This window comes from Centroberyx affinis, unplaced genomic scaffold, assembly GCF_046629955.1.
Source record: "Centroberyx affinis isolate AG114_WGS23_722 - 3 ecotype Tasmania unplaced genomic scaffold, CSIRO-AGI_Caff_v1 ptg003710l_1, whole genome shotgun sequence".
In the NCBI taxonomy this organism is placed as follows: domain Eukaryota; kingdom Metazoa; phylum Chordata; class Actinopteri; order Beryciformes; family Berycidae; genus Centroberyx; species Centroberyx affinis.
Window position 1 is genome coordinate 469 of NW_027281600.1, and position 144,179 is coordinate 144,647.

Sequence of the window (144,179 nt, forward strand, 5' to 3'; positions counted from 1 at the left end):
AGCATTAGAGCGCTTATAGAGGAACACTGGGTCACTTATAGAGAAAACCTTTATTTGCTCTGTCTTATGTTGTCTGTCTCCCACTTGTATTTCGGCCCAGGGACGTGCAGAGCCTCCTTCGGGGGCCAGGGGCTCAAATGACAAAAGGGGGCATCTGTAGCACCAATATGGGGTGGGGGTGGAAAGTCTAAATCTACTGTGGATTTTATATAGAACTGCTCAGTTTTCTTTGCTGTGCCATTGGTAATATCATTAAAGATTAACAGTTGTCTGAAACATTTCTGTAACCCTGTACTGTAGGCTAATAGGACACGGTAAGACAAATTATTCATGTCCCTCCTGCCATGAGTTAGTTGTATTTACCTGCTCTGTTACCACACTTGTGTGAGACAAAGTTGGCTAATGGAACATCATAATATGTCATGGGGTTAAAGACAACTGCAACAAAAAACACCAGCAGTATGCAAATAAATTCAGAAAAATAGGCCTACATTTTTGCCATTTTTTTTCTCTTCCTTCAGTAATGAAATGAAGCTTTAAAATACTTTTACACCTATATGACATAGTTCTCCTATTGTCTTGATAGTGATTTCTTGGATTTCCTTAGGATGTAATGGGGGTGTGGTTTGACGGGAACACAGGAAACGTAATCAGAACGTATGAGTGTTGTGTCTAATGAATCAAAAATGCCTGGAATCCTGGGGGAGGAGAACAGTGGAAATTTACCTTAGGACTGTTTCTCAATCCTCAGGCTTGCTCACACTTTCTCACACTTTCTCCCACACGCCTCCAAACACACTCTGAGGATTTAGAGCCACCTGTCTGAGAGTGATAGACGCAACAGCTGCACTGCTGCCTGACCGTCAGCCAGCACACACACACACACTCCGCTTTTGTCTTTAAGCAAACTGCTGACTGCACTCTATACACACACACATGCATGCATTTCCATTTTCGCTCTCTCTCACTCCTATGTACACACACACACACACTCAGTCAGCTGAACAGTTACAAACCAAAGCAATCGCCCCCTTGGGAGTGTTAACATCTTTCTACACACACAACGCGAGAGATACGATCACACCTTGACAGAGGAAAAGAAAACATTTCCCTTCAATTGACAACAATTTACATAAGAAAGAGATGAGGGGAAATGATTTGTCACATATTTTTACACATTTATTGAACAAATATTACAAGCGGATACATGATAAAGTGTGTATGGGTGTGTGTGAGGTGAAGCAGGGGTCATTACTGGGCGGCTGGGGGAGGAGCTGAGTCAGCGGGAGAGGGTGGAGTCGCTTCCTCGGCTCTCTGCACCTCAACCTGTGGAAAAAAAAGAAACAGTCAGACTGATTGTAGACAGAAGGAAAATAAATCCACACTCAGATATTCTTACACTGTTCTGTTTCATCAGTCTGTGATGTTCACTGCATTCCAGGAGTTATTTTGAGATGAAATGTAATTTACTTTTCTGTTGTATCCACTTTCCCTCAACCTGCCTCACCCACTTCTACTTCAGTTAGTGATTTCCTACATTTCCCAGAATGCCTTTTGACAACCCTCAGAGAACATGCCTGAACTTGCATCCAGCTGTTGGTTTAACATGTAGGTGGATGAGCAGCAGCATCAGCATATTATAAGCAAGAGAGTGAGAGAGCAAGGTTTTCCAGTCGAGAAACATTGAGTGTTGTGCCCTTTACTCAAAGCACAACATCTCTTGTGGCTTCAGTGAATTGTGGTCTATTGAGGCTGCTGTCAGTGGAGAAATTGGTCTCTCTGCCTCTTCTATGATGGATTTCTCCGTGTGTGATTGTTGAACATCTCTTGGTGCAAAATGGCGGCTCTAGACAGAAGCACTCGCTCTTTGATCGTGAGGGACTGACACCAAAACCTGACGTTTACTGTTGATGTTTTAGAACTTTGAAAAATGTTCCCCTATCAAACTCCATTGCTGGAAATATCAACCACTTGTCCACTTATCCATGGGAATCACAAAAATACACCACCAAATAACAAAATGGGCCCAGAAGTGCAAGGTACATTGGCAAAAGCAGTTTTTTATTAACAGAGTTAAGTGTTTTAGGGTGTTTTCTTAGCAATTCAAAGTCAAATATTAATTCAGAAAGTGTTTATTTATCTATTTAACACGGGCAGTAAGCAATTATGTTCCCTGAGGTTTGCAAACTACAATTCAAACTGATACTTTTCATCTTCAGTCCCAAGAAAAGGGCAGAGCACACAAGTTCGAATTCAAAGGAGCAGTATTGACATTAATGTAAATGTAGAATGAATGTTGGGTAATAATATGGTACCATGTCCTTTAAAACCATAAAACTGGTGTCAACCCACTCCTGCAGCAGTCCTGCCATGTCTATGCTAACCCTATGCTTGTAAAAAAAAAGTGTGTGAGTGCTGGAAGGGGGCGATCCAACTATCCTCCACGTTTAATCTACCTCTCTTTTCCCCTGCTTACTTTTGTGCCGTTTCAATTCCTTCAATAACTGCATTTGAATATGAAAACGAAATGTAGGCCACACAGCACACTATGACATCAGTTGCCAAATCAAGTGTGTCTATTAATGAGTACTTTTTTTTTTTTTTTTTCATTACGCAGTCAGTGATGCACAGAGAATGCCAGAAAAGGCTGCAGCAAAATATATTTCGCCTAGATGGCTCCATCCAAAATTAACTCGCAGCCTAGTTTAAATTTGAAGAATTTATGCTTCTCCTCTAGTGCCGAAGTCAAGCCCGGTTATGCTCAGACAGAGCGGAATCAGTTTTGCATCAATCTAAGTGTGGTGACGTACAAAGTAAAAATATAAGAGCCTTGGACCTGAAGAGGTTTAAAAATACTCTCTTCCTTGGATCTTGAGTTAATGTCTGCTGCTTTGATGCGGAGTTCAGAAACAGCGGTTCGTCCTTCGAGGAGGATGAGACCTGCTTTTCCTGGAGACTGCATCACCGTCTCCTCTCTTTGTGTTCGCCAAAATATACATAAGAAGAATTTAAAAATAGCCTAAATGTTCAATTACAACCTCTGACTGTCTTGTGAGATTTCAAGTGCAGACTGCAGCCTGGGACCGGGCAAGGCCGAATGTGGAGCAGACAGCATTTGGACTAGGATCCGGTGTCCGGACCGATGCCCCCGAACGCACCACTTCAGCTTTGATGCTCGCGATCTTGGACGAGAGTCTGAAGTAGAAAACTGAGATGTAGGTTCTTACCAGTTTCTCTGCCCTCTGCCTCAGTTTCCTCCACACTGTGTGATGAGCCTGCGGAGAGAGAGAGAGAGAGAGAGAGAGAGAGAACGTGACTAGGAGGCACATGCAGCCTCCAACGAATTACAGATACTGTGCAAATACACACAACAGGCTTTGATAGCGGGAGGAGAACATAATGTCATTCAATTTTTTGCTCCGTGACAATACTTCTAGCATCAGAAAGAGAATCGCTTTATTCGGCAAGTAAAATAAGCCACAAGGACATTTTGACGGCTAACACACTGGCACCCACAGCGCAGCACCCGCAGGACCCCACATTCAGCACAAGGGAAAAGTGCAACACACACAAATGCATCAGGAGGATCCGATGGAAATTGTGTAACAAAACTGTAATTGTATACACAGCAGGGACCCGACTGACAAGGGTTTTGCAGGCTGATATCGATGTCAATATTTTTACACTGAAGTCGCCGATATCTGATATTCTGTGCTGATATTCAATATCTTTGTATTTGACACTTTTCATGCCAAAAAATTACAAGCGGTCAGCATTTCTTCCGCAATTGTATTCTTGGCAGAGGGGAAAACCTCTGAAGCAGCATTTAGATCAAGTGACATTAAAACTGCACTGAAACCCAGACTAATGACTTTTTTGGGGTTAGCGCTCTAAAATATGAGCCTTTTCCTAATGAAGTCATACAAACAGTCCTTGCAAGTGACCGCTTTTTCAGTTGTTCTATTCTTGTGGGGACATTCGGACCCTGAAATATACTAAAACACACACATACAATCCACACGCATGTCCCTACCTGTAGCTGCAGAGGCAGGGAGAGGCCCTGAGCGCGGCGGTGCAGGCCCCAGGGCCCCTGTCCCAGGCTGTGGAGGGCCGTCACCTCATACTGGGAGCACAGGCCCGTCCTGGCCACCAGGGGGCCCCCGCTCAACAACACATGGTCACCGCATCTAGGGAAGCAATGACAGTGTTAGAGCAAGAAGAAGAGGAAGGTGGAGAGGAATTTCAATGTTGGTTTGCTTAATTCTGGAGTGTTTAGATGAGGTACCAATGTAGCTTTCTGCAGTGAATTGTGGGTGTTTGTGATAAACCGTAGTTATGTAAACAAAGGGTACGTGTAGATGCATTTGTGAATGAGAGTACATTGGAAATTGGTAATAGGAAATGTGAGGATTTTTTTTTTAAAGTGTGTGTCACCTGTGGAGCATCACTGTGCCTTTGGGGTTCTGCGCTGCCTTCTGCTCCACCTCTTCCTGTTTACACCTGGGGCGAGGGACAGAGAGAAAGAAAGAAAGAAAGAAAGAAAGAAAGAGAGAGAGAGAGAGAGAGAGAGAGAGAGAGAGAGAGAGAGAGAGAGAGAGGACATCATTAGTTGTTGTATTTGAAAACGTAAGTCAGATGCTGCAGACAAACAATTAGAGATATCTCGTATTTCTGAGCATGGCCATGCTAAGTAGGGAAGATACAGAGAGAAAACCAAAGATAGAGATGCACAGAAAGACAGAGACAGAGGAAGAAAGACAAAGGAATAAAGACAGAAAAAGAAAGATACAAACAGAGAAAGACAAAGCAATGGAAAAAGAGCTATGAAGGAAACCCAGCAGTAGACAGAGCTGCAGGTGTTTATTAACCTGCCAGACAGCCAGACAGCCTACCTGCTGTGTGAGAAGACCTCCAGGGCCACAGGGGGCGCCACCTCCAGAGGCTCCCAGGCCAGGTCCTGGTGGATCAGCTGCTGGGCACGTCGGGTCAGAGAGCGCAACGACTCCTGGGGAGAGAAACGGAAACACCGCTTTACACTCCCAAACACATCAGTCCTGCATCCTCAGGCTTCTTCGAACCAAGGAACTATTAAACCAATAATTATCAACAACACATTCACAGATTTAACTACTGTGACTGATTTATTCCTCCCTAGAAACCTCTAAGGACAAACAGTTCTCCATTTCATAGGTGATAATGAAAATTCACACTGTAATACACATGCACTATTTTATGGATGTACCTGCTGCCTCTCCTCCTCACACTCCCACACACAGACACACATTAAAATGCTTTATTTGAATTTCCTAAACTAAACTAGAATTTACATAAGAGATATTATAGAGGTTCGCTATGACTTAAGGACATTTCAAGATACAAAAATCATTGTCTCTGCCAAACAGCCTGGCTATCTATAGCTGGCTTTTTATGTATTAGTATTTTTAAGTGAATTATGTTGTATTGAATTAAAAAGGCTGAATGGAAACGACGACAAATTGTGTTATATTATTTTTTTTGCAACATCTCAGGAGTTTGCTTAGGAATGGAAACAAACTAATGGGTGCAGAGGCTGAATAGAGTTTTGCGTGCACACACACACACACACACACACACACACACACACACACACACACACACACACACACACACACACACACACACACACACACACACACACACACACACACACACACACACACACACACACACACACACACACACACACACACACACACACACTCACTTCAGAGGGAGTCCATGAGTCTAGCTGAGCGTCGAGCGCCACATCACAGCAGAAGGCTCCTGAAGTGACTGCAGGGAGAGACAGAGAAGGTTTCACCGGAAATAAAAGTGGAATCAAATGAGCAGCGCACAGCTAAGGCAGTGGTTGGTGATCATGTTGATCATGTGACCCGATCATGAAGAGAAACTCCTGTACCTGGCACCTCCGGCGTGGAGAGCAGCTCCACAACAAAGTCGTCCTTGAAGGCGGTCTCTAGCGCCTGGCCTAGCAGGGCGGCACAGGAGCGCCAGTAGGCCTGAGGGAAAGACAAGAGTGTATAAACTTGTTGGAATAAAGTTAACAGTTGAGACTGATGGAGGAAAACACAATGCAAAGACAGGCAGCAGATGCCTGACTTGACCCAGTTTCTGCTGTATGTAAATTCGGTGTATGCAAATGTGATTTATGGTGCAGATGGTGGCTTTAACACCTTAACGTCCATCTGGATATTTACCATTTAGCACTGACACCAGACTCCAGACTGACTCACAATGAAGTTAGCGGTTCAGTGTCTCGGTTAAAGTACACTTCCATAACTAAGTCAAAGCACTTCATGACCTAAAAGCTGTGCTCCTACTTGGTTTGTTGATGTATAAAAAAATGAATAAAATCAATCACACCCTGGGTCTGTGCGGTCATCAGTACCTGGTTGACAAGCGATGGGTCAGCTTCTTTGAAGGTGAGCAGGGAGAGCGAGCAGGAGTGGGTGAGGGGCTGATGGAGGGGCCACGGCTCCCCGTCCACCAGGGCCAGGGCCGAGGTGCTCACATGGTACTCTGTCAGGTCTGAGGGAAACACACAGGAATTTCTCTGAGTCCAAAACAACTCTTTATTTCAAAGTGCAACATGTAGCTTTTTAACATCAATATGCACAAACGGAGCTAAAGCTTTCAGAGTTTCTTCCAATGGCAGATGGTGGAAGGAGTGAAAGGCTGAAGGAATAATCACTTCCAACATGTTTGTCCTCTTCAGTAAATTGAAAGAATAAACAAATGCATGTGGAGTGACACCAGGGAGGGGGAAGTGGGACAAGTAGCAACATCCTCTTTGCAGCAGGGTTTATGGGAAATGTGGTCTTAATTTTGAGAAACACTGGCACTAAGAATACCACTGGTGTGAGACAGAGGCTACCAATCGTCTCCAGCATGGTTTCATTTCTTTGTTAATACCAAAGTATCACAATTAGTTTGGCATTGACATACTGATGTTTAAAAATAATATAGGTAGCATCTTTAAGAAAAATGAATGCTCTATAGTCTGTACATTTCAGAGAGGGAGAGGCTAGAGAACGGAGGAAGCTAAGCAATTTGTTAATTCAATGAGCAAAAACATAGATAAACACAATGAAGAGCAAAGGCAAAATTCATTGTAATAGTCCTTGTTTTCCTTATACAATGTGGGGTGAAACATGTTCCCTGCTCCCCCGCACAGATTCCCCTCCCGTGTGTGTGTGTGTTTCTATGCAGATTCAAGGCAGAAAAGCGTACAGGCTCAACCCCATTCTCATCACCTCCCTCCCTCCTTCACTCACGTCTGGCACAGCTGAGCGGGGTGGACATTCCTCTGTTCATGACCAGCAGCGTGCCGTCCAGCCCCGGGCCTTGCATGGTCACCTCGATCTTCTCCACGCGGGGGTACAGAGCCCGCTGCCTGGCCTGCTCTCTGGAGAAGACGGCGTTGCGCTGGCTGTGGACCTCGGCGGCTGGCAGACGCACAGCTGCTGCGGTAGATGCCAAGCCTGGAGAGGAGAGAGGACGGATGGATGGATCCACAGAGAGGCAAGATAGGTGGGAAAAAACAGGAACAAACACTATAGCAGATACACTGATGATTCCCACCAAAGCAACAAATGTTACATGTATACTTTTTTCCAGAAAAGAGCCTATCCTCATATAACTTATATCAGGTTATTATTTCTTATTACCATGTACTATGATTTAATGCCATTAAGATTTACATCAGTCTAAACATATATTGTTTGAACATGAGATATTTGGTTTAGCAGACTATTTGGAGAAATCTTGGGAAATGAGGAGTCCAGTATTGTATGAACAAAACAATAAATATTTGCTGTTCTCTTTCGTATTAAATATACTATATATAATTTTATGCATATGTGTATGCATGCATGACTACATGTAGATATGTGACCGTTTATGTATGCATACACTATGTAAGTGTGGGTATGAATGTAAAGGTCATGTTTGTACACACTCTGTCTGTCATTCCTTCTTTGTCTCTTATATGGATTGTATTTTGCGGACAAAGTATTTTTGTGCAATGTAACTGGGAGTTTTGCGCTAATCTATAAAGGTGCATGTCATGTCGGATGAGCCACCAGTGTGGCATGACACAAAAATAAAAAATGTATTCATATACAATATGTTATATAGTGTATATAAGAAATAACTAAATCCTTGCCAATAACAGATTTTAGGTAAAATGTTCTGGATTACAGCAATTTATCTGCACAACAGCCCTCTTCTTGGTCTAATATTGTAGATAAATGACAATGATCCATCTAGGGTTTCTCATTCATATCAGTGTATGTGTTTTGCACATTGGAAAAATACTGACAATAGTAACTGCAAAGGTTTGCTAGTCATGGAGTCCTTAGGTAAGAGCCTGGTTTAGCTGGGTCTAAGGACATGATATATGACAAAAATGATTTGGCGGCACCAGTGTGACGGTTATAACAACTTATTATCATATGATACATTCAGCTTTATCCTCCAAGGTCATGTTCATGTGTGTACAGGCTGTCTGCCAAGTGTCATCAGGTTACAGTTAAGGCTTTGTAAGGCCTTTTCATTGCCAGTTAGAATGGAACATAACACCAATTGGACTAAATGTGAAAATGAAACAACCGTGGACTATCAGAATATAAGTCTGGGTGACTGGGCTGCTTTCTCACAGGAGTACCGCAGTATTACCAACACCTCTACTTGTGAATTTGAACAACAATTCAAGACACAGCTGTGTCCACCTCATGGCAGGATAATTTCTCCAGACTAGTATTAAAGATACAACCTGTCATTATAACATAGCTAGCTCACATGCTAATGATAGCAGGTAAGGCTGACGTTACTTACGGCGCTGGATAACTTGACACACGGTCCTGCACGCCATTATGAAGAAATATTTACACAACTACATTCAAAAATAACAGAAACTTGACACAGAATAATACAGAGATAAACGTCTGTTACAGATTCCAGCTGAAGGACGCCATGCCTGTTTCGTGTACAACTCGGATTTTAGTCCGGGGAGGAACTGAAGTAGGAGGCTGAACAGTTCCGTGTGAGACAGAAGAGGCTGAACTGCTGTTCCGATACATGACAGCAGGTGTCGCTGTTGTAATTCATTCCGATGAGGCCTGTGGAAGAAAACCCTACAAGAAATATTGATTGATATAGAGCCAACAAAAAACATGACCTTCCCTGAATTAGTTCACCAGTGTTTCAGAATCATGTCAAGAAAGTGCAATCAGGCTATTCCCCTTTTAATCCCACACAAAAAAATCACTATAATATTCCTATAGGGACTTGAGGTGTGTCTGTGGTACTCCATCATGCGTTGATAGTGACCTTAGCATACTTGGTGCATCCTATGGTATCAATGTAATACTCCTTTAAAATTCGTACTGGGACTTGCAGTTATAGTGTGAGCTTGTATAGTATCCTTCTAAAATTTATTATACAATTAGTATAGTTCTTCTTCATGAGGGATGAAAGATGATTGTTCCTTACACTGATTGGATTGAATCCAAAGTTATGATCTTGGCTTGAAAGTCTTACATGTTCCCAATATCATCCCCTAATGGACTCTAATGGCAGTCCCAATGTGACAAATGCTCGTTTGATTTTCAGGACCAGAATCAGCAGTAAGTGTTGGCACTAATGGCGGCAGCAGACTGCCGGGCCAGGGAACACAGCAGCAGGACCAAAACATCATAAATCATCTAGACGTGGGCCACCATGGAGCCAGATTACTGCTAACTAACAGAGCTCACAAGCTATTTTCACAACGAGCGCAGATCTTATGAAGTCTGTCTGCAGGGCAAAATAAAATGTTATTGTCACGATGGTGTGATGTCGGCTCGCTTACTGTGCGTGTTTAACTGCAGTGATAAGGAAGGGGTGACATTTCTCTATGAAATACACTCATTTTCAATAGGGCTTTTCATTTTGACTGTGGTGGTTTTCAAGTAAAATCCAAAAGTCACCATTATTGATAATCAGTTGATTATTGGTATCAACTGATGTCCTGTCCTGCCTCCCACACTGTGCATCACACTCCAATTTACTCAGTAGCAAACCTGCCTTACACAATATATTCACATTATTCTTATAATATTTGTCTTAACCTGCTTGGAGTGCCAGATTTGCCTCATCAGGACAATTTAGAAAGTGTCTGGTGTGTTTCTCAATCACAGAAAAGTAAACTAAACCGATTTACAAATACTTTCTAATAATAATAATGAATAGTATTTGCAAATGTTATGTGGCACAGATCTGCTCTCTAGTATGAATTATTTTAGGTGACACAATCTTATTATGTTTCCATACAATTGCTTTGCTACAATTGGTTCTCTTCATCCAGTCAGATGGAAAATGTTCAAATACCGAGTATCACTTGACTTCACATTTGTTTTCAAGATGGCCACTGGCTAGAGAGAAGCAAGATAGGAAGGAAAATGTTGTTCAGAGTAGTAAATGGGACAACTGAAGACTTGTTTGTAACATGTATATCGTCTAGAACTAGTAGATAGATCTTATATTCTAATCTACTGTTCATTTGTGCAAAATAAATCAAAAGGATCAATGAAAAGTTTCATTCCCATGAGATATCCAACATTCAATAAGTTATACCTATTCTTACAAAATGATTAATAGTACAATATCAAAACAAATTCTGTCCACTTTAAGTCTGCGGTTGATAAAATGGTAACACTTATACAGACCAGATCCTTTATAGTTAGAAATACTGAACCTTTTGTCATTTCTTTCCCAAAAGAATACACAGCATTTTGGAAACTGTATATACGCTAAATCATTGCACTTTATTCATATTCAGCCAACAACAAATGAGCGTGACACATTTGTGCAATAAAGATTTATTTTTTTTGTTGAAAATAAGTGTTTCTGACTGTTGGACCACTAACATATCTGATGTGGTTTAACATAGATGAGCTACACATAGAAAGTTCTGGAGCCTGATGTTAACTTAATATGATGGAGGAAGGCATTTTGTTTTGTCTGTCTTGTCATCATGGTGTGAAGATAGTGTCCAGTACATGGTTATGACTGATTGGTTGATTGATTGGTTGACTCTGTCTCTTTGGGTGAGTTTGATTGTACTCCATGTCAGTGTGACAGTACAACTGAGTCGAAACATGCACACATCATCCACAATGAGCATCTCAACCTTTTGGAACGTGTGAATGAATTCCCCTAATGGTGCAGTCGACTTTTCCTCTATAACATTCATTCATTCATTCATTGTTAGGCAGGCCCACTGTAACATCGGACCACCGATATGACCCCTTCACAGTGGGGTTACCTTCAGACCACGGTCTGATTTGACATCCTTTCAAATACCTTCTGTGTTTGATTGGTCTTGCCTGGCACGAGTTACGCTGTCAAAATGTCCCAAAAGTGCAAAAAACAAGAGCAAAAAGCAAACATGACCAATAAAATCACTGAGAACACTGTAAGTAAACTGCAGTCCTCATTTGAACCGCCAACGCCTCGTTTCCCAAAAGCATTTAGCACTATGATCTTCTCTGTCAATGGCTTTTCAGGTGGTTTTGGCACTATGTTGCCTTTGGGAAACCCAGACAATCTGCTCATGTTAATCAGGAGGATGGTGATGGAGGTGGGGGTCAAGTGCTGCTTTTCTTTAAAGGAAGAATCCACCCTCTGATACTCACACACTGTCATATCATCAGTCTGTGATGTTCAGTACATTCCAGGAGTTATTTTGTGATGAAGTGTTGTAATTTACTTTTTTGGTGTACCCACTTTCCCTCAACCTGCCTCGTCTACTTCTACTGCAGTTAGTGATTTCCTACATTTCCCAGAATGCCTTTTGACTGTGGTGGAGAGGGCAATAGCCACTGTCGCCAACTTAGCAACTTTGTCGCTAGATTTAACAACTTTTCAGACCCTCCTGGCAACTTCACATTTATACAACAAATGTAGCTACTTCTTCTAGGGAATCATGTGAATGCGCTGACTCCCAAAGCGGTTGGCAATAATCAGTACAGCTGAAGCCAATTTGTGCTGCGTGCTTGTCTAATCCAAAGTGGTCTAATGATCACAATGCTCCCCATACACAGTGTAGCCCCTCCCTCCACTGAGAACAGGGGCTGGAGCAAATATATTGATATGCAAATTAGCAAATGACATCATCTGGCAACCTCTAGCAACTTTTCAAGCAGCCAATAGCTACTTTCCTTGGAAGAGAGTTGGCAACACTGGCAATAGTGATAGTGATAGATAGCACAGTAACAGCAAACAGCAAGAAAGTGAGTTTTTCCAGTCGCAGTGTTGCCAGCTCTTGTCCTCTGTTTGATTGTTGAACGTCGGTGCAAAATGGAGTCTAGACAGAAACCCTCGCTCTTTGATTCTGAGGGACCGGCACCAAAACCTGACGTTCACCGTTAATGTTTTAGATAGCTGAAAAATGTTCTGCTATTAAACTCCATTGTTATCCACGGTAATCAGAAAAAAATACACCACAGACAGTGTTAAAGTGTTTTCAGGTGAATTTCCTCCTTTAAACTCCTCCCCCTCGCATCTAGTATCTAAAGGGGCCACATGTGATCCGCCTTCTCACCCGTCGCCCGTCCGAACGGCCCGACTGTCCCGACCGGGCCGCTACTGCAGGCTGCAGGCGGAGCAGCAGGTGTCGCTCCGGTCCGGCAGCGGGCAGAAGTCCATCTGCCGGACGATCTCGGTGAACAGCTCGTCCACCATGGTCTTGCTCTTGGCCGACGTCTCCATGAAGGGGCAGCCCCAGTCCTCGGCCAGCGCCTGGCCCTCGCTGGGGGACACCTCCCGCTCCCCCTCCAGGTCCACCTTGTTGCCCACCAGCACCACCGGCACCTGCTGGTACCTGGTGGAGAGAGGGAGAGAGAGAGAGACAGGGAGAGAGACATAGAGAAAGAAGTGGGGAAAAGAAAATAGAGAGGGGAGAAGAAAGTTATCAATGTCCTGGTATGAAATTTGCGGCCTTATTGCCCTCTGGGTCCACTTTGTCTACTGGTAGAGAGAGAGAGAGAGAGAGAGAGAGAGAGAGAGAGAGAGAGAGAGGAAGATGTGGAAAAAGAAACGGAGAGAGTGAAGAAAAACAATTTTTATAGATGTGAATTTGAAATTTCTCTCCCTCTGGGTCCACTTTATTTCAAACCAAGACTACAGGAACTTCCTGATACCTGAGGGAGATGAGAGGAAGAGAGAGAGAGAGAGAGAGAGAGAGAGAGAGAGAGAGAGAGAGAGGGAGAGAAAGCAGGCAGTGTGAAGAGGGCAAGGAGAAAACGCCATTGCTTTGTGTCTATCCCACACTAAACTGAGAAAGAGCGTGTGTGAGTGCAGTGTTGGCCTACATATTTGTTAGATGCTGAAACAATGGAGGAGTTTGAACAATGCACAATGGCGATCGAGGGAGAAAAACACAGTAACTGTACAGTAGAAGCAGCTTCCCAGGGGGCCAGTCCACCATCAGTCTCTCATCTCAGCAGGCTCGCACAGTCGTATTTATCCATGGTGAAACGCTCATTAGCTTAAGAAAACCTGATAACCGTCTCTTCTGAATCTGGTTGGTCTACACTTCTGGATGTAATCAACCAAACATTTCGTGCTAGTCGTTTTCTAGCGTCACGTCAAGCGATACTATCTCTAATGGCATGCAAAGCTGTACTGTTAATGTCTTGTTTAAACCGCCCCGCTCCCCCCTTTACATCTTGCTATCATGCACTAAGCGTGTCTTAGCGGATCAAAAGCTTTCTTCCCCAACATGTAGCTGACGATTCCAATCCTCTTCCCTCTGAGGCATCGATACAAGGAAACCAGGCTGGGGAGAGTAATGGAAAAGGTTATTGAATAATTGAATAAAGCTAATGCGGCGCGCTCACAAGGGGGAACGCTGCCCTCGTACATTGGAAACAACTATTTTCTACTTCATACTTAGCTATAGCTCCTAGCTATTCCTGCATTTAAGACTCTGCTGTATATCACACCAAATGATATTGATGTTGACCAGATACAATTCAAACTCAAGAGGCTAACAAGGCCTGTTCACACACATAGAATAGTATTGTATGTAAGTTTCAGACCAAAATATTATGTATGTATACAGAATTTTGTAAACAAAGGCCTTAAGATAGCCAATAACTTTCTATTCCATAATGAGTTTTACTTTCATATTAGCATGTGTTAATAAATGTAAACCCCTCCTCCCAAATTTTCGTCTCAGTATGACACCCTTCATGATTTCTGTGATGAAATGACTGAAGACTGTCAGCCACAAAGGGCATATTTTCTCACAACAGGTAATGGAACAATTCAATGCATCTTGGCACGTATCACCTAATAGCCCGGCTATCAGTCATCCCTAAGTGCATTCTGGGCCCGGCTTATTGATCTGCTGGTGCTATTGAGAAATGGGCTCTTATCTACAAATTGGTAGCCTGCTGCCACTGTGCTCAACCGGGAGAAGAGCTGAGGCGCGGAAAAGAGCCGGCCAAGTCTCACTGTGCCGAAGACACGGGGATCTGGGACAGCAGCTGTTGCTGAGGGGGGAGAGCGTCCTTTAACAAGCAACAAGCGACGGCCCTGCTGAAGTGTCTTTGAGCAAGACATGAAGCTGTACCAGCTCCAGGGTCACTGTTCTGTAGCTGAGCCTGACCTCTGACCTCCCTGTGGAGGAGGGAGGGGGGCGAGAGAAAAGAGAATTTCCCTACAGAAATCAATAAAGTATCACATTAGTGTTAGCAGTTAAAGACTCTTCGCCAGAGAGGAAGAACATACTTAAAGACACATTCATGAATTATATTTAAGAAATAATACAACTGAAGAGTTAAGTCAGTGATCGCAAAAATAAGTTTCAATGTTTTTTAATGCACAGCAGCAGCATTTGAAGATACCTTTTACGGTTTGTTTTTGCCAATTTAAGTGCCAGATGGGCGGTGTTTACCACATAGGACAATACAAGTGCCAGAAAGTTTAGACAGTCACAGAGAAGTATTTATAAGTCAATTTGGCATACCTTTCTGTGATTGACAACTTACCTGTCACAATTAAAATGCTCCAGATGTGGTAAACTCCACCCATGTGTTGCTTCAAGTAAGTTAAAACAAACGCTACAAATGTGCCATAGTGCCATATAGGAAATTATTCTAAATAATATGAATAATTCATCACCTAGGTAGTCTACATAAACTGTGCCATTGCGCCTTTGACTCTCTACATACTTCTTAATTCTCAAACAAAGACCACTTGCTCCTTGGTTCATATGCCAAGACTTTCCCACCTTGACATTTCGCCCAAAGGTGCTGCAGTTACAACACACACACACACATGCGCACACACACACACACACATGTACACACAGACACCCAGCTGACCTCAGCAGGACGAGTGTCTCCCATGGCCTGTATGTTTGGAAAACCGGAGTGTGGAGGGTGTGAAGTGTGAACAAGGAAAGCGCCACACAGACAAATGTAATCTGACAGCCTTGCGGGAGAAACTCTATATATAACTACAAAGACACAGGGGGAGCTAGTATCTCTGGAGGGAGGGGGGGGGGGGGGTATGGGCCTTGTTTGTTGCAGCATATCAAACCATCTCACCCTCCACATCAGATGCGCAGAAGCTGCAACCGTGCAACACGGCGCATACAAAAAACTGCCCCATAGGCATTTATAGAACAGAATCGTGCATTGTACACTAACAATTTGAAACTTTTGAACCGCCCGCTTCAGGCAACGCTTCGGGCAACGTTTTGATCGATCAATATGAATTTATGAACAGTCAAGCTCCCAAAATGATCTGCCCTTGTTTCAAATGAAACTGAAAACCGTGAACTTTTTGAAGACTTCCAACACAAAGCCCGGAAAATGATGGCATCTGCGTTACATCACTGTGTTTTGTTACAGCGATAATAAATCCCAGAGCTGCACCTCACACTTGATGCATCACTGTGATATACATCATCACAGTAAAGAACATCCTCAAGGCTATTATGGTTTTTATACAATGGTTACCAACAGGGAGGGAAAAAGTACCAAAATATCCTACTCAAGTAGGCCTAAGTACTGTCACTTTGCTTAAGTTTTACTGAAGAAAAGGTGTGATTTTACCTCTATTTTCGTAAAACCGGTGTAAAATTTGAAAAAAGCAACCAATATAAAATCTAGTCCGAGTAAAAGTTACTGAGATTACTTACGAAAAATACCCCAAAAAGTACAATTTCACAAAAATGCTACTCAATTACAATAATGAGAATAATTGTTATTAGTTACTTCCATCCTTGGTTAACAATGCATAAGTACTGCCTGAAAAGTTTTCTTCAAAGTAGTGCAAAAAACAAGAAAGACTGCTAACTCACTTGTTTACCACAACAGTTGACAGCCATGCATTATGGGAATTATCAGCACGGTTGGAACGCCTCTTTGATCAATCAGATTGCTTGGCTGAAACTACTCACTGTATGAATATGCATTAGAGTAAAACATTTTGGACCGCGTTTTCAAAATAGATGCCAGGGAGAGACGTCACTGTGGATTGTGGAGCAGACAATACCGCCGGGTGACTGTTTAGGAATTCACAGAGAGGCACGCATGCTAAAAAAGCCCCCCCCCCAAAAAAGTCTCTATTGAAGTGTAAAATATTGCTGTAAATCACTTCCACAGCAGCTGAATCCAAATGAAGCCAGGAGGAACAGGGGGATAATGGTACTGAGGGAACCCATGTGCCGAGCTGCCAAGCCCTTAACAGCGGGAAGTGCTGAGCTACAGTTTTGTCAAGTGAAGTCATCTTACACCCACACCTCCAATAGAAGATCTTTGTGAATCCAGCCGCAGGTTTCAGCACATTTGTGTGTCTAGTTTGGGAAAACACAAACTTTTTCACCCACATCATTTAAACAGACAAAGCAGCAAATCCCTTTGGTCTGGTGACTCAAAGGGACAAACAAAAACTTAGAAGGAAAAGCTCCACCTTTGTTGATAGAGTGACTTTTTCTTTTTCTGCTCAACTGAATTTCACATGTGCACTTGTTTGGTGCGTGATTTCAGTGAAGTCTCAGTAAAGAAAGTGAATAAAATGCCTGAAAAACCTGACATCTCTGAGAAAAAAAGACTTCAAACTTTATCTCCTGTCCCGACAAAGCATTGTGGGTACAAAAGCGGACTGCATGTCATTTAAAGGGCATTTATGGGTATCATTTTTGCTGGTATGGAATCTAAACTTGAGTCATGACCTTTGACCTTAAAAAGTAGTTGCTGCTATTTGCCTTTGTGGGGTATTATTCCACACACACACACACACACACACACACACACACACGCACACACATACACACATACAGACACAGAACCAGTGTTTTTAACTCACAAAAGGACGGTCTCTATATTTTCCGCTTAGCTTTGGGTACACAGCCTTATTAAGGCTACCTGCTGTGCTAAATAGCTACAGCAGTGTTCTTACCCCTGTTTTCACAAGCCCCGCAGCACTCACAAACACACGCACGCACACACACACACACACAAACAAACACACATACTAATTACCAAAGAACAGTCAGGCATCTCCAACATGAAGCCCTCCAACCCTGCAGCAGCCTCCATGCTCTCCACATCTGTTGTTAATTAGCGGTTGGAGCAGATCCGCGGTGCGACAGCCCGGCTAACGCATGTAGCCGCTTGTAGAGCCGGACGGCAAAATCACAGAACCTATGGCGCCTACATGGTGTGGAGGCCCAAGGAATGTTGCCGCTGAAGAACAAAGCTGCTGCTACAGCTAATGTTGTCTCTGCAGCGTGTTGGCATCTGGGCTACATGGAGAAGAAAGCGAGGCAACACAATAATAAACCGCAAACATTCCTGTGATAAACAGCAGAGTAAGAGTAAGAGACGGGGCCTGCACGGCAGATGGAGAAGGTCTTTGGAGTCTTTGTTTGTGTTTTGTGTTTTGTGTTTTGTGTTTTTTACGATGAAAGTCCTAACTTAATTTCTATCTTTAATGGTGCAGCCCCCAGGTCTTCCAGATAATCTCATTTTCTGTATTTATGATGCAAACTCAGTTTAATGTAGCCAACAACCCGGAGTGAGGAATTAAAAGGCGGGCTTTGTGCTGATTGGTGCAGCCTCGTTTTAAAGCTGGACTAGGTAACTTTGCACGCTGGTGAGCCCCAATGGCAGCAAGAGGCAACTGTTTGAATGTTGCAGGCTCTAAAACCCAGAAATCATAAAAGTCAGTAAACTACACACTATATTCTAATTTCTTCCTCCTAGTGGCTGGTGGGGTTGAAGGTGGTGAAGAGGTTCAGCTATTGTTGGTGAGTGGAGATTTTTCTGGCCAAAGCGCTTGCTCACTGTTGTTTAGGAGACTAAGAACCTCATTAACTAAAACCTTAGCAGGTGCAAAAACATTCGGTATGTGCAAAGTCAACACCGAGACTTGTGATTGGTTTAAGACAAACTGCTTGACCAGTCAGGGGTTATAGCATTGGTTCTGCACATGCTAAAAGTCTTTGCACTCAATGAAGGCTTCAGTAAATCAGGGCCTAAGTTGTATGTATGTTGTGTGCAAAATGTACAAACCCCTCAGCCTTGAAACATGCTGTAGAAGAGCTGGAAGACATGGAAAGATGGAAGATGGAAATCAGAAGGCACTTGGAGAGCACAGACCTCCACCAATGCTGAACAATTCTCCCACTTGCTGTTACACCTGAAGGCATCATTCCTAACACTTCAATTTTAAGCTAAATTGATTTCTTGACTCTGCAAACATACCCCTTAGGATTTGGATCAATCTCTATGTTTGCGAGTTTCATAGTTATGACAAAAAAACCAAAAAAATCATCCAACCAAAATCGAATCACTTGTTCTTTGGCCCAAGGCTTATTTGTACCCTAAATTTCATGGAAATCTATTCACTGGTTTTTGAGATATCTTGCTGACAGACAACAAATAGCCAAAAACACAAACTCTTTGGTGGAGGTAATTAGGTTGGATTGAAGGGAAAAAATGCTGTGAAACATAAAAGAAGAGGAAATATTGTACATTTAAAGGCATCTCAGTGCTGAACGTGAGAAAAGGATGAACTTTAGAGTGGGCCAGTATGGTGAAAACAGCTGAGTAAGCATAGTTCAGCAAATATGTTAAGTCAGAGCACTTTACTACTTGGACTAATTCACCAAGAAGGAGCACTTTACTTGTGGCTCGTCCTAACTCGCATTTTAACCCAAGCTGGTTTAGCATCTCTCTCCCTCCATATATTCTCTGTTTCCTGATGGCCGACGCTAAAAGCCTGAGGTCAGGAAGTTGCTGTGGACCTAAACCCAAGTGCCCCCTGGGATACGTAGTTTTCGGTCTCCACCCAAGGCCTGATGCTCGCCTCCTGCTATTAGACACAGCATCAGTGCAGCGTGAAAACCGTGCCGAAGTGCTTTGAACGCGCCGCCCTCCCGGGTCGATACAACATAAACTTTTACATCCAAGCGAAGAGATTATTAGATTATGAGGAGGGCTACACCCAGATGTTGTTTTGACAACCTGCAACTGACACAGCGTTTATTTGGTTATTCTGTGAGGTGCTGGAGTCAAGGGTTTCTGTAGTTAAGGGGGATTTGCCTGTGGCCAACTACACTACATAATCACAGAAGATCCAGTATTTCAGAGATAGTGTTGTGTCCCAGCAGTAAAAGACTAAACTGCAGTTAAACTGTGCAAAAATGATTAAAACCCACGTGATAAACGGCACAAAATTTCACCTCAACAGAATCCATCAGCTCCAGCTAATTACAGAGATAATGACAGTGTATGGATTCAGTGATTGTACAAAGTGAGAAATGAGCAGAACGCATTGTGAGTGCAGTAATATACTCACAGGAAAAGTCTACTATAGGGTCATTATATATGTATAATATGTACTATATGTATAAGTATATGGGTAATTTAGGTTTTTGTGGGGGACAGCTAACTTGCTAACAGTCTTTTTTGAGGCCTGTTAGTATTATACAATTACACAGCAAATTTTCCAGCGTTAATAAGTGTTGATTTTTCAGTGACACTTATTTGGTGTTGGCAAGTGTTGATTGGAGAGTTGTAGAGCTGATATGGCTCTGGGGTAGCTGTTCAAAACTATCTAAAAGTGTTAAATTGACTCTAATTAATGGGTGTGGACTTACAGAAACAGTGGCATAGAATTGCACTCTCAGATCATGACAGACTAACAAACATACAAATGAGATTGATTTGGTTCAGCATCTAAAAATACACTGTTAGGATGGAAATCTACCAGTTTGGGATAAGTGTGGTACTTGGGTAAAGTGTATTTCCTGCTTCGCACCGCACCTCCCCATGTGTATCTATAGGAGAACATGGTAAAGGTGATAGTGGGCTGGTCTTGTCTGATGCAGGGGGATCTCATGGCTTCCTGCCACCTGCACTGCCACACAGCAACAGAACCTATACCATCTAACTTCTTTCCCATGCTTCCCCTGCGTTTATACGACTCGCTAATGGAGGCCTGATGTCTTCTTGGCTTCCAACCCAACACAATCCCATTAAGTTCTGGTGAGTGGGCACATGCTATATCTCAGTGTGGCGCTTGTTGCTGCTGCTGGCTCAGCAAGAAGCTTCTGAGGAGGGAGGCTGACCTCCTGGAGACAGCTAATGGAGACCAGGAGCTGGTGCTGCTTGTTTCATTAAGGATAGACACCCAAAAGATGCAGTAGACCTGTGTGTGTGTGCCAGCTAGGCCTATTCATACCATTCATAAATAACTTGATATCAATGGAAAGCACCTATCCGCACTGTATGTTTTTGGTTTCATGTAAAGCACTTTGTGATAATTCTGGATGTTAAAAGCACTCTATAAAAAAAGATGTGGCTGTGGATCAAGCTTCTCACAACATGCAACATAAGAGTTTTACACTCAAGAAGTAAATATGTCAAGTTGTGGTGCAGCAGGGGCGTAGCTATGAATTATGGGCCCTGTGCACAGGAGGTGACTCTGGGCCCCCCTCCACTTTCCTCTAATCCCCTCACCACCATTACTCCATCTATGACAAACATCTATATCTACCCAAACACACCACCTACACAAATTCATTTACTGATTAATTATCGGACACATCCCTAAATGAAATGATACATTTTGGGTGTGACCCTGATAGCGCTAATTGGCTGTCATAACCAAACTTTCACCAGCAGCTCCAAAATCTCCAAAATCTGTCTAAGGATTACAATTTTGTTTTAGTCTGCACAGGAAAATCCTAGGGAAATTTGTATTCCTGCTTGCTCCAGTTTTCCGCAGATAACACGCCAGTTGCTGTGTCATATTTTTGAGAACGTTTTGTTTGTTTGCAGTTTTGTAGATTTCAGCCAAACCCCCCGTTTCAAAACCAGAGCAGTGTGAAATAAAATATGAAATATTTATAAATGCACACTTAAGGACCACAAAGGGCATTTTAGTGCAGACACTTTAGCGGCCCCTCCCTCACCTCGGGGCCCTGGGTATCCTTTATCATCTGAAAAAAAAAGCCACAAAAAAAAAAAGCCCCCCCCTCCAGTTTAAACTGTCAGGCTGCAGAATAACCTCCCAGCCTCATAGTGTCATTTCACATCCAAAGTAAGGGAAGCACTGAGCCAAAAACATCAATGTGTCACTACTCACTACCCAAAACTCACTGTAACTCCATACTGCACTGTAACTCCAGTGGGGGAAGTGACACTCCTGAAGGAAAGATCTCTGCTTTTATTCCGCTCTCTTGCAGCCAGGTTTGTGAGATGAGCTCAGTGGATCTGTTGAGTAATGGACTGGTCTGATCAAAGCCATTCAGGGTTAGTCATGTGAGAGAGAGAGAGAGAGAGGGAGAGGGAGAGAGAGAGAGAGAGAACATCAAAACCAGTGAGAGTTCAGCGGGGTTGATATATGACAGGTGAGCCGCAGCTGGGCTCTTATGAGGAACATATGAGCTGGATTCACATAAAGACAACATCTTCGCACGAGGCTCCGGGGCAGAGAGAGAGAGAGAGAGAGAGAGAAGAGATGGAGAGAAAGAGGAAGAGCAGATGGGAGGTTTAGCTCTGTGAGATGATTTGAGGTTTGGGTCCAAGTGTAAGACAATACGCACTGGGTCCTTTGGTGGTTCTCCAAGTGCGGCTCAGGGACCTCCAGGGGCCCTTGAACGGTTCCAGGGGGGACTCCAGCAAAATGAGGAATAGTTTAATTTCACTATTTCACTATTATGTAGTTCACTAGAAATGACCCCAATTCGAAAATGTATAAAAATGACTATTGTAATAATGACTTTCACTCTAACTACTATTCCCGGCATAGACAGTTGTACAATTCAATACTAAATCAACCACAACTTCCCATATCGATGTTCTTGGTGCAAAATCTTATCAAATGGGGGTTCGTGGCCCTTTTAATTTCTAAATTGGGTAATAAACCTCTTTGGTGCTATGATTCAGACCACACACACACACACACACACACACACACACACACACACACACACACACACACCCTAATACAGAAGGTTATTCAGTTGTTCCACCCGATAATGAAGTTACCTCTCCCTCACCTTTTGACCCTGATGATCTGATCTCTCATGGGCTTGATGTCCTGAAAACTTTGCTGGTTGACCAGGCTGTAGACCAGGATGAAGCCTTGGCCGTTCCTGATGTAAAGATCCCTCATAGAGGCGAACTGCTCCGTGCCGGCAGTGTCCAGGATCTCCAGCACCGACGGAGAGGAGTCCACCTCGATCTCTTTGCGGTAGAAATCTTCAATAGTCGGGTCGTACTTCTCTATAAATGTCCCGGTGACAAACTGGACCGTCAGAGCGGACTTCCCCACCCCGCCGCTACCGAGCACCACCACCTTATACTCCCGCATGGCGCACCAGTCTGGCTAAATCCAGCATGCAGAAAACAAAGTCCTCAGCAATGGATAAAGGAAACGCATCCCCATGCACAGTTGCCTTGCATAGACTCAGACTACCGGCATGACACAGTAATAGCCTACGGTAAATGAGACGCTCTTGTCTTTGTAGGCGGGCAGACGAGGTGATCCTGGAGCATTTAGCCCTGAGATGCACAGCTACAGCCCCTACTGAAATATTCCCACGCTATCTTGAAGGGACACCATTCCAGAGGCATCCATAATGCAATAAGGCGTCGGTGTAGCAAAAATAAGACTGGCTATTATTAGAAATCACTAGATGGCACATGTTTTCACGTACCTACAAATAGAAGGCTAAAGCTGCATCTCTCTGTACAGTGGAGTACAGTACAGTTGAAGGCAAAGAGCCTATTTATCCTTAATGAGACAACAGCGCTGGGGATCCACGCCTCTGGAGTCGGTGCATCCAGTGGATGTTACTACAAATAGTCCTGAAATATATGGGGGGTGATTCATGCCACGGAGAAACAGCAGGAGGAGGAGAAGCAGCTTTGTCGCAACTAAGCTACTAGGAGAGGCATCATCATCATGGAAACTAAATTACTAGAAGCATTGTCATTGTCAGCATTGCAACTGTGTTTTTGTTTTTTTGTTTTTTAAGATTTACTTTAGGCATTTTTATGCTTTACTGATAGCGACAGTGTGAGACAGGAAGGTATGGGAGAGAGAGAGGGACATGCAGCAAATGACCGCAGGCCAGATTCAAGCCCGGATCACTGCGGGAAGGACTGAGCCTTATGGTACACACTCTACTCGATGAGCCAATAGTTTGGTTTAATATCAGCTAGATTGAAACAAATGAACTATAATAGTTGAGGTGAAGTGTTTGACTGTTAATCATTTCATTTTGATGGAAATTTGTCAAAACACATTTGAAATGAATTTGCATCATGAGCACAAATTGCATACATTTACATTTATTCAATCAATTTATTTTAGGTCTATTTGAGTCAATTTCATAAATGAGAATTAATTTAAGTTAGAATTACTTAATTTCAGTTTAGTAGAGATTTGTCATACAATTGAAATGCACAAACCTTGCAAATAGACCAAAATATTTTTTGAGTGAACTGCAATGATGTATTATGTGCTATGGATGTCATTGTAAATTGCCTACATACACATTTAATTTATCTGCAATTTTCTGCTGTGATTGCTCTCTCATTTTAAAGGCTTTAGCAGTGTCACACTTCATAGTTAAGACATGTTTTCAGATAAGACTTGTTCCAGTTCCAGTTAAAAAGGCACTGTCTCTTTAAGCCATGGTGCCATGCCAGCCAATCGTATGACAGTTGATAATGATTTTGACTCTGCACTCATGTTCCCTTTATTTCAAAATGGGAACATGAGTACAGGGTTATCCAAGATAACTACATCCAAGTTTGACAAATCAAGACGCAACCTGCGAGATAGCTGGATGAGGATTAGCAAATTAATTCCAACAGGCTGACATCATATTAGCCTGGATTAATTACGCTACGTAGAAAAAACAGGCCCCTGCTATCGTCACCATAGAAACTAAGCTATTACCACAGTGAGATTGGGTAAAACTTAAATTTAAAAAAGACTGTAGCAAATATAGTCTACATTTAATAATTGCAGGTATTATCATTTTGAAAAAGATGACATCATGTACATGGTCATTATTAGGTTTGGAATGTGAGTGGGAGAATTAACAATTTTTGACAAATTATTGGTGTATTTAGGCTCGATTAATTTGGATATTAAGAGACTAACCAGAGAAGACAGTAAAGTAAAGCTGGGAAAATGCCACAGGGAACACCTAACTAATGGCTATAGCAACAATCCTTAACAGTAACATTATGTTTCTCAGATGGCAGCGGTTATCCATACATTTATTCAATGTGCTGCGTCACAGCAAAACTTAAGGTGTAAGGAAAGTCTGCCATCATAACCACTGCTATTTCTCCACAAGTCAAAGCAAGCATGTGTCTTATTAAAGCCATTCAAAATAGTGGCATTGATCACCCCTCATACACTGTACTCCATTAAATGTTCCACTGCACTAAGTAGCCTAATATTGAAAAGATTTAATGGAAATGAAAGTTTGCATCACCCATTAAAGCCACAGTCAATTCATGTTTAAGATTGGCAAAACTCTACTTCTCAAACAGAGCTTGGCCATACTCAAATACAACTATTTACAGTATTCAGTAGCCTTAACAACTAGTCATAAGTCACTATGCATTTGAGTCTACTGACCATAGATGTAAAAGTTGTTCTAATACCCCTGCGAGCTGCTACAGAATATAATATGCTTTTTAATCTCTTGTATGGAGGCCTCCTGTATACGTTTAGGGAGGTGGTTCCCAAAGTGGGGTTCAGGGTCCACTGCTGGTCATTGGGGTGGTTCCAGGGCATCCCCAAGTAAAATGAGGACTATTCTAATTTCACTCCCTGGATGTTAGCAAAATGAGAGAATATATATGGATGAATGCTTTGATCAGATTTGACCATCTACACTGTTCACCTCATCTACAGTACAGAGAGTTACAGAATATAATCCTGTCCCATATCTGTAGGTATATATCAAACAACAAATATGTATTTGGGGGTCCTTGATATGAAAAAGCTTTAGGGTCTGCAAATATTGCTGACTGCACTTTCCCCCTTTTCTCCTTGATGCAGCAGAACTGTGACTGTGACTGTATATGGGACAAAAACTTCACCTTAAGTAAGAACATTAAAGGTCCACACGTGAAGAAATTCCTTTAATTTTCTTTATTTCTTTCTTTCAATAGATTTTACACTATCTTGCTGGAACCAAAGAAACATTTGACTATAGAAACATAAAATAGCACAAAATATATGCAAAAAGAAAACATTTAAATTGATTACATTGAAACTATAAATCCAATGAGGGTCTTGTTGTCAATTTACGATTTGTTTTTGTCTTTACATTGTAGGTAGGATACACTGCAACAATGATGGCACAGGCAGTCACAATTCATAACCTGCAGTCCCCAGTGTAGTGCCCTCTACTGGCTAAAGCTGTCAATAACAAGCTGCGGGTTGGGTTTCCCAGAAGACCTTGCCTGCTAAAAGCATCTTTGTTCCATTGTAAGGTAATGGGACAAAAATGATCTCAGTACAGATTTGGGAAACCGTGGCCCTAACCAGGCATATAGACCAATGACTGCTCACTGTGTTGCAGTCAATCCTTTTGGCCTTGCAATGAGAACCTAAAACGTTTAAAAAAAGAAAACATATTTTAGATATAAAGATATATATTTGAAATGAAACTGAGAAGTCATTTGAGAAGAGAGACCAGTTGTACAGTCTTTCTTTAATATATTTCTTAAGAGCTCTTAAAAACGTAAAACCTTAAGCACGATGGACTCAAGATAAGGCAAAGTGTTTGGATAAGCTGAGTCTGCTCAGTTGACCAACTGCTCAGAAAGTGCTTATATTTTCTCTTTTCTTTTTTTTTTTTACCATCAGTCAGTCATTGCCAACACATTTCAAAAAACATTACATCTCAAGAGGATTCCATACACAAGGGCATTGTGGGTCACCAAATGAGGACATTTTGTGTACAGACATTTTTTTCTGTTTTTCAACTAGAAACATTCAGTACGTTATCATTTAGTAAGAAAAAAAATATTTTTTTTTCCCATGCAAGATGCTCAATTAAAATATTTACCGGTAGTAACTGGTTGTGATTGATAAACAGAATTACTGTACTACTAGGGTGCAGTAACCTCTAAACCCTTATGGAAATTAAAAACAGATGACATCTTTAAACAATATGAAAAGTGCAATCCTTAACTCTAGTGATACATACGCCTCGAATAAAATGTCTCAGTGTGGAACCATGAGGTCCTTTGTCAGGGGAAGTTGTACATCTGAACTTATTAATTTATAGATTATTTAGTTCTTTTATATATATAATCTATGTAACATTGATGACTTTATATCTATTTAAGTGTTACAGTTACAGCTCTATAGAGGCTGTTATTTGCTAATGAAAATATTAGGTCATTGTCATAATCTCAATGAAGAATAAGAAATGTTCATATCTTCTTTACAATCTACCTTGTGTACAGTGTTCTAGCAAAAAGAAAAAAAAATCAACTTAACAATGTCATTTACAAAAATACCGAACTTTAGTAATTGCAACTTTTGGTTGCCACAGCAACAACTTAATATTGTTATGAAATACTATTATACTAGAGTGAAAAGTACATCTTTTTTGAAATTTTCTTCTCTTTTTTTTTGGTAAAATGTCATCTATACAATAAACATTTTTTTTTTCAACAACACAAGCAACTCTATAGCTATGCTCATTACTGCAACACCATGATCCGAGTCGATGAGAAGGCAAGAAAGATCCAGTAGCTTTCTATTGGTGGATTCATTTTTTTTAAATCCCACCCCCTGTTCTTGTGCGACTTCTCATTCACTGACCTGACTGGTTAGACCTTGAAGTGACCAACCGTGCAGAAACGCAGCACAGCTCAATAAATTACATTCATTTCAAAATAGAATAGTTTACAACATTGTTTTGACTAAAATTTGACCAAGAGTAACATAAGATAAATTACAACAAAATATAACTTTTACCACCGTCCACAATCAAATATTACATACAAACCGTAATGCATGTGAGGAAAACCAAAGTGAATGAAACCAAAATGAGAACTTAAGAGCGAAGCCCTGTGCCGCACCCTTAGTTCAACCGAGGGTATGATTGTGGATTGTCTATGTTAATCAAGCACCATGAAAATACATCAGACTTTTGATAGGAGAATGGAAAATGAGATTGTTTAGTATCACATGAGTTAAAACACGCGTTCATAAAAACACATTAGCAAATAATAAGAGGGTTGGTCTAAAACGATATAATAACAGGTTTTTTACGATCTTGGCTAAAAACAACTGATTGTTCTGGAGGTGGGGGGGCGGGGCGGGGCGGGGCGGGACGGGACGGGGCGGGGTGGGGGGGGGGGTCCAAACATACCTTGATAGTACACACAACACAAACTTTAAATAACTTTGAATACATTTCTAGAACCATGAATATAAACTCTCAAAATAAGAGACACTTTACATACATTACACAGTTTACAATACATTTGTTTTTTTTCTGAATGTCTCACTCACGTTCCTCATGTAAACTACTCAAACCATGGTAAGAAACGATGGTACACCGTGAAAGTCACCAAACATTCTACAAAGCTATTTTGATTTGTCGTTTTTGTTTTTGTCTCTTTTCGTTTTTATCGAGTTAGATAAAGTCACTTGTGATGTTGATGGACAGTTAACTAGAAAACTGTGTCGGGACTCCGATAACGGTACGTGAAATGTGATGCCGCTCCCAAAAAGTCCATGCCGCTTTTGACAGCTTTCGCGTTAACCGACCAGCGTGTGTGTTGATGTTCGTGACTTTTAAAGTGATACACTCCGGATGCATGTGGTGGTGTGTATGAGCATTTTTTAGGCACTTCTACAGTTTTCTCAAATGGAACAGGATTATCGGTGATAGCAGGGTCGGACAGGACAACCGGCGGTCACAGATAGCCCTCCAGTCAAAGTTCAAGTCATCTTTTGCTTGACGAGGATCGTCAAATGCACCGTTTTGTGTGAGTCTTAGCACTTAAATCCCCCCCCCTCCCCGAAACCGTCCTGCCAGGCCTGGTGGTGTCGTCGCCTGGCAGACCCCCCTGCTTGAAGTCCCAGTCTGCCGGCAGACCATCAGTCTCCAGAAACATACTTGAACACACACACGCACGCGCACACACACACGCACACACACAAGGCTTGGTATGTCTGGAACTAACCCACAAGCTTTATTAAGCCCTTGGCACAGACTCGAGCCTTTAGGCTTTTCGGTAATGGCCACTACTATCTTCTCCCAACACTGAGCACCGTCCTCCCCTGTCCCAACCACATGCACAAATCCACACACCATCTATCCCACCGCTCCTAAACAGAAAACTGAACCCAGCACCAAAACAAATAAAATCGGATAGGGGGGATGGGTGGGGGTCTTATTTGCTTTCCGAGCAACTCGGGCAATGGGAGAACAAAACAAAACAAAAAGCATTTCGCTGGATGTTAGAATGTGCAGGTCGATTCCACCAATCAGCTCCCACCGGTTTGCGAAGACGACGTCAGTTTGGCGAGATGTTTCCAGCGACGGAACGTTGGCAGGGGCTGCAGAGGATGAGCTTTATCATGGCATCTTTTACCGGTGGTTGGGGGGGAAGCGGAGGGGCCGCGGCGGGAAAACCCTCGCAAGGACAGCCGCATTAAGAAAACATGAGCCTGTCTGCCCCGAGGACAGTCGGCTTTGCAGGGAGAAAAAAAGCGAAAGACCGCGAAAAACAAAAACCCTCTAGCTCGCCATCTCTTGAAAGCGCCGAGTGCGTTGGTGCGGTTGTGCACGGGTTTTCTGTGACTCTTCCTGTTTTACATCTATCACCCACTCTGACGGTAAGCACTATATTTCTCATATGGTGCAAATCAAGCATCTCTTCTTCTTTTTTTTACTACCAAGGGGATGAACGTTGTGCAGAGGTTTTTAAAACAAATATGAAAAGAGAGGGGACCCACGGTACTTTGAGAGAACAATTTGTTAAAATGACCTCACCGTCTCTATCGTGTGTCGGCTATGTATGTAGTACTGTACATAAGAATATTTTTGAAGTTTTTTCATGTTAATAGGTTTTTTTTTGTCTAGCAATACATATATATCTTTTTTTTTCTGTGTGTATGTTACACCGGCACTGCAGTTCTTATGGTTAAATTGTAGTGTTACACTCTTAGCATGCAGGTTGCTGGACCTCTATGGGAGAGGTAAGGTAGTATTTACAGAGGGACTGTTTTGGGTTTCCTAGTGCAGCTTCATGACACTCCGTTCCTTTCCTGATGCTTACTTCAGGATGATCTGGAGGAGGGAGAGAGGGAGAGAGAGAGAGAGAGAGGAAAGAGAGAACACAAGGAGAGATAACTTTAATTCACCTGTCAAAGGGAAACGTTCCTTAATTCACTAAGAAGCCATTCCGATCAGAAGTTTATGTAATGTAATGTAACGTAAAATCTGCATTGCCATGGTTCGATACACACTCTTGTGATGGTGCATTTCAACTGAACGAGACAAACAAAATAAACAATGAGCTAACATGATACTGAGGCTAACTGATAAATACATGGAATATACTCTGTATTTCTAATGCATGTGGTGTCTGCTTCAGACCTGGGTCAAATCCTTACTAAAGGGTTTGTAAATCCTTTTTTGGGTTTCTTTTAGGCACCAGATGGATGGGGTTTACCGCATAGGACAATACAATGTGTGCCAGAAAGTTTAGACAATCACAGGGAAATGTTTGCCAATTAGTCAATTAACAGTTTCTGTGACACCATCGGAGTTGTCTAGATGCAGTAAACCCCACCCATCTGCTGCTTTGTGCTGATAAGAGCAAATGCTAACAATTATTTACAAATAGCATTTGACCCAGGTCTGTTCACCGCTGCATGTCGTCTCTTCAGAGGAAAAAGACTAATCTGCCACAAGAGAGAGAGAAAGCGAGACACAGAGAGAGAGAGACAGAGAGAGAGATGAGTCTACAGGGGGGTGAGACAGGTAGAGGAGCTGCTGGCTGCCATCACGATGTTGCCACTGGCAGCAAGCCACCGCAGAACAAAGCAGCATGGCGCTTGTTAATGGCCAATGCCAGCAAAGGACAGAAGCCACTGGTCGCATCACACATCACAGAAGGTCGTCACAGTCAGAGTGTGTGTGATGTGCAGAAAGTCAGCTCCGCGGTTCAGTACAGAAATAGGAGAAAATATTATTTGCACATACATTTTTTGGTTCGGTTTGGGTGCCAGATGGGTGGGATTTGCCAGATAAGACAGTACACCCCACCCATCTGGCACTACAGGTGGGTAAAAACTAATGCTGAGAGTTATTTGCAAATACTATTTGTCCAGGATCTGGTGCAGTAATACCAGCAGCATGTTCCAGTGACACATACATGGGATAAAAAGGCAGCCCTGAAACAAGTGAGGGAGATAGCACTCGCAACAGTTAGATGGCAGATACTGATGATGTGGCTGGCTGAGTAACAAAGTGTGGTCGAAAACATAGTGGAAACACAGAGCGTACTGGACAATGGACAATTATGGTTTGAAAAATTTTAGATTTTCCATAGATTAATCATCAGATTGTGATTTTGAATGTATTGGATTTTGATGACTCAGTCTGTTAATAGTAATAAGAATAATAGTGTATAATAGTAATTCAGTGTCTTGATCAAAACCACTTTAGCAGGGCAGTTGCTTACTGTCAGGTCCTCCAATTAAAGAGCAGTATCCCTGTCTTATTCTTTCAAAATTTCAACAATCTATTTTCTCATCACTTCACTGCCAAACCTGATAACCTATGACCAACAATGCATGTACAGTAATGGCTGGAGATTGCTGTGGTGTGTATGTACTTGCGTATTCAGACAGTAGAGGGCACTACAACTTAACAATCTGTCCAGCGAGACCTGTGACGTTGTCGGAGAGGCTAACACTGTTAGCTTGGTTAATATGACCTGGGACATGGAACGGCGTGATTGGCTACTCCCTGTATTGTCAAAATGACAGACCAGGCTGATCAGAAGGTCATGGACTCTAATTAAGCAGACAAGAACCTTATCGGCCCGCTGAGCCCCTCGACATGACTGCAACGTCCTGCCCTCTGTGTGTGTGTGTGTATAAACCAGTGTTTCTCCTGTAGTTTCTTTTATTGGATTGAAAAGACCTTTGAAACAGCATTTAACAGCATTTAGACCTTGTGACTCTAAAACTCTCCATTGAAATGTGAAGGTCTTTTGAGTCAGAGTGGCCTCTATGGCCTCTCCTTTAGAGTAGGGGGCCCTATTCAATGATAGAAAAAAAAAACACTGGTGCCAACACAAATGTTACAAAAGAGGAACAAGATTTACAACAGCACACCATGCCCATTTAATCCTCTTCACTATGTTCCACGCAGTTTGACATGGCTCAGGATATAGGTGTGAGGAGCCAGGTAACAGCTAGGGAGATGCTAATGGTTGATGCTAACCAGCTAGCATCAGCAGAAACTCAGTGCCTGGGAGCTAACATTTTGGGGAGAGGCTGTTTTCAGCAAAAACAATGAAGTAGATGATTAACAATAATGGTCCGGGTTTTTATTCTCAAATAGATAGGATGGGGATGAGGAGGTAGTCTGTAGTCGAAGGGCCTTGTGCTGTATGCAGCACAGCTGGTCATTTAAGGTGTTTACTGTGTCCTAGCAGGAAGGATCTTTAGTCGTGGAGACAGAGAGAGAGAGAGAGAGAGAGAGAGAGAGAAAGAGAGGGAGAGAGAGATGAGCAGACAGAGAGAGAGAGAGAGAGAGAGAGAGGAGGAGAGAGAGGGAGAGGGACAGACGGAGACAGACAGAGCGAGGGGCTGACGTCAGTGTTTCTCCAGCTCTTGTCCCACATGCATTTTTAAAGAGCAGCTCTGCTTCCTGCTGCTACTGCTGCTGCATGCCAATTACAGGAAGAGATGGTGACTCACAGGAAGTGCACGCACCGGCAGCCTGCGAGGGGCAATAAAGCACGAGGTATCTGGCTGCTGTCTTCCTTAATGATGAGAGGGGAGGTCTCGGGGAAACGTTTTCACATTTGAGGAAACGAGGCCAAAGGGGAACGTGGCACCGTCATACAGCATGAAGCACACAGCAGGATTAAAATCAATTCACTCGCAATTAGCGATTCAGAATTTAAAATGAACCTGTTATTCCTTGGCAACTGAGACAGTCCTTGCTCAGGTATTTCATTCAAGATAGGATATTTGAGGCTTTTTTTAAAAAAGGATTTGAAAGAGAATCCAATTCCTAAAATTGTTTATGAATTGAAAATGAATTGACCCGACCCTGGTGCCTTCATACAGGAAGAAGAATGACCCTGAACCCTAACATGGTTTCTTAAGGAGAAGAGAGCTGGAACTGCAAAATAACTGATTTTCTCTGTACAGTGAGGCTAAAGGACACCTTATGAAGTAAGGCAGTAAGAATCTAGCACTACACATCAAACAGAAAAGAGGTGACACAAAAAGGGATGAAACTAAGGGATTTTTGTCTCTAATAATAATAATAATGCATTTTACTTCTAACACACTTTTCTAAAGAAAATCTCAAACTGCCTCTATTCAGGTGTCTTGAATGTCCAAACCATTTCCACTTACTTACTATTGTGGGCAATTTGGGTCTGAAAATGATGGGCTTGTGGACAAGTGAAATTTTCACCTGTGGACACACCGCTCCCCTCATCTGTTCTGTGTGTACAGCAGAGCCCTCGAGGACCATCTATGTAGAACTGGAAGGAAAAAGATTGCCAGCTGCGTGTGGCCAGAGGGCCGCCATTGTGCTGTGATTTCCAGGTTTAAAATGGGGCACATATGCGTCACTCTGGCATTCGGGCTCGGCCCCACTTCCCCGGCTCCCGCTGACACACAGCGACGGGAGAGCTGGCTATCAGAGGCCATTTTTAGACGGCCCCTCTGATCTTTTTCCCTGTCTCTGCTTCACCCTGACAAGCGCAGCCCAGAAACTGTTTCCTCACGTGATTTATTTGCCCCTTTTATCCCGCAACCAGGAAGAGGCAAGAAGGTGAAACCGGGAGGAGTGAATGCAGGACAGGATCCAACATGGCGCCTGTGAGACTGTTACAGACCGGCTGGAACTGCTGTGGTTTGCTGCAGTAATTGTCTTTACGTATGCGCGTGTGCGTGTGTGTGTTTGCGCGCGTGAATGCGTGTATGTTTGCACGGCACACAAGCAATACAGATGACGCCCCTGCTGCAGATGGAGAGGCTTATTCGACAACAACGAGAAAGTGGAAAATAAAACTTAAAACAGAACATGCAAAACAAAACCAGGAAGTAGTGCAACACAACACAACTACTACTTTTGCAAATGTGGGAGCTCTGAAGAAGTGCTTGTTGGAGTGGCTGGCGGGGCTCTGGCAGCGCTCGCAGAAAATGTACGGCATTTTGCAAGAAATACAATACAAACAGTACTGTACTGGCGCTGACTCGCTCAGGTAGCCCCTTGCTACAGATTCTCGGGAAAACACCCACTCACAGGCTTTTCATGCCAGTGTGAGCTCGCCCGGTGCAGGCGGATGGATGTGGAGGGCCGGGCGTGGGCTAAGGCTCAGCTGCAGGTTAGCGCAGCTCACTATTAAGGCAGTACTTATTCAGAGCTCCGGGGACTGATGAAAGAAAGCTTTAAAAGGAGCAAACCTGATTGGCTGGTGCTGTTGCTGCGTAGGGGACACTTGTGGCAGGAGTTGTTGCTGCAGAGACAGTAGCAGGCGTAGCACTGTACATCATTGGGACTTTTTTTGAGGGTGGGAGAAGGGAGGTGGGGGAGGGGAGAGGGAGGAGGAGGAGGAGGAGGAGGGGGGAGGGAAGGAGGTGGAAGCAATGGACAGGTAGGTGGAGCATTATGGTAACCATGGCAACAGTTGTGGTTTGTGTGTTTCGACGGTATCATTTGTTGTTGTTGTTGTTGTTGTTGTTGTTGTTGTTGTTGTTGGTGGTGGTGGAGGTGGAGGTGGTGGACGTTACAGAGAGCCAGCAAGCCATCGTTAGGGTTACACCGGCAGATGGCATGCAACCATTCACAATGCAAAGCAAGGAAGAAAGAAAGAAAGAAAGAAAGAAAAAGAGAGCATGGGAGAAAAAAATAACAAAAAAAACAAGAGGAGAGAAGCTGATTACAATCACAAGTAAGGAAATTTAGACGGAAAATCAGTTTGCTGTTTTTCCCAGAGAAGTTGAGGAGCACAAGAGACGAATTTCAATGAATCGATTGCCGAGTTTTTTGGCAGTGGGAATTTTGACTTTTTCACTGCCATTTAATCTAAAGGTATCTAGTCGAAGACACCAAAAACATGCAACTCTGTCAAGATCAGACAACAGAGATGACTTCATGTACATCAAATTGAGTCAAAACCATTAGTTTTGTTCAGTGTTTCTACCATCGACTAGTGTATCACCTGTCGATTACCCGATTACCATTCCCATCCCTTGTTAGCAGAGACAAAAGCTCTAGCAAGGAGGTTCAAATACTTTCTCTGGGAAACTGATTTAAATTTCCTGATCAACACAGCACAGCAAACAGACAATATCTAGCCTACAGCTGAAGGACAGATAAGTTTAGGAGTACAGTCTGCAGTATCTTGACCACACTAATGACATTTTAATCATTAATACACTGGGTATTAGCAAGAAAAAAGGTAAATAAGAAAACAAAAAGTTCAAGGCCCAACTGAAAGCCAACTCCTTTCAGGTGATACAAAGTGGACATGAAATGTGTGTTTCAGATCAATATCACAGCCTCACCGGGCTAAAGGCATGGACAGTTGGCTCAACTGGAAAACTGAATTTCTTACAGCACATTTTGAAACGTTTCATCACAGACACAAACAAGAGATGACCTTTTGTGTCACCTGCAAGGGCTGCGGATGTCGCCCACTCATCCCCCCCGACCCCATCTATATCAAAGAGTGTGTGAGAGAACAAGGGAAGGTCAGAACCTACCAAGACTGCTAGCAGGAGTCATGCACAAGACTGACCCTGTGTGGCCATGCAGTGGAGAGAGAGAGAGAGAGAGAGAGAGAGAGAGGGAGAGAGAAAGAGAGAAATGGGTTAATTGAGAGGGAGGAGAACAACAAGGTTAGACAAGGCAAAAAAAGCTTGGAGATTTACTGTTAAAACCAACATGCCCAGTTGATAAGAGTCACAAGCTCAGCTGCTACTGTTACAGCGGTGCGGTCAGCCACTTGTGGATGCCATACAGTGAGTAGAGGACTTCTATACAGTATTAGTGGTACAATATTGTTTTACATACAGTTGCAGCCAAATTAAACACAAAGCAAACTGATGTATCTGATCTGAGATTTTGTGGCCAGGTTCAGCATGCTGCACAGCTGCTTAAATAGGTTTATTGGTCAGAAATATAGAAATGATGGATAATCAATCACCATGCTACACATTTTTACACATTTTAGATTACTCCACTGCATATTATTCATTCAAATGCGACCTGATCCACCAGCAGCCAAAATCAACTTTTAACACTTGACTGCTTGGAAAAAAAAAGATTTTGAATGCATTTTCAAAATTTCTTGGACATGTATACTTTTAAATGGCCACATGAACGCAATTAAATGGCTGCAACTAGTACATTTGTGTAATGCAAGACTAATTTTGACTGATACATTGATTTTGATTTGAGTGTGGGAGTGTACAGTACTGTGACACATATTACAAATGAGTCATTTCCAGGAAAAGAGATAGAAGACTAAGTGGGGAGTTTGACAGAGACAAGAGTAGTTAGGGGCTGGAAGTTGAGGAGGTTATAGAGCCGAACAGCAGCATCATGCAATGTCAGCACAACGATCTCCACACGCTTCCCGCCACATCTGGGTCGAATAGTATTTGCAAATGGTTCTTGGAATTTGTTTTAACCTGCTTAGACTAGCAGATGGGTGGGGTTTACTGCATTGGAACAATTCAGATAAGTTGCCAGTCACATAAAAATATTACATTAACCTTCAAACACTCTCCTGTGATTGTCTAACATTGTCGGCACTCATTGTTTTGCCCTATGTGGGGGGATACCCCACCCATCTGGCACTCCAAGCAGATTAAAACAAACGCTAAGAATTATTTGCAAACACGACTTTGACCCGGGGCTGCTTCCCACACAGATACAGAGAGAGAGAGGGAGGGATGGATGGAGGGAGGTAGAGGGGCTGTCAGGCATCACACACCACAGAGAGACAAAAAGAGGAGGTAGAGAGATGGAGGGAGCGGGGGATAGGAGTCTCATCCTCGTGACTCAACGCGGCCAGAGGCTAATGCATTAGCTGCAGTTAACTCATTTAGTAGGTAACCCGAGGGGGCCCAAGCTACTGTTAGTTTCTATGCGTGAAATAGACAGCGAGAGCATTTTGTTTGGAGGGGGCAGCAGCACAGAACTAAAGGGGAATACGGGAACAGGCCTGAATTAATATGGGAAAACTGGAACAAAATCACTTTTTTAAAATGGGATTTCTTTCCAATATCGATGTCTGTCAAGAGAGATTAAATAGACGCCGAATAGGCTGACTTTGCTCACAAAATGAACCATTATTTTCTTCAAAACGATTATAGTTTTTCTTCATGTTCATGTTTTTTTCCCCAAATTGGAACCTAAACCTGGTTCTAAATACCTTTCTGTTGCATACAACCTGGCTCGTTCTGCTCCTCTTTATGCCTGGGAGTTAGAACGGCAGGTGTATCATAGCCAGGTGGCGATATATCAGCCAAAAACGATCGTCTTTTATTCCTCTGATCAAAGCCTATTTGTCCCTCTACACTGCCCTTCCACCTGGCAGCAATTACATGTTTATATAGGCAGGCGCTAGATCAAAGTTTAGGGATGGCATGGTGAATAGTTGAAGCGTTATCACACACGATCACAACAGAGCTCCCTTTGTGCGTCATTCAAATTAATTTCCTCTTGGAGAAAAAAAAAAAGATTCTAACCCATAAACTAAAAAAAAAACATTACTGATGAGGTTCTCTCACTTAGAGATGAGAAACTCCCAAAATCCCTCAGCATACTAGAAGATTAGCTAAGCGCATTCAGTGTGTGTCTGTGTGTTTCTGTGTATCGTGTGCATACATACAAGTATTTCCATGTGTCTACCATGTGTATCGGTAGTGTGCTCTTACCTGTGGGAAAGAAAGCGGGCTGCTGGAGCTGTGCGTTGGCCAGAGCCTGCTGGTAGTGCAAAACACTGGGGTTGAACAGGGAGCTTGCCCCGTTGCTCTTCTCAAGTGCTGGTCTCTTTGGTAGGGGCTGGAGGACGCCGTGGGGGAACGCCTGGCCGGGGGAAGACGCACAGTAGAGGGAGAGGAGATATTAACTGTATAATTAGAGACGTCAACACTGGCACTTTTAAATCTGTTATTTGGCTATGCACAGCACAACAAGGTAATAATGGAAACTTGCTGTAACTATCACAAGGACAATGAGGAACTACACCATAGCAAGGCAATCATCAACAATACACTTAGGAAAATAGTGTGATAACTGGAATTAATTTAACATTACGTTGTAGTTGTTAATTAAATCAATGTACAGTACACTACAATCCATAATTGCCACTGGTGATTATTAATGGCGTAGAAATACATATATTTACAGTGTCTTACAGGGTTTCACAAAAACAAAAGAGCCAACTTAAATTTTGTGAGTGGCTACAGTACAATTAAAGAAGCTACATGCAAAGCAAAAGGTGAAAGGTCAAAGTACCAGGTCTACAGTTGCCTCGAGGGGTCGCTTCATTGCTTTGGCAGTCGACTGAGTCTTTAATTAGCAGGCAGCGAGCACATGATGGCAGTGGGCCAATGGGATTCAAGCGTATTAACATACAGGTAACAGCAAGCAGAGGTGCGTCATGGGGGACAGCATTGCATTGTGGATAGGTGAGAAGGAAAAAAACAAAAACAAAAATAATCTGAATGCAAGTATACCACATACAAAACAATAGGCATGCACATAAACAAAAAATTGTTTTGTTTTGTTTACTTTAAAGAAACATTGCTACTTTTTGAATTAGTACAAAAGCAAAAAAGCATCTACATTAACCTTTGGTTAAAAAAAGCAAGATTCTATGATGTACTTAAAACTACTGGGAAAGCATTTTAGTAGTAACGTAAACTATTTCTGAACAAGAAAATCAAGTCTTTTAACATCTACGCAACAACAAAATGTAGTAGGGTAAACACAATTGATACTGACTATAGATATTGGGCTGAAACCTTACATGAGATCTGAACAGAGGTTCTCTGCAGATTTCAAAGTAGGATATTCAGCCAAAACTACAGTCCTATACACACACAATAATTACAGTGCTCCTTGGGTACTCTCTTTTTTTGGGCCTGTTCAAAAACAAAAAGCCTGAGAAGTGACTTAAACAACCACAACAGACTGGGATGTGAGTGACCTCTGACCAAAGCCTCTCGAGTTATTTAGCCCTGCCCTCACAACTGGCTGCAAGTACTGGACACATTTGTGCGGGCAGGTTGGAACTACAGATAAACACTATTACATGTGAGAGACTGATGGGGTGCTGCCACCCTCGTGTCAGGTACAAGAAGTAGCCTGACATTTTAGCAATCACATCATTTTCTGTAGTGGTGTCGCTTCACAATGTGGCATCTCATCTAGTGCTTGATATAAGTGACAAATCCTCAAACCAATACTGCACCATGAGGGAATGTGTTAGTGTGATCAATGAACTCGGGGAAGTGACACAGTGTGAGGTGACAATATCTTAGTCATAATTAAATCACAGAATGTGGAGCTCTGTTTATTCTTATATTCCTCCTAGATACAACTAACAGATAAATACGTGTTACTTTAAAATCTAGGGGCAATTAAATAACACACAAATATTTAGGTATACTATTATCAATACGGAGCCAGCCTAGCAGGGTTAACCCTAAGCATTATCAATAAATGTTAGGTGATAATTTAAGCTTCCAGTTTTATTTCAAGTTATGTTTTCATTATGCCAAGTTACTTTTGAATGAAACATTTGATGGCATTGCTGTAAGAAAAAAAAAAGATGACAGATGTGACGAGTACAGCACTTAAGGAGCCCATGCACAAGCCTCTTGCTTCATGTATGTGGATTTTCTAGCGGTACATCCTACTAAAGAGCAACAATGCATCGCCGATGTACTGTAGTGTTAACAGACTGAAACATTATGGTTAGTTCAAATGGGAGATGGTCTATTAAACTGACATGAAAAGCAAAGATGACTGCATTCGACTTGCAATGAGGAAGAAGATCACAGCATGGCAGGCAACAGATAATGTGGCACAGTAACAACATTATATTAACACTAGGATCTTCTCACTGCAGCTGTATCAGTTAATATATAATCTTATCTGCAATAAACTTCAGTCTGGGGCAAAGCCTATTTGTTTTAGATTACAAAAAAAAAAAAGTGAATCATGGATAGTGATACTATCTACTTGAAGCAGTATAGTGTAAAGTCTTTATGAGCTTTGCTTTGATAAAAGCGCTTCAGTATACGCTAAGGGCTGAGAGAAAATTGGTTTAAAGGTGCTGACTAAACAACTCTTTGTCCTAAGGTTAACCCCCCCTCACCTCTAGCGCAGCTCATAACTGTTAAGTGGTAAATTGAGAATTGGGTCATAAAGTAGAAAACTGGGTCATATGAGAAACAAAGGAGCATGGAGTATGGGATTGTGAGGACAATGCGCTAGCAAGGTTGGCTCCGACTCCTGTTGTTTGACGGTGCGTTGTTTACCTCATATGGAAGCTGTTCTGCTTTTCAGAGTTGTTTTAAGGCACTCAGTGTACCTTTAAGACAACAGCGCTGACAGTTCAGCGTCAGGTTATAATGACTTGGGGTCTCAGGCTTTCTTTTATTTATGCATGTTCCATTTTGCTGTTGAGGTTTTCCTGTTTTTATGCAACTACCGTTATGGTCGCGGACAACCTGTGCTTACAGTCACCTTATCACCCGCACTGTGGACTTGTGGAGGAAGGACAGGGAGAGCAAGCAGCAATGGAGCAAGCCAATGAGAGGTATGTGCAACGCGAAAAGCATGCCCATGCCATGGGGGAAAAAAGTCAGTCAGCACATTGGCGCAGTAAAAGGCGTGTGAGTGCAGCAGCCAAACCACCATTCAAAAGAAGCCACTCAGAGCCTGGGGGAGGGTGGGGCGCAGCCAAGACACACCATCTACTGCCAAATCCTGTCTGTCTGTCTGTCTGTCTGACAGGCTGTCTGTCCATCTATCTGTCTGTCTGTCTGTCTGTCTCTCTTCCTCGGCTCGTTGGGAGGATTTTTCCATCTAAAGGCAGAGGAGGGTAAACCCCACCCATGATGTCACCCTCGGCCACACGCTCTCATCCATCTCTCTGATTCAATTTGCACTGATCTGCAGAGAGCCGCACTTATCATTGAGAGCAGAGGGGGTGGGGTGTGGGGGGGGCGGGCCAGCACCACATTGTCTTTGTATGAACCAAGGGCATTGGAAAATAAAAGGGGACTGCGGCGAGATAATAACAGATTGTTGTGGCGGCATTATACTGATGCGTTTAGGTCTCACTAAACCCTGTTTATTGTATACAATGGCCTCACTTTGGGATGAGTATTGTTAGTGAATTGTATACGGGAGTCCACTAGAATAAACCAGCAAAGGTGGGTATGTTTTATACAGTAATAAAGCAGTGCTCCACATTTTATGTTACTGTGGGTGTCAACAAAAACAGCGTGTTATTTGTTGTGCATATTGTTACCACGGTGATTTGTAATTACATCATGTGTGTTCACTGAGCCTATGTGTGGTATTAAATGGATATCATTGTTAACTGGTACAAAGTTGCTCAAATTTGATCTCTAAACCCCAACTTAATTGAAAGACACAGGGGCCATGATTACAAATTGCAGCGCAGTGAGTGTGTGGCTCCGGTCAATTAGTTCCGCTACTAAATTACTGCTAGTTCATACTCCTGGACACATAACATATCGCCAATTCAGAGACAGTCTGTGCTTTGTTTGAGTCAGGTAGCAGTACCAAGATAACTAGGCAGAGGCAGCTTTGTACCAGAACCCCTCTACTAATATGTATCTTCATTAGAGTGTGAATAAACAGAGTGTACATAGTGTGTTTACTTGCTCTTCCACTACCGTAAAACCTCCAATAATAACACATCAGTTCATTTGCTGCAATATAAAAGCCTCCCAGGCTATTGCAAGAAAAAGTCCAAGTGTTTATTGGAAGTTTCATGGTATATAGCTATATAGGCCCTATCAACTAGCCTTGTTATCCCATCCAGACCTTACAAGCTCTTGCTTCTTATTGTCAGTCTGTTCTGAAAAAGGAGAGAACTCATGAGATCTGGATGTTTCCCAACCAAGACAAAGTATGTATGTATGTATGTGTGTGTGTGTGTGTGTGTGTGTGTGTGTGTTTCCTGGCTTGCTCTACCACTCGGTGTGGGCAGTAGGTAGGGAGGTTGCGGTGCTGCGCTCTCACCATGGCTGCAGCTGCGGCTGCGGCTTGCGCAGCCACGGCTGTCTGGTTGGCCTGGTGTTGGGCGGCCTTGATCTTGGCCTGCAGGTGGGCCGGGGGGTGGAAGTACTTGCACTTCTCGCGGGAGCAGCGGCTCTTGATGTAGTCCATGCAGACGGTGACCGTGTTGTCGCTGGTGTCGATCATGGGGCTGTCGCTGGGGTGAGCGAAGCGGCAGTCGGTCTCGCCGCGGGCGCAGTTACCCCGCTGGAACTCACGGCAAACCTGGGAGCAGGAGAGTCGGACAGGCATACAGACACACACACACACACACAGAGGTAGACAAACAGACACAGATGTACGCATGCAAAAAGAAACCACAGAAGCCAACAAACACACAGACACACACACACAGATAAACTGTGAGCACTAGTCTTACAGTAGTATTACAGCTAGTATTACAGCAGCTATTACAATCAGGGTTTCTCATCTACTGGCAACAAGTTTCAGCAAAGTTTCAGAGCTTTGGATATGTATTAAAATACTGTATGGATAGCAGGCCAACAAGCCTTTCAATCACCATGTAACCAAAATAGCCATGTGTGCCAAACCCAAATGATTCTGGAATCACTGAACCAGTTAGTGTTCATCTGTTCAGAGTCATGGGCGTAATCACAGGAGGACCTGCTTGTCACTTGCAATCTGGGACTCAGAGGCACACACACACACACACACACACACACACACACACACACACAGAGCGTGTCCACGTACAACTCACTAAAGCACACATGCCTCACTAAAGCACACACACACATATATACAACAACATGAGTGCGCGCACACATGTCGGCTTTGTGTGGGAGTGTGTACGTGTCTCAGAGGGATACTGTTTCATTAGAGCCAACTTCGTTCAGTTGCTAAGTGATAGCTCTCCCAGAGAAAAACACATACAGGCACACACCTACGCATCACCTCCAGGTCTTGGGGAGATTATTGTTTATCTTCATAAATGTAGTGGAAAAAAACCTCCCCTTTATACACTCTTTCACAATTACCGAGCCATTCTCATTCAGAGGAGACGTGGTTTGCCGGGGGGCAGATGGAGATAAGTTGAAGTTGTTGTAATTGCCCCACTCCAACTGTAGCAGTCGAGCAAATACCACAGTAGATACTGAGCAACATTAAAATTAAAATCACTGTAGTTTCATGCAGTCTCTATTTTGGGAGGCTCGTGTTTCTGATACATGTCATGGAAGCCTTAATCACTTCTGTAAGGGATAACGCATAAACAGGCGTGCGTTAAATGATTTTCAAGGATAATGCTGAGGTAAAGCACTGGCCGACAGTAACAAGTGTTGACACCTCAAAGCATATCATCCTGCTTATACCATGTCTGTTTGTCAACGATAAAAAAGAGTTCTTCTCTGAAAATAAAATAATTTTTGCCTTTGTTCTCAAACGAATAAATGCTACATCTATAGACACAGAACTTCTTTGCTACCTATATCTTAATGTAATGATATTTGGTGGTATAAATGACTTACTGTCATACAGTAGTGAGAGAGAGAGGATCACAGTTTTGTGGTTACATTGTAAAATGAGACCAAACTGAATTTTTATGAGCCTGAATTGTTTAGCTGGGTATTTTGAAGGCAACCTGAAAATCCAATTCTTCAAGTCATTAATTATTTGCCAGTGAAATGGAATGCTCAAACAAACCCAGAGTATCCATTCAGGTCGTGATATAATTTATACAACAGATAGTTTCATCCAAGAAATCAGTTCAGAGGTCAAAGATGTGTTCTAATCGAGCTGAGAATTCCCATAAAGCCGTGCTTTATTGGCTGCTACGCCAACTCTTGTGGTAACCAGGGAGCTAGTTAGGGATTTTTATTGTTTTTCCTGCTTGCTTTTTATGTCATGTATATACACTACTTTGAAGAAAACTCTTCAGACAGTACACATATACTGGTAACTATTGTATAAAAACTCATAATACCCTTGAGGACATTTTTCACTGTAATTATGCTCTGGTGCTGCAAACGATACTCGGCTGCATCTCGTACGGATCGCACAACCATCACACCCATAATCACAGTGAAGAACGCCCTCTCGGGTATTACTGCCACAATGATACTTGGGAACATTAGCTATGATTGGCCGTCAAGCTTGTCTGAGAGGAAGAGTTGTGATCGGGTGGTTCACCTCCAGCTTGTCGGTGCGCAGCAGCTTCTGACTGGAGGAGGAGCCGGCGGTCACGGAGACGGGCGGGCTGCCGGGGACGATGACGGGCGTGCTGGGCAGGATGTCGGTGGGCACCAGGCCCATGCTGTGGGACATGGGAGTCAGGTAGGGCGTGTAGCTCAAGCCCGCACTGGAGCCCAGGCCCTGGCTGACTGGGAACGTCTGCTGTGGACGGACAGAAGAGAGAGTTTACTAACAGCATCTCTCCTCATTTTACCAGCACCTTTAACACTGTCATGGCTGCACTGTTAGACTAGACAGACTGCATCAATATTTGGGTAATGCGTGTTAATAACTTGCAAGATTTAGATTCATTTCTGTCATTCTTTTAGTATATTTTTCAATTTGACATTCTTACAGAATTTTAGAGTGACTTTGGTGGCTGAAAAGAGAGAAATTTGTAGAGATGGAAGGAGGAAGAGATGGTGAAAGGGCAAAGATGTAAAGCGATGGATGGAGGGAGGGACAGTGGGAAGTGGTGGGTGAAAATCAAAGACAGCGATTGTGGAAGAGAGGGGAAAAAAAGGGATGGGCTTGAGTGAAGGAGAGAAGTAGAGAGGGAGCAAAGCGGGGACGGAGAAATAGAAAGACTAAGGGGAGTGAAAGTTTAGATAGAAAGGGGGAACAAGGAGAGATAGAGACAGAAAAGAGTTTGGGATTGTTTTAACCTTTATTTATCCTGGGAAAGTTTGCTGAGCAAGCATGTTCTTTTTCAGCAACGCCCTGCTTTACATTGATGCAGTTAAACACATTCACACCTGGCAGCTGCCCAGTACAACCACAGTCTACTGTTGGCTGCCGAGCAACTCCAAGAGAACCGCTAGGGGATTAAGTGCTTTGCTCAAGGGCATCTCAACAGCTCTTGTGGGAGGGGAAAAGTGTGACAGCCGGTGAGGTAATTTGACAACAGGCAAACCGGACGGGATAGATAACAGAGAAGTAACTAATAGAAAGCCGTATCAACGACTTGTCATATTTTCCCAGTGAATCATTCACTCCTTGTAAGTCAGAGCTTGCGCCAAGGCCACAACACTGAGAGAAATTATGCTGGCATGAAGGCTAACTGTGCTCAAAACAAATGTACTTTTTAGTAAATCCATGATGTCAAAACGTGATATTGTGACACCTTTATATGCCATAATAACCCCTCAAAACTCATAAATATAAAATGAGTGATATATTGTAATAAGTTGGAAATACTTAAAAAGCTGATGCAACTTTTTGAGTTAATGTGTTTGAACAGGAACTCCGCCCCGTCTTTTTACAGTGTAGCACAACAACAGAGTTTACTGCTGTTTTCCTAGTGAGTCATAGGCATTGCCAGTCAATTCCCACAGCGGCGAGGCCAGCACTAACCACAGGTTGCATGGTGGTGCCAGGGATCATGAACTGCATCTGTTGAGCCAACATGGCGGCTGCTGTCTTCTGTTGGATCAGGTTGTTTCGCCCGTTAATCTCCAGCTGGGTCTTCAGGTGAGCGGGCGGGTGGAGGTATTTGCAGTTCTCTCGCGTGCATCGGCCCTGGGCGAAAGAAAGAAAGTGGAGAGAGTGGGAGAGGGGGGGGGGGAGAGGCAGCGAGAGAGAGAGGGGGGAGAGAGAGAAACAAACTCATTAATAGCCCTGTTGGTGAAGAACTTGAAGTCTCCGATCAACAGAATGAAGTCAGATTAGAGGCCGCAGACAAACAAACACAGCTATCTTGAGATAATGAACCTGACTATGAATAGGCTCTGTCTCTGCCTGAGGACAGGGCAGATATCTGGGCACTGACTGTGACACAGACTCCAAAACATCACGTGCTGAAGGGCAGCATACATATTCATACTTAGAGAGTGTGAAACATGGAAAATAATGTGAGCTACACATCGAGGAGTGTTTGTGTTGACCCGGTGGGGGCAGCAGGTAGCTGGCTAGCTCGCTGCTTGGAGCAGAAACATTGATATGAAAGATAAATAACTATCTCTGACATTAGCACTGGCTGGTTTGCTAGCTAGCTACCTCCAGCCTTACCAGGTCTCCCTCCAGCCTGCCTCATGGACACACTGACCAGCCAGTATTCAATGCAGAAATGGAGACCAGGGAGGCAATCATAGACAAAGGCTAGGGCTCTTGCTCCACCAGCAGCAGTGGTTAGCTAACTAGCCATCTGCAGCACAACTGAATCTCTGTGGCTTTTCGATGTGCATGACATCCAGTATTCTGTGTGGAGATGCAAATGTAGGGTCAGTTGGGTCAGGCTTACGGAGGCTCTGTTGGATGGAGGCAATTACACTGTCAACCCAGAGGCTAATGGCAAGCACACAATAATCCAATATGGATTTCTCCTTGCCGGCGCTTATTGCGATGAGGGTGGGTGGAGGAGAGGGGAGAGGTCAGGAGGGAGCGACAAAGTGAAGGGCAGAGTAGAGTGTTGGAAAGGAGATGAGAGCAGAGGGGGAAAAAAAGGAGAGGAGAGGAGGAGGTGGGCGAACGGGAGCGGTATCAAATAGTACAGAGGGGAGAAAACAGGGGAAGGCAAAGGAGAGAAAGGGCGGAGGAGAGGAGGAGAGGGGGGTGAAGTGGAGAGGAGTGTTGGGGCAAACGCGAGGGAGGGCAGGGGAGAGCGGAGGTAAATGTGAATCAGTCCAGCATGAGGAAGTCTGCTGTCCAGTCCAAACACCTCTCACCTCCACCAGAGCGCAGGGGCGGCAGAAAAAGCCATACCACAGTGGCCTGATTAGCAACGTGTCATTTCCCTGGTCACATGAGGAAATAGGACAGCTTTTCCTACTGCGCACACAGTGATGGGACATGACTGAGTAGATTTACTCAAGTACGGTACTCAAATACCATTTCAAGGTATTTTTTGGCACTGATTCCTGATATTGAAGCGACTGCCTAACAACATGTCTCCAGGCAGAGGCTGTCTATCTCTGCCAGTCATATTCATAACATATACGCTTATATGAGCAGTCTGGTGGGTGAATGACCTGTATTACATTAAACCGGGTAGGCAGGATCCTAGCAGGGTGGTGTACTGAGTAGAGACACTGCCATTCAACCAGAAGATCCAGGTTCAAGGCCCTGTGTTGGCAAGCATCCGCCCTGCGAAAGTGTCCTTGAGCAGGACACCGAATCCCTACCAGCTCTAGCTGTTCTGTAGCTGAGCCTGAGCCGTGGAGGGAGCGAGTGGAAAGAAAATTTCCCTACAGGAATCAATAAAGTATTACATTATTCTTCCTACTATTCTAATTAAGGAGCTTAGCACATAACTGATGGAACACATCCCACGGATCATGATGTAAATGGATAAAAGCATGATGAATTATTTGTGTTAACACAAAGCTTAAAAGTCAAGACTGTCATTCACGTTGCTATAGGGAGCCGAGGTGTCTAGTCGCTGTGTTATAGTGTATACTGCCGGCCTTGTTGGACCTTGTTTTTCTACGTCAAGCATGCAGGCAAACAGAGCAGAACTTTTAATCAAGCAGAGGCTGGAGGTGTAAGCCTGGCTACCGGTGTAAATAGCCACGAATCATCAAAATGAAAATAACTAATAAAACCCAGCTGTTCCTCCCTTCCTGGCTGATATTAAAGACACCCCACAGAGCATCAAACACAATATAGGTATTGTTATAATTAATTTTCTTTCAACTAAGTTGAAGCACAAGCAAGTTTTTCAACAAGGGATAATATTATGTCTATAGATATTAGAGGTTTCTTTGTCATTGTTCTTTTAATATTGAAACCACACAGAGATCTTAATTAGGCATTTGTTGACTTTTGCATATCCTTGTGAGACACATATGATTACAGTGTCAAGGAGAAAGCTAGACATTCACAGAAACTGTAGAGCAGCTTGGTGAAGGGCAGGACTCAGGCAGGACTGAACTCCACACCTTGGTGTCAAAGCTGTGGCGAGCCATCGATAGCCCTCCTCCCACGGAGTGTATACACACACACACACACACACACACACACACACACACACACACACACACAGAAGAAATCACACCTGCCCACGCGCGCATACCAAATCACACCTCGCCACAAAACATGCACATAAGCATCACAACGGCCCACACACATGGGTGCAGGCATACATGCACAGACTGTCTCTCTCTCTTTCTCTCTCACACACACACATGCACACACACACACACACATACACAGAGCTCTGTTTAGCACTGCCCAAACCAGAGGAATAATGTTAGCACTGCGCCTCCCAACCAAAAACCTCAGAGGTGTCAAAACTAATCAAAGCCTTTTGCGCTGATACTATGGCGGCCAAGGTGTGTGTGTGTGTGTGCGTGTGTGTGCGTGTGTGTGCGCGTGTGTGTACAAGTGTATATATACATGTCTTGTGTGTCTGTGTGTGTGAGAGAGAATGTGTGGGCAGGTGTAACTGTGCATGTGTGTGTGTGAGAATATGTGGGCGGGTGTGACTGTGTGTGTGTGTGTGTGTGTGTGTGTGTGTCTGAGATTTGGTGCTGAAGCTGAGCTCTGGACAGCGTCCCAAACTGAGACTGAGCCCTGCAGGGTAGCAGGGCAGCATCACCATCACACCCTACAGAGATCACAGACACACACGCAGACACATAAAAAGACGCATGTACACGACACATATGCACGCAGACACACCCAGTTTCACGCAAACACACAGACCAACATTCATACACACACTCAACACTCACTCTGTCAGTTATCTGGACTTGTCACATAAAGTGGAGGCATTACCTCCTTTTTTGCACCCTATTCACTTAATCTATAGCCTGAGGGTGATACATGCTTTCTGCAATGGCTCGTCATTATTCCCCATTTGAAGTGATGAGGTAAGTGGTGGTGAGGCTACTTGGGAGAGTGTTTCATTACGCACCAGCGCCGCCGCACTAAGTGCAGGCCTTGGACTCATAAAACTTTCTCCTTTTCATCCTGTCAAACCTTCGAGAGCCATTTCTCACTGATGTTTTCACAATCTATCACGGCATTATGGCTGATCTTTGCATAAGTTATGCTTGGTTTGTTTTCAGCCTTTCTTTCTTTCTAGCTTAAAGTAGAGTTGAAGGAGGCAAATAAAAGAAGCACTTCCTCTTAAGTTGTCATGATAACCAGATTTTGATAAAAATCGAAAGATTGAATTCAACATTGAATTCTACAGTATACATGCTCAATACTTTAACTGAATTTAATTTAATTTCAAGGTCGCCTCCAGAGGGCGTATATGTGTGGACAAGGAGGAGGAGGAGAAGAAGATTAACTAAATTCAACTCCACCCAAACTGGCTGAGAAAACCGGTGCCAGGAGCGAAATGTGGAACTATTTTGCATATAGAGTCAACAAAGACGGACACCCAACCAACATCAAAACCGCTTTGCAAATATGTCTGCAAAGCTGTCCAAGTCAAGAATGGTAACACATTACTTAGTGGTTTTTCTTGTTTACCATGTCATAATTCTGGTACTGCGACAACACTAAGTTCATAACACCATGGGTTGGAAAGAGGACATATGCGTTAAGGGGTCAAAGGTTACTTACAACACATTAGGAATTAATAACACACATTTAATGTGTTATTCACACAGGGTCTTATACTAACTCTTAGGTCTGGGAATCTTAGTGTCTAACAGTGAACAAGAATATATGAATGGGTGATATTCTTTGGGGGTATAAAACATTAGGTTGTGCACAAATAAACAAATTAGTTCATTCAGAAGAATAACAGCTGTGTTCAGATAGTGAAGAACAGACATTCGGATTATCACCAAGTGACAATATATGTCTTGGTATACACACATAAAAGCGCGCACACACACACACACACGCACAATGGAGCATTCATCTAACTCAGGAAGGTGTTAATTTATTGGTACTGAGCACAGCAGTTAAAAAGCTTTCACCCACATAACTTCTCTCTGATTAGCTCTGAGTAAAGGTGAAAGTCTAACATCTGCTATACCGTAGATGTAATCTGTGCTTTAATAAAACATGTTATGGCCCATTGCGAGAACTGTGCAGGTAATAGTGATGGGCATATGCGGCAATTACAGTATCTTTGCAGAGTGCTATTAATAATAATGATCATCAACAGAGGTTCCTAATGGGCCCTGGCTGCAGTTTACGATACCTTTTCCCTGCAACACTTGGGGATTCGAGGCACACAGGATGAGGTAAGGTCTGTCGACACAGGCGGCGTTGCATCACAGATAAAAAGGGGAGTGCTTATGGCTTTCGCTTTAAGCCCGAGCGCGGAGGGGGTCCACCTGACGCGACGATGATGGTGCTAAAAAAGCAGCGCACGTGACCGATGACAATGCCATGCCATCGTCTGGTTTCAGACCCTTATCTCTTCGAGAGGGTACCAGACACACACGAGCACACACACAGAGCAAGACACACACGCACAGACTCGGCGCAGTGTGCCTTCTGTCTAAGCCACCCACTCGGAGCAGAGCAGAAATCCATTCATCGCGAGCATCGCCTCCGAGCAGCCGTTTATGAAAAGGAGCTTTGAAAGCTCCAAGGCACCTCTGTGATTCGCGCGCCAGCCACCGGTGTGTAGCCATAGCTACACGGTTAAATTATACCTTTCAGCAGTGTCGCTCACATGGCAACCTCTCATTGTAGGCCGCACTGTTGCCCTCGTGCACGTATGAAATGCTATGATCCATGCTGTGGGATACGCTAATAACAGCTTTGATTCAGATTGGATAATTATCTCTTTGCAACGCACTGAACAACGAGTGACAATGAAGGAGAGATCAAAGATGAATTAACGGTTATTTTCCCTTTAAATAGATCCTCTGTCCAAGAGCTTATGGGACGAGACGTTACTGCCGGCACGCGCTTCCAAATCCCCAAGGCTATCGCTTACAAGATACTGCATATTGTTTGACAAGTTTCCATGCTGTAGTAGTGTCAATAACAATAATAATAGCAGTGTCAAGGCTATCACCTACAAGATACAGCTTATTGTTTGACAAGTTTCCATACAGTTTCAGTGTCATTAAAAATGTGTTTTACATTAGAGTGGATCCAGGAGGGATGGGGATAAACACAGCTAATTTCATAAACAGATTAGGATTATACTCACTTAACCCATTGAGGCTTGCTCACTCCCTTTATAGCCCTAGTAATCAGGGCCCATTAGTTGCTTCTATTCTATCAAAAAAACCTGCTTAACCCTTTTTTCTGTAGGTCTCTATTCTTGATGATGCATAAATATGGAAAGAGGAAATGTTAGTCTTTTTTACCTACTCTGCTGTTTGGGTGCTTATTTTGACCTGTGCTTTCCTTATTATTGGCTGCTGCATGTTATGTTATGAGATGCATGAACTTAACCTTATTCTGCTGTTTTGAGTCGCTCTGGATAAGAGCATCTGCTAAATGCCTAACTGCAAAACCCCAGGCGATGAGGAGTTTACATGCATCAAATCTTGGCAACCTTGAACTTTTAACGCTGTTTATCCTTGTCTTCATGTGTGGCATCGAAGAAGAGATAAATTCATTTTCCTCAGCAATCCACTTATCATGCTCCAAATCAGACACAGGGACACAGCACTCCCTCGACAAAGCCTTTGGCAAGGAGAGAGAAAAAAAACACATTTACCACAGTCAACACACTGGCATAAGAACATAAAACGCAAAAAATACCCATTCACCCAAACACAGTGACACAGTGCTGAGGAGGGGAAAACATCTCTCCTGCCCAAAGACAACACAACATTGTCGCTGTGTAATATTCAAACTATGGCCCATAGATACACACAGAGGCAGGGCTAAGCGGGTAAACACTCATCTTCTGACTGCACGTTCCCATGCAGGCCATATATATTTTAAAGTGTCTGTGAACCACATCTGTGTTATTTTTATTCGCCTGTCATGATGTTACTGACGTCAGTGTTTACATATCTAGCTGTCTTCACTGTCAGCAGACTAAATTTTAAGAATGAATATGTTTGCAATGCCAACCAGGCATGGAAAGACTGGGAGTTTCTCTAGTGAGTCAGCTGCACAGTGTGTGTGCGCCTGGATCAGCGTTTCTATTACATTCATTTACTTCTGTTGGCCCCCCACAGCTGTAAAATTGCCTCCAAAGTTAGAAAAATGCAATAAAAAGTTAACTCGCTGAGCCTCATTGCTCAGGATGCCCAAATAAATGACAAATTCCAATTGCAATCACAGCACAACTGTCCATATATGATAAAAACCTCTGAATAAGAGCCGTTCTTAAACTGCAACACCTCCTGGAACTGATCCTGGGTCTCAGATTCAAATTACACCCACACGCCCCCGAGTCTAGAAAAGATTCACACTGGCCCGAATGGTCTGTGTATATCTGGCATTAACACCGCTCGCCTGGGCTGCACCCTCCCCTCTTCATCAGTAGCAAAAACCCTTTTCCCCCGACCCCCCACCTCCTCCATCAGCCAGGCTGAATGGTCAGAGTGATGACTGTGGTGTGTCTGTGGGTGGCACAGACACAGAGGGCCAGTCTTCCACCCCCTTAGCAGAATAGCGCTTCAGTTGTGGGCCCCTCCGTTCACCACTGTAACATTTGCATTTTGCCCTCAATGGGCGCTCTATCCTCTGCCCTGCCAGAGACAGAGAGTGGCTGCCTATAGGCTGCAGCCGACAGAAGAGCCATAAACGTCCTCGTAAAGGCGACTGGAAACGTGCCTTTATATTATGCCCCAGTGGTTCCAATCGCCTTTAATGGGAAGTCTGGAGGCTTGGTTCTTATCCAAGATGGCTACCTCAAAATGACCTATTTACATTCCTATATTAACAATTCACACAGAGCAACAATGTTGATGAATGAGTGCAGAATCCAGGGAAGGCGTGGTGTGTGTGTGTGTTTCTCTATTAAGCCTCCTGTCCTCCAGCTGGGGAAAGAGGCTGTGCAGGCTTTACATATCAGAGCCCTCATGATGACTTCCACATGCTAGCACAGCGCTCAATGGCGTGATCAATGGCAGCGGGATTGGCAGTATTGGCAGATTGCAGTCCAGAAAAAACCAAATACAATCAGGGAGGAAGAGAATGGCAGGAAGGGAGCTTAGAAAAGAGTAGGCGCAGCACAAATCAGGCTGTGGCAATACAGTAGGCAGGTTGAAGGTACAGTCTAGGCTGTGCTAGCCTAAAGGTCAGAAAGGTGGGCTTGCGACTGGATGGGTTGCTGGTTCAAATCCCCAGACTGGCAGGGAAAATCTGGGTGAACAAGAGATGCTCTCCCCTCCTTCAACCCACAACTATCTAACTAATCCCTGTAACAGTATGAGTGTGAAGCAGTGTATTGCTGAAAAAGAGGGTGCATGCACAGCAAATATTCCCTGGGTAAAAAAAAAAACAAGGTCAGTGAAACACCCATACAGGCATCTACAGCAGGTCTTGTATGTTGTAGTGCTTACATTTGTGCCTGGTATATCCCGGAGCATCAGGTCTTAGATGGCTGTACCCTATGGAGACACTGTGACAAAGTCTTCTACCCCCCCCTTTATCCGATTGTCCTTCTCAGCGCGAGAGGAGGAGGGCCACTGTGAGAAACTGACACTAATTTTTCTGACATGAAGCCTGCGATATGTGTAATCCCCTTAGAGCATAGCCGAAGAACCTGTTGTATCCCCACTGACCAGCGAGGGGTGGGGGGGGGGGGGCAAGGCACACTCTCTCTCTCCTTGCCTCTCAATGTTTCCTCATATACCCCTCTTTTCTTTCTCTGCCTTGTCTTGTCTATGTGCCATTTATATCCTGCCATTAATGCTACGTCATTTGCATTGTTGTTGTATACACCCACTGCTCGTCCCCTCTCTTCTTGCACTGAGTGTGGTTCTGCTCAGTGCTTCATTTACATACAAAAATGGCCATATACCATGCTACAAATATCCAAATAAGAGCCATTCTTGGACTGCAACACCTACTGGACCTGATTCTGGAATGATCTGTTCCAGTAGGTGTTGCCTCGCCTCCACATCTACAGAAAGATTCAAAATATTCTGCTATTTGTTACCTTTCCCACCTTTTTCCTCTTTCGCCTACCTATCTCTCTGCTGTGCCTTAGTTTTTTTTGTCTTATCTTTACATTTTATTTAATCTAACCACCAATTCTCTGCCTCTTTTGCCTCTTCCTAGGAGATCGTTGTAAATAGGATTTGCTCTTAAGCAACCTTCCTGGTTAAGTGAAGGGTTAAATACATAATTTCTTGTCTTTCTTTCTCTTCTTTCTGTCACTTTCTCAGTTTGCCTGCTGTGGCCCCATCCCCGTGTCTCTTCCAGGGGCACTAATAGCAGGTTATGGGTCAGCCTATAACTGGCCATGGGGAAACCACTTTAGTGAAAGCCTCCAGCAATGAGAAGCCAAGAGGACAGGCACTCCTGTGCTCAGAAGGCCGAAAAAAGGCAGACCCACTGATCCCAGCACCCGGTAGAGAGGGGAGGCGCTGGATGCACATGGACAGGGCTTCCCTTCATCCTCAAACAAGGAGAGTGCTCCTTCTCAAGGATCCTGTTTTGTTTTTGGACTCTAATGGATCCGTTTGGACTAATGGATCCGTTTGAAGCGGTGAGGCTCCACGACACCAGGAAACACTGAAAATCCATTATGAAATGATAGCCGAAGGCTTTTTGCTTGCATTTGGGCTGGTAATGGAGAACAAGAAACAGTGACTTCCAGTGGGTAAGGACAAGTCGTTTTAATGTAAAGCTGTAGAGGCAACCCCGCACCTCCCTTCCCAACTGTATCCTCTACTGTCCTCCTCTCATCTTTGAATGCCTTATGTGTTCATGTATCGAGGGTTGATTACACAGTGGCCTTCTCTGCTACACTTCAAGGCTATAGTAGTGTACACACATGGGCTATTAGATCACAGAACAATTAGCGATAATATGAGTGAATACAAACAAGATCCATCCTTAGTGCCAAGGACAGAGACCAGGTAATTTAGAAACAAGAGTGTGTTTTATTCTTTCTTCTCTCAAGTCTTTCACATCTAACACACACATGCACATGCACAGACACAGACACACAACTGTGTTGCCTCAGCAGTAATTAAGTGCCTTTGTTTCACCAGCCGTAATCCCACAGATGGAGGAGTAGCACTGTTGCTGACACGCCTGAGATTACCCAAAGAGGGAGAGAGAGAAAGAGACAGAGAGAGAGAGAGAGACAGAGATAGACAGAGACAGAGAGAGAGAGAGAAAGGTAAGGGAAGGAAGATAGATGGTGTTTTTTTCTTGCTTGTTTGCACTGGGACACACATGGCAGGAATCCCTCTCCCACAGGCCCCAAAAAACAAACACACCCATCTCCATCTGAGGTGTGTATTGAAGCCTGTCTGAACTAAACGTGTCCACACCCCAAGAATAGTGAGCAACTAATTGCATCCATTTATCTTCTTTTAAGAGACGCAAATTGAACATTTTGACAGAGGTTTTTCCATGGGCTGAAATATTGTGTCCTTGTTTGTCAATGTGGTGAAGTTGGCCGCGTCTGAATATTCGCAGAATGTTGCGCATCAGCTGAAAATCACATGCTGGTGTTGCTATCATGCAGCACTGGCACTGCAGCTAGCGATCGGTTAGCTCAAACTGCAGCTCAGGCAGTACTGGGAGATGTGAATGCTGTCTGTCTGAACTCAAAGTGAAAACTGGACCAGCTCTATTTATACCAAGGCAGGGACACTGGCATTGTTACTCTGAATACATGGCTGTGACAGAGAAGACTTTGAGAAATAAAGACTGAATTTATTCCTCTTTACAGTGGCCCAAATCAAAGAAAACCTTGATAAAGTGTACTACAATCAAAAGAGAGGGACATCCTGTAAAAAAGGTAGTCTACATTAAGATCAGTCATGGTATTTTTGGCACAAGAGGCACTACATTCTGTGTGTCTAGTACCACTTCAAGAGTTGTGAGATATACACATACAGGGTAAGAAACTAAATTTTGTCCACCGCTCACAGTGGGTGAAGGATTTCAACATTCACCAGTCATCTGCATTATTTCACCAGCTAAATATGATTTACAGAAGAGAAAAGAACTTCCATGGGACAGACAAAGTCTATGGGCATCTGGCTGACGGCTGAGGCTACCGTCCCACCCTGTGTGTGCTTGTGTCATTGTTGTTGCTGTGTTTTGGGGAGGTGATGGTCGAAGTGTCTCCACGGGATTGTTGTGAGGCACCTGCAGAGTCCTGGTCCCTGCTGCTAATCCAGCTGGAGGCTGGAGCCCTGCTTCAGTTAATCTGATCATCTGTGACCTGCTGAGACATGAAACCCACCCTCCAGAGCTCCTCTAATCTGCACACACACACATACACACACACATGCACACAGACACACACATACACACAGACAGACAGGGACTCCAGCACACGGTGTGCACATAGTTGGCAGGTCCACACAAACGCTCATGCCAGCATGCACTCACTCACACACATACAGTACATTTGCACTCAAGCAACTCTGTTCCTCTCTGTCTCTCTCTCTCACACACACACATACACACACACACACACACACCCTGAAGAAAGGCTCAGCTATGACAATGCCATCTCTCAGTATGTTGACAGGTGAGTCAGAGCTAAAAGACTGAGGCATTAGCCTGCTTTCGACTAGCTGTCATTTCCCTACTCTGAGATGTCTATTTCAAATAACTGTGAATCTGGGAGCCAAAAACATCAGCCTAAATCAGGGGGTTAGCTTGAGTGTATACTACACAAGGTATTGATACGAACACGCCAAGCAGTTCACAGGCTCGTTCCCACTGGCATTACAGCAGTCCTATAGCCTACTGGAACTTCAACTTGATGACTGTTAGGAGCATTGCCAGGGAAAGATTTGATAGAAGTAGGCTAGATGATGTTGATGCCCTAGTTTGAAAAGATGCAACTGTGCCACAGACTCAAGGGGAAACAGCAGAAAGCTAGTAGGCCTTATTTTAACTTCCTGATTTTACATTTGTTAACAAATGCCTCCATTTCGATCTGTCTCTAGTGATAAAAGCCACAACTACTCTGCAACATCCCATAAACAACGCAAAGCAACTAAAGACGTCGGAGAAAAAGGGGAAATGAACAATCAGGGAAAATTAAAAATGTTAGCCTACATCTTCGTTACCCACTGGCTCCATCGACCGCATGTCAGCGTATGTTGAGGAGCCGTGTAAATCCATAAAACAGATAAAGGAGGATAATGAGATGGAAGGGAGCGAGCAGATCTATTCATCAAAGCCCCTTTCTAACACACTCAGCAGATAGGGGCAGACAAATTTCCAGCGCCATCCCCCCAATGCTACGCTGTTGTATGGCTGTCTACTCTCCTCAGTTTGGAGATTACTGGTTTTGTTTTATAATTCAAACTGCAGAGCAACTAGCTAGCTCAGTTACTCAGTGCAGAAGTGTAGTTTTTTTTTTAGACAGTGGCTTGTGCAAGTCCTTTTGGGTATACACACAACCAAAGGGGAAATACGGGGCACCCTTGGCTGGATCCACATGTTGTTTTTTGGTTGTGATGATGAGGCCTCTGAGGAGGTTTTCTCCTGCGGGGCTGAAGAGACTCTGAGGGCGTTCAGAGACAAAAAAAAAAAAAAGCCAGTCCTCTTGAGGTAGAGAGAGCTGAAAGAGTGCCAACACTTGGGTTTGAGTAATAAGTGCCCTTTGGTCAAAGAGATGAGATAAATAAGCCAGGGTATGATGACTCAAACACTTAAAACACTCTTAAAATCACTGGACGGAGGTAAACAAACACGTTGACCACACCACCCACCACCTGTCCATCTCATTACCCTCCTCTCATCTCTCGTTTTCTCAAAGCCAGGCTAGGGCTTCATGGAGCAAATGAGGCCAAAAGCGAGCGACTAGCTGGCTGGATACAAGTCAGGACTATGTAAGGAAAAACAGAACGGAGGTGTGAGACTGGTTGTTCAGAGGCAATATTTGCCTGAGTCTAAGGCAGAATGCAGTCTAAGCCTGACCTATAGGCTGAGGCGGTCTGTGTCCTGGCCGGTTTTAACTGTAAAATGGAAATTAATTTGTTTATTTATCAACCATGAAATGTCTTTTTTGTTGTGTTTTTTTTTTACAAATGCCAAAAAAATAAAATCACAGGGAAAACAATCATTGCTGTCACTGCTGTCTTTGCCTGAGCCATACAATCATTAAATCCAAAGCTCATCCTAGCATGGATGCTTTAATGGTGTGCAACAGCAAGTGTGTTGCCAATTTATGCCCCCCACTGGTCCCACTTCTCTTTCCCTCTCATCCTCCTCTCTCTCCCTCATTCCTTCGCCCACCATGGGTTCACCCAACTCTGTAACGGTGTGCGCTGCCAATTAGTGTCCCCCACCTGTCGCCGTGGGTCACTGGTGCAGGCATCTGCTGGGTGTGAAATTGGCCATCTCACTTTCGTCCATGAACTTTGCATGGCCCCCCTGTCGGCCCAAACACACACACAAACACACACACGCATGCATGCACACCCACACACACACAGAGGCACAGATCTGCAGCCTTGACCTAAAGATGACCTCTATGGCATGGCCACCCTGTGTGGCTGGGGAAAGGGGGAAGGGTGTGATACAAATAATAACTCTGACTTGGACTGGGTATTGAAAAACAATACCTACTAGGCACGTATAGATTACCATACAGATCAAACGGTATTAAAAGGTACTGAAAAGCTTTGAAATGTTGTATTCTTAACAACAGAAGTCAAGTTTTATTCTTGTTTGCGGGGATTTGTACTGAGGAACTCAACTGAAAGAGGTCTAAAGAGATTCTATTTAGAGACGCAGATGGCATGTCGAAAAGAGGCATCAAAAAAAGTATCTCTTCAAGTTTGAATTAGCAGAGCTGGTATTGGTATCAAAACATTTACAACATTACCCAGTTCTCCCTCTGACTAGAGAGTTGTAAGCCTTTCATATACTGAGACGAGAGTCACTTACACTGACTCCAAGACTTTCATCCAGGCGAGCTCTATCAAATTATCCCAATTTGGAGCAGCCACAGTCTAGCCTATTAAGTCTGATGTTTCCGAGGAACGTTAGACATTGGCCATGAATAAATTATCTTCTGTAACTTTGTGGCATTGACTGCAACAGCAATACAGTTTTGTATGATCAAACAGTTGTTTAAGTGAGACCACGGACACACCCCAACATCAGCTTTATCGCTCTGTGTATTGTCACCATATGCAATGAGGTGCCCAAACTGAATTTATGGAAGTCCAAGTGTGATTGGCTCTTCTTTACATGTATGGTGAGGGTGTAAAATGAAAGGTTAGTGTGCAAGAAAGAAAACACCAGCTCATTAAATGGAAGTGCTATTTTTGAGCTGGTGGTCTTGGCTTTGCTCATGAATATCTGCAGCACAGCAGACGGCATAGAGAGCGTTGCACAGTAAATTATGGCATGTTCCACGTTTACTGTGCAGTCCATCACTGCCACTTGTCAAGCCTGACTAGGATATGAGTCAAAACAAGGAAATTTCTCAGAAAATGAGAAAGTTCAGACGGGGCCAATTCCACTGTAATTCACTTTAAATGTTTTTTAGAGGACGGGCACACGTCAATCACTAACAATCCAACCAGTTATTCCTCATTCCTTCATTTTTATACTGACACACCAATATGCAGGCTACAATGAGCTGTTATACAACCTCAATACTGACACATCTTTGCATGGGATGCCATGCTAGGTCAGGTTCAGAACAGTCTGTTTGATGCAGACCAACAGGATGTCATTCAGACAAAAAAGTGGAGGGGAACCGATTCCGGTGCAGGGCCCCTAAAGGTTGGATTTCTGTCGCCTCATTAGGTGGAGCCAATTAAGAAGATCTCTGTCTCATTATAAAGACTGGCCCCTGGGAGCCAGCTGTGCCTGTCTGTCTAACTGTTTGCAGCTCCCTAGGTGTGTGTGTGTGTGTGTGTGTGTGTATGTGTGTGTGTATGTGTGTGTGTGTGTGTGTCTGTGTGTGTGTGTGTGCATGATAGGGTGGGGGGTTGTGGAGCATCTTTAGCTTCCTTAGATCCACGTCTTTAAACCGACTTGTAAGTCTGCCCATTTTGTAACCAGAAGAGAAATAAAAGAAGCCTAGGCAACATATTTTCTGACCAATGATTGTTTTGGATATTTAATATGGGCTACAGCAAACTGCATATGCTACAGTCTATACAATGAACATACTGTACAGTACCAGTACAAGGCATCATTGGCTTTGCCAGGGAAAAAAACACCAGGGCTAAGTGATTAATTTTCCAAGTGTGGCATAGATTTTCAAGAGAAATCATGTAAGGCAGACTGAAAAAAGGAGAGTAAAAAAAATGCTAGCCTGAGTAGAAATGAGAATAGGAGAGCCTGAGTCTATCTCGCTGAGATAGATCTGATGTGTGATGATGAGGCTAACTATCAATAATTAATGAGACCGATACTAAAGGTCAAGCACGCAGCAAGCCTCTTGCCTGACTCTCCATAGATATGCCTTCAGCTTTACTGCAGATGTGCTCACAACAGCAATGGCTACTGCAGTAGTAAGGGGGTTCAAGTCCAGCTGGCTTAGAAATCATCAAATGTGAGGATGGCATTGATTCTGCGGCACTGATTTTAGGTTGCTATTTTTTATAGAGAAAAAAACACAGTTAATCTAGTTTAACAGCACTGTGGGGGAGAGAGAGAGAGAGAGATAAGGGAAGAGAGAGAGAGAGAGAGGATGAGTCAGAGGTAGTGGGTGGATTGGGACCAGGTGAGACATTGGTACAGCAGATGGGCAGATTTTCAGTGCTGAGTCTCACGTCACATTGCAGGCAGCTCATTGGGTGATAAGCACCTACTACTCCATCTGACATGTAAGCCCTACTGTATAGTTTACATTTTACAGAGAAGATGTATGGGGATGGAATTCAAGTTTAAAACTGGAACTCGGGCCTAACAACGACTGCCTAGCATTCGCAGGGTGGTAGTGAGTAGGTAGACCGGTCCGGGTTCAAGCCCCCTATCAGCCTGCTGAAGTGTCCTTGAAATTCCAATTGCTAGAGGACAAGATTTCTTCCAAAACATAACTCCAAACACTATTAATCACATTATCAGTGCAAGCAAACACTAAAGTCTACTTGATAAACCACTGAACAATAACCATATCACTGGCATAGCCAGTAGAAGTATGAAAATCTGAATTATACTCTAACACTCTCACTAATCTGTTTATAACTAATTTTGTCAAATAAATATATCATACAGCTAATAACAAATGGGTTTCCTACTCAACACGTGATGTAAGCTATGTCTCCAACTTTACTTTTCTATTCAGTTTATGACAGACACAGTGCGACTCGAAGGAGCAGCGGCATATTTGATGTTTGTAAACTACATTGACAAGAAACTCCAGGTTTGAATGCCAGCTTAGTGCATCAAAGCAACCGAAATAAACCTAAAACAAAAATTGACTTGGTCGGCTGTTAATTTACCTGGGCAGGCTGCCAAAATATTATCAATATATGGGGAAATCTGCTATGAAGCATACACCACAGATTTTGTTATTTCACAAAAGCGAGGAGTTAGATACTTTTTCCAGGCTGCAGGCCTTTATTGAAAACAGAGGTGCTGATTACAACGCAGAGCAGATGTCTTTTAATGTCTGTGATACCGAACCTGTCTTCGTTACATCCACACCTGGGAGCTGCACTGTGCAACCAGTCTACTGTTGTATTGAACCACAGTCTTCTACTGTTCTACTGAACCACAGTCTTCTACTGTTCTACTGAGCTGCTCTGCTGGAGCAACTAGAGGTTAGGTGCCTTGCTCAAGTGCAGCTCAACAGTAGCTGAACTAGTTGGATGCCTGCTCTCCTAAGAAAGAATGATACATACTGTATTACTGTATTTTCTGAGCTATTCTAAGAATAGTGGCTACAGTTGGCTACTTCCAGTTCTGCAGCAAGACCCAGAGGGGGACACTGCACTGTGGACACCATAGCAGACTCTCTCTCTCTTTCTCACACACACACACACACACACACACACACACACACACACACACACACACACACACAGATGTGGGTCAGACCAATGGCCCAATTAAAATGCTAACATGTACTGTATCAACTTCTCTGATCAACAGCAGCACAGTGCAATACATCTAAGAGTGGAAAAACGTTGATATATAAAGATTTATTCCCAATGAAGTCATCATTCACAAAGTGAAAACACTGAGATGAGAATGTTATATCACAGGAAGATGGAAAAAAGTAGGAAAACAGTAGTTTCACTGGAATGAATGGCGATTGAGTGTCACCGGAAATGGAAAATGCCATCATTCAATTAAATTCTACTATGTTCTTTTCTATTCAATTGTAATCCATTCTGTCCTATTCTATTCTATTCTATTCTAACCCTTAACACCCCAACCTAGAAGATGTGCTCTCTTGTTAAGTGGCTCCTTTTTGTATGGAGCTATGCATGGGGAAATTTACACTGAGCTGTAAACAAAGGTTAAGCTTGGGTCAGTGATGTTTACATGTGACCCAGGTTCTACAAACTGTTCTTTTTCCTCCCAAAAGGAGTTTTGCTAATGTTGCTACTAAGTTAAAATGCAAAGCTGTTGCCAGATAAGAGGCTGTGTTCTTATTTCATGATCTTTCTATTCTTTCCATGTAAATGTATGGAAGCTGACCTGCTAAGTGTTAAACAACATGCTAGCAGGGTACACATTAAATCATATATTCTCATTCAAACTATATGCTTTTACATTGTCTCTAAACCAAAACACCTCATGCCTGGCTATCTCCACTGTCAACATGGTAAGAATAAGAAGAAGTAAAAACATGTAATGGCAACAGCCTTAAAGAGAAGCTAGCTAGTTAACTGTACACAAGAACTATCTAAATGGCTTATGTGTATCTATTTCAAGTCATGATGTCAGACTGGTGTGCTGTAAACAAAGCCATGGGCTCATCAGCATTGGTAATTAACTCCTTCTGCCGCCCTGTCACGACACTGACTGAATCCCAGGTAGTTTACTGGATTACATTAAGAGATGGTAACTGCTGCATATAAACATTTTCTAAGGAAATATTTTGACATGTATTTATTTGTAGAGGCAAATTACTTTGTTTTTATGAAAAAACAAGTTAAAAAGCATCCATTCACACAAAATATCCCCCATAAAAACACTGTTTGGTATCAGTATCAATTTTTTTTCCAAGTGAACCAAGCCATAGATATAACTGACTGATGACTAACTGGGCCTGGGTCATAAGACTAAACCTGTGAGTTGATCTGACCTCCTCCTCCTCCTCTCTTGCTTATCTTTCCCTATCTCTCGCATTTTTTTCACAAATCGGCTAGACTCCGGGTGCGAGGGGGGGGTCGGGGTGAAATCACGTGGATCAAATGAAATCTGGCATGGTTTGAACTGGGAAGACAGGGAGAGTGCGTGCATGTGTCTGCGTCCGAGGAGGCCCAGCGAAGGAATGGTGGCGGCGGGGGTCTCCTCGGAGCTCATCAAAGCGCGCCGCCCTCGGACGCAGACACATGTTAAGCTCAAGTCAGTGCCTCATTGTGTCTGTGAATGACCCCGGGGGAACACCGGCAGCCGCTGCGCTGCATACATTCCCCTCCACATGTTTTCTCTGCCCAGGGTGTGGCCCAGTTCGAAAGGATTACGCTGAGGAATGCAGCCGAGCCCATCTTTTAAAACAAGGGGGGGGGGGGGGGGGGGGGGGGGGTGAGGCCACGGACGTAAAGTTCATGTTCACTGAAGCTTCCTGAAGATCAAATGCAAATGCAATAAGCCCAGAAGTGGGAAGTTAGAGTTAAGTCAGGAGAAATCTCTAAACTTAAAAAAAAAAAGTGTTTTTGGTGTCTGTGAAGCTCTGAGTTCCGCTGTCTGGTTTCTGTCTGGACTGGTTGCCATGGGGTGACAGACTAAACTCTGCGAGGTCGGAGGCACTTTCCCACTGAATCTTAATAACAATCTTTGATAATTGGTTTAAAAATCTTGCCCCGGTTCCCTGCCTGGCTGGACCTGTCACTGGCAGACAGGAAAGCCCCCTTGCTCCCTCCTCCATTTCCTTACTCTCTCGCTCGATTCACTTGTTCCCTTGCCTTCCATTATTCTCTGGGCAAATTAACACCTTCCTTCATTTCTTTCCTTGTTCCCTCGCTTCTTCGTTTCCGTGTTTCCTTTCAGCCATCTCACGCCCCCAAAAAACACTTATGCTCTTTTGAAACAGAGTCCGGATTAAGATGTTCTTACCGAGTGAAGGAAAACCAGGGCACTTTACCCCCAGGGGGGCCGGGCCGAGTCTGTGATAGAAATGAGAAAACACTGCGCACACCTGAAAGCGCCTACTATTGTTTCTTCGGCTTTACCACTTTCTTTTTGACAACTCCAACTTGACGAAACATGATAGTGCCAGGATGCACCGAACTACCCCCCCAACACCCAGACCGTTATTGAAGCTCACTCAGGCGTGGAGGTCACCTGGTAAAATCTGACTGGTCACAACAAGCGGGGGAGAAAAACTAAACAGCACATTATCAAACCTCTGATCTTCTGTGTAAAGGCTTCAGCCCCTTATGTTTTGCAAAAAAAAAAAAAAAAGCAACTCATAACCTACACAGAAAACTCTCACAAATACTTCAGAAAATGTTCAGAGTAATGATTCACTTCAAAATACACAAAAATTGAAATATATTTTGAGATATACTTGCAAATATATGTCAGCAGCACATAGGAACAATGTTTTGCCAAGACATACTTCAAATGATTGTTGTTTTCTACATGAAAAAATACATTTTGTGGCCAATGTTTGTATATTCTAAAACACATAAACATATATAAACATATTCTGAAGGATTTCTATGTGAAATGTAATTTTTGAAGTATAGGAATTAATCTATTCAAAAACTATTCAAAAGGGGTTTTTGTTTTACCCCTCCTGCTTTTGCTTTAATTGTTTTGGGTTTTTTTTAGAAATGTTTCTGGTATGTGTTGTTTACAGGTGAGAGACTATCGAGTGAAAGCTAGAAGAACATGTCACATTTGTAGAGTGACAGGTAGTCAAGAACCTTCATTGACTCCAACACTGTGAATGTAAATGGTCTCTACTGCAGTGGGAAGAAACAACACAGTCAGCACGAACAGAGGTGGAGACAGAGCACTAAAGAGAAAGAGCTGGAAAAGCAGAGAAATAAACATCAACAAAAGGCTACTGTGAGAGGCATGGCCAGTGTGACATCATCACATGACTGGTGTGATTGCATTTATTCCATTAAGACAGATAACCTCACTCATTCCCTAAAGCCCCCCCCCCCAACAGACACACACACCCCCACCACACACACACTCACTCACACACACACACACAGACACCCTTACCATGTGATGGTTTCCATGGTAACAGCGCAACAAGTATCAAAGAGCTTAAAGGAAAGAGCTCCGACCAGCTGACATCAGCTGCGACGCTGTTGGAAATGCATTGCTGCTCACATTCATTATCTATGTACATCTGCAGTGAATCATGGGAGAGTTGAAGGGGAACGACTGTTCAGTCTGGTGATGGCCCAAAAAAATATATAGGTTTCACTTGGACTTAGACTCACTCAAGAATGCTACTTATATCTCGTTCAGACACAGAGATTCAGAATCCATTCTGCCTGATTTTACCTCTTGTTCCTAAATTATAAACTTCTTCATGATATGTGATAGTTCCAGCTAGTGTTGTCTATTTTTATGGAGATAACTCAACTATCACGACAAGTGCGCTCACAGAACTGGAGCTGTTCGTTGAGAGCTTTGTGCCAATGCCATTTTGCTACGCTACCTTAACCCTATGGCTTTATCTTGTCCTTCATTTGTTTATCCACTATGTGATGTATCTCCTCATCATGTTTAAATAATCTCTGCGGGTATTAAAATGTTTCTGTGCTGCTTATACAACTGGAAACTATCTGCATTTTGATTGGCCAATTAAAAAAAGCCTGGCACATTCTACCAAACCTGTTCGGCTGTACAGTTTTAGCTAGTCTGCATGCAACTTTCCTGATTCAAAAGATACATTTTCATGTTGTCTCTCAATGAAAGTGAATGATACCTGGTTGGCCATCTAATGTCTGCCAACCCAGTGTGAGATGCAGCTTTAGTTGGAGAGAGATAAAGCGGCTTCTCCTATTTTGAGAGACGACAAATGTAGTGTAGACAGACTTTATTCTAAAGCCCACAGTGGAGAGCTGGGGGACAAGAAATAATCCCCTAGACGTTATAGAACGCTATAGAAATGCTGAGAGCAGCGTGGCAGAGTCAGGATGCTGCATGCTTTACGATAGAGGAAGGAGCAGCAGACAAAGCAGTGACAGCAATGATTCCTCATCGTCAGTCGTCCAATGCAAAGCGCACCAACGGAAAATGCAAAGCCAGGCGTTTCGGCCGCCGTTGCCTCCGCAGGTCACTACTCTTCCACAGATGACTGTTTATCTGAGCTGCTCCAGTGGCCTCTGCTCGGCTGCTCCCATACCGCACTCCCCCCACCCCCCACCCCCCCCACCCCGTCCTTGCCCCTGTCTCGGCCTTGGCCCATGGTGAGCCCTCTGGTCTGGTGACCGCCCTGCCTGGCTGCTGCAGCCTTACACAAAGACAAATCTGAAAGGCTTGGTTGTTCTCTGGGTCTCTTCAATAAGGAGGGACGCACACACAGAAGCAAGAATTGGATTATTCTTTCATATTTCATTTGTGCCCAGCACAAAATATACCTAACACTTCAACCATTGTCTTTTTTTAAAAGGAGTGGAATAAAGAGCTGAATCATAGAAGGGGTGGTAGATATTATTTGCCTGGCATGTTGGTGATGATGGTGAGTATAGGAGCAATGACAGCAGCCATTCTGAATAGTCAAACTGATGACACTGTGTGAAGTGTTTTACATTTTGAAGTAGACCACCTGTGTTGTGGGAGATGACATCGCAAAGTGCTGGTCAGTTAGAGCTATCCATAATTTGCATCGACTCATCTAAAAGTCATTACTTTTTTATAAATGTTATGCAGCCCAAACCCTCGGTGAATCAGGGTGCCAGTAATGAAGTCACAAATCATTCTCTGGCTCTGCTCGGCGCTGCAAGAGCACACCTTATTGTAAGGTTTCTTAAACTTTGGATCAAGTTTATCAGTTAAATCAAAATACCTCAGCTGGTGCAAAGATGAAAGATACAATTTTAAAGAGCCATGGCCACTGTGGTCAAAACCCACAGGGTGCTGGTGTGGTTGCCTACCGTTGTCTGACATGTGTGACAACACAGTTACGCCTCCTACTCTATTCCTCTCCTGAGCCTTACCTCTCAAATGTTTGTGAAAAGGACCCTTCTGATCGTTGGCCAAGTCACGCCTGGCAGCACACAGCCCTGGCGTGATAACCCTATCAGGTGAGAAGACCCAGGAAGACGATACGGGCGTAATGGGGTGGAAATCAGCCCGGCGTGGAGCGAGACACATTTCCTAATGCATAATAAAGCATTCATTCTCTTAGCCATCACGAGGAAAGTCTTTGTGAGAGAGGGGGTGAGTTAAAGTACAGAGAATCCTGTATTCTCATTCTGTCACTGGGCTGTATGGAGAAAGAGGGGGAGAGAGAGAGAGAGAGAGAGAGAGAGAGAGAGAGAGAGAGAGAGAGAGAGAGAGAGAGAGAGAGAGAGAGAGAGAGAGAGAGAGAGAGAGCAATAGAGACAGAGATCTGACTAGCCATATACATTTTACAATTTAGGCATTTAGCTGATGGTCTTACCCACAAAAACCTACAATGAGAGCGACAGGATAAGCTTAAATTCCTAGATGGTTAATATTACAAGCCACTAATAGTAAAGAGTGCAAGGGTCAAAGCCACAACACCCAGACAATAGATGTAACAAATATTCCTGTGTCTCTAGGATGCTATTGTGTGATAGGTATAATATTAGGTAAAGAAATAGGAGCCATGCAGAAAAAATTTCTCTCTCTCTATACACACACACACACACAGACACACACATCCCCTTTACCAGATCTTCTAGGCAGCACAGCTGCTTCTGAGGGACTGTGGGGCAGGGAGACACTCCCTCGATCTCTATGACAAAACACACTGCACTCCAAAGGGGTTTAGAAGCAGCAACTCCCTTTTAATTGCATGCACACTGCAAGTGCAGGCGATTCCTTATAATGTTACTCTGTTCACTCAAGGTACAGGGGTTGTTTGTCCTGTATCCACTGTTTTTCAGAGGAGTTAGTGAGGATAGTCTAAATGACAGGGATGACTGATCTGAGTTTTCAAGGAACAGCAAAATCATGTAATGGGCAGTAGGGACGCAAATTTTCAGAAATTTCCTTAATCGATCGTCGGTCACGTTAATGACCAATTAATTGATTAATCATGATGTAAAAAATAGCTTTTGACAGAAAATACAAAATACAAAATGCGTGTTTTACATCTGTCTTTAGGCCTACTCAACAAGTTATTCAACCAAGTATAATTCAAAAGACTCGGGACCCCCGACAACGGACGTCAGTGTTTCCCACAGGCTGAACATGTACTTTCTTTAGGGTTCATTACTTTAAATTGTCTTTACATTGTGTCCAACGAAACCCAACTGGTGGAATATGCAATGAAGTCTCTGCACAGCACTCATGTTAACTTTCTGAGTGTTGAGCAGCGTTAGAATTGTCCGATTGAAAAGTTCAAGTTACTCTTTACCGTTACAGCACATGCAAGTTCTGAGAAATTGTGGAATTTTATATTTTTTTACGAACGCTTTCAGAATGGGAGACGGACTGTCAGGTTGAGTACAGAGCTACTGCATCGCCAAATGACAGACATGACGTGATGCGCACATTAGACGCATTACAGAGCGATTTAGATCAATTTCTATACATTGATTAACTTTATTTTGTGCCGGCCGTGCCGATATTGTGGTGCTGCCACAGTTTATGTATTGGAAACAATGGCACGACAATCTACTAGTTTATTTAAGAATAAGAGCGTATCTACGCGGTCAGGGATGAGTCCAGTGCGCAGCCTGGTGACAGTCCATCCTGAAACACACGCTCCGGGGGAACAGCTGTCCCGGGTCGGGAGGCACAAATAGTGTTGCGCCAACTTTGCCAGCCGGGGGAATGCATTCTCTTTCATTGTGCTTGTAGAGGTGCTGTATTTCAACTTTGTATTACAATGTTTACAATGAACACGAATGAACATGAATGCTTGGTGTAATGCTTCCGCCCGCTTGCTTGGCTTTCTTCTTCCTCTGTATAGGCAGTGAAAGTTAAATTGCGCCCTTGTGGCGGTAAATCATTTCCGAAAAAAATGAGAAATAGTACATAACGTACATTTTCGATTAATATATGCCTGATCGATCAAATTGTTAATGGTGATTAATCGATCATCGATTAATCATTAACATCCCTAATGGGCAGTGGATGAATGTCAGGCCTTCCCTTGCGTGGCGCAATAACAAATCGATCCCGATTGGAGTCAGCTGTTTGGTCATTAAGCCGTCACAGGATCTGACATAGGCTGGCAGCTGGGAAAAAGCGTCACTCAATGGCTGATTGCCGAGCAATAACTCAACGAGGCTTACCATGAACTAAGTCCTCGCCAAGAAAACAGCTGAGAGCCCCGTAAATATGTCTCATTTTAAGCAGGTCAAATAAATAAATGACCACGAGCAACCAGGCGATACATGTAATGAAGTGGGCTTTCCAACACTCCAAAGACCTTAATGGCTTTTAAGCTAACAGTACTAAAGGTGAAAGTGGTGGAGCTGAATTCAGAGAGCAGAGCTGGTGTGGGCAGAGTGCCATGCATTTCAGGAAGGAGAGGGTCATGACTCGATGACGGCCATAGTTTGCATACAATATGCATACGGTTGTTCAATGTATTTACTGGATGGGGGAGTTGCGTGAACACTACATTGAAGTTATAATGCAGTAACATGTTGAAAAATGGAGCTACCTCAGTTTGGTTTATTTACTGATATCAACTAGATATCTACACATTATATCTAATAATCTAAAATCATAATTCCATGATTTCCATGTTCAAATAGTCCTTTCTTTTTTGTTCAATAACTCTTGTATATAGAACTCGCTTGACTTTAAACTTAAATGAGTTTGTTTTTAAGTTATTTAAGTTAGTTAAGTTATTTGAGTTAATTTCCTTCAAAAGGTAGATCTGCAAGCAGCCAAGCTTAACATTAAAATTTTGACTGGTTACAAAAATTCCACGACATTTATAAAAAATTCTCGGTATTTATAATTTTCAATAACTTTTCAAGGCCTACAAACCACCATTTTCCAACTCATTCAATGATTTTGGCAGGCTTCCCAGGACGGTAAGAACCTGGTATTAAGTCAATAGGTTGTGGCACAATGTGAAACTAGTCTATCTTTTGTCTTTGACCTCACACACGACCTTGAAAAAGGTGTAATACACTCTCAACGCACTGCGCTGCTATATATTTGAAATGCTACTATAGTTCATACTTAAGAAAAAAGCCAAACTCTTCACAGCTACAGTGTTCTGCTCTAGTTTCTTTGGCTATTTATCATTGTCACAGCTGTGTTTTTTTTTGTTCACACAGCTTTGAAAATAATGGGGTGCTCTTCGTTGCAGTCGTCTCATTTGCAGCGTGTGGGGGCTTGTGTGAAGTGACCTTGTTATAATTGGATAGACTTTCAAAGTATCTGAGTCTTAAGCTAATTTGAGATATTTTACCACTATGAAAAAGCAAACACCACAATAAAAAGCTTATTGAGCATATAACCAAAATAACAGCGACATAACTCCTGATATGAAGGGTAAAGCACAATAAACTATGGGCCTTTATTCAAGATGATACTAGTCCAACATAGTTTTATGGCCACTAGTGGATTATCAAATCAGCCACATGTATTCAATAAAGACAAATCAATCCAAAAGGAACTGAGATGCCAGATTGCAGTGTACAACAAAGTGTCTTTACCACATCTTGTAATACATGCACCACTCCTTGGATCTCTGAAAACTAAACGTGACAAAACAAGCTGTAGCTGTTTTTGTTGTTGTTTGCTGCTTCTGTGTGGCAGCTGACATGCACCCAGGAATAGAAGCCTTGGAACGACTTAAGGCGTTCAGATGTTCGCCCGTGAGTATAGATGATGGACATGGCATGGTAACATTAGAGCTTACCGTATAAAAAAACAAACACACACGCGCGTACGTGTGCGCACACAGCACACACACACATCTTTGGTGACACTGAACATGACAGGAGACCTCTTTGGCCTTTAGCTTCATAGGTCAGGCTGGTCTGGTAACTGCAGCGCGGCATGGAGACCTGACACACATGCTAATTTGAGCAGACAACCTACACCCACCGACCATTAGGAACCACAAGGCTGTAACATTTTACGTCAGACGCTTTGTCGGTACTGCAGAGATGTAAACTGATTATTTGTATTAGCTTTACGTCATTTGGCAAGTCCACAAGATACTGTATAGAGAGACAAACTATTTTAAAGGAAAAGAAACCATGATGACTTAAGCACAACACGTGTAAGCCAGGCTTTCATGACAACAAAAGGTTTGGGAGGAAGAAGATATTATAATCTATTTGTATCTAATACTTTGGGCTGCAATACAAAAAAAAAACATTGGCACAAGTGAAATAGGATGATGTAGAATAGATGAAAATAAAATCAAACTTTATAAACTCCCAACATTACACAGTAGTCACCTACTGTAGTCAGCAATCCTCACCTTTAGTGAGTCGAAACAGGCGATCACCCTCCCGTTCTCCACCTGGCAGCTTTTCGGCGGGTGGGCAAATTTGCATTCCTCGTCACTGCGTGAACAAGTCCCCCTCTGAAACTGCCGGCACACTTCCAGGGTCAGCCATTTTGTGTCCCGTATCGAAGCGATGTTTAGAGCCATGTCAGCAGCGCTGGCTGTGGGGCCGGGGTGGAGCGGAGCCACTTGGTTTAAGGAGGAGGCGATCCTCTGAGGAGCGTTTCAGCGTGTTCCAGTAAAAAAAAAAAAAAGGAAAACGACACGACAACTAAAACTGATGGAACATGTAGCTAAAAATGATCTGCCTCGGGTCAGTGGACGAGGTTTGCCCTTGCGGACTGCAGAGTGGTGGTAATGGACTGGCAAAGCCCCTGTGGCCGAAGCATGGGACTGCGCCGCTGTCGTGGGGTCTGTCAGTCAAAGAGCTTGTTGTTCATCAATCAGTTAGTCTCAGGTGCAGACCTCTGACAAGGCAGAGGGGGCATGCTCGGAGACAAGCTCTGCTGGTTGTATCGATGTCCCCAAAATGTCCTTTCTTTGACTGATGATAGCTGTGCAAGGGTGGGTGGTGGGGAACAAAGTGGCGCTATTTTGAGGTGCGATGGCACAGTTCAGGACAACACGAAGTTGGTGGTTTTCTATTGTTAAATGTCCTCGGTACCTACTCTCAACGAGCTTTGGCACCTTGGCCAGCAGTGCAGCAGTTCTACACTTGGGCTTTCCTCACACCGAGGTAAAGACAAACCCGGGGGTCAGGGGTGTCTGTTGCTGAGCGATCTCCTGTCAAAGTTGCGGAGGGGAAAGTCTGGAGCTCTGCAGAAACGCCCAGGGATCTTCAAGTAGGGGTGTTGTCTGACAAGGCACTTTCTGTCAGTGATCTGAAGTGGGAAAGAGAGAGAGACAGAAAGAGAAACAGAGAAACAGACAGACAGAGAGAGGTTATTTTCAGAGTGAGAAAACAGCTTGCTAAATATGATGGGCAACAATTTATCTAACAGGCTTCAACAGGCGTTAACAGTGTTTGTGTATGCGTGTCAATCTGAATTTGTGTACATCTCTTAGACTGCCCCAGAGGGGTGCTGCCTCAAAAGGGTACAGGCCTGATGAGCCAGAGAAAAGGCAGTTGTGAGGTTATTCAGAAGCCACTTGGGTTTAAGTCCCCCAATCATTGCCTGTGTGCCATTGTGCGGGTGACTACAAGCCCTCTGGCTCTCGGGCACGCTGCATACAAAGCGGTGAATGGCAACAGCCTCTGTGCTATGAGACAGCGGACGAGAGCAGCGAGCCAGAGCAGAGATAGAAAAAAGCCCCAGGGTCCAACCCACCCTGTAGAGCCATGCACGGCGGGACGGTGCAGCCAATAGAAAACCGCGCAGCGCAGCACTATTCCGGGCAGCCGTCCAGCAGCTAGAGAGGGACCGAGACAGATGCATATGCCAGTGCCAGACACGATTATGACGCTGCCCGGTGCCCCGCAACACTCGTTGGTCTCCCACCGTCCAAATTAGACACCGGCTCATTGACAGCAGCCAGTCAATTTACATTCATGGTGAGAATGTGTGTGTATGTGCGCCTTGCCTCATCCTGTTGAAGGGCACTGGTATCCGTGTCTGGCTGTTGTCTAGGTAAAGAAGGGGACAATTAGTGGAGCAACAATCTGAGGAAGTGGCCTTTAGCTTGGACGTACGGAATCCATTATTGACCGACTACTGCGTAGGGAGCTCTTTTCTTGGCACATCTGGAAATATTTTTCTGCTAACTGGGGGCGGGAAAAGGGGGGGGTGGGGACAGCAGAGTGAGGGAGGAGAAGGAGAAGGGTTGTAAAAACCTACAGCTGCTGGTTAAAAGATTCCCCTCCACTGTTTAAAACATATAAACTTAGACCTATCTATGGGACACAGACAAGGCCATCGCTACCAACAAACAAGACTACCCCAGTCCTCCACTGCACTTCACATAGATCTAGACCAAGAAAGGGTTTAGAATCCATGAGAAACAATAGCTTAAACAAACTCTAAAGACTTATGACAAGCTTCACTTAGTGTTAATGAAGGCAAGCTGAGACTTGTTCTCAAACCGTCTCCACTACTGTAAAAGAAAGAAATCCTTTCATGAGTTCTCTTCATAGACAGGAACCCATAGACAGCTGTCACTCAGGTGTGCATTCATTCAAATCTTATCAGATTTGGGCTATGTTTAGCATTGTAGTCCTGCCTGAGAACGTAAACCTAAATATCTTCCTCAGTCTTTGATCATGTCCCGTTGGCTGACAGTACTTTTAAGGTCAGCCTAAGCTACAGCTGAAACAGCATTCCAACTAGCCTATACTTTTTTCATACAAGGGATATTTACGCCGCCTGCATTGAATTTTCAAGTTTATTTCAATTTAAAGTGGATTTTTGCATCAGGTCTTAAAAAAACTTTACAAAGGGAGACAATCAAAGGAATGGCGAATCAAAATAAACATCACCAAACACCATGAATCCAGGCTCACACATTTTACATCAGAAAAAGTTTGATCAAATTGTATTTGATTCAATAATTCATAAACAAAATTATAAATGTAGTCCTACTATGCAATATACCATTTTAAATATTATTTATTGACCCCTATAATATACCATATACATGTGCCTGTTTTTCGTGTTGGGTCACATAGACAGGTAGATTTTCCCTGGACTACTACTAGCGGTAGAAAGATGTTTCCCCTTGAAATCACTCACCAAGCCTACATTGTTCCAAGCCTATGAAGCCAGACCATTGTCTAACTAATCATATTGTCCCACTTTACTGCTGATCATGTGAAATGAGATGAGAAGCTGCCTCACCCAATCGTACTGACGCCCAGGCTCCACTCTCCAAGGCAGGATTTAATTTCACACTATCTCCCCAGGGAGAGAGTCAATCGCTGCAGAAGAGACAGTCAGGTAAGAATCATGTCAGATCTGACCTTTCACAATTAATCCCTTCTTATTTTTAGAAGCTGTAAGAAGTCTGTGGTCGAGCTAGCCTACTTTATCAGAGTGTGGGAAAGGAAAAGGGTGCCATTCCTGTGAAATGACTTGGCCTCAAATGATTGAGCAAGTTGTACTGCAAGGGTTGGGGAACCACAGGGATCAGACAGGTAACAGTGCAGGTTTACTGCAATTTTTATAAAACAGCGTAGGCTAACTGTGTGGATACGGGTTGGTAGGGGTTGTTTGAAAAGCTCTCAGGCCCTCCCTAGGCCACATTCAAAAAAATGTTTGTCATGAAAGATATTCAAAACAAATGGTGAGGATAGAAGATCAAAAGCTTCATAGCCCCCATCATGGCCCTCATGTGAGTGATGGTGAGATAAAAAGCAGGCAGGAAACTGATCACGTTACTCAGTGTGTTCCCATAGAATGTTTGGGTTAGAAGGTAAATTACTGCTGTCCAAGTACATTTTTGTTTTATACTTATTTTGGGTGCCATGATGCACTGGGATTGAAACCTGGTATTTCTGATCGATATAGTTTTCCAAAAAACAAACTGCTTTTAAAAACTGAATGCATGCGAGTGAACTACAAACCATAATATAATTCATTGCACGTATGATGTAGTGCATGGTACTGGTAAAGCAGTCGGTGCTCACTCAAGCTTCAATCTCAATCATTTCCTATATGTTATATTTGCCTCAAAAAACTAGTGATAATCAGGTCGGTGTATAAAGGTCAGCTGATGTTGCAATAGCAAGTTAGCTGATGCTAGCCTCTCTTTAGCAAAGAAGACATTCTGAGCCTCTCTCCACCCCCTGAATCCCCCCCAGGTGCCACTGACAAGTCAACTGCTATCCTGTGGGTAACACTGTTACCTCTGTCATATAACAACATCCCATTCTAGGACCATAAGACACCCAAAGACATCCTACGTGAAAACTGCAGTTTACAATAATGGCTGCACGGGAAAAAAACTTGCTGAGGTCAGAGGCAGTACATACTGTCTTGGTTTAGTCTAGGTTAGTTTATCCTTGGACAGTATGGCTCCATAGAGCTTGGCCTGGGTTAGGCTAGCTTGGGTTAGGCTAGCTTAGCTTATGCTAGTGCATTACACGTCTATAGAGCTTGGCTTCGTTTGTGCTGATCTTAGCAGTCACCCTTCCAGGGCAATGCTCTTGATATGAAGGGAGGGAGGGACAGATGGTAGGCAGGTAGGAAGGGACCACACAACACCCTATGTTATGACCGGCACAGATTAGCCCTCCTGTATGCCCTCATGGCTGTGCCAGACTCTGGCTCTGCAGCACCGGGTCCTTCCAGGAACAAAACATTACGTGTTGGAGTGCAGCATTCCACAGAAATAAATATACCTGACTGCATGCAGAAACAAACAGGGCCAACAAGATTCTATTAAACTGAGTGAAGGACTTTTCTAATAAACTGACACTCGTATCCAGAAACACCTCTGCATAGATACACACACACTGGCAGGATTTCAGGATGTATTCTAGCCCTAATCTTTAGACTTACACTATTATTAGCTTAAATGTTGAGTTTCAGGGCCTAATGATATTAATGGAATGCATCATAACATATGCAATTTAATGGATACTTTTTTATCCCACAATACCCTGGGTGCATGGATGTTTAGTGTGGGTGTCCCCATCGGCAACTAAATCCTTAACTCTGGCAGTGTTATTCTATAAGTATTGAGCTATACAGGACCACATATGAAATGAAACCTAGAAAGCCAAAGCTGGGGCTGCAGTGTTTATCCTATTTTAGTTTAGTTCCTGATCTAAACTGGTTTGGCCTCTTCTATTTTCTCAGGACAGAGAGTGGACAGACAGAGTGACCTGATAAAGCAGGGCAACGATGTAAAGAAAAGCACCACAGTACTAGACTTTATGGATTACTGACGCTTACTAAGGCCAGCTGGCTGGGGCATTATCTTGGTCAGTCTGCTTAATTGAATGAGAGTCAGCGGGACTGGGGCGTCTCGAGTGAAAGTCATTGGCTTGACCTCTGAATACCACGTATGTAACCCATTAGTCTGGTATCTCTGCGCTCTGGCCGTGCAGTTTCTCTTAGCTGCTCGTATTTGTTCAGCAGAGCAGATAAGCTACCTCGTTTCCATTGGTGGTAAGCCTTGTGACCACGTTTACTGTGGCACCAGCCAGGTGTTGCCAGTGAAATAAAGTAGAAATACAAATGGCTGTGACAGACAAGCAAATGAATAGGGTAACTGTTTGAATGCATTTCCATTTATTACCATTTTATGCTGGCAATCTACAGTTCTATGGTCATTTGCATGGCCGAGAGGAACAAGTGGGCTATGTTTTTCAAGGCTCTGAAGAGAGGGCTTCATTGTAAAGGGGAAAATGGAAAATTTTCTGTTTCCAGCTGGTAATGGAAAATCAGTGGACCTAATAGTCCAGGTTTTATCAAAATGTTATCCAACCCTAAGAACATAACCTAGCCTTCAGTGTGACCACACTAGCTTGTTCACTTTCTAAATGTTCCCTTGCATCTTCCAGAGAGGATCAGAGCAGGGCTATACCCTGCAGCCTAATTCGTATTTAATAATATGGAAGCTATGATGCTTATGAAATTGTCTTTGGCATAAGCTACGGCTCCTTGAGTGCAATATCATCAAATACCATTAGCGATAAGGCCAAGTGAGTGAGGGAGCTAAGCAGAGGCTATAGCAGGGCTAAGCTACTGTGAGGAGGCGACACAAGAAGCATTTCACAGAGTCAGCAGATAGGTGTGCCCCATATCATAATAGCCTTAGCTAAACCACATTGACCCAAATGGCCAGGCTCATGCTATGGGATTGGGCTTTCCTGACATGATCATATGCCTGTTTCGTAATTATATAGAATGGGCTGTCTATCTTTTCCTCTAATATTTGATTAGGTGTTTTTTCCAAGCACCTCAGTGGAGACAGGCGAGTGACAGCATCTGGGCCTGACATCAACCCCTGCACTCAGTAAATGGACATTTTCCTGCGCAAGCATTGTTGTCCACTCCCTGCTTAGGCATAGGACTCAGACAAGTCATCAGCTAATTATAGTTGGCAGCCAGAGGTGAATTCTGCTGTTCAGATAAACATGATGATTAACCGGATATCCAGGCTTACTTATGGTAAAAGTTCAGTGTGGAAATTGTCAAAAGCAGACTTATTCTGATTTCAATTTCAGCACTACTGATCTTTGTTTTTAAAGTTCCATTGACACCATTATAAAACCTAAAATAAAGCATAAAAATACCAGGCTAGGGCAAAACTCTTAAACATTAAATCATTAGTCTATGTGAAACACAGCAAACAAATGGCAAACTTAAGCTTTCCAATTACAGTACTTGACAACGTGGGAGCTGAATGATTCAGCAAACTCACCCTCGTGGCACAGAGTGATCAGACTACTTCTATCATGCAGAAGAGGTCTGAAAAACCTACCAAGCACTAAATCCTTTTAATACCATGTCAAGGTACAATTTGCATGAGAATCAATATGGAGCAAGGGAGTCTCTGGTTCACAGGGCCTTGCATTAAGGACTTGGTGCTTGTCTGAGACTTATCCCATTCTTTTTTTTCCCCAACAGGAAGGGCTGAACTGATCTCCCATTTCAGAAAACACCCACTTCCCTTGAGTCCTCGACCAGACGCATGACACCACTCTGGCCTTTTCCACGCAGGCGATGCCCGCCGCCTGGCCGCCACACCAGGCCCAGTGTCCAGCTGAAAGCTAAATCTAGATGGACAGCGGAAAGCTGGGGACATGTCAACCATGCCAGCATCTAACTCAAAAGGTTAATTATGATGTGGGCCTTATTAAAACTGTTAAGTCCCAGCTAATTGAGGCCATCAGCTATTCGTGTCCACATATATGAAGGGTGTCAAAACATCAGCGCCTGTTCTGTATAACAACATTAGCCTGTAGCTAGCCCGTTATTTGGAAAATTTGCGCACCGAGATTTACAAGGAAAAAACTTTGTGAGAACCACACAAAGCAGGCAGTGACACACCAGACGACAAGTCTTTCTCTAGGGAGTGAAAAATATGTAGCCCATGTGGCAAAAAGAGACCCAAACATTTGCTATGGCACTGAGGAAGGGGCGAGTCGACTGCTGTGATAATGTCTCTCCCTCAGGAGTCGAAAGAGAAAGTCCATTACAGCACTGGGAACTGCAGTAAGGGTAGTTACTGCGTGGCTCCAAGCTCCCAATGCTCTTGTGCAATTTCTCCCATTCTCTCTCTATTTTCTTCCCCTTCTCTCCCATTTCCCTTTTCCAGTCTCTCACTCTTTCTCTCACACAGATAAAACATTCCCTCTCTCCTCCCTCCCCACCCAGACTGGTATGCAGCACACTGCAGCAAACTCCTGAAAAAAAAAAGTCTTAAAAAAAAAGGCAACCAATATGACGGTTCTTCCCCACCTCGTTTCAGCGAGTCCCGTAGCTCTGCTGTGCGCCTCTCTCTCTCTCTACTGTCCCGAACACAGGAGGCACCCGGTGCTTCTGTGGCGCTGCGCTATAGTACAGCTCTCCCTTCGGCCTCAGCGACTAGAGTTAATGACCATGTGAACTGTTGTCATTCCTCGCGAGCTGCCGAGTGCTGCAGCCGGAGGTCCATGCCTAGACAGGGATTTTCTCTCTCTCTCTCTCTCTCTCTCTCTCTCACTGCCACAGAGCGAGCGAGGCAGGCAGGCAGGCAGGCAGGAAGCAGAAGAGTGTCTACTCCAACTATCTGGCTGAAACACTTCCAGCCACCCCCCCCTCCACCAAAGCCGGCCCCTTCCTGCCCACCAGCCTCTGGCAAGGCCCTGCCCCCTTACAGCTCCAGCCAATAGCAGGACGGTTACCCTGAATCACAGCTTTCTGTGCCTCTCTATTGGCTCAGGGTGCACTAAGTGACGGGGCAAAACTGCGCTTACAGTGACAACCTCTGAATACTGATCTTAAAGGGTATTTCCCCAATTTCATGCCCAGCGCAACCGGCTATCACGTTATTTATTCTTTTGTGGATTACATTTAAAATTAAATATTTGCCCCTAAACTGTTTTGTCACAGAAAAAAAGATTATCAAAAAAAGTCTACACTAATTTATCATAAAATAAACCATTAACAACAACCTATCATTAAGTGATTGATGAAGAATTTCCATGATATGCCATGGTCTGATTATGAACATCAGCACTGTCCTTGTCCACATTCTAACATTACAATTAACACCATCCCCCCAGGAAACAGAGCACTGCATCTCTGCCCCCCCCCCCCCCCGACTCTCTCCTCTATCTCCCCTCAGCATCCGTCCTCTAAACTCATCTACTCCCCCATCCAGATACACCTCTCCTCCCCCCTCCTATGTATCCTTTCTCCTTTCCTCTCCTCTCTCTCTCGACGTCTCCTCATCCCTCACCTATATGTTTCCTCCTCGCCCATCTTTCTGTCTCACTCCCCCTCTCCCTTCTCCAAACTATCTTTTAGTCTCTATTTCAATCTAATTTGTTAGTTTATTTGACAACAGAATTGCACATTAGTGAGCATTTACTGCACCAGAATTTGATTAAAAAAAAGATGGGTAATGGCTGGGTTTATAAGGTCTTGGTCTGTCTCCTCTCTGTCTCTACCCTCCTCCAATCCCTCTCCTCTCCTTTCCTTTCCTCTCTCCTCTCCTCTCCTCTCCTCCCCACCCTATTGATGACATGCTGGCTGGCATCATATGAGCTGTGGAGCCGGAGCATCACAGAACTGATGAGTCAGAGCTCCAGCTTCATGATTTTTCGATCCAGATTCAATAGAACAGCTGTAGTCTCTCTCTCTCTCTGTCCCTCTGTCTGTCTCCCTCTGTCTCGCACAAAGACTGCAAACGACGCGGCAGCCCGGGCGTTTCATTAACATCAGCGAGGCTAGACAAGCTTTACAGTTCCATGATAAACAAACCTATTAACTACGCGGTTTACTATCTGATGTATGGGTTTTCTCAAGCTGGGGTCGGGGAGGGGGGGGGTTAATCTCTTAAACACGGAGAACTGTCTACCTCAGCAAATGACACCGTACTGGAGGAAGGGGCTTTTAAACACTGACGTCATCTTAGCCGTTGGGGCACCTGTAGGGAAATTACACAGACTAGTGCTTTACTGTCACATTGAGCCTGGAAGGGGGGGGGGGGGGCTGAGGGATATCAGCCTTTGTCAAAAGCAAAAGTGTAATCTTACACCTGCCCTGAATGCAGCCTTGCTACGCTACATCATGTACACTGATGCAGGAGATAAAAGAAGCAGCCAGAAACACAACTGGGAAATGGTGACAACAGATTACTGTAGGATGAAATTTGACTGGTATGGAAACCTCAGTGGGCCAAATCAAGTCACATCATTCACCTTAAAAGCCAACATGTTATCGTTTATCCAAAACAGTAATGGAGGTACAGGCCAGCCTGCTTCATCAACTGTGTTGTGATGCAGCTTATGCTACAGAGCATATCAGCTACACACACTTCTCAATCTCTCATTTGGCTGCAACTGACTTCTCAATAACCACATTACTGAATAACTGTCAATAACTGTATAACAAGCCCTGCTTGTAGCTAATTTGCACCGGCAGACCTCAGATAGCCTACCTCCTAAATAGATTTGTCCGACAGGAAAACAAACAAAAGCCTGGCGGACAAACAAGCTGAGCCACTTCCTTCCCACATGGTATCCCCTCCCCTCTTATTATCCCTGTCCTGTTTGACCCCGAACGGCTTGGCTCGCTCACACACAACCAGATTTAGGACTGCGTGGCCCAAAGCAGCTTCATTTGTAATTACAAAAGAAGTATTCTGAAACAATGGCCAATTACAGCAAATGAAGATTGGTGGGTTTAGATTGTGTTTAAAAAATTCTCTCCGGTGCAGGATGGCGTGGGTATTCTGTTATTACAACTGGGTAGTTTAACATTCTAGGAAAAAAACCATGGCTCAGAAATAGGGCACTGGAGAAAGATCAATGAAAAGGCAGCTGTCTTTTTCTATTGTTAGCCGTAATCAAATATCAAGCGGCAGAGAGTTGTGCTTCCGCTTGAAACCCATTCTCCTGAGTCTGTCATAGAATTGGTCTACATCATGACTGAGCAAAAGAAAGCACCTAATAGCTGCTTAGATCAGTGGTCAACCAATGTGCTTTGGAGCAAAAACAAGGGTGTGCCTTGGGACTGTGTTCAAACGTGAAAAAGGAAACAAAGTCAACCAAAAACACTGGTTTCACTACATTAAAATTCAACCATATTGGCTTGAGATCACACATTGCCATAACTTCCCATAATTTGACCTTATACAATGTTTATTGCCATGTACTATCCCTAGTTATGAATTTACAAGGCTCATTACCAAACAACCATGGTGTCCTGTGGATTGCTGTATTGTACTGAAGTGTGCTGTAAAAATGTTCACTGAATCACTGGCCTTGATGAACAGAATATATTTCATATAAAGAGCAAGCTATGGTCCACCTTGCCTTGTTATTGACTAGTTAATTTCAAGTTGATGCCTCCTATCTGCCTCGGTGGGTTTCCATGGGTGCAATTGTGTTTTGAGATGTCCATTTGCATTTTCAGAAGGACCATTCATATGACTCTGCCAGCTGCTCATAGCCAACCTGCAGTAGATTAAAATGTGTCTCCACCTAGGTCTAATTACAGCTGGTTTAATTGTTCTTTTACACAGCAGGTAAACCCAACAATCCATTATTCAAAGTGACACTACATTACATTTTCATTGCAATTATTTCTATTAGTATTGAGAGGTCATAACATACAGTAGTTGGTTCATTGCACACTGAAATCTGCATGTGTTACCTTTACTGATTGGCATGACAGTTATTACAATATAGCATACTTAACTTTATACTTAGCAAAGGGCTGGGAAGAAAATTAAGATGTAGTTATTCAAAGATGTAGTTTATTAAAATTGCAATAATTTATGGCAATGATCCCAATGCCATTGCTTTCTGATGGCTGGCTATCATGTAGTAATGGAGTCAATAATAAATGAGTTATTATCAGGCCATTAGCTACTTCACTAATAGCAAATGGCATCTCAGAAACCATTACATCAAAACCATTAAGGAAAGAAACACACTGACCACCACAACGTAGTACAGGCGATACTGTGATAAGGGGTAGATTTCATTTGTTTTCTTTAGCTATCTGTACAGAGCTTCTGAGCTAAGGCAGCTAGCATAGCAATACAGCTATCAGCGAACAATGTTTATGATGTTGGAGTGGCACCACTAGGGAAATGTTAAGCCAACTCTACGATTCATGGAACCGCTACCACCAAAGAGCCGTGACAAGAAGGAGGCAAAGGAGAGCAAGAGCCTTCATAGGAAAGCGGCTAGCTGCTAAGCTAGGCTAACTACCTGCAGCTTACCTGATGACGAACCTGTCACATCCAGCTGCACTTGAGCCACCACCACTACCGAAGAGCGCTATTTCGGCTGGAACGGGACCCACGGTTCGGAACGGGCCGGTGAAAGTGGTCATCGACGGAGTCTTCTTGCTATTTCTTTTCAAACGCAAACTTTTTCGCTGTCGAAATTCAGAAAGGCAGAAGTAATCTATGACTCGCTACACGCTAGCTCGCTAACTACTTTTAAGGCTAGGTTGGGAAGCAACAAGCGATTTTGACAGTTCGAGGCGATGTTGCAGGAGCTTCGCTAGGGGGTGAACAGTGCCATCCAAACATTTATACCACGTTTATTAGCAACCTTTTTAGCAATTATAAGCTGCAACTGAAAGCGTAATATTATGTTATTACAGTGTGTTGGTGCATCTCGTTCAGCTCAATCACGGAAATCTAACTGTATTAGATAATCAACAAATGTCCCACCTAAAGTAAATGTGGTACAGTCCAGAGGAACCAAGGGCAAAGGGGGGCTGCTTGTTGCCTAGGAAACAACAGTGAATCTCCCGGGGGGAGAAAGATGTGGCCACTGATTTATCAACAATCCTATCTGTCAAAGTAGCCTGACATCGACAAGATGAACGCTGAAATGTAGGCTATTGAAGAGAGAGAGGCACTTTGACGAAATGTTGTTGCAGTTTATTCTGTGAGATATTAACCACCCTAAGTTCTTGAACACCATTTAATAACTATAGAAAATAAGGTACTGTAAGCTATGATGAACTAAATATTGAAAATTAATATGTATTTTTAGTATTCTAACCTAGTGCTCTTGATGCAAGGGAGATTTCATGGATTTGGTTCTCATAACTTTCCTCTCTAGGCCTACATAAACCTCTTTCATGACAATCTGAACCACCCATCATATAAAGGATATGTTTACATTTTATAATCAACATCATAGGCCTATACTTTTAAAATAATATAGGCCACAGATTTTGTTTTGCAGTGACAAGGCTATGGTGGAGACAAGCAACATTTTAGCTCTTTATCAAGCTATTGATTCTCCCTCTGGTCTTAAAACTACTTTCTTGATGTTTGTATGCATGGTGATGTGGTGATTTATTATGCTTTGTTGTTATTGTCATTTTAAACCCTGTCTGCAAGCCAAAATGCAAAAGGGACAATAAAGATTTCTTACTTCCGTTACTCCCTCGCAGATGATTGACCCTAAATCAGCACATCGCCACCGCTCCATGCTTTGCAGAGGATCACGCACATCCCCAGCATTTTGCAGCCTAATTACATACAGCTGGCTGGATTTAGCAGTCTATGACACACAGAGACCCGTTGTCAGCAAGGAGCGCAACGAGTCAACAAGGAGCAAGTCACAAATATCCCTGGAATGAGCAGAGAGAGCAGCAGGCACAAATTTAGCCCCACTGACTGCTGCCCACACCATGTGCTGCCTATTGAGCACATGAACAATGAACATAGCCATCACAGTCTGCTCTGTCAGAGGCATGGGCCGCCTCACTGGAATGTTACTGGGACTGAAGGCATCGCAGACCCGCTTTGGAGATCGTCAGGCCTTTGGGAATATCAGTGTTAAAGATGTTATTAGTCAACAAGAGTTTAATGGAAATTGGGCAATATTTCCAAAGCATGACATTGTTTGAAGCACAGAATTTGACGGGCTCAGTCACAGTTTTGTGTTGAGCGTGTTGGAATTCAAAGCTTAAGGGCTAATCTGGGGTCAGAGTGGCGATGATAACTGTTGGCATAACTGGCCCCGTCTTTGTTGTGTAAATACGATCAGCGGAGTGAAAGTCTTTGGCTTTCAGAAACAATCTGAAGCAGTGGTTTTACTAGCCTAGAAAGACATAGGTTACTGTTAATAAGAGGCACTCGTCATCTCCTGTCAAACTGGGTCACAAGATAATCCATCATCTGACATTTGACACCCAATCATGCTCTGGTGGCATTCTTTTAAGCATTTAATTGAGAAATGTCAAAGTCACTAATCAGTTCCTTGATCTCTCCAACAGTATACAAGTCCCTCATCAGAATTTATCATAATACAAGAATATGGCAACCTACAATACAGCACATCCAAAGCAGCGCTACTATGGAGGAAAAACAGTATTTTCAAGACATAAGTGATTATGAAAAACTGCTCACACAGGTCAAGCTCATCCCAAAGGGCTAACGTATTGATCTCAATGCAGAGGAGGCATTTGTAAAAATGCTGCTGCCGGCATACTTCTCCAAGTCCCTGAACGCCCACACACTCACAAACAAACACGCACATGGACATACAGTAGGTGCGCGCACATGAAAACACACACTGCAAAAAAAATATCCTTCTTAGCAAGTCAGTTATTCTATTTCACTTGTTTCAAATGAAGTTTCACCTGTTTCTAGAATTATCTGGAAACAAGTGACAGTATTTTGAAATGAGGCAGATTCCTTCTCTCATCCCAAGATAGTTTCCTAATTAATGAAAATTCATGAAATAAGTTGATTTGCATTGGAAACAAGTGATATTATCCCACCCCATTGGCAGATTTTTTTCACTTGGTTTCAAGAAAATAAGATTTTAAGCCTCAATTCTAGACTAAATGACTTGTTAAGATGGATGTTGTTTGCAGTGCAGATGCTCGCATGCACAAGCCAGCAAGAAAAGCAAACATACACACACATGGGGGGAAAAAAGCAAACGTCTGTGTGTGTTGTGCTTCATTAATGTTTTGCACTATACATTTGTTGCAGCAGCAGTCTGCTGCGTGGACCTTGGGATCATCTGAGGGGGCGTCAGGCAGAAAAACAACCACAGCATCTCCAGCATACCGCTGTTGGTTTCTCTCAAACAAAGCATGGAGGGATCACATCGCGAAACAGTGCTTCCCCCCGGATAGTAGACAGTAAACAGACAGACACACACACGTCCACACACACTAGGGCCGAAGCTCTCACATTAAGGTCCTACACACATGCACACACACACACACACACACACACACACTCACACCGGGCAAAGCTCTCACGTCAAGGACAGTATTGATCTCTGTACACTAAATGAGAGCACACCTGATTATGAAAGCTTTTAACCCAAATGCTTAATGCAGCGCAGGTTTAATGGAAAGAGCTTACGGCTAACACAAAGCTCAGGAGTTAGAGAGTGTGTGTGTGTGTGTGTGTGTGTGTGTGTGCGTGCGTGCGTCCCATCCACATCAGTGTAGTCAATTTGATTGATTGTACGGAGATCACCTGGGTATTTTACTCCCAGTGTGACTTTGATGAGCATTTTACTAATCACAAGGCCTAAGTGATGATGGATTGAAGATGGTCCCTTTCTGTCAGTTGGCCATTTTTAACAAACTGATCCCCAAACGCATTCACACCGCGCTGGGTGAGCTTATTTGAAAGGCTGAGAGGATCCATTTTGAGGTAGACTTCTTGTCTACTGAGAAAAGACGGGTTATTCATCATCATGAATCATCTGCTCAGGCTTTTTTTGTTCATTTTCCTTCTTCCATACCTCTGAGATTCATGTCAACATAAAGAAATATACTGTATCATACATAGGCTACAGAACCAGGTTTGGGAGGGTTAAATACTTTTTCAGTTCACTTCAAAACTAGAAATTGAAATGTTTAACTTGCTAATTATAAAACACTGATTCAATCATTTATTTGTAGTTTGGATATAAGAATATTTCTATAGAAAACAAGTCAATTTGAATATTTGCATATCCTGAATTGATTGATGTGTCATATTCAGAAACTCCAACCCTAACATATAGATACATAGAATATAGATGATCCATTTGTGTGTTTATTTCCAAAATGCAATATATCCATTTTAGAAAAAAACATATCTTATCATTCAGTATCCCAAAAAAATTACTGCAAAAGAATCAGCATTTTGTTGAGCGAGGACTTAAGCTACCCACCTTTTAAAAAAGTTGTATAATTTCTTTAACGTTTAGCCTATGTTATTGATCATTTTATCAGAGTAGATGTGTGACTGTTTCTTCTTTCAAATGGTGGGTAGGGCCTGTGCCACTTTGGAATAACCAATAACCAATGGGGAACTATGGCCTAAGTTCACCACCATTCAACACCATTACGATTTGCATTCATTTGAACTCCAACAGGAATGGCTTATGTTTTAAGCTTTTCATAGTTGTATGATCTCCTCCCACAGCAGAGTAAATCCAATAATAAGTGGTGGCATTTCAGATAAGAAAACCGACTGGCAGTAATTGCGGAAAGATGAAAATCTTGGAAATGTCAGGAGAAATGACATATTACCATGACAACACGGCTATTGTCTTGTCAAGGTTGCAGTGCGCGGAGTTCAGCGGCGACCAAACGAGACGCTGAGACTTGTACTCCATTAGGAATGATAGCAAATAAATCTTCTGTTTTGTATAAGTCATTATTCACCATCAAAATGGAATTGACTCGTTCCCTGAAATTGCCGAAAAATCAATACGGCGTCATCAAAGTTCCCCCACTACAGTCCAAAGTGCTTCCAAATACAGTAAAGGAGTTTATATTATTCATGAGCTGCAGGTTCACACAAGGCCAGCAGCATCGCCGAGACTCCTTAATGGCTGAACCGCCCTTCAGCACCGCCGAACCCGCCCCGTGATCCCGGCTTGGCAGTCACCGCCCGGCCCGGAGGATTTAGACTCCTTTGAAATATTCAATAACGCATTAAGGATCAGAGAGAAGTCAGCTAATTATGTTCACTTTACATCATGCTCACTCTTACACACTGTCTCTCTCTCTCTCTCTCTGTCTGACGCACACACACACACACACACACACGCACGCACACACGCACACACACACACACACATGCACACAGTGAAGTCGGAGGTAGTAATTAAGAATTTTAACGCTGACTTGCTCTGGTGGTGTTGGGATTTTTGTGAATGAAAAATGAATGAATGAGTGTTTGAGATTTGCCTGTGATGAGGGTGTGTGTGTGTGCGCGTGTGTGTGTGTGTGTGCACGTGCCTGTGTCTCCCAGCAGCCATGACAAGGATGTACAGTAAGGAAAATGTTTATGTGTATGAGTATAGCCTATGTGTCTCCAAGCTTGTGTGCGTGTGTGTGTGTGTGTGTGTGTGTGTGTGTGTGTTCCCCCTCAGTCTAAAAGACAATAATAACCTATCTCAAGGCGACCCATCAGCTTGAAATATTGATGCTTCTGCTGCAAGGCTGCTGCAGCAGGTTACAAGGACAGTTCCAATGCCTCACAGAAGCCTAGGCAAAACCCGCCATTAGCAGAGAGATGCTGCTGATCTGCCAGGCTGTGTAACAAACCATGGATGCTCCTCCTCCATCTCTGTCTCTCCATCTGTCCTTCCCCCTAAATCATCAAACTAATCTCTCTTTTTTTTTTTTTTTACCGGCGCCCTATTGTAGGAATTTCAGTTTTCCTCTATTTAGATGCACATATGATTAAAGATGTTTAATGAAGGGATTGCTCAAATTTGACTTGAAGTTTTTGCATTTTCAAACCTCCATCCTATGTTTTTTTTTCTTTACGTGCAGTTTTGGATGAACTCCAGCAAACGCATAACAACTAGACTTGGTCTTGGTTGGCTGACTTGTATAAACAACAGCAGCATTTGAACTGGAAAGCCTTTACTCAGCAGGTTTGCCTCATTTGAATCAGAGAAACTGCTGCTGGGCCAATCAGAGTCCAGTATGTTACTGTTCTGCCTGTGAGAACTTCGTCTTCAAATTCAATCAATATACAGCTATTTAAGTGAACTATATTCATTTGCAAAACATCCGAAAAACATTATTCTTATCCTGAACCATAGCGCATGAACTGTCTAATATGGGACCTTTAATTTTTTCCCTCTTATTCAAGTGAGTCCTGGCCTAGAAGGCTGTATACAAAAGGCATCCCATGATAACATGACACATAAAACATTAACATTGATCATTCATAAATGAAAACAATGAGCTGCACTGCATGGTTGGCAGCTCTCCACTTCACTTTGTTCCTCAAAACGCTCACTTCCAAAGACACGGCTAAGCTTCAGAACTTGTTGCGCTACACTCGTTCCTTTCTTCACATCCACCTCTTCTTTCTCTCCGCTTCCTTCACTCCATCCTGCTCAGTGGATCAAACAGTCATTCATACATTCATTCTGCTGTTAATGGAGCTGCATGCACAATATTTTCTCTATAATTATCCGTTTCTAGTGGCCTCGCAGGCATCAGTCAGAGACTCCTTTAAGTACAGCAATTATTGTATTACAGTAACCATGGTGATTTGTTGGACATGTGATTTGCAGTGGAAATGTATTTATGGGTGTGAGAGTGGGTGGGAGATCAAGTGTGTGTGTGTGTGTGTGTGTGTGTGTGTGTGTATGTGTGTGTGTGCACGTGTGTTGCATAGTCTGCCAGGGGCTAAATCAATAGTATACCTCGCCTCACACACACACACACACACACACACACACACACACACACACAGACACACACACACACACACACACGCCTTGACCTCTAAGTCATGAGCAGACTCTGAGTATGATCTAGATACGATACTAAAGGAAGAGTCCTATATGCCCCGCCTACACTGAATCTACAATATGCTGTAAAATAATTATATGACTGCTATTTCCAGACTTTATATTGAGATCTAAATGTCAAGTTAGCACTTTGGTCCAAGGTCTGTTCCAATGAAAGCATCTGTACTGCGTCTGCTTTATTTTCCTGGAATGAATCGCAACCCTGTTATAGGCCATGATATGTATTACATAGATAGATAGATAGATAGATAGATAGATAGCCTTCTCTCTCTTTCTTATCCCTCCTTTCACTCTCAATGACAGCAGCATAAGTCGTTCTATTCATTCTAATACTGTAAAACTGCATAAAAGTAGTCTAAAATCAACAATTCTAAAGTCTCTCTTATTTTTCTGTCTATGGTAAAAATGTATTCAGTAACAGTATAAAAGCCATCATCCACTCTAGTTCTTGAACTCCAATAATGGGTTGACAGCCCCATCTAGTGGCCGTGGCTGGTGCACTACCACAGTACATGCATCCAGGGAGAGGTGTGGGGCAAATTGCACCAATCAATTTTTCCAAACCTAATACTGACTGATGTTGATCCTTAAGGATGAAAATTGTTTTGTAATTCAGTGTTGGAGAATACACATAAATACAGATAAATGTTATATATTTACAAGAGCTGAAAGATGTTCATTCATTACAGAGATGGTAGATATATATTTTTAGAGTAGTGAGTAAAGCTTTTTCATAAGGTCATGTACATACAATGCAGATATATTGATTTCTACTTTTTGTACAAAGATAACTGCCCAAAAATATTACCTCATATGATCATTTCACTGAAGTCACCCAGAGGGAAATTGAGGAAATGAAATCCCCCACATGTGGCTTGGATCCCATCCCAACTCCTCTCCTCAAATCATCTCCACTCCCGCTGATTGCCCAAATGATTAACCACTCTCTCCAAGCTGGAACTGTTCCCGCACTCAAGACTGCTGTCATCTGCCCCCGTCTCAAGAAGTCTACTCTGGGCCCAGAAGTTCTGGCCAATTGCAGGCCTACAGTACATCCCACCTCCCCTTCCAGTCCAAGGTCCTAGAAAAGGTCATCGCTGCCAAGCTGCAAGACAAGTCAACAACCTGTTTAAGAAGTTCAAGCCAGGGTTTTGTTTGGCCCGCAGCATGGAAATATCTCTCATCAGGATCATGAACAAATGGTGACTGATGCTGGTTCTCTGTTGCTCCTGATTCTCCTGGACCTGAGCACAGTATTCAACAACACTGACCATTTCATTTTTCTCCAGTGCCTCAACAACACCTCTTTTTCTCTGGCTCTTCCCTGAACTGGTTTCAGTCCAGAACTGCATACGTTTCAGTGGGAAAGCAAGACGCACCTTGTTACCCATGGGGTTCCACAAGGGTCGGTCCTCGGCCCCAGTCTCTTTATCCCGTACATGCTGCTCCTCAGCTGTGTCATTGGCAAAGCATAGGACTTCATACCATTGCTATGCCAGTGATGCCCAGCTGCCTCAGCGTGTCTCAATGTCTTGAGGAGATAAAGGCTTGGATGACACTCAACTGCTTCCAGCTGAACAGCAACAAAACCAAAGCTTTCCCACTTGGTACCCCCACCAGGTTCAGCACTCACCTACAACCCATCTTACCTTTGCTGGACAAACTATCCCCCTCTCCTTGGTCATCAACTTGGGTGTCAAATTCAGTTCTCTTTAGACTCCTGATGACCACATATCCTCCTTCTACCAGTTATATTTCAAAGCTCCATCCCACTCTAACCCTGGCAGACTCAGAGAAAATGGTCCATGGCTTTAACTCAATGCTGGATGACTGCACCATACTCCTGTAACACACTGGGATCCCTGGCAGGAGTCTCTTGAAGCTCCACTATGTCCAGCCATGCCAGGATCCTGATGAAAGTGCGTTAACGCCAACATATCACACCTATCCTGGCTTCACTGTACTGGCTCTCTCCAACTGCTAAAAAGCCTACCACTGCTTTTTACCCCACTGCTTTCTATTGATTTATTTATTTTCCTGTTGCATTTTACTGTGATTTGTCACTGTGGCACTTTGTTGTTGTTGTAACTTACAATATCAAATGGTGAATGTAACATTTATACCAAAAATGATCAAATTACCCCAAAGATAAGCCATTCAGAGGCCAGTGACATTTCCTTAAAAAAAAAAGGATTTTTTTTTTTTAAATTGATAAAGGCATTTCCAACCCAAAGACCCTTATATCTTCAAAGCCCTTCTTACTTGCTTGACACATGGTAATATGTCACTTTAAAGGAGCTTATCCCACCATTATGATCCTTAAGAAGCTGTAAAAAATATATAAATTCAATGAGGTGGAATTAACTATCTTAGAAGATTTCCACCAAAATCTGCTGTTTAGATGTGATAAATGATTATACAATATGGGATGGAGGAAGCGAGTGAGTAATTCTCGCCCATCCATTGGATTAGATGCTTAATCCCCAGTTACTCCAGTTGACACGACCAGGGGTGAATGTGTTGAACTGAATGATTGAGAAGCAGAGTGTTGCTGAAAATGAGCGCACATATTCAGTAAATCTGATTCAGTGAAGGTTGAAAAAATATCCTCATGTCCTTCTCTCTGTGGTTGATTGAGCTTGTCTGATGTTAAAAACCATGTGAATGGCCCTTTAAGAGTAGAAGAGGTTTTCTTGACATCAATTGGCTGCAGGTGGCAATGTTGCTCTACAAGCAAACTGGGCCCATATGATTTCTCTGTTATGAGCTTTTGTTTGTGTTTTTTCCCTTTAGATGAATGGAAAGGCATAGAGGATATAGAGTTTATGTCTGCACACGTCATCAAAGGAACAATAAGCAGACGCAAATCTGGTTAACAGTGATTGTCTCTGTACGATAAACACAAAGTGCCCTGCATAGAGCTGCATAGAGCATAGAGTGGAATAGTAATCATATCCAACAGAAATGGAGGAATTAATTAATTTAGCATGAAGAATGCATTTCTCGTGATTGTATTCCACCATTTCCAAATTGCATATTAGCCTTAATTCAGGACCCAGATCTTCTTTTACTCGATATCCATAGATAAAAAAACATTTTAGCCCCTACTTGAAACCTTCATAGATCATCTGAATTCGATCCTAAGTCAATGAGATACAGATCTTAAAGCTGAGGCACCCAAACTCAGGGCCTCCTGTCTGCAGCAGCTACAGGTGTCAAAACACATCGGGCAAAATACCCGAGCGTGTGTGTGTGTATGTGTGATATAGAAAGGTAATAGCGGAGAGAGGTGTAATAGCAGTAGGAAATTGTGTCCCGCAGACAGGTTTAAAGGCTGACAACGTGGAAAATCCTGTTTTCTCGCTTTCTAACCTGGGAATTTCTGCAGCGCTGTGGATTTATCAACTGCTGAAAGATATAGGCCCAGCACAGAAGATAAGCAGGAAAGGAGGGGATCATGTATGGATGGCGTGGTATGACACATATGTCTGTGTGTGTGTGTGTGTGTGTGTGTGCACTAACAGACATTCTCACACACACACAGGAACACGCCTCTCTGGGGACTGAGAACCGGGAGGATGGATTGGAGGGAAAAACAGGATTCTATCCCTCCATGAAGCAAAGGCAAACCAAAATAGAGGTGCTGACAGCTTCCTCCATCCAGCCCCGGTGGGAGCGCTTATCCAGTTTTGCGTTGTGAGATAAGAGGGGGATTTATTTATTCAGGTTGATAGCTCTGGCACACTTTGAATGATAAAGGAATGTGTTTGCGCGCCGTGTGTTGATCCACTTTCGACGTGCCAATCAGGATTAAAGGTCATGGTCTATAGGACAAATATGGGTATATTAGAATCCATAAATGAGAGGTGTGAGTTTGTTACCTGCGGTGCTTTTCAGCTTCCAGCTCTGCTCCAAGGAGGGAGATGGGTTTCTTAATTTTTCTTATCTCTCTGTCTCTCTCTATAGCTCTTCAGACACTTAAAGCACAAAGACACACACATACACACACACACACACACACACAGACCTAAGACCTGTGATCAAACATGGTTCAGCACATTCCCATCAAAGGACATGAAAAACACTCGAAAAGAAAGACCTCAGTCCACATCAAAGATGATGATTAGGATATTTTAGCCATTGTCTACCAAAAAAAACCCTCCACATCTAAAGCAGGAATAAACGGAGCGGGGGCCTTTTGTTGTGGTTCTTCTCCTGGTGGATGAAAGGAAGGTGTTGGGTTCACTCTGGGACGGATCCAATGTTATTTCAGTCGGAAAAAGACATCTGTTCTGCAGTAAGTCACATCCGCGTTAACTTCCCTGGTGCAGATGCTTCCCAGCATGGTGATTTATTTGTCTCGTATCGTTGGTGTTCGGGGCGAGCCGGCCCCGGAGGGCTCCTGCACCGCACTGTTGGCACAGCTGACGGGGAGCCATGGGAACGCAGGCCTCCGAGAAACTCTTTATTTTCATTTGGGAGCTGTTGCGTTTGGCTCGTGCCGCACGTCTACACGAGGTTACGAAGGATACCTTGTCGGAACAACATGCTAACTCAGGGAGAACGGGAGCCTCAACTATTAGGAAAGGTTTAGGAAAATGAATCCTTCCTAAGCTCTCTTTATTTTGCCATCTTTAGCTCTGAGAGGTCGTCCAGAGGTAGAATTAGACTTGAACTGAACATTGAAGTCCTAGGATCTGCAAGCAGGCTGCAGTGTTGTTAATACTTTGAATGGCTTACATTGTATGGGAACATGGAAATGTTCGAAATGTTGGAACATACAGTGCTTCCTGATGAAGGCCGAGACATTTTTAACTCTGCTTATTGAAACAAGCCAATGGATCAAAGGCCTTTTAACTTTTTTTCCATGAAGAGTGCCTTGGATTTGCTTTCTACTGCAGATTTACCCAGATATACTCAAATGTAGCTCTCTCTACCAGGATTTCATTTTTTTTTTTACTTTTTATGGTTTTATCCCACCTACGTCGCAGACTGGTGAGGTTTGCCACATAGAGCAAACATACAATACAATCCCGAAAAGTTTAGACAATCACCGGAAAGTATTTGAAAGTCAATTTACTGTTGTATACTTTAACTTATCTGACGCTATCTGCCCTGATTCAGTAAACCCCACCCATCTGGCGCTCCAAGCAGATTAAAATAAATGCTAAGAATTATTTCCAACAACTTATTTGATCCGGTTCTGGTTGGAAGGAGGTTGGGAGCCTTCAGCCAAACAAAGGCCTGTCAGCTCCATAGGTGGCCTTTGAACACGGATGAAAAACAAATCTCACAATAGCATCAACTGGAAAACAGAGGAGATCAGAGGGAGGGTGGCAGCCCCCGTCGGGGATGTTTTGGGGATGGAGCATATAGGGGGGTTGAGGTGCGGCTCCGCAGGTCAAACCTCCGCCTTCCTCTCTCCTCCTCTGGGAGGGACCCCAGTGTCTGTTACAACAGGAAGAGACTGAAGGTCGAAACACAGCCCCGTTGTCTTCCTGCCTGTCTGACGGACGCCTATCTCTCTTCTCTATCTCTAACACACACATATATACACACACACAGGAACACACAGGGTTAGAAAGAGAAAGACAGACAGACAGGCCAAAAGTTAGAGAGACAGAAAAATAAAATCAGATTAGACTTTATTGGTTCCTGTGGGGAAATTGGGTCGTTGCAGCAGCAAAAGTAATAGGATACAGCCGGGAAAATATAATATACACATTAAAAAAAGACTATAGAGAAGTGTGAGTTTAGATAAATACATACAGCTGACAGTTAAGCAAATTAAAGCTGCAGTAAGCAACTGAACTTTGGTAGCCCCAAGTGGCAGCGAGAGATAACTATTTGGATTTTGAAAAGGACTTCATTACCCAGAAATCCTAATACATCGATAAACTACGCACTCCTTGGACCTACATTTTTCTCTTTTTGCTCTTAAGCTTAGTTTCATCACTGCCTGTGGGTGGAGTGTCCGAACCTGATAACAGAATTGTCATTTGGGCAAATATATGGGGTCTTAATTAGTGGAGATGGGACGCTTTTCTCTGTTGCATCCTCACTTTGTCATTTAGGCTGATAAGGTGGCATAAAAATCTAGCATAGTGCAGCTTTAAGTAGATTATGTGAAAAGGAAGTGTGGGAAAGAGTATGCATTACTTACATGTATAAATTTACTTACAGATGTTTCTTAGAGCGTTGATTGCTTACTTAAATATGGAATGCTGAATGTGAAATACAGGCTATATAAACATGACATTATAAAAACACAGATGGACAGACAGCCCAACAGTTAGACAGGCAGACAGCGACTTATTTGACTCGCAGCCAGCAGGAAGCTGGTGGCACGCAGTCAGACCCAGCAGACAGATCTACGGCCCCACAGACAGCACCAGCACTCATTCTATTATCTGGCCCCCATAAAGCCCTCAGCAGCACCACTCCATACACACTTCCACTTCCACTTCCCCCCCCGACGAGAGACACACGCGGCCTCCTCGATGAGATAAACGGCAGAAATAAAGACATGGGAACGAGGAGGAAGGCTCTTTTAGCTTCTCCAGCCAAACAATTCAAAATGTCTATTTTAGCAGATAAGGCCGGCGCAGACAGAGCGCCCCGCCCCCGAAACCTCCGAGACACACTCTCGTCCCTTTGTGCCCCGATAAAGGAGACCGGTGGATGCATGTAATCAGCATATTATTGATAGTCTTAATGAGAAAGGCTCTGAGTCACTGAAGCCATTAGCCAGGATAAAAGAGGCTTAATTGTTTTGTGTGTGTGTGTGGGTGTGTGTGTGTGTGTGTGTGTGTGTGTTTGCAGCGTGCACATCTGCCTAGGCTAAGACCAGGCTAATTAAATCCATTTCCTTCGTTAGCAACTTTTTTTCCTCCTTAATTAAGAGGGTTAATTATGGGTGCGGACAGAGGTCGTGTGTGTGCGTGGGCGTGCGTGTGTCTTTGTGTGTGTGTGTGTGTGTGTGTGTGTGTGTGGTAATTCTCCAGACCAGACATGAGTCGTCTTTATCGCAATCTGTATCGGAGGTGTATAATAACACAATGAGTGCACTCAAAATCGCATTTGCCCGCGTTCACATAAAGCCAAAAATGGCTTGTTATTCAAAGGAGAAGTGAGCGGGGAAATGTCAGACAATGTCCTTGGGTGAGAGATGAAGTTGTCCGCCTGTTTTCAAAAGGAGAGATGACACGGCACCAGCTGTTTAATAATGGTCACCTACGTCTGAAAAAAACCCCATAACAGACAAATTCTCTGTCCAGTGGAAGATGGCCGGGGTTTTCTCATCTCGAGGAGGGATCCAGATGTTGTGGTTTCTTGTCAAAGGCGTCAACCGACAGGTCTGGTGTTAATACCGACTTCTGTCATCACCACCGGCGTGTGGTACGGGTGGATGTCTGCAGCATACCAATGGCGAGGAACAATATTCCCCATCACGCTCCATCTACAGCAATAATAACGTTATGGCTGCCAGACATGAGAGGACTCTCCCTCCCTGCCACAGGACACACACCATTAGTTTTGATGGCCTGTGTGTGTGTGGGGGTGCATGAGAGCATGAGCGCAGTGTGTGTGTTTGCTTGGCTGTATATGTGTGTGTGAGTGTGTATATGTGTGTGTGAGTGTGTATATGTGTGTGTGTGTGTGTGTGTGTGTGTGTGTGTGTGCGTGCGCCCTCAGGGTCACATATCCTGTCTGGGAGAATGGCTGATTCAGAAACCTCTGCCATTTTGCTTGTCAACTTGGGTCGGTGCTGCCATAACCGTTAGACATCTGTGGGCGAACGACCGTCTCTAGTATGATGATGATGATCCTCTGCAGCCGTAGTGAGACATTAACACCTTCTACACTCTGTTGGCTCCTTTTAAAGTCGCACTGGAATCAAAAATGACTTTTTTTTGGCCTTCTTTTTTGGTCTGACAAAAAAATGACAAAAATTGTATTTAATTGTATTTTTATATCAGAATCTCCTTACTTTTACTTCCCGGAAAACTAAAAATAGTGGTGACTTTGAGTACCAAGAGGCGTAAAACAAATTCCAACCAATGAAGCATCACAGATTTTTTTAACAAAAGCCGCCCCACCTTCGAATCAAATAACACTCCATTTCTCTCCCTCCCCATCTTGTAAGCAAGATGCTCTCAAAATGCAGTTTCATTGTGACTTTTTTTTGTTTTTGTTTTTTTATATTTTATGTAAAAAAAACAAAAAACACCTGTTTTATCAGCCTAAATCCCAAAGTTGAAATTGTACAGTTGGGTGTGGTCACTGGCGGGAAATCTTCTTGGTGCAGAAAGGTAGTGATGAATTGAAACGTTAGCTCTTTTGCCTCTCGCCCCTTTGGTTTCCTTTAGTATAAAGAAGAAATCGGCCAGGTTGGTAAACAGGAATGTGCTGTGTGCGGTTTACTGATGTCACCTTATGTGATTTCTGGGTATTTAATTGCATTTACTGCTGTTTGGGGCCATCAACATGCAAAATTGCCTAGAGCAGCTTTAAACCGCCAGTGTTTGGATAACGTTGTGGACAGTGTCTAGTGCAATATAACTTCTTATCTCTTTGTCCTTCTCTCTTCTTTTTCCTCTATCTGAAATCATGATTAGAGCCTTTCCCCATCTCCTCAATGGTCCTCTTTAGGGAGAAATCGGTATGTGTGTTTGTATGTATGTGTGTGTCTGTGTGTGCTCGTCGCTGTCATGCATCCTGCTGGTGCATCATTAGGTATGGCTTTTTATTAGCCTCTAGTGTGTTGCAGTGGGAGGGGGGTTCAGCCTCACTCCAGCAGTAAAGTAGCCCAGCCGTCAGCCCTGCACACGGGAACAAACACCCCATTAAACCAAGGTCCTCACATATTACTGTAATAAAAGCCCCTGCTCTCCCCTTTATGGGCTTTTTAATTATGTCTATTCGTCTTCCCGGGCTTGTGAGCAACAGTTCATGATGAGCCCCATTTCACGAATACTCTGCCACTGGCAGAAAGCTGGAGGGGGTGAATAAAAGGGAAAAACCTAAAATGGCCTGAAGCTAAAATATGACTATTGTTACTGCGGTTGCATTTTATGTTTTATTTCTCAGTGTGGAGCCAATCGCGCTGGTTTTCATTTCATTTTGTGAGGGTTTTCTTTGTTTTAGCTGTGGATTAGTATAAAGATAGAAAAAAAATCTCATGCAGTTCAAGTGAATTGCATGGCAGCTCAGTAGTAATGGTGTGTATTAAATTATCTCCCTGAGATCAGGGCAACGGCTACTAGCCGGAGAGGCTCCTAAAAATTAAACATGCAAATCATCCCAGCATGCATTTAGCATACAGGCTAGCACTCTGGTTCATTTTATAACTTGTATGTTTGCATGAGGTCTTATATTTATACAGTACTTACATATTCACACTATGGACATCTGCGGTCACCTAAACAACATAAGGTGCTTTATTTTGCTGGATGGTGCCTCAGGAAACAATGTAAAATCCTGCCTGTAACCAGTTATGAAGCATGCTGATTGCTACAACAATATACCTCATTACGCTGTAAATTTGACTGCAACCATCCAAGCACTTTGACTGGTCAGGTCATGTTCTGCCTATGGTCACTGCAGCTTAACACTGTTTAACCCAGTTAACCTATTTTAACCTGGAATACAGAAGCACCCAAGCACTCTACAGTACAGATACTCCCAAGCAGAGCGGAGTTCTACAAACATTTCTCAGAGGCAGAGCTACTCTGGAGGCAGAAACAATCTCATTGGTCGAGTTCAACCTCAATGGGCGGACCCAAAGAACCACAGTTAGCTAACTGAAAAACGACAGTGTTAAAAAAGTAACTCTGCTCAAAATATATACAGCAGTGATTCATTTTTTCATCCATTCATGAACTTGGTGGGTCACCAGCTAAACAGCTTTTACCTAGATAGCTAGTATCTCATACGAGATATGAGTAGGCTAGTATATGAACTAGGAATGTCATAAGCTAGGCTAACTAGCTAACCTAATAACTAAACTGTGGTTCTTTGGCTCCGCCCACTGAGGTTTAACTCCAGGTATAACCAATGAGATTATTTGTGCCTCCAGTGCAGCTCTGGAGAAATATTTGTAGAACTAAAACTGTATTGATTTAACGAAAAAAAAAAAAACAGTCCAGCTTGGATAGAAATGTTTTAATGTCTTAAATCAGGTGCAAACAGAGTATTCAGTGGGTTTGCGTAGTCTGCTGTAAATGATGGCACCCATGAGGACCAGCAGCACCACACCCAGCGCTGCACCCACTCCACACAGCAGGGCCGTCGACGGAGAGGAGGCTGGGGGAGAGGAGGAGCAGAGGATAAACATTATCAGCTCCTTCACTTACACCATTTAGCACCTCTAATTGAGGGATGGGAGCAGGAAAAAAGGTAATCTCCCATCAGAAATGAAGGGAGCTCTGTCTGAAACATATGAATCTTTTGAATTAATTTAATCTCCTTGTATTTTACCATCCTTAATCTTACATCCTGTAAAGCACTTTGTAAACTCTGCTTTTAGATAAGTGCTATGTAAGATTATTAGTCCTGAAACATCCTGGAGAACTACAATAACATCCCTGTTAATTAAATTGAACAGAATGCTTAAGGAGGGATGTAAAATGTCTACATAGTTAAGCTATGATATCTAATATAGTAAGTGAGGCTTCTTTAACCAATCTGACATATTGGTGTAAAACAGAAGAGACGTCCCAGGACAGGAGAAGCATCTAATTTAGTTCCCACTATATTGAAGAAGCACACTGTAAGGATTAAGCACACTTTTAATTAATGAACTGAGTACAGCAGAACCAATCTTGTCTACCAACATTTCTAACAAGAAATTAGCATGTCCAATATATTCCTTTCTTATAAAGGGTAAACTCCCATCGAGTACATTACACCACTACATTATGAAACGATCAGTGCCTCCTTACCGGCTGAAGTCAGTTCCTGTGTCTGGGCCTGAGCAGCCGGCTCTGGAGGAAACTCTGACAGCTCCATCAGCTCCTCTAGTAGAGCATCATCCTGGATCAGGATGGGCCCCAGAGCAGCCCTCCCCTCCCAATGCACCTCTGGAGAAACCACACAAAAATGGGTCGGACCACAAAAAAAAAAAAAAAAATAAAAAAACGGTTCCAGAAACCAACTGATCCAGCCATTCACAACAAGATTGACTGGTTGGATGGACAATTAAAGGGATTAGCTCAAAATCAATCCTCCAGAGATGCATAAACATTGTGTACGCCAAACCAATGCAAGTTAGCTTGTCTAATCAGGGATGAACATTTTGCTTGCCTGCTAGTCCATGGTTGATTAGTTTTTAGTCTGGATGCTAGAATTTGAATGGGAGTCCAATTGTATTTGCAGAGAATCATTTGCTTTCATTTTTAACATAATTTAAATACCAAGCGGGTGGGCTTTGCTGCTTCAGGACCATTCAGACAGTGTCAGGCCAGTCAGGCAAGTCATCAAGACAATTGTAAAAGACCTAATTGACATGCAAATACTTTGTGATTGCCAAAAAGTTATGATCATTGTATTGTCCCATGTGGCAAACCCCAAGCATCTAGTACTCTAAGTGGGTTAAAACAAACTATGAATTTTACATAAACACTATTTGGCCCCAGGTAGGATGAGGTTACTGGAGATGGTATCAAAATAACCCGACTCTTCACAATCCATCCCTGAGTGTAACACAATATGCTTTTATAGACTGTACCAGTGTCTGCAGCAAGGCTTCTTTTCCCTCTCTGGTCAGTGCAGCTGGTCTCACAGCAGCTACACACCTTGTTGTCTCCACCCGAAGCCACCCATCTGTCCAGAGCCAACCGTTTATTTTATTTAGGGGGTCTAATTAAAGATTTTATGCTTTTTATACCATTAGAGACGTGGCAATGCCAGAGAACGCATTCAAAAAACACTTAAATCACTTTAATCCCATGTTTACTAGCAACAGGCTTAGGGATGGGTCGTATATCACTGAAACACTTATGTGCTTGCGACTGTATTTAGAAAATGAGCCCAATGAAAATAATTGACCATACACTTAGCTATCCATTCCCTGTAGTTTCCCATAATTATTCTAAGTAGTGCAGACCAACCTGTTGGCTTCAGTCAAGAACGAACACGCTTTGTGTTGCGAGTCGATGGGGACGGAGACTGATGTTGCCTTCAGATGACATGTGATGTAGAGCTGTGAGGAGAAAAGTTCAGTTACTGAGACTCAAACAGTCTGGTGCTGTTCTGACCAGAAATCAATGACCAGTTCTGTGAGTGTGTGGATTAAGAAAATGTATAATGTATATGGTAATTCACACAACATGACAGGGATTTCTCCATAGAACTGGCATACAAACACATTCTCTGGGTTGACATTGTTTAGCTTCCATCAGAGGCTCAGCTCTGTCCTAGCCTGTCAGAGCCATATTATAGACTACTCAGTATAGCAATGTTATCTGAGAGGGGATTATTTTCTGTGTGTTTAGGTGTGACAGTGATGCAGCTGGGTGTGAAGCATCTCCACCAAGCACAGATGGCATCAGAGAACGACCCCAAACACAGAGCAACATCCAAGGGTATTATGGCTTTTAAATAGTCACAGTACCTTAGGATGCTAGAGAATAATGGAACGGCAGGGAAAAAAAGGCTGTCAGATGATTAAACTAACACCTTGGCTTGTGCTTTATGGCCTCAAAGCACAACTCTCTACAGCAGCTGACCAATCAGATTGCTTGGCTGGAATTGGTCCAGGGCACAAACAACCAAGAGTACTTTTCCATTAGACACAAAATGAAAGCTGCAAGTAGAAAAATCCCATGTCTTACTACTTGTTATAATTTGAAACTATAGAGACATCCCATTCTAGCTGTACTTACTGAAGTCCTGTGATCCTGGTGGAACTTGAAGGCCTTCAGCTGGAACCGAAGTTTATCCTCCCGGCTTCTCTGCATGAAGTAGGACTTGGCTCCCGTCAGTTTAGCATCGGTTAAACACCTTATATGGGAAAATACAGGCGCAGGATTCACATTCATAAACATAGAGACTACCAAATCATTCCAAGTATTCACAGGACAATAAATTGGCTTAATAGTTGCATGATATGTAACTGTGTTTACACAACTGCACATAATGTAAATCTTTTTCTCCTAGACAAACACTTCTTGGCTATTTATAGTGAACAGCTGATTCTGACACATTCAACAACACACTAACGCACTGCGTCTCACCCATGGTTGTTGATGAAGGGGTATCTGGGGTGAGAGCTGGGGTCGGGGTCCAGAGTGGCCACACATCTGTCCACATAGACCCTCAGAGGCACATGGTGGGCCTGCAGCACCGACGCCTCCATGTGCATCACGTCACTCAGGAAGTAAACACTGGAAGGCCTCCCTGACTGCCAGTCCTCTAATCAAATACAAAAGGGAAAAAAAACAAAAACACATAAGTTTGAAAAATAATGCTGGGGCTTGAATTGGATTAGATGAATCTTGAATGATGCCCGTGGGGAGATTGGGTCATCGCAGCAGCAGAGAATAGGAGATAGGTACAGTAAGAGGAAGACAACAGAGAGAAATGAAGATAACAGAAGGAATCACACTGACTTAAAGTACTGATTATAAAGGCAAATAAATGGATTAAGAAAATAAAGATACATATGAGAGCATGTGACAGCCAAAATGTCATGTTTTTTGACCTGACATTTATCATGTTTGCTTTATGAAACTGGTTACCGGATGAAGACTTTCACCATTACCTTCATAAACTCCGCACATGGAAAATTTACAGCAGAAATAAGACAGGAGATGGAAGTGGGAGTAAACAACAGTTTGGTGCAGTTAGTGCCATTGATTTTCCAAAGTGTGCAGATTGGAATGAATTAGAAAACACATCAGCAGCTTATTGACCAGCTGGCCTTCAGGAGCTTCAAACTCCTCTCCCTACTGTGGAAGTGACTCTACAGTTTCTATGCTTTCATCTCGTCACCACCCGTCAAAAAGTTTCACTTCTGCTCATTAAAATCACTGTTTAGCATCTTTAACAATCCCAGCAAAGCCTTCCAAGGGCCTTGAGCCGTTGCAATTACAACAGTCGCCGGGGAAATTAGCAAAAACCACTGGGTGTAAATCAAGGTTTTACGCAGCGCAGCGCCCGTCTTTAAGTTTGTTGTGTTCGACGTGTCCCCACCTGTCATGAGGCGCAGGGAGAAGTGCAGCTGTTCTCCCGCTAATATGTTGGAGGCGAACGGCTTCCAGGTAGCCCTCACGGCGTCACTGCTCACATACTGCCTCCTGCGAGAGAGCGGGAACAATTACAGCAAGGACAGGCGTTTCACCAGAGAGCTTCGATATTTTGTGGTACGTCTCATTCACTAGACAGCACACAGAGGGACAGGAGAGATGGGAGTAGAGAGAGAGAGGGTAACGCAACACGCACCAAGTCACCGGGACGCCACCTTATTATTATCAAGGCTAGAATTTGGCTAGGCAGCCTAAGGGGGGGATAATGCCAGATAATGAGCCTGGCTGCAGCATAGCACACATTTGCAGCCTGGGAATATCGACATGATCACAGGTGAAGTGTGGTCTTTACCTCGGATAGTGGCATTCAACCACCACCTCAGCAGGGTTGGTCTTTAAGATGAAGGTGTCGTGAATGGGTGTCGGGGAGTAGATCAGAGAGAAAGCGTAGATGAGGGCTTCTTCAGTCATCTGAAAGTGCCAGATAGTGAGTTGACTTGGAGCAATTTCAGCTACTGTACAGCAGAGGAAATGGAGGCTAAAGACAGAAACACACACACACCGTCATTATGCTGCCGCAGCCCTGTAACTCCGTCTGGAACAGCAGCATGTGGTCAGCGGGGTCCAGCTCAGCAACACAGCCTCCTAGGGTCAGATCTGTTGGATGGATCAGCTGACCGTTCCCTAAGAAAAGAGAGGAAAAAGGGATCTTAAAGAGAGACTATAACCCGAGGCCGCTTATTTTCCTGGTCCAGCAGGCGTGGGTTTAGCCATAGGACAAATAAAAAGCTTTCAGTGGAAAAGACAGAATTGGAGCACAGAATGGACAAGCAGGAATATCAATTATCTCCAAGTCTAATAGTCCAGAGGTCACAGAGGTCACTTGATGCATGAAGACAAGACTTGAGACTTGACTTAGGTTCTGGTGACTTGACATGAAAAGGTTTCTAGTAAGTCCTGACAAGAGATCTTATGTTTGTGTCAATGATTTGGATTGAAAGTGATGAGATTTGTTCCAGACGACTGAATTTAAATTCTGTTTTCTGAAATTTGTATTGGAATGACTGAATTTAGTTATAGAAATCAAACTCATGATGCACTTACCAAGTTTTTATCCCATTAAAACCATATTGCAATGAAAAGTCCTCGATATTTAGTTTTCTTTAAGATAATAACTTGATCCTGGTCTTTTGATTTGTTGTTTCTTGGTGTTCTACATTTAGACTTGAGACTGACTTGGGACTCGAGCAAAGTTGACTTGGTAACACCTCTGCCATCGTCTACAGCTATTTGCAGTAATCAGCACAGTGTCCCATCTTCACCGTTCTACCCTGACCCTTTCTCTTTAAAAAAAAAACATTAAGGGAGCCCACCGGAAGCCATGTGAAATAGATCTGTGCTGTAAAAACTGAATCAAAACATTCCAACAAGGAGCCATTACCTAGGAAGTTCTGTTTGACCTCGACGGTGACCCCTCCTTCGCCACAGCGCGCCGCCACGCTGTCAGCCGGCACGGGCACCCGCTGCTCAAACTTCACCAGCACCTCGGATTTGAAACGGAGTTGAATTACGCCGAACCGGCTGAACAGACCGCACAGAGACCCGAGCCTTTTAAAAGTACCTTTGATTCCTGCCTGACAGGGGGGTTCAGATCTGGGCTTCGAACCGCCGTCTTTCCTCCCGGAGTCCTTTGCTCTGGCCGGCTCGATTGATGAACGGCTGTGTGTCGGGATCTTGGGAGCGGCGAGCCTGCTATCTCTGCTTCTTGTGGGATTTGGGTCACAGTCTCATTGCTACTACTAATGTGGTTAAGCCAGTTCTCTGCAGTGTCAAGGGCTCCACCTGAGAAGAGGAGCGCAAACCCAAACACACCTAGTACTCTGAACCCCATTACAGCTTCTGGCACAATATCCTGGGTGTTTCTAGACAGCAATGCATTTATCTTCTGACCAAAACTAGGGAATGGGAATGAGCCTCAAGCTCCTCCTTCTTTTAATCACTTGATTGGAGTCCAGCCTTGGTGGATCAAATCCTTGAAGTTTTCCCTTTCTCTCTTCCTTTTTGCTAAATAGAATTGAAAATATGACAGCTGCTACATCGAGTAGTTCAAGGCTCAAATCCACTGGCTGTTTAGTTTTGTTTCCCCTTGAACCCTGGATAACATCTAAATCTTCCATACCGTCTGTTTCTAAGTTGCTGCCTTCTGTCTTTATGTAAAGGTTTATAAGGTTTATTTCTGGTGCTGAAAAAAATGGAAATGGCAAAAAATACGGTGCGTTCTTTGAATGTTTTAAAGGCAAACAGAATGGTCTGCTAAATCTCCAGTTGTCATGGAGGTAATGAAAAAAGACTTTTATAAACAGAAACAAACATGACCCTACAGCAAGTGGCTTTCACTACCCTCGTGAGGCAGATCAATCAGGCCTCTCGGGGAGTTTAAACCCGGGCCTTTGTGCCGCCCGGTCTTGAATGTCAAGGCCGTGTGGTCAGCAGAGTCTGCAGGGCGCAGCGGAGTTGGCCGTAAAACTCCGATTTATGATCATCCTCTGTGAGAAATGTCACCACCGCCGAACGTGTGTGTGTATGTGTGTGTGTGTGTGTGTGTGTGTAGGCGGGAGGGTATGTGACATGTGGCAGGTGACACGTGACAATAAGCAGAGCCATGTTTTGGGCCTGTGCCAACACACTTGTCAGTCACACATCATCTAGAAACTGTTTTTTTATTCAGCTTGCAACTGTTTTCATATAGATTATTCTTTATTTCTGGTGTAGTGAATCTAAAGACGCCATGCTATGAATAACAAAGAAGCGAGCCTTAACTCCCTGTGGCTGAATATCAAACAATAAAATCTCCCTTCTCTTACCTAACTCCCTATGGCTGAACTCCTATATGAAAACCAGCCATATGATGACTTGGTGTTTGAGCTTTAATATGTGTAAATTTTCTTATCAGTGACATTTACACTGACTATACTGTTTTTGTGTAAGTCTGCTGAACTGAGTGTACAAATTCAAATAGTTAAATTCAATTTTATTACCCGCAGACATGTATATACTCTGACCAACATTTCTCATGGAGAGCCATACTTGGGAAAACTATTCCAGTAAAGACATATGGATAAAAAGCATAATCAGATTTCATTGAAAGAAAGGCTAAATGAGCCTAAATCACTTCCCCTTGACACAGACAGGCTAATCCAGGCAGACCTACAGGAATACATTACAGCTCTTCCTCTCTGTCAGAATCTCCCTGCAGACTCCCCAACGGAGCGGCTCCTATTGTCAGGAACTGGCTTTTATCTTCTGCTGATCAGTGGCAAAACAAAGAGAGGAGAGGGGGAGGTGTGTGTGTGTGTGTGTGTGTGTGTGTGTTGGGGAGGTGGTTCAGGAGGCTGGAGTGAGATCAGTCCAGCCCTGCCAGTCAGGCCCCCTCTGCTGCCTAGCTCTAACTTGGTTAGCGGCCTCTAATTTGGCCCCCGGAGGCCCCTAATGTTGTCCCTCACGGGGGTTTCTGAAAGGGCCTGGCAACCTATACTCCCCCTCCCACACACACACACACACACACACACACACACTACCGCCCCCGACTAGCTTCTGTTTCCTATAAGCCTGGTCTATTTGAAGACAAGGACAGAACAGGATGATGCAGGTAAATGGGACGATCTTCTGTTTAGACACACACACACACACACGCGAACACACACACACCCACATCCCACTTCTACCAGATGGAAAATCGTCAACCAGGATGGCACACCAACGACACAGATGCTCAGTGACAGTAACACGTACACACACACACACACACTCACACACACACACACACACACTCACACACACACTCACACATATCCCTTGTCACGTTTTGCTGACAGCACAAAGTCATGGAAACAGGGCGATTTGGCCTGTGCCGCAGTGCACCATACGGATTACGGTTATGGAGGCTCATTAAAAACATGTAGTGGGAGATGGATTAGTTATAGCCTGCTGTTGTAGTGGGCGAGCAGCGTTCGAGATCAGCGGATTTATGTGCGTTTGTCAGCGTTCACACTGTGGTGAAACGACGTACATGGGACAGGGAGCTGTTTTGGAAGGAAGTTTAGTGTTCCAACATGTATTGGCATGTTGTTTTATGCGCTGGCATCAGTTATGGTGCCACTGTTTTATACGCAACGATCTTGGTATGTTGGCAACTTTAAAACTGGGGCAAATGTCTGCATCTGTCAAGAAGGTTAATAATGAGTCGAGATGAAAGATAAGTGTGGGATGGACAGACAGAGAAATAGGAGCAAAAGATGAATGAGAGAGGGGAGGAGAGAGAGTTAGTCAGAGAGAGAGAGGCATGGGAATAAGCGAGAGCAAGAAGAGAAAGTGAGAAAGGCTGGGAAAAAAAGAAGAAAAAGGCAAGAGCGCCTTCACAGCAAGTGGGGGAAGGGAAAGTGAAAACAAAGGAGGGAAAAGAGAGAGAGAGGGAGAAAAATATGGTTGGGGTCAGCGAACCTCGGGGTGAGGGATAACAGACAGCAGCCCTGCTGGTGCTGGGCCCGTCCCAGAGGGAGCAACATGAAATAACAGCACACTGGGCTCCGATTCACGGCCCATCACCGGCCTTTTCCAACACATTTCCACACAAGGACACACACACACACACCGAGGAACACACACATACACGCACGTGCACCCACACACAGGTGCAAAGGCACACACACACATGCACACACCTGACTCCCATACAGGCACAAAGCCATCCACACATGCACATATACAAAGGCATACACAAAGGCACACACACACACACACACACACACACACACACACACACACACACGCAGAGAGCTAATGGGCTGTTATTAAAGACATGCATCACACCGTGTCACCTGCCGACCACACGCAAATGCGCACAGCCGCACACACAGCTGCACACATGCTTACACACACAAACATACACACACACACACACACACACACACACACACACACCAGTGGGATAATGATCTCCCAGCACTGCAATAACAGCTGATGTATCATTTAGCAAAAAGCCACAGTGACGTGGCGAGGCGACGGCGACAGAAATACACTCCAACTCCAGTGGCGAGACCTGACATCAGCCAAAAAAACTCTCTCGGGGCGCCGCTCGTCATGCTCCACACACGGCTGACCTTATTTTTATCACGACAACCGATGACATTTCTCATGAAGGGATCGTTGTCTCCCTCTATAGCCTGCGTGGGCTTTGAGCGAGTGGCCTTTTGTCATGATAGAAAGGTCTCCAGCGCCGCGTGATTGGCAGGTGTCATCGCCCCGTGTAGAGGAACAATGGAGTGGCGGGAGAGCCAGGAGTTGACCTTTTACCCTCCCACCCCGCCCTATACACCGGGGGGCTCCAAACTTTCTCTCCAGGGAGCAACTTTTTCATTTCCATTTTTCCTGTCAACTAATTTTGTGTGCTATGCTGTTTGCTAATCTAAGATAATCTAATGATATTTAGCCATTTTTAGTTATAACCTTTCTGTCTTTCAGTCGTAACTCTTGCAGGGACATTGTAAAGCTATGGCAATGCAACAGAATGCCTCATAAAATTGGCATTGTGCAGTCTGCAAACCCTCAGCTGTCAAATTCATCCATGTCTCCAAAATAATAGGGAGTTTAAACCTTACTCAACATGACAATGACAGCAGCCATTTTGAACTTATATCACACTGGGGGTGGGAAACTCTACCTGGAAGTTTGGCATAGCCTATCTGTAAAACTAGTGTTACTTAAACCGCAGTTGTCTGAAGTTATCTACATTTCTTGGTAACAACTACAACAACAACGACTACTACGACAACTGCTTGAATTTAGCAGGGAAGTTAGTTAGCTTACTAGCGAGTTGCCTAAGCTAGCTAGCTACCTAGGCTAGATTCCAGTAGCTTGCTATAGTGGGCTAAATATATTACCTGGAAATGTGAACCTATATCCCCCGGATTCTTGAGGTCCAGTCGTTCTAATACTTTTTCAGTGGGGAATCTTTAAAATGATAAATTTGTTTGTATAATGTTTGTATAATGTATATCTACAGTAGGACATAGCTGGGCTGTACTTGCTTTTCCAGGTAGAGAGTATCCCACCCTGAGTGAGATGTAAGTTCAAAATGGCCACCATGGGAATAAGGTCACTGAAGAACCCTTCCATATGACCTGTGGGCTCCTCCCATGTACATGCAGAGGATGAGGAAAACAACTGAACCAGACACATTAACATACCATACAGTGGACGCTTTTACCCAGAGTGCCATGAGTGCATGCATTGTAACGTGGGTGGCCCCACTGGGAGCCAAACACTAACTCAGGCAGTGTTAGTGCCATGCTCCACTCATTTAGCGGCACATGAACTTGTTAACATTGCTTTATCCAGTGTTTATCCTCAGCGCATTTCAGATGATAGGCCTAGCTGTGACTCAGGATCCTATTGTAGAGGAGGACATAAATGGTCAGTTTGTGTGAACTAAAAATGAAAACCTCTTTTCCTTACTAGGGCATGCAGACATACATGCACACACACACACACACACACACACACACACGCTTTTCAACTCCCACTTCCCTCTCTCTTGAATCTGTGTCATTTATGCTGCAATTCAAGCCTTTTGTTTAATAAACAATTTGTCAGTGATGTATTGAAAGACGGCTCTAATTTGATTGTCTGTGAAATGTGTATGGAGGTGGCTGCTCTCTCCCTCTCTCTCCCTCTCTCCGTCTGTCTGTCTCTCCCTGCAACATGAACAGTGATATTCTACCCTTTCCCCGCAGGTTTGTATTTGAGCATGCATGTGTGTGTGTGTGTGTGTGAGAGGATGAGGATGGAGGAGCAATCCTTAAGGGTTTGCAATTACATCTAAATGGCATAATCCGCCATGATGGATGGCTGTTGCCTTTCCACAATGTCTAGACCTCAGTTCCACCAGTGCAACAAGGTTATCGCAGATGGGGAAATGATGAAAGATTTAATAGTTTTAGTCTGCTTTGCTTCGAATCCCCTGTTCTCCTTTGATCTCCCCCTCTTGTGACCTCACCAACATTTGAAAAACAGGCACATCGTTTGGTTTTCAAGGTAAAAATGGGATGAACAACTTGTTCGTGCCATGTTACAGTAAATAGGTACAAGTTTGGAAGGGGAGTTGGATGTGTTGTTCTTCATTGTTTTGTAGTGTAATCCTCCTTCTCACCCCTAGACAGGAAAGTAGAGGAATTAAGTTTATGATGCACACTCATTAAATATTTACCACACTACTTTGGCTATCAAACAGCTGAAAAAAAAGACATTTCTGAGAGGAAATGGCCCGTTGCACACAGTGAACCTTAGAGGAGTTTGGCTGGAGTGTGTCTTCATCAATAGGTGGCACTGTGGGACCAATAGTTCACTACACAGCACACGCCGGAGGCTCCTGCAGCCTAGAAAAGACCAAGCCACAAGTACAGGGTGGTAGGTAAAATGACATGTGTCGCTCTGACTCTTGAAGCTCCGCCGCTCCTTATACCTGCTTTGTACTCCTCACCGCAGAGCCCAGAGGAGACAGAGTGACACGGTTTCTTCCGACCACAACAGCCCCAGTAAATTATGGCCTTGAGGATGCTGAAAGGACCAATTTAGAATCTGAGGTAAGATGCTAAATGGACAGAATAATTGGGAGATTGCGCTTGAGCAATTTCTGGGAAGGTTCTTGCAATTATCGTGGACAATTGCATCCTTTGACTCCCTATCTGGTTTGATTGGTCCGTGATGATAGCATTTATAATATCAGACCCTGATTATGCCTAAATAATCTTGTACTTTCTAAGAGTGTAGGTGCAATTATAAGAACAGAATCCAGAGACTATAGATACACAGGGAGAAGTGGAACAAAGAAATGGAAACAGAAAGAGAGAAACACCGTCTCTCCTGTCCTGTCACCAGACTGCAAAGTGGTAAGAATTAATAACTGTACGACTAATAGGCATAACGACAGACTGGTAACGTTGTTAGTTAGAGTTAGCTGTAGTTCGCTGTACCCCACAATTACCCAGATGGCTGTGTGTGTGTGTGTGTGTGTCTGTACGTGCTGACAAACAGAAAGTGAAAAGGCGCGGTGGGAAAAGCAGCTGGTGAATGTGAAGCCGAGATGAGAACATTGTCAGACGCTCGTTCTCCGCTCCGTCTTCTCTACAGAGGCAGCAAGGAATGAGGTGAGTCAGGAGCTGTCGCTGCTCACATCCTCACCCACAACAAGCTGCACCTAAGGAAGAGAGGGAGAGAGAGAGAGGGAGGAAGAGGGAGAGAGTTGGATGGAGAGGAGGAAGAGGGGTAAGAAGACTGGAGAAGGAAGGAGGGAGAAGCTGGAAACGCAACAAACATGCTTGGCCCTTGTGTTTTCTTGCTCCTTGTCAAATGGATCTTTGATTTCTGATGTGTGTGTGTGTGTGTGTGTTCATCCCGGAGCTGTGACATCACCGAGCTGGTGGCAGCGCCGCCTTTCCCATGGGAGTCTCATTACCCACAATTCCAGAGGTTGAAGACGACGTTGTCATCGCCTGACAACGCCGCCATCTCTCTCTCTCCATCTCCTCCTCCCTCTCTCTCTGCCTCTCTCTCCCTTTTTTTTCTCTCTCTCTCTCTCTCGCTCTCTCTCTTTCTGCTTGGCTGATCAGGGAGGCGAAGCTGTCGCTCGGGAGCATCACACAGATGTTCAGTTAGGAAAAAAACAAACAACTCAAAAATAGACATGATCCCTGGTAGAAATACACATTTCATGTCCTGGGCGATGCTGTCGTTGTTGTCGCTGCTGATATCTGAAATGATTTTCGCTGTGATCGACACTCACCGGGGTCTGTGATGTTGTGGTGTCTGTGGAGAGGAGGAGGAGGAGGAGGAGAAGAGGAGAGATCGAGGCGTGTCTCGCCAGACTCTGGATCTCATTCTCCTCTGATCAGCAGGCCCCTCGTGCAGCTGAGCCCACCTCACACGACTAGAAACGGACTTGAAATGAGCTCTAACCTGGCTCCCGCGCCTCGTGTGAGCGCCGGCCACCTGCAGGACGGCCACGTTTATCACAGCCCTTTGATCAGATCTGTATTTTTCCAGACACGAGCGCCGTCCACTTGATTTACCAACCGTAGAGACGAGAAAGACTTTTCCGCTCCGGACAGCAGCGTGTGAAGATGGGAAACAGACATCTCGCCTCACCCTTATTATTGCTGTATTTATGTTTTTTTTCTTGCTTTGGCAGCAGAGCTCAGCAAAGGCTCTGGGAAGAGGAGTGCGCTGTTGTCCTCAGGCGGTTCTAGCAGCGCTCCATGCCTACTAACACGGCCACCTGCATATGCACAGGCACAGTTACACATACACTTACCAGTCAAAAGTTTGGACACATGCATTTTTCTTTATTTTTACTATTTTCCACATTTTAGAATAATAGTAAAGACCTCAAAACTTATGAAATGACACAAATGGAATTATGCAGTGACCAAAAGAGTGTTAAACAATTAAAAACTATCTTATATTTTAGATTTTTTAAAGTATCCACCCTTTGCCTTGATGGAAAGGCAAACGCTTTGGAAAGAAATTCATGCATAGGCATCAACTTTACTATTTATTTTATATTTACTTATTACTTACTACTTTTGACTGGTAGTATGCTTTCCCCAACTATCTGACCAGCTCTCCACTCATATTCCTTGTATTTATCTTAAAGGTCCCTTTAGCATAAAGAAACAGCCGTTGCCCCTCTGCAGCAGGCTGCAGCAGACAGCATTAAAATGCAAACACCCACGCCAATATGATCATTGAAAACACGGCAGAAACAAACGACTTTGCGAAATAGCCGCTGGCAGAGAAATCATTCATGCCCTAATGTTGGCAGCTCGCAATTCTTGACAGTGAAAAACAGCGCAGGGAAGAAAAGTAGTTTCACCCCCCTCAACTCTCCCTGTGACATTTTGAGAGATATTTACCTTGTAAAGATCTTGACATTTCGCGGCGCGCTCTAATAACATCCTGAAATATGAATAAGAGTGCAGAGGAGTGGAGAGGAGCCCCCGCAGAGCTTTTGTTAACAGGTATTGATTGATGCTGAGGGGGGAAAGGAAGGAGCGGGGCCATGGGAGGGCCACGGGGAGCCACTCTTACAGATCATCTGTTAACCTTGTCAAAGGATCTCGCCCGCTACCTCCGCCGAGCCGGGGGCGTCCGCCGCGGTCATCACACAGCCTGCGATTTCCTCATCAAAGCGAGAATCCACCCGAAAGCATAATTCACATGTTATTCGGATGAACTCGGACAGTTCAGTCGATATTCGGACGCGGAGGCCTGCAGCAGCGGTGAGGTTATTGGCGCGAGGCAGGAGCGACGAACTGAAATCTTTGAGAGGCATGTGGAGAAGAAGGCCAAAGCTTTCCTCGTCTGGCCTGGCCAGCCCCTTAGAGGCCAGTTTTAACCAATTCCCTTTGCTTCAGATGGCTTGAATTCAAGTGTAAAAGAACAAGAGACTCATTAATCCCCACTGCAGTTGGTTTGCTTGATTTACATTATATGCTTCTATAATGACTTTGTATTTGGCACCACTGATCGACTTTTATTGCACTATATCAAGCTATTGACTGATCAGGTGATGGTCATTCATATGGTATATTTTGTAGTGATTTGTGCATTGTTATCATGTGTTTCTATTGTAAACCCTGTCTTCAGACCAGGTCTCCTTTACAGGACAATCACGTTTTGAATTGGGCAGAATTGAATTTGTTTCTTTGGAAGGCAGACGCCAGAGAACCGAGCCTGAAGTCTGTGATGGTGTCAAGAGGCCCAACCAGGAAGTGACAATGAATAGGAGACTGACTTGTTTGCTTGACCTTGATGATGATTTACCACTACTGTTTGTATTATTAACAGGTAAATACTGTATGTCCATATCCCCTGAAAACCACTCTTGGTACTGTGCCTATAGTCGGCCTCCCATTTACTATTATTTGGGCAACTCTAGTATTAAGTCTATTACATCATGAATAGAGGCTTAGCTCTCTTGTTTCAAGCTTTGGGAGAAAGTTGCTGGAAAAACTGAACCGAAAAAAATTGAACTGAACTATTCAAAATGATGGCACAGCAACTTATGGGAAATCTGTTTTAGGGTAGATTTTCACCTAACATTACAGTAAAAACAAAAGTGATTTAGAAAAAGGCTCACATACCAAAACAAACTGGCTGATTTCTTTCCTCACTGTGATCAAGAGAAAACCTCGGGGAACTCAAGATGACTGCATATATTTAATGTATTTTATTTTAATGGCATGTCATTTGTCGCACGCAAAGTAGCCAGTTAATTTCTCTTTCCATGATACTAAGAAGCAGTTTAAGGTAATTATAAGAGATTGTTTTTAATGGAAGATAAATGGCTTACTGTAGGCTAGAACTGAATCAATACTTTACTACAGTTTGAAAGAGTGCTGCATCATTCGCTGAAATTACCACCATTGATCCGTTGCCATCAGTCATTTTAATTCGATTTTAACTGATTGTGAGGAAAGATGGAAAACTGGAGACATTTCTTCGTTAGACAGTATATTGCTTTTCTTTTCTTCTGAAGGATATTGGAGAGGACCTAAAGAAAAACAAAGTCAATTTCCCCCCTGAAGCAACACTGAATGAACTCAAATAATGAGTGAGCTTCAATTTTGCTTGATTCACTAATGGAATGACAATGGTTGTTGTTTTTCCTCTTCGGCTTTGAATTCTTGTCAAGTTCCTGATTTCTCAACACTGCAATCAAATCCACGTGTTAAAAAACAGCCTTGCTTAATGCATGCTATGAGCCAATCAGTTCAGAAAGGTCAATACCAACTCAGCACAGCTCATCACCATTCAAGAGTTATACCATAGGCTGGAAACTGAGGCAATGGGATGTTTGGGCGTAAGGTCAAACACTCAAGTCAAATGCTGTGCTAATGAGCTTGAATCATGCCATTGACCACCCACGCGCTGTTGACTCTCAAACACTTATTGATTTTTGGCTCGGACTATCTGTTCCTCCTCTGCCCACTCAGTGACCTTCCACACTCATCTTTTCCTTGATCCTTCTCTCATCCTTTAATGTTTTCACCGATCTTTTATTTATTTATTTCAACTGTAAGTTTTGTTAAACATGACAGGCCTATGAGTTTTTGAGTTCTGCTCTTTTGGCAGCGTGTCTGCCAAGAGTTAGGGAGGATTCTAGTAACAAAAAGGTTGCTGATCCATTCCCTGGCACCAACAGAGAGTGCAGGGGTAGTGGATTCAAGCTGTGAGCTGGCAACCGCAGGGTGGCTGGTATTACTTCAGGAGGTATTGAAGTACTGTTAAGCAAGACACTGATCCCTAAAACTGCCCCAAATACTGCACTGCAGGTGACCCCCGCACTCTGACCATGGATGAAATGCGTTTGTGGGCTATTTGTGTGGGTTAATGTTAGTTAACTACACTAAGTAATGCAGGACACGTCATTAAGCTGAAAAATACCAAAACCGAAAAGTTAGGCTAGCTTTGCTGCACATGCAGTTAGGCAGGCTAGCTAACATTTAGGCCCTGGTCCTTTCTGTGTGGAGTTAGCATGTTCTTCCTGTGTTTGCGTGGGTGTTTGCGTGGGTTTCCTCCGTGCTCCGGTTTCCTCCCACATGCACAGTCCAAAGACATGCAGGTCAGGTGAATTGGAGACTAAAAAATTGCCTCTAGTCATGAATGTGAGTGTGTTTGATGTAGTATGGTATCTATAATATGTAACCTAAAGTATAGCATGTATAATCTGTAGTATGGTATATGTATCTGTGATGTAGTATGTAAAGTCATTTGAGACATGTTCGTGATAGTGGGCTATAGAAATAAAACTTGACTTTACTAATTAGCATCAGCTAATCTAGGAATTCAAAGAAAAGTAGCCAGCTAGTTGGCGACTAACAGACTACTAAACTATAGCAGCTAAGCTAGCTGAGTCCTGGTTGAGTTAGCTCACTGGAGAAAACGCCAACACACTTGGTGATGAAATAATGAAACATTCTGATTGTCTGAAGGAGTTTCTGGCTCCAGTACATCAAACATGTTTAGGCCACTGGCATCTTACCAAAATCAGGACATTATCACAAGCAATATATGGAAAGAAAACTTCCAGTTGTCTTGTGATTAATTGGGTGAAAAGCAACAATGTTACGAAAGTTGCTGTTATAGCCTATAACTTTTTCTAACCCACATCTTGATATCACCTGCCATGGGCCTTGTGGATGTGTTGATGTGTGTGTATGCGTGTGTGTGTGTGTGTGTTTGTGTGTGTGTGTGTGTGTGTGTGAGTGTGTGTGTGGGTATAGAACGACTGTTGCCGTGACAGCCTGATTTACAGGTCATTGGTGTGTTTAATGGAGCCGATGAAGCAATGATCCCTCATCCAATCCTTTCTCGCCTTCTACCCTTTCTGCCTGGGCCTGATACCACCAGCCATCTCTTACTGTGCATACACACACACACACAAACACACAGCGTCTATGTGATGCAAGAAGGTGGTCACACACATATATACCCCAACGTCTATGCACGCACGCACACACACACACACGCACACACACACACAAATCCTGCTTTATGGGGGATAATCCAATGACAGCCAATTTGCTGGAGGGATATACTTTTTTATTTCATTCTTTATTTATCCATCGCTTCTGCTTTTACAAGGCAATTTGTTAGGTGGCTGGCTGGAGGAGGGAAGTATTAACCTAGACTTCCATTACCCATGCCTCCCTCCTCTCCTTCCCCCTCTCCCCCCCCCCCTCCCTCCATCCCCTCGCCCGCTCATCCTTTTAAGATTAAGCCGGCCCAAAAAAAAAAAAAAAAAAGCGGGTCCAGTGTAATCATGAAAGTGTCACATTTCAGCTGAGAGAAGAGGAAGAGGTGGCTTTAGGGTCACTCTAAAATTCTCCTCTCTTCACTTCTTTTCCTTTCTTCTCTCTCTGTCTCTCTCTCGCCCCCCCTCCCCTCCTCCTCCACTCCATCCTGTTCTCTCTGTCTGTATTTCGATCTCTCTCCCTCCTCTCTAGTCTTGTTACCCTTCTTCTTTCTCTTGATTTTGTCCTCTCTTTCTGTCTCTCTCTTTGCCCCTCTCTCCCATTCGTCTCCAGTCTTGTTACACCTGTTCTTCCCCTCCCTCTCTCTCTCTCTCTCTCTCTCTCTCTCTCTCTCACTCTGTGTGACAGTGGTTCAATAAGCAGTGCCTCCAGAGTGGTCTTGCTCAGTCAGTGGCCAATTACCCAGTCACACTGCCTGTCCTGTGGGACGGACAGGATTAGCAGGATCTGTCGTCTGACCAGACACACACACACACACACACCCACACACACATCTTGGACACCTGTCACTTAGACATGGACAGACAACCTGTGGGTTCTTTTTTGTCCAAAGGGGAAAAAAAACAGCTCAGACTCCACCAGCCTTTCTCCAGCGGCCAATTTGACAGGCCAGTGAAGAGAGGCGCAGGGAAGCTGTGGAGCGGGGGAAATGCACGGCATATATAAAATGCACACATGCATATGCAGGCTCCAGCGCGCGGTACTTATAAGGCAGTAATCAGCGGGGCGATGCCGAGGTTGTGAGTTCAAACCTCAGCTGGAGCATTCTTTAGCTTAGAGGGAGCTGAGCTTGCAGCTTGATGACCGCAATGTCGTGGTTGAAAGAGCAACAACAACTTAATGTCACCTAATTCTACCTTGAAACTCCAAGACTCAACTCCTTTACACTTTACTTTTACTTTACTTTTTTCTTGCTTTATTCCACGACCCTCAGGGTATAGTCAGATATGTCACTTCCACTCACATAACCAGTGAATAATTGGTGATAAACTACAACCAGATTGGTGCAGGTTACCATATTATAGGCCTAATACTATAGACCTATACTTGTTTAGATTGTGCAGCTACTAATAAGGATGTAAATGAATAGGCCTCATCTGTGTGCTATGACAATCAATGTTATCAAACTAAAAGATTCATTTTGGAGTGGGGCATAACCTTTTTTTAGTATGGTGGAAAAATGCACTCTTTTAAATTGACCATGTCGAACAGCATAATGTAAACAATCTGTCTTGATCATTATCCAGACCTCCGCATGAAAGACTGCTGTCCTACCAAGTGAGCTAAAGTGTCAATATGGCCACCTGAGAAACTTTGCATATGAACAGTGGGGTTTTGGGAATTTTCTGGGACAGACTAACCAACCAACACTATACTAGCTACTGGTCACATCGAAAAACTAGTAGAACTGACTCATCTTTGGGGTGGCAGGGTCGTTAGACAATGGTTATACAGGCTGCCTTGCAATGAGGTCACAGGTTTGATCCCTGCAACAGTCAACAGGTGCATTAGTAGTCATGTGTCTGTGGAAGTGTTGTTAAGCAAGACACTGAACCCCCTACCGCCTCACTCAATAAGCTGCTGGATGAGAGCATCAGCAAAATGTAGCTGTAGGGAGCAGGCTTCAGCCCCACAGTAAGCATTCAAACTCACACAGTGAAGATAGGCGCAATTAATTGGGCCAACAAAGCCCTCACAACACTGCAATGTTATGATATTACTGTGACATTGCTTTGTACTGTTTCAGTTCTGCTGAGCGGGCTTTAATGGAGCCAGAAGTGCAAGTCTTCCCTTCCTCCTATAGCTGATTGTGTTGTGGTTGTTGTTTTGCAGAAAGGAATCTCTATTTTATCTGTAAGGAAACTGCTTCTTTAAATAACAGCGCATGTTTTTTGTGGCTGATACAATACCTAAGCGAGCTCGCACGAAGCCATTCTTCATCGCAGATACAATCACTGTCCTGGCTCCAGTATGAACCAGAGCTAGCCATGGCTTACACATTATTCATGCTCCTCAGCCTCCCCAAAAACAACACTTGTGTGATTACTTTAACATTTTCTTTCCAACAGAGGCCATTTGCCAGCTAGGCTATGGTTTAAACAAATACTATTTTTGGGTCCTGAGTTTTTAAGACATTTTTAGCGTAGGCCCTGTGTGGAGAAGTGGCTGGTCACGGTGAGCTCCCCCCTCCTCCCTGTGATCAAGGCCAAGGTTGGTTTAGTCCTCTTCTCCACGTTGAGATAACACCACTGTGGTTCCACCAGCTCTGCAGCTGACCGACTGTCAGCAATTTCTGCCATGAGGGAGGGAGCTGTCGGAGCCCGCTGACTGATGAGGGCAGTGTGGCCTGGCCTACACGAGGCAGAAGGGCATGATGGGAAAGTTACACAAAAAAGCGGGTGGAGGAGAAGGTACACCAGCTTCATTTGCATTTGAAATGATGTAGAGTCTTACACCTGCACTAGAATATTGTATTTTTCACTGATGAGAAACACTTTATTGCACCATATCGAGCTACAGCCTCCCTGTCTGATGTTGGTCTATATGAGTTTATGTTATGTGGTGTTTTATTGTTTTCATTTATGTTTTTATTATGTGTTTTTATCATGTGCTTGTAGTTTAAACCCTGCATGCAAAGCTAATTTCTCTCATGGGACGATAACGTTTGAACTGAATTGAATTGACGAAGGAAGAAAGAAAGAAAGAAAGAAAGAAAGAAAAAGAAAGAAAGAAAGAAAGAAAGAAATAGGTGACCTAGTGGTAAGAGAGTCTGATGTGTAGTGGAAAGGTCACTGGTTCAAACCCTGGAAAGCATAAGAGCATCAGAAAAATGGCTTAAGTGTCACATAAAGAAACAAAGACATCAAAATGAAGAAATACAGAGGTATTTTCTGGAGATTTCTCTCTCCTCCTCCTTCCATCTCAGCTGCCCTGCTGAAATAAACTGACCAGCACGTCTGAGTCGCTCTCTGACAGCAGCAGAAACCGGCATTAGCTAAAAAAAAAAACCTTTCCAGGATCTCTTTTCTTCCCTCTCTCAGACTCTTCCCTGACACGGTGGGAAATGAGGCTGGAAATTATCTGAGGAGGCCTGGATTCCTCCTCTGTTTCAAAATCCCTGCCTGGGCCTTTGAACTCGCGGGGCGCGTCCAAGGCCGGCTTAGCCAGCCCACTTCAAAGACACCGGGGGCCGCGTTACATCAGGGCCGCGACGACCACTGATGCACTCCCTACAAGAGTGGAAACAGAGAGGAATGTCCTCTAATCTGGGCCCGCGGAGAGAGGCTTTCATGTAAGTTTTTCCTCCTTCGTTAGGGAAAAAAAAACACTAAACAAAACTTGCGGTGGGTTTTTTCGGCAGGTAAGCGGCTGGAAAAGTGGGTCCTTGGCTCCGTCGCCTCGAGGATCCTACTCGGGGCGAACAAACCCCCGGGGCTCGCTTAGCTCTGGGGGAGATGTTTGGGGATTTGTCTTGTACTTTTTTTGTGTGTCTGGAGCAAAGTCGGGCTCAATTCACGTCAATTCAAGGAGCGTGTTTTCTTTGGAATTGAAGAACTTCCCGGAAAAAAAGTTATTATATCCAATCTACCAAAACAAAATCAAGAAAGACGAAGCATGACGGCTAAAGAGGATATGAGGCAGACAGAAAGGCAGGCAGTCAATATTAGCTATTTCTGCTGTTATGGGATTTACTTTTACCTCGCTTTTAATTCACTCTGTCACTGACTGAAAACGGCACAATAGACATAACGGACAACCTCTCATCTATAATCAGTTTATTGCTCACAAGAGAAAGTATTTTAGTGCTCTGTACACCAGCGAATGAGAGACAAACAACCTCAAAATTACTATCATTCCCTACCTCTCCTCCAGAAAAAGCACTTTTTGATATTGACTGAATCAAAGAGGCGTCTCAGAGTAATTAAGTAAATTATGGCTCGGCAGAATTGTGGACTTGGTCGGTAGTATGGATTCCGCTCTAATTACAAAGGGGAGTCGGACAGAAATAGCGCTCCCTTTCATCCTCAACCTTGGGGTAGTCTAGATGAAGCAGAAGTAAGCCCGGACTTAGCCCCGCCATCGACCTGTTAGCCAAGAAAGAGGGCCAAGAGTTTATTGCTATGCATGTGGATGAGAGCGCTGACTGCGTGCCTGCCTCCATATTTACAGTTTGCCTTGGGAAACTTGTCTTTGGGTTTACTGACATGAGAAACAGATGATGTCAGAACAGTGTGTTATTGAATACATGGGGATAGGTGGGGCTGGGAGTAGACAGAATGGATAGTCACAAGGTTGCATGTGTCCTTGACTTGAAAGAGAGAGTTGGTAAGAAAACTCATACATTGTCCCAAGAAAACAAACAAACCCACTGATTAATTTATTCAGTAAGAATTAACTTGTAAATGTAATCACTGTGTTCATATAAGGTTCACTTCTACTCCAATAAACATTTCACAGTGTACGAGCCTCTTTGGTATTAAATGAATGTTTCCCCCAGAATTGGAAAAATACTGTATGTAAATTGCCTCCCCCAAAAAAGCTGGGCGCCAATCAAAATGTACAGTCACCATAGCAACGGTTCTCCCAAATCAAATGGTGGAGCAACTAGCTATGTAGCTGCTGCTGGGTGGTGTCTGTCAAAACCACACAGTCATTACCTGTTCCCCCGTCCCTTTGTATCTCGGGCAATCACAATCCATTCACAGTCTGTCGAAAGCGGGGCGCTTTTTCTTTCGCGGAGCGCGATCGAGCCTGGATTTTTTGAAAGACACTCAGCGTGGCGCCTTCCCCCCTGTGACAAGTTCAGACCAATTTCTCCTCTCCCACCTCCTCCTCGTCATTGATCGGGGCTCCTTTCAGCGGCCGAGCGCCTCCCAGCTATAGAATCTGGTCCAGGCTGGTCAAGTGAATAACACTCTCTGTCTCGCAATCATGCGCCGTGCCGCGTCTGCTCTGTAACGACGGGAGAGACGCCCTCATCACTGAAATCCTCATTTATGGAGAAAGACTGGAGCTGGGGCATTTGGGTTAAAGACGCCTTCATCACACCATGCTGTGCTAGCTGGAGGCGTACAGTAGGACGGTAATTTTTCTGCTACCTGATCCTCTATCCTCCCTCAAACTGCTTGCCGGTGCAAAAGGTCCAATAACCTGTATAACAGGGTGATGGAGCTCAATTTTTAACCAAGACATTTTTCTCACCGTGTCATTTTTGCCTTGTTGAGCTGCTATAGCCAATTTTCAGACGGCAGCACACCTTGACCCGCAGTCGGCATGATGGTAATATCTTGCGTCTGCTCAAAGCCTGCGCGCTCGCTCGCTTTACTCCAACCCAATTCTGCATGCAAATCAAAGTTGGATCAATCTGGGATTGTCTGATGAACTAATTATGCAGTAATTGTTCTGGTCTAGACCAGTGATCTATTGTATGAGAGCGGCTCTTTGTGTCTTTCCAGTGCTGATTGAGAATGATAATTGGGTTTTTTGATTGGCAGAGGGGCTATTTTGATCTCTCTTTTCTTTTTGCCCCTGCGCACGCACGCACACACATGCACGTGCACAAACACACACACACACACACCCCACTACCCCTACCCTCCCACACACTTTTCCCATCTATCTCACCTCCTATTCATTCCTCTGTTGAATGTCAGGGAGAAATCCATCCAGCGAGCCAAACTGTAAGCTGGTATGGAAACCTTTAAACGGGGTACGGGAGGTTAAGTGATGAGGCAGGACCGCTATGCATTCGCAATTAGCGCATTTGCATAACTTAATTGAGTGTGTTTGGTCGATGGAATGTCATTAGTTCTCCCATCACCGCCGGCACATGTGGGGAAGTGATGTGATGACGGCCGCCTCACACAACAGAGTGTGTGTGCATGCATGTCTGCACAAACACACAGCAACTGTGTGTCGATCAGACTTTCGTTTCTCTTTCCTTCTCTCTCTCTTCTGCTGACTTAACCTCAATATTTTCTTTTTCCCTCCAAATATGAGTGCAGACATAATCCCCACTACCCAGAATCCCCAGAATTTGACTGGGGGTCATACAACGGCAACAGAGCACGACCGTGTCGCTTTGAAGCCGGGTCAGCCCAAACACACGGTTGACCTGGCTGGAAAGGTAATGATACCCCATAATGAGGTGGTGTTATTACAGTAAGCCTCTCTCGGCTTTCTGACTCTCTGACCTTTGACCCCTGGGCTGCAACCAATGGAAAGCCCTCTCCTCTTGTAATGAAATCCAGGTGCCATTGACCTACACAGTGTCACTCACCACCTTTGTTAAGAGGCTAGTGGGCTAATTGCCTGGTTAAAAAGCACATATACATAAAATATGCAACTGTGGGACTATGGAAATAAACAGCAGGTGGTGCCTGCTATAAATATGAATGTGCTCTTGGTCAAACTGCCTGGTTGAATAAGCACAGAAGAAACTACATGTGGTGGTCCTCAAGATAACAACTACCTTCCCCTCCTGTGTGCTTTCATAAGCCAGCCTCCAAACAGAACAAAGCGGCATAGATGAGCCGCAGGATGTCAGTCTGATGGAAAAGAATGACATCACTGGGACATTTGGGAGCTGCAGATGGGGAGAAGAAGGTGCCATTTTAAAGCCATTAAAGTATTTAGGTATGTAGCCTTGCCACGCTGCTCCCTCTCCTCCGCTCTCCCTTTCATTTCCTCTGTAAGCACTTAAGTCTCACTCAGCGCCCACCCCCACCCCACCTTTTCCAACCATTACCTCTACCTTGTTTGCTTTTGTTGCAAATGTAGCCCCGTAATTGTCCAAATCAATGTTCAGCCGTCTCTCTCGCTGTGATTAGGCGGAAAATGAGGTTATGCGGCAGTTGCCATGGTTTCAAGGCAACGGATTTCTAAAAAAGATCTCCCGCAAAGCTGGAGACTGGCACGGTATAATGAACTTAAATTAAAGCAACTTTCGTCTGAATGTAGATTTTAATTACCCGGCGACTGTCTCCAACGGATGCGGCGGAGGGAGAGAAAGAGAAGAAAATGGAGAGAGAATGAGTGAGAGGGTGAAAGAAAGGGTGGAAAACAGGGTTTATGTGCCAGAGTGCTAATTTGATCCATTAGGGGATGTGTGTGTGTGAGGGTGTGTGTGATGTGCTACCTGCCTAGTGAATATAAAGTCTCATTCACACCCATCAAGGTGCTTGGCACAAAGGGTGAAAGTCTTGTCTTGTGAAACTCCAGGCGTCAGCTGAGAAAAATGAGTCTAATTAGGCATGCGTAACAGTCAAAGATGGAATGACATCTCCTTTGTGGCTTCCTCACAGAGAAAAGTGTGGAAATATGTTTGAATGTTTTCTCACTCGAACACAGTGAGAAAACACGCGCTGTGTACTTGATATAATCGGCAAATCCAAATCCCACCTCTGACTGCCTGTAGTCTCATTTCTCCCTTCCCAACGTTTTCCATGATCTTTTATGCGGCTGATGATATAATAGCTCGCTCCCGGTTTCTTTGTGGCTTTTCCAATGGAACGGCTCCAAAAGTAAACGATTAACAGAAAAACCTTACTCATCCGCTTGCGTAACAAGAAGATAGAGCCTACATTCAATCATCCGCTGGCACGTCAACAGCTTTCCCGGAGCGCTCGATCAAAGAGGCATGACCAAAAGGATGCGTTTCTTAAATATCGGCGTGACATTTAACAGCCAAGGGTAACATTATGACGAAACTGAAATAACACCGGCGCTCTACTTCCTTGATCCAAAAACATCACACGCTGCAGCAGAAAGATCACAGATGCTGCTCGTGCTGCCGAGTGGATGGTGACACGAAACTGAACTCGCCGCCAGTGGATTTGACACTGCTCTCGACTTAAATTTGGGATATTTTAGGAGTTTAGCCGACGCTCTCATCCAGAAGGGATTTCAATGAGTGCAGCGGTCGAATAAGTTTGAATTCCTGGTTCACCAACATTGCAAAGGAACCGATAGAGAGGAGAGCAAGGGTCAGTTCTTCATTTTAGGCGAAAGCAAATGACATACAGTGGTTCCTGCCTGTCTGTGGACTTTCCACACACTTCAGGAGGAAGTGCACTCCACAAAAGCCTGATAAGTCTCTCTCATCATCAGCCACTAACCCACACTAGAGGTCCTGTTGAATAAAGCATAGAAATGGCCAGCTCTTCCCTTGCCCTGGCATATAACATCATGTGGGAAGGTTTTATAAGAAATCCAGTTGGCTGCTTCCAAGTGTTATATGGGTCATGCATAATAAGCCTGGACTTAAATGATGAACTCCTATAAGGTTTATCATAAATGCCAGAAGCAGAAATGAAATATAAGCCTAATGCAAGTCATAAAAAACAAATGGAATATATGTCATATAAAACGTCTGTAAGATAGGGACTATATTCGTTGGCAAGTGGCCCCATTCATATGAGAATTTTCCAAAGTTTTTTTTTTTTTTTAACTTTGGACAAGCAATCTAGTAGTGTGGACCTCCTCTGAAACTACATTAGCAGATACCCATGTCTATGGAAATGTCATGATGACACATGGTTTTGGTAAGAGATATGAAGTGAAAGGAGAAAGAACCTCTCTGGTGCACCTCATAAAACTGTCACACACACACACACACACACACACACACACTCCATGGATATTACAGTATGCTGATCCAAGTCCTTCCAGTAATTCACACTGGGCCTTCTACACAGGAATGACATATGGATTGTCACCTTATAACGTCATTCCACCCTCAAACACTTTAACATGATTTAAAAAAGAAAACAGCTATTGACAGACACGTTCTCTGGGGGTTGTCGAAAGGCATTCTGGGAAATGTAGGAACTCACTAACTGAGGTAGAAGTAGATGAGGCAGGTTGAGGGAAAGCGGGTACACGAAAAAAGCAAATGACTTAATTTCATCAAAAAGTAACTCACTGAACATCACAGATTGATCATATCTAACAGTGTATCTGAGGGTGGATTTCTCCTTTAAAAGCGAATGTGTTTCCATTCTGTGCTCAACAAGGCCGACGACAGGACACTCCAGACAGGTTAAGCACTGAAGTGAACCGAGCAGAGCACAGTTTGACCCGGCTCTGAGCCCTGATTTTGGTGTTGAGTTCTGGTGGCCTGGGTTAACGCTGACGGTCGACCTGCGTCTTTCCCTGGGTCGATGTGAGAGGGGTGAAAGAAGTCGCTTTCATCTTCTCCAAACAATCCTGCAGGTACGGAGGACAGAAGTGGATTTATCTGACGCATTTACAGCTACATTCTCTAGACATCACAGCTGGAAATGTACAGTAGAGTACATACACCTTAGAGGATTGAATTGCACCAGAGCTTACAACTTCCCCTTACATTTTCATCTCTGTACACTTCTCATCATACCTGCCGTCTCAGTAGTAAAAAGTAAAATAAAAAGGGAAGTGGACCGCCCACAGCGCTTCACAAAGATCCTCCTAAGCCGCGACGGCATAATGAGCTCCAAAGTACAATATGCGTCTGTCTCCTTAAAAGGGTGACCGCAGAGAGATCCTGGCAGTGTATTTCAATATCTTGACGGGCGAATGATACGACTCTGGGTGATAGCTGTTTTGCTTAGAATGCCTGTGATGATTCCACACAACAATTTGGGCAACTTCGGCAACACTTGTAATTCACCGGCGAGCGCCTTTAGCTATTCGATTGGAGCTTTTCAACCGTCGCAACACAAAGAAATGCAATTTTGCAGCATGAATATTATACCTGAGGTCTGAAATGAAATCCTCATCCTGAATGAAACTCATATTTTTTGATAGCGAACACCATCTCGCCTGCCCTACTTGTGCAGCTACACACACACACACACACACACACACACACACCAGAGACCGGGTTTTAATGAGTAATCCTCGCTACTGATTCAGGGCCTGTAATTGTAAGCAGCACAGCAGGAACTGAAGCAAGTCTCAGCTATCGACTGGCTTCAGTTTCACACTGAGCTAAAACACAGGGGTGGTGGCACTGCCGCTGAGAACATGTCAATTTTGCTCTTTAGAAAAGGGGCAGTGTTTGAAGACTGAAAGCAAATCAACAAGGCTATCGACCCAGACAACCCAACCCTGTAAATTGCACTCAGAGAGACGAACAAAACAACAAAAACCATCACTGGGCTTTTATTGACGGCCTTACGCCTTACTTCCAGACACGGATGAGATCGAAAAAAGACTCAAAAGGAAAGCTTGATTGGCTGTTCAAAGACATATACGCACTTCGTTTCACTGTGCTCCAGCTCCGAGACGAGTGTGGACCCGAGCTCTTTAACTCTGGTGAACAATAGCGAAATCACAACGCTCTTCAAAGGTTAGGTCCTGTTTTTTTGTATCACATATTGCTCAGCGCCACTGCTTTTCCTACAGGTGGGTTGGTAAAGACCATACCGCTCTATTAATAGGGGAAGTGACATCACAGAGTGTATCTGAAGTAGTACTAGTGTTAAAAAATGACAAGAGTCGTTGTTGTCAAACCTGTCTGCTCTCTTGGGTCAGACTACAGCTCTCTCCCTCTCTTAGGAATGGATTAAATCTTTGCTGCATATTCTCACTGCTTGTGTGTCGTATCACAGTGTTTGACCCTGCTGACATCAACAGCTCCACCTTCTCTTCTTTAGCTGTTACACAGTGAAGCCTCTATAGTGTAAAAGGCCCTCCATTGTTCCTCTGTCATCATTTACAGGAACTGTGCTGATAGGTAGGAACCACCTTCAGCAAACAGTAGGAACTTCTCTAAGCTGATAGTCCCACACATGGTAATTTGAGACGTGTGTGTGCACATGCATGTGTGAGTGTGCTATAGGTGTAGGTGTTAATTCACCAACTTGTAAATACTTTGCATTACTAGCATTTCTGCTGTTACCACAACAAAAAAAAAATCCTTTAAACACACAAACACACCAGACACACAGATGGGCAATATGAGGCTTTTTTAGAGGTTAAAGCTGCACTATAGGCAAGATTTTTTATGTATATTTATATGATTTATCAGCCAAAATCAAAAGTTGGGGCTGCACTAGAGATGAGAATCCCATCCCTCCTTAACTGAGACGCCTTAGATTCACACTGTGGTCACTGGTGGGAAATCTTCATAGTGCACTGGAAGTGACAAAACAAAGCTTAAGAACAAAATACCTTGTTGCCTAGGTTGCCTCCTTAAAAGCAGTGAGCGAGCAAATGCTCCATCTAGAGAAGCTGGCCTCACTATAAAAATGTTCCCCCATCCTGCCACTAAGAAGAAGAAATTTAGAGGAGTGCATAGTTTATTGAAGTCACTTCACATGGTTCCTGGTTCACTGCCACTTGGGGCAGCCAAAGTGCAAAGTTGCCTGGTGTGGCTTTAAAGAAATAGACTTGCGTGCTGAAGTTTGCAATTTCTAATCAGCTGGGAAAAAGTGGGTGAATGAGTAACTCTCTCCTCTTGCTCAGTGTCTGCTGTCGAGGTGGCCTTGAGCAGTTAACCCCCAACTGAACTCTACCCAGTGACAAACAGTAGAAGACTGTGGTTGTACTGGTCAGCTCCCAGTTGTGAATGTGTGTAACTGTCAGTGTGGAGCAGGGCGTCGCTGAAAAGGAGTCCGCACGCGAAGTCATCTTTCCCTTGATAAATAAAGGTTTAAAAAAAAGACACACGTATTGTGTATCCTCTGCCAGCCACAGCCCTGACCTAACCCCTTCCCGACATAAAGGACCTTAATAATGTCGTAGGAAACACACACGTCCCGCTGCTGAATAAGTATGACCGCTGCCAAGTGCTGGCAACAACAAAGCTGCACCAAACGATGAGTCAGCAGCTACCATAATGACATTGATGGGCGGGGGGGAACATAACCAGCATACTCTCAACAGCTATGTAAATATAATGTTAAACCAGGTATGTAATTCTGTTCTGGCATACAGTGGGACTCCAGGGATTATGGGAATGTAGGATTGGCTAGGTATGGCTCATCTCTCTCTTGTTCTTTCTCTCTCACACACACACACTCTTTCTCTCTCTCTCCATCCTGTCTACACGCCTCCCTCTCTCCCTCTCCCTTCTCTTTCCACTCCCCCCCACCCCACTCCTCCCCATCCTACCTTGTTTATTGTGGATGAGAGGAGTGAGATGAAAGAGAGGCAAAGAGGCTGTCAGCCCCTCATTGTTCCGTTCCATACATTTAGAACGAATTACAGTGGCGGTGGAAATAATTGCTTGTCCCAATTATGAATCCATCTGCTGTTGCTTTCTGATTTGATGGGGAGAAAATTCCCGGGAGCAAAACCAAACAAAGCATGCGAACAGGGTGCGAGAGCGTGTCTGCGGCCATTAATATCCATAAAGGCAATTTCACAACATACCTAATGACATGAAATGACAGACAATGACTGTTAAGTTATTAGTATGTGTGATGTGTGAGCCGAGGGTGAGGTGGGCGGCGGGGGGGGTGTGTGGGCAGGAGGGAGGAGGGGGAGGGAGTTAATATCCCCCTTCATGTGCTGGGGAAGTGGTGTTACTTCACACGCAAAATAGCGACTTACCTTCAATATGTTCCACATATCCGCAGACAGCAGGAATCGTGGTGATGTCAGGGTCCGAATCACGGCACGCATCCATTGAACAACAAAATGTGCTAACTCGGTAAAACATGACAGAAGCAGTCCAAACGGCGCCGGCATGTTGATGATGATCTGAGGCCAGAGTGTTGTTGTCATGACAACGCTGAACGATAGCGGCCACCATTGGACCAGAAATTACACATAGACCACCTTACTGCTGAGGAGTCCACCCTTGATACTGCTCAGTGCAACCTGGGCATAGATGAGTTGGTCAAAGCAGCATTGGCATTGGTTGATTTCACAAAGAGCAAATTGGAGGAAAACGCCCCCACTGTGAAGGCCCACAGTGTCTTGACTCCACATGAACGCAGCACAGGAACATGGCACAGATAAGGCCCGAAGTGAAGAGGAACCTGATGACCCGGCTTCCACTGACAGTGTGTCTGATACCCCTGACCTTCCCCCAAAGAACTTGGCACACAAACCGCCTGGGCAAAACCAACGACAAGGCAGTTGGGTGGGATGAAAAAGAGAAGGGTAGAAGATTTTCCAGAGGACGGTGGGACGTCACTGACACAAAGATGTGCATGGAGGATGATGCTGATCAAACCCACAGCAAGAGGGCCAAGAAAAAGAAGTGCATCAGAAAATTCTGGACTCTGGAATCTTCTGTCCTTCAAGCGTGACATCGAACAGAAAGACGATCATGCTGAAGATTTTCTCACTGAGGACGTCACTGTTAAAGCTCCCAGCCAGACGGAGAAAAAAAAAGACCTGCAAAGAGGAAGAGGACAGCAAGGGGAAAAAAGAAGAAGGGTATCAGAAGATTTTTCGGAGCACTCTGGAAACTTCTGCCCCTCTGGCACTGAATAAGAAGAGGATGATAACACCAACAGTGGACATTAACGTCATAGAACCATCATATCTATGTTAATTCATTTCAAAACCACAAAAACATCTGATAGCTGCATATTCAAATGAATAGGCTTAAGGTGTTTGCAGACTGTGTGCCATTTTGTCCATCTTAATGCCGTCCCAGACACATTTTTCCCATCTAGGAAAATTCTTCAAAGATGGTTAACAGTCTTTGTTTCAGCGGGACAAGGTCAAGGACAGCCGATCCATGGAACGGCTTCAAAATAGCCTACAGTATGACAGGCTGATAATCAACTTTTCCTCTCTCCAATCGCCCAGTCTGACATAAAGTGAACGTAAAAAATGGTCACAATTGCACAGTCTGCAATAAGCTTTAGCTATGAAGCTATGGAGTACCAGAACTGTAATTTTAAGAAATGAATAAATGAATGAATGAATGAATAAATAAATGCATTAACAAATAAAGGAATAAATAAATCAACAAATTAATGATATAATAAATAAACACATTATTAACAAGAGGTAAAATAAATGTGGGAATATTTATATAAATGGGTGAATTAATAAATATTTTCAAAAATCAATCAATCAATGAATAAATACCATATTTTATTAATGAATGAATGAATTGATTAAGTCATTCATTCATTCATTCATTCATTCATTTCCTTTTCCATTTCCTCAGGCACATGCTAATGAGCAAGACAAGGCAAGTGCAATCGATCACTGCACCCTTACATGGATCATCCAATAGTGGATGCTCTCCCGCTCAGACTCCCAAGTTGTTACATTGTAGCTGTAGTAATGGCTGCGTTCAGACAAGCAACAGCAAGCAGAGTGGCCGTCTGACGCCTTCTTTGATTGTTGCAACCTGCAACAGCCTGTTGGGCGGGTTCTGCTTCATGACAAGCAAGCTATCTGTAATGCTAGTAAGATTACTAATACCTGATCACGCATTACCACGCCCGCTGACTCCCCTCATTAGCATATGCTTGAGGAAATGGAAATCGAATGTGCAGCAATAAATAAATAAATAAATACATAAATGAATAAATAAATACATGAAAATAGCTATTTATTTGTTTATTGTTTTTTTTTATTTATTAATTTACCCATTTCGATAAATATTTCCACATTTATTTTACCATTTATTGATTCATTCATTTATTGATATTTATTCCTATATTTGTTATTGCATTTGTATATCTATTCATTCATTCATTCATTTATTACTTGTTATTGCATTCATTCATTCATTAATTTCTTAAAATGACAGTTCTGGCCCTCCATACATACCTTGACTCAACTTTACAGTCTGGAAAAGCATTTTTTCTTTCTTTCTTTTTTCTTCTTTTCTACATTTTTATTATAGACCATTTGTAACGACTATATATAGTAAAATCTCTAAAATATAAACTTTGCTAATTAAAAAAAAAAAAAATATATATATATATAGAAAAGTGATCAGCAATAAATCAATAGACTTGATTGCATTGCAGTAACCCAGGTACTGTGTATTTCCTGGAGTGCCAGATGCATTGCTCTGATTCCTCCACTGACAACTTCCGGGTTTGTCTCTTCCCAGTTTGTTTTGTTTGGGTGTTTCAGCGGACAGCGCAAGATGACACAAACTGAAACTCCGCCGTCGTAATTATCGATTTTCTCCAACATATTTGACGGTTTTGCTGATAATAAGATGTATCCAGCCGTTGTTTACAACTCTTTCGCTCGGTAGAAAGTCGGAGGAGTGACTTTACCGTGATTTCATCCCGACCTGAGACACCTGTTGCTCCAGTTTCGACAGGTGCCTTTCTCCCCCTGAAACAGGGAGCAGCCCCGGCCGAGACACTCACCAAACTCGGATTATTTTCTCAACTGTTTTTTTTTTAACTATTTGAACTGATAGATATCATGAAAGTGATTGTAACTTTCGGGGAAACCGTGGTGGTGGTTCCCTGTAAGCCTGGATGGACGGTTCGGGATTTGACGGATCAAGCCACGCGGAGATACCGCAAGATTTTGGAGCAGGTAAACAGTCTCTTATTAAAAACTGTCATATGTATTTCATATCGGGGAGACTTATAACATTTAATGAACCCGTTTTGTGACCACAGCAGGTCATATTATTCCATTCCATTCATTCTTCACATATGAGCTAGTTCCCATACCTGTCTGAGGTGTTGGTCACATGATCCTCCTGTAGTCATGATGCTCACAATATTAATGCTGAGCCACTTCTGTAAAATGAGACTGGAGGAGACATATTCTTTGTGTTGTGATTGTTTAGTTTGGTAATAAAATTAACTAATCACAGTAGGGGTTGCCAGGCTTTTTCATGTCCGGCATCTACAGGTCACTTTAGATATCTATTTGATAAAGGTTTGCCCCAGTGACCCCCATCTGCAGCAGGAGGGGTAACAGTGGGGAGCATGAAACCACTGATCAGAATAGTCAGCATTACACATTCCCATTGCAGTGATAACTTTCTCTCCTATAGTGATAACTTTGATTGAATGAAATAATAAAGAAATTAAACTCATTTTGCTGAGGAACTCCCTTAAAAGTAAACCCTAATACTCTTTCATGCTGTTAAAAAACAGCTGTTGGCGATGTACCTTGTATTTCTGGCTCCATTTTGTTGTTTGATGGCATAGTTTTCATATTCCCACGGATAACTGGCCAAACATTGTTTCCAGTGGAGCTACAGTGGAATCTGATAGGGGAACAATGTTCAGCTATCTAAAACATCAAGGCTAGAAAGAAGCAAGGGCTTCTTTCTAGAGCCAGCATTTTGCACCGATGTTCAACAATCACACAGGGAGAAATCCATCATAGAAGAGGCAGAGAGACCAATTTCTCCATTGACAGCAGCCTCAACAACCCAGAATGCAATGCTGCCAGAAGACATGTTGAATTGCATTTTGAATAAGGGGTAGAACTCTTGCATTTCTTCATATTTCAAATCAAATTTGCCTGTGACTTGTGTTGTTTTGAATGCCTCATTGCCCAGATCCAAATATGTCCCATATATACACAAAGATATGAACCCCCTCTTTTCCATTCTCGAACATTAATCATTCTGCTGAACTGACCTTTTATTAATCAGCGGCTTCCTATGCGCATACTGTCCTAGCCTGATAGCGGGCGGATGTGTGTTCCGTCTCTATGAGGATGTGACTGGCGCTGGCCGCAGCCGCAGCCTGTCTACCTGTACAATGGCTCCCTGTTAAAGCCCCGGTATCTCAGCGGGCAGGTGGGAGTTTACTGTTTGATGTTCTCAATGTGGCTGCGGTCGGGGCTGTGTGCCGCGGACAGGAGGCTTTGTCCTGTGAGTGATTGGGGATTAGGATTGGTGACAGGCCCGGGTCTTATCGGTCGGCCGGTCCCCCGCCCACCCGCCCCTTGGCGAGGCGAGAGGGTGGCGCGCGGGTACAAGAGGGGCCACGGCGGCAGGGACGGATGGACAGATGGGTGGCTGGATGGATTGCTTCCACTCAGAGCAGGGCCACACACAAACACCTCGATGGCCAGACACACACACACACACACACACACAGAGCGGCTCATCTTGCAAGGTGTCCCCTGGGCTGTCTTGTCTCTGCTTCAGTGACAGCCACAGCAATGCCCACTCTGCCCAGCGGTCCCTGTTGACTCTTACTGAGATACGGCGGAGTGCACAAGCTCAAGTAAATGTCTGTATATGTGTGTGTGTGAGTAGAATGCTCCCCGGCCTTGATTGGTTTTCAGGGAGCATGTTAATTAACCATTGCTAGACGCTGACTCAGCGGTCTCTGGCCCGCTCCTAATAGAAGCAGATCATCAGGACAGTCCTGCTCTGCAGCTGCCAGAGGGGACGCTGGCATGAATACGTTTTGATCCGAGCGGATGAGTGGGCTCCTCCTGCCAAGAGAATCCACTTAGCGCCCACATTAACCACACATTTCTCCACTCGCCTGCCTCACCGGTGACAGCGGGGACAGTGTCAAAAACCTGGGTTTAATCAGCGAGGGTGTGTGTGTGTTTGTGTGTGTTCGCTCCATGCGTATGGAGAACAAGTGCGGATTCTGTACTGTCCCACAGCGCGTTTGTGGCGATGATGTATAGACCTCATTAATTAGCAGGCTGTTCGAATGTGATCTCAGCTCTCCGGCTCCCTAGTTGATCCGCTGCCTTCATCTCCTCTACGGAGAATACAGTACTGTTAGCAAACATAGCTTAGAACATATTACATGCATACAGAGAAGCACTGCTTGTATTACAGCGGGATTTATTATAAAATTCCAGAGAATGTGTTTCATGTTCATAAAAAGATTTAGCTATATGTTGCCATACATCACTGTATCGCGATGAAGAAAGTTCTCGCTTTGTGTGATGTTATGTGAGTTTCATTTGAATGCGAGTAGAGAATTGTGGGAGTTGTTAAAATTTTTACAATATGTTTACTTTGTTATTAATAGGATGGTGCTCAACGAAGAACAGACATAACTTGTAGAAAAAGATTTTCTTTAGTGTAAACGGTGATGGAGTTTCATAGTCTATAGTCAGGTATAAGCAGAGTGGAATGTGTCACTAATTGCTAACTGAACTCAGGTGATGAGCATATTTCTGTCAGTATCGCCGGGGGAAAGAGCAGCAGGTTGAATGTGAGCGTTTTGTGTTCTCAGGGGAAACAGCCAGGCACTGTAACTGTCTCTGTTTCTCATGGCCTTCTGTGCAGGTTCAGTTCAGATTACAGCCCCTATCCCGTGTCTGTGCTGACAACTGACAGCTTGCCAAACAAGCTGCAAGCACCTTGTCCTTCCTCCCTCCCACGTATGTAGGAGGGAAACCAGTTGTCCGGCACATGTTGGGAAGTAGGCTATGTGTCAAATCTGAGCTATGTGAACGAGCTTTTCCACGTTTGATTGCAACTGTTGAAATTGGCGCTTCTCTTGTTCAGAATGCCGTTGTTTTGCCGTTTGATTTTAGACCGCGCTCGGTGTCAAATGTCCCCAGGTTACTAGTCTAAATTTATCAAACCTTGATAGATTTGGGCCTTGGTCTCACTGAGGTCTTCGTTTCCCATGACTACCTGGCTGCAGGCAGTAAATGGCCTCCACCCAGCCTCTACTTAGCCACCCTGCATCTGCCAAGGTGATAAGCTGGTAAACCTGCCAAGAATAATTTCTACGAGTCGAAATAATTACTGTACATTTTTAGAGAAATATGTCCCTACTCATTTTCATTGCTCATTTCATGTATAGAATCAAGTGCTGTGTGTTGAGTCACTTGTTACATTTGGGTTTGTAATTCATCATGAAGTGCAACAGAAATCAATGTAACTCAGGCATTCAGATGTTATCATCTCAAAAAATTAGCAGCCAGTTTGGTGAGTTCCCCTTATTGATTTATCCACCAAAGACACATTTTCCCAGCATTTGGTGCTTAGCGAGTGGTAATTTCAGACCGACTGTACTAGAATGTAGGTAGCCGATTTCAAAGGTCAGTTTCTCTCCATAGCTGGCTGTCTTCTCCCTCCAATAACGCTCTGAAGCTCTTTTCGATTCATTACAGCTTCCTTTTCTCTCTCCTCTCCCTTGCTCTGGAGGATCCGACTCTAAGACAGCTCTTCATTGGCACGTTCATTAAGGACATTTTTTTTTTGTCACAGCTAAATCCACACCGTTCTCCTGCAGCTGTGTAATTACACATTCTTCTGAGGATCAAAGTGTGAAAAAGCAGCCCCCCCCCCAACACACACACACACACACACACACACACATACACATACACACACAGCCCCACTGAATTTAGCTTCACTAATCGCCCCGGCGCTTCACCGCTCTCGAGTGGTGTCATGTTTGCTCGCCAGAGAGGGAGAAGAGGGAGAGATATCGCTTCAAATAGTGGGGGACTTAATGGTGTAATTTGCAGGGAATTTACCCTTCTAACTGTCACGGTAATTCTCCTCCGCTGTTGACTGATTGACTCCCGACTCCTTTTGTTTTTTACTTCCTGGGAAGAGTTAACGGTTCGGGGTACAAAGGGGAATTACCAGGGATTGACAATGAGCGACTTCAGAAGAGTTCTTTTTTTACTCCCCCTCTCTCCTCTCTATAGATTACTTTTCCTCTGAAGTGTCATACACTCATCCCTTTTCATCACAAGGTGGGAGAGAGAGAGAGAGAGAGAGAGGAAAGTCTGTTTCCTAGGGCCTTGTGAGTTCTGGCTTGGGAAAGAAAGCACATTACATAGACGGAAAGTATGCCAGGTATGCTTAAGCACGGCCTGCAGAGGTGATGCCAATTAACACTCGTGTGTCGGTGCGGTGTAATCCCACTGATGTGAATTAACGCTCCGCTAAGCTTAGTACAGCGGTGCAAAAATCACACTAATGCTTCTTATTACATTAAGGTGTGTGTCTTAACGCTGGCGATGTGATGTCATCGCGTAAGCGCCAATTAACCGCCTTCCCGCGCTTGGCCGTTGCTGCATGTTGCTGTGATACACACACCCACGCAAACACTCACTGGCACGCACAGCAACAGTGTCAGTTGGATTATGCGCTCAGGCAGAAGAATGCTAGCAGTCCCTCAGGTTGGACCAGTTTTTCTGGCGAGGTGTTAATGCTTTGCCCTGACAACTACAGGTACAGCTGTGCTGCGGTTTCAGCGTCTCCATCTCATGTGTGCTGCCCTGCTCTCAACACAAAACAATTCACAGCTCCATAGTAAACATTTCAAAATAAAAAACCCCCACAAACAATAATACAGTTTCTGGCCTGCCTGTTTTGAAATTACTGGTTACAGCGGATCCTCCGGGCTTCACTTCATTGGACTGTCTGCCTATTGTCATACATCACACTATATTTCTGGCATTTGAACACTGTGTTACATTGTGTGAAAATTGCAGTGCATTTGTGTGCTAGTTTGTTGCAGATTACTCTGCTTGCTCTATATCCCACAGTTCTGGCGCTGGCATTATGGGCCCTCGCACTTCTGAAGAAAGGGAGATGCTGGCTTTTTTTTTTCCCCCCGTGATTGAAATCCCAGCCTCTCCCAACCATTTGTTTTAAGAGAATGGACTTGGCCCATTGTGAAAGCCAGACACCCTCTTTTGTGCCCTGTAATTCACATTTGGATGCAGCGGAGCAAGAACGAGCCCATTCAAAACGGGGCTCAGTGATACCACAGAAGCCGCTCCCTGGGTCTCAGCCAAACTCATTCCAGCCTCCAAGGCGTGTAGCCTATAGCTGATAATTTAGCTGGTAATGTAGTCTTGTGTTGCTCTGGACAGATTGCTTATTGGTATGGGCAGTTCCTAATGGGCCATTTCTACTGCACACATTGTTAGAAATGATAAGACTTGTCAAAGATTTTTTTCTTAGTCTAGAAATTCCTTTTAATAGGAATTGGGCAAAACCAGAAATATTTAGTCGACAAGCCTTAATTTAAAACAAGCGAACCCATCCAGTAGGGTGAAATCATATCCTGTTTCACTGCATCTTCATAATTCAAGCAATTTATCATCAGCTTCATCTTATTTTGTTCTGTTAGAGAGCTGCACAGCGTGGCCACAATAGACTGCGTGTACAGGGCCACAAAAAGGGGAAGATGCTATTGTGCCTGTACTTCTCTGTTGGTATTGTTCTGTAAACGGCACACAGATTTCAGATTGCGTCTCAGAAAACAGTCCTTGTTCTCTGTGTCAATGGATGGAGTGTAGTTCCCTCTCTCTGGGGTGTGTTCACTAGGCCTCTGTCTGACAGTGAAACTGGCCTGGAATGTGCCCACCACCGCTCCCCACGGACTAGGAAAACTGGAAAGTTCCTATCAGAGCTGTCCTGTCCTCCCCCTCCCTCGCTCTCCCGTTCACTCACACTGTACTCTATGAACCCGATGTTGTACATGTAGGTCACCTGTTCCTTCCTCCCCCGCAAACAGAGTTCCTCCGCAGGTCAGGAAAAGTATGGAAAATCGATTCGACCGTTTCCCGCTCTTGAAAAGTTTGAGAATCCTGCAACAAGTCTGGAAAAGTATGCAATACTGCCGCTGATAGAAACATGACTAAACCTGTTATGACTCGCTGTCGTTTCTCATAGTGTCATATTTGTTGTTGTGAAGAATAGTATTCATTATGGAGTGATATGGCCTGTTGAGTTACTCTCAGCATACTGCATATTAAACAATTACCAATATCCTCACATCGAGTTGAAATTGAAACTTTGTAGGAACCTGAATAAATCGGTTTGAACAGGTCCTCATATGTTTTGCAGTAGGAAGTGAGGGACACAAATAAAACAGTAGTTGTTTTTTTATTCCTGCTCCGTCTCCCCCTGTCTTTACAGTGGATAGGCAACCAGCAAAATAAAGTGAAAACCAGACCAAATGAGGGCTGCAAAGTATATTAAAGTGCTTTGTTGGTTCTCTCAAGGTTGTCTCAGCTTACCAGATCTTAGCCCATTGCAATACTGAAGGACGATTTAAGAAGAGCGTCTGGTGCAGCCCTTTTCATTGCCATCAGAAAAATGATTTTACAGGGAAGAATGGTGTCACATTTCCCCACTAGAGTTTCAGACACGTGTAGTATGTAAAAGTGCATTGCAGATGTCCTGTTGGACCTTATTGAGACACTATTTGGATGCTTTCTTTGTTCTGACTGTCACCCATTTGTAAGCTATTGTAAACTTCCGCAAATATGTTGTGGTTAGACTAGCCATTGTTTCCTATGAAACAGATTATGTACTTCCCATTCTGTATATTCGGTATGTAGTTGGCCTTATGCATGCAGTGTTGAAGTCTTTTGTTGCAGTACAATGAGTGCTATTCAGCCGCTCTGGGATTTCCTGACATTTTTATGCTTGATATTTGTGGCGGTTTTTCTGAAATTATTCTTTTCTTATTTGTAGTGAAAATGAAAGAATTGGCGAAAACTGAGCATCGAAGGTCAGTCAGTGTAATGTACTTCTAGTTGACGAGTGCTTTGATTAAACCATGTATTTTGGTGAAATTGCGATGATCTGTGAAATTTTCTCTCCCTGACCTTGTTGATGAAAGATGAGATGAGATTTTCTGCTTTCAATATGTGATTCAAGTTCTGCTATTAAACCGTTGCTGTATTTGCAGGTAACCTGAAACCTTGTGATTTTAAAAGTGCCAATTCCTTGGGACTTTCCTTGGGAATATTAAGAGCAGATCCTTTCTTCTCCGGTGATTCTCTCCTGTGTTTATATTTGGCATGTCATCAGTTTTGCTCACTGGTCCCTCTGCTCTCTTCTGGGTGCTGCATCCAGCATGGGGAGTATGCAGTGAAGACGCACCATGTGGAATACTCTGAAGGAGGGATCCTGGACATGGACGACCTGCTGACTGATCTAGTGGAAGACAGAGACAAGGTGAGGGATGGATGGATGGATGGATGGGTGGATGGATGGGTGTATGGTGTGCTGTTCTTGGGGTGCCGTCACACCAACAGTTCATTTACTTTGGTCTGAACCAGAGTGGAAAAGTTTACTTTGTTGCATTTTTGCATTTGGTGTGTTTGGGTTCACACTTCCCAATTACAATAATAATAATAATAAACTTTATTTGTATAGCACCTTTCATACAAGAAATGCAGCTCAAAGTGCTTTACAACAAAGAAATTACATGCATGAAAATAGACATAGAATGAGCATAACATAAGATGGAAAATAAAACCCACTGAATAATAATAAATATAAAGTTAAGAAATAGAGTACATAGAATGCATAAAATCAAGTAAAATACAACATTTTAAAAGAAGCGCGAAGCAAGTGCAAAAAAAAAAAAAAAAAAAAAGAGTTTGAGGCCTGTATCAGGAAAGTCATAGCTAGTTAAAGGCTAAAGCGAACCTGGGCTTGTAAACAAAAGTAAACAAAAGTCACAAGGACTCACAAGTAGCTTGTTTAATGGACAGAGTTTTGGTAACCTGTCATCCTGCCAGGTTGGAGATTGCAGCAGCAGGGGAGCAGGGGGAGTCAAAATGAATCTGTAACTTTAGCTGAGCATGATGGACTTTTCTGCATTCTTTGCCGTAATTTACCTTCTCTGCTGTTCATACCAATTAAGAAGATAATCTGGGGCAGTTTCCTCTTGGATCTCTGATCTTTCCGTTGGTTCGATGACGTTCTCACTCTTAATGAACCGCACCGCAGTTTGCTTGGAAGAGGACCAGCAGTTTCAGGTGGTTCCAGTTTCCTTGTGGTTATTTGGTGGGCAGAGTTTGTACGGCATTGTTCTTACTTGTCCAAACCAACCAAATGAAAGAAGGCTCCGGAGTTTGAAATTGAATTTGTTTGACTCCCAGCTGCAAAAATCCCACCTGATCACCAAAACTCTGTCCAATAAACAAGCTACTTCAATCCATGTGACTTTTGTTTACAAGCCCTGGTTCGCTTGTAATTGGGCAGTGTGAACCTAAACAAACCAAATACACAAATCCAACAAAGTGAACTTTTCCACTGTGGTCCTGACCAAAGAAAGCAAACTGTAGGTGTGATCGCACCCTGAGCCGTTCCAAACACGCTGGCGTGAACGCGGCCTCACTTTCACATCTTGCAGTTCCTCTCTTTTGCTCCCAAAGCTCCTTCCCTCTCGTACTCTTCAGCGACGCAGGACTGAAAACGCCGGAATGGCGCCGGGGCCGTGTGATTTAGCTGTCATGTTCATTTGCACCGAGACAGATGAAAGGGGGCCATTTCTGGAGATTTTTGTGTTCTCTTTGAAACAAGTCAACCATGTGCGGAGGGAAGTTCTCAGAAACTGTAGTGATGTAACTTCACAGGAACCGGGTTGGGAGTTGAGGTTCACTGTATTACACACACACACACACACACACACACACACACACACACACACACACACACACACACACACACACACACACAGTGGCCCAATTTCTACAAAGAGCCAATTTCATTTCCCTTCCTAATTTCACATAATGCATTCCTAAGATGTGCTAATAAACTGCCCGACATCCATATTCATGAGCCCCAGGCCCAGACGAATGATGAATTACCAACACTTAGTCAGCAAGAAGCCCAAATGAAATGGAAATGGAATATTCAGCCGACCACAGTGCAATAACAATTGGTGTTTAAGCCGAGCGAACAAAGGAGTGCGTGTGTCTGTGTGTGCACGGCTTTGTGTTCATGTAGGACTGCAGGTTTGGCAGAATACTCTTTGTGAAAAAGGGGACAGAAGTAAATAATAGATGCGTGAACTCCGTGGGGATCTTCACTGGGGGAAAAAAAAACTGTTTTTGCAATCACAGAGAACAGAGGCTTCGTTTTCCGGGACGACGGAATTGTAATCATAAGAGCACGCGTCTTATTTTTGCATAAGAGCGAGTCATAGATTTTAATGACTCGGCGTCCCAGCCCGAATCTGCGTTCGCTCGGCATCTTAAGAGACGGAGCCGATGATTAAGTGCCACAGATCAAATCCCGTTCTGGCATTTGATCCCATTCTTTCACAGGAAAAGTTCACCTGACACCGCTTTGTGATTACGGGCTCTGCTGAGCAAACGCTTCGCCGGAAATCCGAACGCCATCCAGGAATTGTCCTATTTACCTTTTTTGTTTCTTTACTCTCTCTCTCTCTCAATCCTCCAAACGCCCTCCTCCTTTCATCTCAATTCTCATTTTATCCTTTTGTTTTTGCCGCTGATGAAAAGATAGCAGACGGAACGGGGTGAGCGCACGTGATCCTCCGTAACGTGCCAGTCAGGCGACTTATCTCCCGGCTACCAAACAGCGTCGTGCTCTCATAGATTAATGAGCTGCGCCTGGCATTTTTGATTAGGCTGAGTTCCTTTTGTTTGTCTACGTTTTTATTACCTCCCCACAGCAGGCAGATTCTATCTTTAGTGCTTTTTTTTTTTTTTGTTCTGTTATTGCGGGCGTCGCTGTTTCACCATCAATCATACAGGAGTGGCCCCATTGTGAGGGCCCTCCACCGCACAGCGTGGGCCCTGTGTTAGCCGCGGATGCTAATGAGAGATAATGGTTAGCTATTTGTACGCTTAGTGGTTGGCGTAGCCGCGAGTCCAGACCTCTTTATCTGGGCCGGCCCCTGACTATTATTCAACACACACGTGCACACACACACACACACACACACACTGCAGTGGTACCCCCCCCCCCCCCCCCGCCAGGCGTGTAGCGTAACGTGTTAGCATTAGCGTGCACCGAAGGAGCGCCACTGGTGGTTGATGAGGGTGGAGATGAGGGGGCGGCTGTGATTTGATTACAGTCCTGCCCCCTGCATCCGCGAGGCGCGCACACACACACACGCTAACACACCACCACACGCTAACACACACTAACACACACACACACGCTCTGTTCATTAACCCCCCATCTCCAGACACCGGCCACCAGCCTCCTCATGAATATTAATACCAATCTGATGAATGTGGAGAAGGCCATGGGCCGCTGGCTTATGTGTGACCGTTTACACACACACACACACACACACACACACACATACAAAGACCACAGTATAAAAGGGACCGCTGTAGGTCAATGGCTCTGTCAGTCAATTACACTCTATGAAGTTCACCTCTTCTTTGGCCCTCTACTGTGTGTGTGTGTGTGTGTTTGCATGCATGTGTGTGTGTGTGTGTGTGTGTGTTGTGC

The 144,179-nt window shown here is 43.7% G+C and overlaps 5 protein-coding genes across 12 annotated transcripts in view; 1 reads left to right on the plus strand and 4 right to left on the minus strand.

The window, feature by feature from the left end:
- Positions 1–1,168: 1,168 nt before the first annotated feature.
- mrpl39 (mitochondrial ribosomal protein L39) lies at positions 1,169–9,035 on the minus strand. The gene is made up of 10 exons (XM_071540719.1): positions 8,875–9,035; positions 7,314–7,520; positions 6,428–6,567; positions 5,939–6,038; positions 5,744–5,811; positions 4,893–5,005; positions 4,435–4,500; positions 4,034–4,187; positions 3,228–3,275; positions 1,169–1,326 (listed from the first exon to the last, which is right to left on the minus strand). Exons 1-10 carry the CDS (start codon positions 8,909–8,911, stop codon positions 1,252–1,254), a joined length of 1,008 nt encoding a protein of 335 aa, XP_071396820.1. The 5' UTR covers positions 8,912–9,035; the 3' UTR covers positions 1,169–1,251.
- A 1,870-nt stretch (positions 9,036–10,905) lies between these two features.
- Positions 10,906–22,926, minus strand: LOC139662119 (ras-related protein Rap-2a-like). 4 transcript variants are annotated; one of them, XM_071540724.1, is made up of 3 exons: positions 22,858–22,917; positions 22,604–22,731; positions 10,906–12,901 (listed from the first exon to the last, which is right to left on the minus strand). In XM_071540724.1, the coding sequence occupies exons 1-3, from the start codon at positions 22,915–22,917 to the stop codon at positions 12,664–12,666; spliced, it is 426 nt and encodes a 141-aa protein (XP_071396825.1). In that variant the 3' UTR covers positions 10,906–12,663. The 4 variants fall into 4 exon arrangements, with proteins under 4 accessions (XP_071396825.1, XP_071396822.1, XP_071396824.1 ...); XM_071540721.1 differs by having other exon boundaries at positions 22,783–22,917; XM_071540723.1 differs by having other exon boundaries at positions 22,730–22,926.
- A 2,793-nt stretch (positions 22,927–25,719) lies between these two features.
- LOC139662115 (muscleblind-like protein 2a) lies at positions 25,720–79,714 on the minus strand. Of its 5 annotated transcripts, XM_071540713.1 has the most exons (10): positions 79,481–79,714; positions 72,051–72,958; positions 45,680–45,844; positions 44,285–44,488; positions 42,101–42,361; positions 38,333–38,386; positions 37,750–37,900; positions 35,569–35,604; positions 34,267–34,361; positions 25,720–29,893 (listed from the first exon to the last, which is right to left on the minus strand). In XM_071540713.1, exons 2-10 carry the CDS (start codon positions 72,222–72,224, stop codon positions 29,879–29,881), a joined length of 1,155 nt encoding a protein of 384 aa, XP_071396814.1. In that variant the 5' UTR covers positions 72,225–72,958; positions 79,481–79,714; the 3' UTR covers positions 25,720–29,878. The 5 variants fall into 5 exon arrangements, with proteins under 5 accessions (XP_071396814.1, XP_071396816.1, XP_071396817.1 ...); XM_071540715.1 differs by lacking the exon at positions 38,333–38,386; XM_071540716.1 differs by lacking the exon at positions 35,569–35,604 and having other exon boundaries at positions 34,267–34,319.
- A 20,457-nt stretch (positions 79,715–100,171) lies between these two features.
- Positions 100,172–106,131, minus strand: LOC139662116 (zona pellucida sperm-binding protein 3-like). The gene is made up of 11 exons (XM_071540718.1): positions 105,862–106,131; positions 105,682–105,784; positions 104,803–104,924; positions 104,593–104,711; positions 104,188–104,291; positions 103,230–103,407; positions 102,879–102,996; positions 102,105–102,196; positions 101,723–101,817; positions 100,938–101,075; positions 100,172–100,299 (listed from the first exon to the last, which is right to left on the minus strand). The coding sequence occupies exons 1-11, from the start codon at positions 106,129–106,131 to the stop codon at positions 100,172–100,174; spliced, it is 1,467 nt and encodes a 488-aa protein (XP_071396819.1).
- A 27,025-nt stretch (positions 106,132–133,156) lies between these two features.
- The window catches only part of LOC139662120 (partitioning defective 3 homolog B-like), a 51,445-nt gene continuing 40,422 nt past the window's right edge, over positions 133,157–144,179 (plus strand). The window contains 2 exon segments of the mRNA XM_071540725.1: positions 133,157–133,570; positions 140,814–140,915. Coding sequence (XP_071396826.1) covers positions 133,454–133,570; positions 140,814–140,915 — 219 coding nt within the window. The 5' untranslated portion in view covers positions 133,157–133,453.

Coding starts and splice junctions, on each gene's coding strand:
- mrpl39 (XM_071540719.1), bottom strand. CDS start 8,911: ATGGCGTGCAGGACCGTGTGTCAAGTTATCCAGCGCC. Junction 5,812..5,938: donor CTCCACGCCGGAGGTGCCAG/GTACAGGAGTTT, acceptor CTCTCCCTGCAG/TCACTTCAGGAGCCTTCTGC. Junction 3,276..4,033: donor CCCTGCCTCTGCAGCTACAG/GTAGGGACATGC, acceptor CTCTCTCCGCAG/GCTCATCACACAGTGTGGAG.
- LOC139662119 (XM_071540720.1), bottom strand. CDS start 22,917: ATGCGGGAGTATAAGGTGGTGGTGCTCGGTAGCGGCGGGGTGGGGAAG. Junction 12,902..22,603: donor CAGATCATCAGGGTCAAAAG/GTGAGGGAGAGG, acceptor TCTCTCCACCAG/GTACCAGCAGGTGCCGGTGG.
- LOC139662116 (XM_071540718.1), bottom strand. CDS start 106,131: ATGGGGTTCAGAGTACTAGGTGTGTTTGGGTTTGCGCTCCTCTTCTCA. Junction 104,292..104,592: donor GTTGAATGCCACTATCCGAG/GTAAAGACCACA, acceptor GCTCTCTCGCAG/GAGGCAGTATGTGAGCAGTG. Junction 103,408..104,187: donor CTCCCTGCGCCTCATGACAG/GTGGGGACACGT, acceptor GTATTTGATTAG/AGGACTGGCAGTCAGGGAGG.
- LOC139662115 (XM_071540713.1), bottom strand. CDS start 72,224: ATGGCTCTAAACATCGCTTCGATACGGGACACAAAATGGCTGACCCTG. Junction 42,362..44,284: donor TGCGCACCGACAAGCTGGAG/GTGAACCACCCG, acceptor TCCTGCTCCCAG/GTTTGCCGTGAGTTCCAGCG. Junction 34,362..35,568: donor GACTCCTGCTAGCAGTCTTG/GTAGGTTCTGAC, acceptor CCTCAAAAAAAG/TCCCAATGATGTACAGTGCT.